This window comes from Callospermophilus lateralis, chromosome 12 (genome assembly GCF_048772815.1).
Source record: "Callospermophilus lateralis isolate mCalLat2 chromosome 12, mCalLat2.hap1, whole genome shotgun sequence".
Taxonomy (NCBI): domain Eukaryota; kingdom Metazoa; phylum Chordata; class Mammalia; order Rodentia; family Sciuridae; genus Callospermophilus; species Callospermophilus lateralis.
Genome location: NC_135316.1, coordinates 45,623,431 through 45,767,609, shown reverse-complemented (window position 1 = coordinate 45,767,609; position 144,179 = coordinate 45,623,431). Strand labels below are relative to the sequence as shown.

The following is a 144,179-nucleotide window of genomic DNA, read 5'->3' as shown; positions in this document are numbered from 1 at the left end:
ATCTCAGAGTATCTCAGCGTTCTTATTAAATGCATTTGTTTTCATTGTATAGTAGATATTTAAAATGCCTGTTTCTAATGATCATAATTAAAAACAATGGATAGTTTTCCCCCTGTAGATGCTAAATTGTGACTTACTCATCATGATTCCTCTGCCCCAATGTCCCAAGCTAGACACACTTGAAAATCCACTGAAGGCCTTCATGTCTCTTCTAAGAACCTGAAAAATGTTAGAATTCTGATCTTTCTGGATGGTAGCAATTGTAATGGGTGCCTAGCACATATGCATTCTTGGACTCCAGAACAAGTGTAAAGAATGCTAGAAGCCCCTCTCAGGAATCCCCCTGGAGAATGAGTGTGCAGTCCCCCCTTTGTGCAAACCCCATCTATCCCATGTTATCTTGAGCATTTACTTCATATAATGGAAAGTTTTGGTTAGAAGCACAAGGCTGGGGGTAGAGATGCACAGAACCATAACTCTTCAGAAAAACAACATAAATTTCTCCACTATTATTTCCGCATTCCTTGTTGACTCACATGCCTCTCTGCAATAAATAATTTACTGTAATAAAAAATTTACTACCCTAAAACTATCATTAAGGTCACTGAAAGAATAAATCATCGTGTTTTACAGAGTATGCCTAGCTAACAAACTTTACTGCTTGGATTTTTATTTGCTGGGTGATGGGATGTGCAAGGCAGTTAGAGGAAGTAGGGATTACTAAATAAAAATTAAAACATTCCTACAGCAAGCTACCAGGATTGAACTTGACCTTTGGGAAACAAATCAAAGAGTCTCATAAAAGCTGTGCTTCAAGCCACATCACAGTTATTTTTATGGACAAAATCTCCCGTGAGTTCTCTGACAATGTGTGCGCTCACGACTCTCAAAGGAGAGAACATGACATAATGCCAGCTTGTTAGCATCCTTCAAAAACAGCACGGACACTCTCAAGTCATTCTGCATCCTCAAGTGCTCACGAAAACTCCAGTGTAACTCCCTTTAGCGGTGTGTCTGTGCGTTCAGGTGGGTATATATAAACATATTGCAGGTATAATGCATCAGGTCTCTTGAAACAGCTTTGCATAACTCTTTAATAACTATAATTGAGCTAACAATGTAAATAAAATATTCTCTAATTCCAGTATCTACTTGTCAAAATGAAATTTTAGATATGATCTGAATTGCTTTGTGAAACTTATCATCTTTTCAAGGGATGAGGGAATGAGGTAGTGCTCAGATGTTAAATGATACTGTGCAGCTTTAAAATATCTCAGGACCAACAAGTACATCCTGTCAGTACAGAGAAAAATTACAAATTCCAACCTTTATTTACATCATTTATATTTAGAACCGATCAAAAGGGAGAATACTATTTGAACTTGAATGATAATTTGATAAAATGTCTTCCTGATCATAACTTCCAATTACTATTCCCTGGACATAATCTCATTCTGGCTCTATTTATCATTCTTGATTTTATAGCTACACTGTTCAAAAATTTATTGATTCATTTAATCAACAAACATTTATTGTGCTCCTAATATGTATTTAAAGCATTACAGTATTCACGGTTCAAGGTATGAGATGACTACACCATCCTTTAATCCTGCTGTCAAGGATCAAGTAGGCATCATATCTGTACATGGGACAAGTAGGAAGTAAATCTCTGAAGTTGAGGTTATAAACTAAGGAAGCCAACCAGGCATGGTGGTACATAGCTGTAATCTCAGCAACCCCAGAGGCTGAGACAAGAGGAGCACAAGTTCAAGGCCAGCCTTGGCATGTTAGTGAGGCCCTAAGCAACTTAGTAAGACCCAGTCTCAAATATATATATTTATTTATTTATTTATTTATTTATTTATATATGGCTGGAGATATAACTCAGTGATAAATTGTCCCTGGGTTAAATCCTAAGTACCCCTCTCCCCTGCAAAAAATAAGGAAGCCAGAGTACAGGCAGGGTTACCAATAGCTCTAGGAAGTTACTAAGAAATTTGTTAGGAATTAGATGAAAATAATATGGATTCAGAAGCTAGAGCCTTATAGGAAGCCAGAAAGATGAAAGGAGGAGAGACATATCCGAAGCAGAGAGGAAGCAGAGAAATGCTGCAGTGCCTTGAATGAGGGCATGTGACCAAGGCAGAGCCCACAGTCCCAAATCAGGCCAAGAACCTGCTAGATGGACAAGGGAAGAGGATATACAGGTAGGTACTGAGCTACAGGCCTGGACTCATCCAGCTCAGAGGTCCTCTGAGCAAAGGAATATGCCATTATGAGCATTAAAAGTCAGGACCTCTCCCAGCAACTTGTAAGGTGTCCATACAATTAGAGTCCTGCAGTTTAAAACCCATTAGCTCTATAGTAAATTCCCCTCTGAGAACTGGTGATGGGGAGAAGAAAGGCACTTGAAAGGGGTAACATAAAACTCTCCTGTTGCCCTGGAAGCATCCACCCCACCAGTGTCTAGACTTAAGCACTGATGCTAAAATACTCAAGTATTTTCTGTCCCATCTGAATAGACTGGATTCAGACTGAGTCTTACTTTTAATCAATGATCACAGAGACTGATTGTGGAAACAGAAAGAAGATAAAATTGAGGAAGGCAAAGCAAAACATTTGCAAAAGTGAGATGACAATATTTATTCCCCTGGCCAAATTTACAAAGATGACTTTATATATCAGAAAATGTACATGTGTATCTGAGCATTGCTTTTTTAAGTAAAATCAAATATGCAGAAATACAGGGGATAGATGTTTTATATCATAGTAGTAGTATGCACAGGTTGACAATGTTTTTAAACAATTTTTCAATTACAAAACACATGTGATAACATTGCAATAGAACCAATCATTTTCAACCCAGATACATCCATTGTAGCTTTTCTTCATTCGTCTCAGATTTTAAGAAAAATATGTGCCTTATATAATCTCCTGCATCCTTTGAAAAGAGAATTCTTCCCAAGGTTAAGGTGCATCTGTGTTACTTTCACTGACTTCTTCCAACATGGTCAAGCTGCATTTCATGCTTCAACCATCATTTTCATTCCTGTTACTAACTGCTTAAAAACAGCTAATGCAGCCCTCAATTTCATTAATGGAAGCATAATGTCCAGAACACGGGTGTTAATAGCCCCTCTCTACCCTGGGCTGGGCAGACCACATGTAGATCACCGTGTTCCCTCTCAGAAACACATTTTGTAAGGGTCATTGACAAATGGTATTACATTCACTCAAAGGAGGATTATCAGGACGGTGAATGCCAAATGAGAGACATTAAAGAAATTGAGGGTGTTTAACCTTGAGAAGAAAAGCTCTGGAATGAAATGAAGAGACGTGATAGATCCCATCAATTATCTGAAGTTTTGTTGTGTGGAAGAGGGATTAGGCTTTTTCCACGTGACTCAACCACTAGGTGGAAGATACTGGGAATCAAGTTGCTGCTCCATCTCAGCAAACTTTCTAACAGGGAAGCCTGCCTGAAATTTTAATAAGCTCTCTGTTCCCCATCCCTGAGAGTGTTCGAGCAGAGATTGGGTCACCACCTGGCAGATGTGCTTAATTGGAAGGTAAGTTGTACTGGATGGAATTACAAACTCAAATATCTTCAAAGGCACAGACAAGTACGCAAGATGCAGCTGATGAACAAGGAGGAGGTGTCTTGTGGCAAGCTATGGAATGATGTTCCTCAACACCACCACTGAATTGTTGGCATCTACACTCAACTTTGAAGTATTCAGAATACACATGTGTGTGCGTGCACATGTGCATACACACACACACACACACACACACACACACACACACATATTCAGCCTATACATAACATTTAGGCTATGTCATTTCTGAGGTCTCTTGGAGGGTTAAGATTTGGGCATTTAAGGACTATATAGTTTGTACCATGACCTAGAGATTCTATATTTTTATTTTAATTATCACTTAATTTTCCATTTATTTTAACTTGAACTAAAGCTACAGGATTACATTGGTATTTACATTTTTAAAGAAAACATGGAGTTTTACAAGTTGGAATATATTTCCATTTTTTTTCTCACCACCATCCCAAAGCCCAAGGTAAATAAAAAATAAATGGCAGGGGCTGGGGTTGGGGCTGGGGTTCAGTGGTAGAGAGCTTGCCCAGCATGTGTGAGACACTGGGTTCCATTCTCAGCACCAAATATAAGTAAATGAATAAAATAAATGTCCATACATCTAAAAATATTTTTAAAATAATAATAAATGGCAGTAGTCCTCATTAGTAGTGCCATCTATCATCATAAATGAAGTAAACAGGATCCTTAAAGAATCAATCGACAAATATTTGAAAAATGTTCATCATTGCTAGCAATTAGAGAAATGCAAATCAAAACTACTCTAAGATTTCATCTCACTCCAGTCAGAATAGCAGCTTTTATGAAGTCAAACAACAATAAGTGTTGGTGAGGATGTGGGGAAAAAGGTATACTCATACACCACTGCAAATTGGTGCAGCCAATATGGAAAGAAGCATGAAGATTCTTTGGAAAATTGGGAATGGAACCACCATTTGACCCAACTGTCCCTTTCTTTGGTCTATAACCAAAGAACTTAAAAACAACATGCCATAGGGACACAGCCACAGCCACATCAACGTTTATAGCAGCACAATTCACAATAGCTAAACTGTGGAACCAACCTAGATGCCCTTCAGTAACTGAATGGATAAAAAAATGTGGCATATATACACAATGAAATATTACTCAGCAATAAAAGAGAATAAAATTATGGCATTTGCAGGTAAATAGATGGACTTAGAGAAGATAATGCTAAGTGAAGTTAGCCAATCCCCCCAAAATAAATGCTGACTGTTTTTTCTGATATAAGGAGGCTGATTCATAGTGGAGTATGGAGGGGGACCATGGGAGGAATAGAAGAACTCTAGATAGGGTCGAAGGTTTGGAGGGGAAAAGAGGGGGCATGGGGTTAGAAATGATGGTGGAATGTGATGGAATCATTATCCAAAGCACATATATGAAGACATAAATTAGTGTGAATATAGATTATATACAACTACAGATATGAAAAGTTGTGCTCTATGTCTAATATGAATTGTAATGCATTCCACTATCATATATAAATTTTAAAATTTTAATTTAAAAAAATAACTTAGGTTTAGATTTTATCTTCCCAACAAATTATCTGTATGTGCTCATTTTTTTATCCCAGCATCTAACAAATATCATTTCTGTCATTAGTAGGGAAAAGGACTACTAGCCAATATTTTAATAATTGCCCTTTGTCCAGACAGAGGAATAAAATTCTTAGCTTTGTTTCAAATACCATCATGCTTCACTTAACAAGAGGGATACGTTTTTAGAAATGCATCATTAGGCATTACATGGTTGTGTGACCCACACAGAGGATGCATACAAAAACCTAGGTGGCATAACCTATCCCATACCTTGGCTATATGGTATATGAGTAATACTGCCATATAATGCAATACCTATTACTAACACATTTAATAGATTAGCCTATTGCATGTCAGGCCATCATGAACAAAACCCAAGATTAAATGAAGCCCAAGAGAAAAATGATTCAGTCAAGAGACACCTGGCTGCTGCCAGCCTGGAACACTATTTTATAGGGAACTTTATAGATGGAAAGAGTATACTCTAAAATACTGACAAGAAGTACAGTGTATGCATAAAACAGTAACATAGCCATATATGATCATTATCAAATATTTTGTATTGTACATAATTGTCTATGCTGTACTTTTGTATAACTGACAGTAGAGTAGGTATGTGACCACCAGCACCACCACAAGCATATGAGTAATGGGAGTCCCACAAAATTATGGAGGCTATGACATCAATAGGCAATAGGAATTTCAACCTTTTGGCCACCACTGTGTATGTGATCTGTATTTGACTGTGATGTCAGTATGTGGCATATGACTGTAATTAAACACAAAGTCTTTTTTGACATAAATTTTGTGAAATATAAAATACAGCTTTGCTGTATTACCTAGATTATTGGCAATAAACTATATATCTTAGAGTTACAGAATAATTTTCTACTGGAAACACAACCTTAAATATATAATAAACCTTATCTTGTTTAAAACCCCATTGTTTGGGGTCTCTAATAGGTGAGGTGCCTGACTGATTGCTCATATGTAGGATTTGGGGAAGGTGTATTCTCAATTGAAAACTGACTAATACCAATCATTGAAGAGGAGGGAAATATTTGCGAATGGGAGGAAGGTTTCTGGATTCAATTTTGGACCTTAAGTTCTGTGAACAGATGGACACAGATGGTTCTAGAGCTCAGGGAGTTGTACTAACATAGTGTATTTTTTTAAGTCCTTGACCTTTAGGTGCTACTTAATGCTAAGGGTACAGATCAAAGCACACAGGAATAGCAAGTCAGGTGAGAAGAGGGCAAGGACAAGACAATAAGAATCTGTTAACAAGTAACAGGTATAATGTGTGGGGTGGGGGTGTTAAAATGGAAACTGAAAAGGGCCGGCCCCTTGGTGAACATGATCAGACCAATTTTTAGGGTAAGGAAGAGCCCAAATCCTCATTAGAATGGATGGAAAGGGGCAGGAGGATGTGGCTACTCATTATGATTTTTAAATAATGCCTTATCTTGCTCCTTCTCTGCTCAGCCAGGCTCCTCAGAGTCATGGAATAGATCATCTCTGCTTCCTTCGTTCCTGTTTACCTTTCTACCTATTTTCTTTATTGTTATCACTAAAGATATTGGACCAATTTTATAACTTGTGTGGAAGTTATACTCTGCCCCATCCATTGACCACCCCCCCCCCCCCGCCGGCCACTTAAGCAGCTGGGAGCTGTGACCCATACTTCAGTCACTCCCTTGAATATACCTTCAAATCTCCTGCTCTTTATAGCAGTTTTATGGGTCTGCTATAACAGCCTATCACAAACTAGGTGGCTTAAAAACAACAGAAATTTATCCTCTCAAAATTCTGGAGGCCAGAAGCCTGAAATCACGGAGTTGGTGGGGCCTGCTGTTTCCGAAGGCTCTCAGGAATCCTGCCTTGCCTCTTCCCGCCTACTGGGAAGGCTGCATTCTTTGTATTGTGGATGTGTTACTCTAATTTTTTTCTGTCTCCACACAGCTATTTTCCTGAACATCTGTGTCCAAACTTCCCTCTTCTTGTAAAGACATTAGTTATTGAATGTGTGTCTCTCCTAACCCAATATGTCCTCAACCTAACTTAATTACATCTGCAAAGACCCTATTTTCAAATGAGGCCATCTTCAACTTAGCAAAGCCCTAAGCAATTTAGCAAGACCCGGTCTCAAATGAAAAATAAAAAAGGGGCTATGAATTATGGGCTATGAATATGAACAAACAATTCACAGAGAACATATTAACTTTCTATTATTGAATAACAAATTATCTCAAACACAGTGACTTAAAAAATATCTATTGTCCCATGTTTCTCTAGGTCAGGAGTGCAAGCATAGCATGGCTTGGCTGAGATCTCTGCTTGAAGTCTTACAAGGCTGCAGTCAAGGTATCAGTGCCGACTGGGGAGGATGTGTTTTTATCTGGAGGCTTGACTGGTGAAGAACTTGCTTCCAGTCTCATTCAGGCTATTGGCAAAATTCAGTTCCTAAAGGCTGTAGGTATAACCGTCCCTGTTTTTTGCTGTCAGCTCAAATCCAAGAAGCTACCCACAGTTCACAGGGGAGTGTCTGTAGTTTTTCCTACATGAGTTTCTCTAGCATGGATATTCATTTTACCAATATCAAAAGGAGAATCTCTCACTGGAGGGAAGGCCTCTTCTGTCTTGTAAGAGCTTGCAGTGATTGAGTGACAGGACGGTCTCACTTTCGATGAGCTTAACATTAACTGATTAGGGACTGCAATTAGATCCTCAGAGTTCCCTCATCTTTGTTGTACTTGTTGGATGGAAATAAGCCATGGACCTACCACACTGAGGGGAGGGATTATACAGGCATGAATACCAGGAGTGAGCACCATGAAAAACACCCCAAGCCTGCCCTCCACAGAGAGGGAAACACAAATTCCTGGTAAGGCTCTCAACCTGACACCATTTTTCACCTTTTAGATTGTCGATAGGTAAAAATTACTGCCAAGAATTTGAAGTAGCAAGCACTGCCATAAACTATTGATATAGTATACATGGACACTTTCATTATGAAGGGTATTTGAAAGCATCTATCAAAATCCAATATGCACATATTGTTTAGGCTACTAATTTCATTTTTTGATATTCACTGCACAGAAATATGAAGGTGAGGATAGATATACCAAAATGTTCAAAATAACATTATTGTAACAATAAAATTTGGAGAAAACCCAGAACATTCCAAATAGAATGAGAATTAAATAACATATGGTACATTTTCACTATGAAGTATGCAGCTATTAAAAATGAATGAGCTAGAGCCACTAATATAGAAGGAACTTAATAATATGTTGTTGATAAAAATTTAAAGAGCAAGTTGCAGAACAATAGCATCCTGTAATACTATTTTTTAAAATTGTATACATATACATCTACTTGCCTATGCATCATCCATCTATATTTTCATGCTTTTAATGAGTAATCAGATACAGAAAGACATACTGCATATTGCTAACCATTTCTTATTAGTTGAATATTTACAATGCACAAGTGTTATTTGCATATTTCTTTTTAGCTTTTACAACAGAGTGTTTTTTTGCATAGTTGATACAAGTATGATTCTTATTTATTCATTAATAAACTTTATCAATATAGGACACTTTTCTTCCATTCCTAGCTTACCATTTTCTTCACATAGGTATATTTTTTATTCATGTATCTTTTTGTATGCTAATTGAACTTCTCAATTCCATTCCTACAGAAACATGTGTACTAGACTGTATGCACAAAAATGTTTAATATTAAATTATTGTAATAGTCAAAGTTGAAAGAATACAAAAAGAGTCACCAACAGAGATACCTAAATAAATTGTATGTGGACACCATGAAGTGTGCGGCTATTAAAAAGAAGGACCCCTTTCAGCATTTTTGGGTGATGGTATGTTTCTTTTAATAAACTGCTGCCTCCATTTGGTAATGTTTTATTTCATATTTTATATATACATGAAATTAGTCTACACAGATTTTTTTTGCTGTTGTTATTATTACTAAGTTTTGAATTATGGTTACTTAATCTCATTGAAAGACCAGACACTCAGTGGAGAAGGCAGGTTTTTCCTTTTCCATCCTCTGTTCTTTGAAAGCTAGTTACTAAATCCATCAGACAGTCCAAGGGTGAGGAATGAAGCTCCACCTCCTGAAAGAGAATGATTTACATATTTTATTTGGAATTCTTCCATAAGAAAAATTTGCCCTGATTTATTTTTTCAATCATTTACTTATACAAGTATAGTCTCATGGATACTTCTTGTGTTTTCCGGATTGTAATAGAATTCTGTCGTTATTTGGATTCTCAAAGTTTGTATTCTTTTCACAAGTCAGATGTGTTACTAATCCCCAACTCTACCCTCAGATAGGTGCCTACCACTACCCCGCTACCAGATCATGAATTCCTAAATCTAGATACAGGCTGTATAAAATTCCTTTATTTTGTTCCACCTTATCTGGTATAGATAATTGAGTAAATATTTGTTAAATATCTGTTGATGATAGAAAAAAACGTAGACCATTGATGAATGTTTCTGTTTACAAGGTAAAACTATGTGAAAACCATTTCAGTTAGATAATTTCCTACCTGAGTCTTCCAGATACCAGGGGAAAAAACAGTAGCTGAGAAATGAAGGGCAGTATAAGTACACTTAAGGGAAAAAAAAAGACATTTCAAGATAATTCTTAGAGGTAAAGAGCAGTTTATATCAAAGCTTATTTCCCACTTAACATAAGCCTTGACTTTTCTCATTCTACAACATCACATCTGCCACACTTGGACCTTTCCCATAAAAGCAGTCTTTTACAAAAAGACTCACAGATTTTAGACCCTAAGATTAATTTTAAAACCAACTTAAATATATATTTTTTAAATAACATTTACCCAACATTAAAAGAAAACACTGCAAATTTTAATTACCTTGATTTTTTAAAAAATGTTATTATTGCAATAATTGATTCCAAAGCTGCATATACTAATGAGATAAACACACTATTCTGATACTTGAAAGCTCTTGACCCTAATGCACTAGAGATGTGAGATTGTCTAATTAGAATTCACACCGTCATGTGCTATTACATTTATCAGCTGAGGGATGTGTTTGTAAATTCCTTCCTGTGAACAAATGCCAAGTCCTCAAAGGCCAAGTCTGAACAGTCACAATGAAGCAGAATATCAAGTAATTACATAACAAATTCAGACAGTGTAGACAATAATTACTGAAACCAAAGCATTCATCTTCAGCTCTTGGACATCTAAGCTATCTATTTAAGTATTGGGCCAGCTCCATATAGAAATGACATCAGGTTAAGTGTATTTATTAAGATAAATTTTAACAGGCTTGATTGCTATTTATTCCAATTAAGAAAACAAAAGCTAACTAGTTAGAGAAAACCATTTTATTGTGATTAAAATCAGAAAATAAATTAACTCTAAGAGGCACATTCCAAAACCTTAAGCTAGGTTTGCAATACAGTCGGAAGAATTATGTGTGTGTTAGGGGAGAGAACTAATCAGAAAAGAAAGGCTACTTTTCTTCTTTTATATTTAAAGTCATCAGATTTGACAAGTTACTGGCCCAAGAAGAGTTTAATTTTCTAATATATCTTGAAATAGGCTCTCTGCTATTTTCACACAGGGTCAGAGCTGAAGTGCTCATGCTGTATATTGACAGCTTCTATAAATACTATTTTCTCTTTGCTTACTTCAGGAAACACACCACCTGATCCCCAATTAACACAATGATTTACGTAAAATGAAAGTCCCCTCGTCTTTGTTTCGCTGTCATCTATCTGTAGTGTTCCCAGGCAAGGCAACATTTAAAGCAGCATCTGACAGGTACGTCTATTGGAAAGGAGACACCCCCACCCCCACCCCACATACAGAATGAGAAAGACGCCATTGTTCTCTCGCTGCCACAAGTGTGCAGGTATTCCACATGGAGAGGGGGAGAAAGACACTCCAACTTCTTACATTTCCAGCACTCACACTTCATGCTCTTCTCTTTGCAGTTATTTCAAAGCAGAGTTTCATCCAGCAACTGGGGGACATCAGAGGAGAGACCTCAGTCATAGCAGGAGCACTGGCTCTTTGCCTCAGAAAAGCCTCAGGGATGAAAGAGGCCCTGTTCACTGCTGTTTGAAATTCTAGTTTGTTCCAGTGAGCAGTAGAAAGAAAATTATTTGTTTGGGGAAAGCCAGGAGTGATGGCGGCAACGTCAGATGCCAGAAGCATGTGGCTCTGGGCCAATTACCCTGCTCCCCTGCACTCATGTAACAGTAAGCCAGGAGGGCGCCATGTCTTTTGGGATCACACCTCTCTGCCCCATTTCCATCACTTCTGAAGTCCTCTATTTCAAAGGGTTCTTTGGAAAAGTAAAGAGAAAATCTTATTATGGTTGCTTAAGCATACCGAGGTGGCATATTTTCCTCTGAAAATGGCATGATCAAAATATTTTAGGCAAGAATTATTTCATATAGGTTAGTTAAAGTGGGCTAGGATTTGTTTTATCCATGTTTTATTAGCACTAAATCAAATTGAACAGGAGCAATCAGAGGTTCAGAAGTGAGATTCTTTTTCATATTTCTAATTACTATCTACCAAAGACCAATCTTTTCTCTACCCTGGCTTCACTGCTATTTATCGTTACAATATATTTATTATAGGTAAAGTGTTTATCTTGCAGTATTTGAAAATATAATTTCAATGGAAATAAAATTTTCTTTTGGCATAAAGGCACATAATATGGGCTAAAGTTATAATTATAAACCTTCAAATGCCTAGTTCTTTATAGCTCTGAATCTGAAATGGAAGGATTTTCTTGAAATAGTCTTTAGATTTCCATATTTGCCTATGAAAATGTAGAAAGAAATTTAATATTTTCACTAAAAGACATGGAACTTTTTTTATTTAAGATATTGTTAATCATATTACTCTGGAAATTTCACAATTAGAGGAGCATTTTTAAAGGCTTAATGATAGGCAGTCAGAAAGAGAAGATTGAAGATTTAGGATCAACTTAATATTAAGATATGATTTAATTAAAGTGATCATAAAAACATACAAAGTATACTTAATATCTTTGAACATGAAAAAAAAATCCATTTATACCTAAATCCAGGGGGTAGGTTTCCCACAAAGTCACTAGGTATTCCCCCTGCTGGGGAGGACCACGCTATATCAGCAGCAACCATCAGAGAAACATAACTGGAAAAAAAAAATGGACCTATAAAAAGCTCCAAAGAGCAAGTCCTTAAAGGCTCAGCTATTGCTGACTTCCAGCCAACTGAGGCACAAAGCGTAACAGCCCAGTGTTGCCATTGCTATTAATTTTTCCAAAAAACTTAATGCTTAAATTTTTATGAAATATTTCATTTTTTAAACACTGCAAGTTCTTTTTTCTCCCCCCACCCACCCAAATTTGCCAGCCAAACAAAATGAGATTGGATTAAACCCCCAGGAAGCCAGTTTATCTCTCAGATTTAGAAGAATTCCAGAGGAGCAAAGGGTAGATAGTGCTGGTAGGCAATCAATCAAATGTCACTCCCTGAATACTCTGGCATGACCAAATCACTGAGGGTGCCAAGGCAACCTGCAGGATGCTTAACTTAAAATTACTGAGTAGTGTTTGATGAAGTGCACTATCTTTATTATAATAAATAAAATTTCAATTTCACATTAATGTACATGATGATGATGGATCCTGTTTTTATGAGCACTTTTGTTTCCTAGGAAAAAGAGTGGGAAAGTCATTTATGGTGTTTAGCTAGGACTGTTTGAACGTTGTGCCATGAGGGGACTGTCAGGATCTTGGATCATGAGGACAGCACACAATATCATGGGCTCCAGCCTCAACCTAATAGAGTCCTTTCTTGTTTTATGACTCCTAGGAGACTCCATGCTGGAGAGAAGGAGCACGATCAGGCTTCCGAGAGTGGAATCAAGGGTAGGGAATCAGACACACAGCTGATCAGTGTTTCAAGCAAGAGAAAGGCTGACCACACTGATGAAGAATGAACAACCAAAGAGATAACTAAGGTGGAACAAGGAACGTGAACCAGAAAGCTTTGGAGATCTTAATGCATGTGTCTTAATACACGGTAGCATGCTTTGCACAGGTAACCCTTGTCAATCACATAGAGAGGATAGTGAGACTTCTGAGGCATACCAAGGGATCAAACAAGATTAGATTTGGGAAAGACACCAAAACTCCACGAAAGGATAATTGTCCATCAGAAGATTATTAAATGCAAGTATGAAACATGAAGGAATTTACTTGCTGCTCTATATTCAGCAGAGTACAAGGGTTTTTATTGACTTCAGAACTATCTGGGCCCTGTTGCAGGTAGAGGTAAGTTATAGCTTTATGATGCTCCAAGGTTGTGCTTCTATCATTCTAAGTCTTTGTAATTGAATGTCACTTTAAAGATATAAAGAAAAGCTTTTCATTTATTTATTTTACTTTTTGTCCAAAGAGTAAGGGTGGAATCCAGAATAGAAAATTCATCCTTGAATGAGATTTAGATAGGCCAATAGGGGCACCCCTCAAAAAGAACAAGACTCCCCCAAGTGCCATAACATTCAGTATATTTTCTTAAAAAGGCCAATAACAGAGGTCTAAATCAAAGTGAGTGTATGTATGAAATTCCCCCAGTGTCATTATGATCTTACCACAATCTAATAAATCAAGGAAACAACACACTCATATAAACAGTGTAAAACCACAGCATAAAAGTTTGTACCATATGTGCTAAGGCCACAACTTCTTTAAAATCTAAGTTGATGTTTTGAGGGATCTCTAAGGGAGTCATGATATCCATATGTTGCCTCATGAAAGCACAGTTCTGTCTCTTTCCAACCACCACCCCGCCCCCTTTTTGGTTTCTGTGCTTCACATTAAGCAGTTATACCCTGTCTTGGCAGGATGTTTGTCTGGCTTAACTCCAGTCTCTTCCATGATAGGAGACTCCAGATAACCTTTCATATCAGTGACTTCTACTCAGGTATAAAAGCTCTTTAAAGTGTCCTAAAAATCATAGCATGCAGTCTCATGTGAAATGTTTTATAGATTACATTTCATTTCAAAACGGCAGAGTGAATTAGAAACAGAATTGTGGTCATACCTTTAAGCACTACTCAAAACATGAGCACATCTATAATCTCCTTTCAAGGTAATTGTAGCTTTTTCGAACCTGAAACTTTCAGCATCGTTATATTCCTGCTAATCAACTTAACTGCCATCTGATACACTTGCTTTACATTATTTATATTAGCTTTTACTTTTTTTTCATGTTTACTACATTTTAAGGAATTGTTTGCTTATTAGTTCCGTGCAAATGTACCAGGAGTTTAGTGTGATACCCATTTATTCTAGTCACATAGTATCTGTTTGGTAAATCAGCAAGCAAAAGATTATATAACCTTTTTAAGTAGATACACTTTATTGGGACCATTATAGGGTCAAATTGTGCCTCCCCACCAAAAAAAAAAAAAAAAAAAAAAAATTCAACTGCTAAAGTCCTAACTGCTTCAAGGCAGGATGTTATTTGGAGATAGGATTTTTACAAAAGTAATGGAGTTTAAATGAGGACATTAGGGTGGTCCTAATCCAGTGTGACTAATGTCTTCATAATGAAGGAGTAATTTGGACATGGGGATAAACAGAGGGAAGAATATGTGAGACATAGCAAGAGTAGGGAACTGTCTACAACCTAAGGAGAAAGGCCTGGAACTAACCCTTCTCTCATGCCTCAGAAGGAATCAACTCTACCAATACCTTAATGTTGAACTTCTAAACTCCAGGCCTGTGGACTCTGAGCAAAGCACACCCCACTTCATAAAGTGGACAGGCCTCATTCAATCAGCTGAAGGCCTTAGGAGAGACCCATCCCTGAGGAACAGGGCACTCTGCTGGCTGACTGCCGTTTGCACTTGAACTACTAGTGTTCCCTGAAGTTCCAGCTGCAGTTCTACCCTGAAGATTTGGGACTCACCAAGTTTCTGCAATTACATGAACCAGTACTTTAAAATAAATGTCTCTCTCTTCATCTACATGCACACGTTCATTCTGTTGGTTCTATTTCTTTAGAGAACCCTAATATATTAAGCACCTACTATCAATAATAATTTTAACATTTTTGATGCTAGCTATAAGCCAAAAAATACCTCTGGCCCTCAGCAGAAAATACCTCTGACCTCAGCAGAAAATACCTCTGACCCTCAGCAGAAAATTTTTACCTCTGACCCTCAGCATGGGTTAAATCATTTGAGACTCTATGATCTTGAGGTAGCTACCATTATTTTCCAAATTTTACAAATGAGGAAACCAAGGCACAGAAAGGTTAAGTAACTGGCCCAAGTCACAGAGGTAGACATTCTGCCATTTGAACCATAGAACATATGCCCTTAGCTATTGTGTCATGGTAATCAACACCAGGCACAGTGCTAAGTCCAGAGGATGAAGTGGTAAAGCAGACACGGAGCCTGGCTTCATGGGTATTAGTTGTATACAAAATAAACCCAGTACTTGGATGAGTGCCCCATAAATGTCTGTTCGATTGCAGTAAATTAGCATAAAACATTAAGCCATGATGTTAAACAGCCAAATGTTGATGATATAAATGCCACAAACTACTATATTAGATATACTTTTCAAGGGTCAGAACAACAGTGACCATATTCCCACCTTACACTCCTAAATTGTATGGACTGAGCATAAATTTTTAAAGGGGCATTACATTGTGTATAAAAGCAGCTCTACCTTGCACCTGGAAATTACTGAACCCTAGGAAAGAATGATGCTCAGACAGAATAATGTCTGCCTCTAGGGAGAAAAAAATGCACTAGATTTGTTTTTTAAAAATTTTCCCTTTGTATATTTCAACGTTTATAACTCCCAGAGAGGTGTGTGCACATCTCTGCCTGAACGCAGGCTCATTATGTTCAGAACAAACACCAGAGCAATGTGTCCTGCAGGTGCGATGTTTTCTCCAGCAAAACCATTAGTCCACCAGGAGTTGCCCATTAAACGTGTGTCTTTTTACAACCAGCTGGATCACTTCCTATTACTCATAACAGGGTTATTTACAAATGAGATGCTGAAAGGGCAACGTTGTCTGCCTCCACCAAGGCGCCTTCTGTTCTATTAAGAATATATAAAGTAAGAAACAGAAAGGAAGCACTTCTTGCCCCTTAATGAGATGCTGGTTAAGGGCCTGAGGCAGAGCCCAAGGCCCTAAACTAGCCAGTCATTAACTGCTAGGAAAATGCCCACAGAGAGGTCACCTCTGGCACTGTAGGAGAGAGCAGAGGAATCTAGGGGAAATATTTACCTCGGCATGAGCTGGAAAGCTGAAGACAGACAAACATGGAACAGTCCAGGAAGCATCTCCTCTTTGTTTCCACCTGAAATCTGTCCACAACATTATGGCTCATTTATGGTAGGACAATCACAGAGTCTTTTACCTCTTGGGTTTTTTGTTTGTTTTTAAAACCCTTTCCTTCCTCATCTTCATTGCAATGGCACACTCCATCATAAAAGATCTGACAACAGACCTGAACTAAACAGGAGGAATTTTAACAAAAGAACACACCATGAACAACGACTCTCTTTTATGCATCATTTTGGTTATAAATTGCACATGGCGCTGTTCTGTTTTTGACCAGGAATCAAAATGAAACCAAGACCCCACAAAAGACCTAGGTTAGGCTAATCCTAAAGCACTAATAAATTTACTCCCTAGAAATATTCACAGCATGCCATTCCTACTTGATTAAAGATTAAAAAATCAATTTTGGTTTGAAACAGCCTTCTGCCTGGAGCTGCTCATGTGATATATGACTGTTGGCTTTGGTTTCCAAAAATGTCAGCAGATGGAGAAACTGAAAAGAAGTGGAAGGATGGACAAGTGTTCAGGAAGAAGAAACCAGAAGTTTCTCCCACTGCTGTATGTCCCAGCTTCACCTACCTTACCTCTGCGACACTCCCTGTGCCTCTTAACAGTGCAGCCATGTACCAAGTAAATTGTCACTGTGGGAACATCATAGAATGTGCATAAACGACCCAGATGGCTGAGGTCAGCCGCTGGACAGGGCCTCCTGGTGTAATCAAGAGACTCCAAAACACAAAATATAAAACTGCTACCAGCATAACATAGAATACCATTTTACTTCTTTGTTTGTTTGTTTGTTTGTTTTTACCAGTAGAAGGAATACAGTCAAAAATAATAATAAAAAGCATAGTAAATGCATAAACAAGTAACCAGTAGCATTCGTTTATTATCAGCATGTTGTGATTTATTATTGATGGGAACTTCATGAGGAGGCCTGTGACTACCCTTCTCCTATGCTCTTCCCAGTTGTTTTCTCCACATGTTGCTTCTTCCTTGTTTCTCCTGGCTGACCATACACAGGGCTGCAAAGTTCTGCACAACTTTCAGAAATAATCAACTGACACCAAAAGGAGTCGGGAGTGATGTCACCAGCTCCCTAAGGTTACATTGTGAACAAGGAGGTCTTATATCACTTGCCCAATGGAACTCAATGTCTTAATTCCAACATCTCTCTTTGCCCAGCTAGCCCTGCTTTTGCTATGAACAGGGGACATAATTTTATAATCTTTCCGGATCCATCACTCAGTCTTCCATGGATTCACAAGTAATTAAGCATTGCCTCATTGCATGAAAATCTAGTGCTAGTCATGACTACCCTGCAGAAACAGTTACTGACTTGCTGTTTAATCATCCATTTGGCTTAAGCTGCTCATTCCAGTCACATTCACACTCTTGATACCAGGGGTGTTTGGTAAATGAAATTTTCTCCATCTTTGTCATATATATATTTCAAGCAAGTAGACACCACCAATGTGGGCTCGTGAGTCATGTAAAGTATTTTAAAATATTTAAATAAGAAAAAAAGCAAAAGGAGGTAGAGGTGACTCTTGGAACATCCCCTAACTCAGTAGTAAATACATCTATCTTATTGCTATGACAGGTTTGCTGCTATTATAAACAGAAACTCAAAGGAAACACAGTGGAGATATCGCTCTCAGTGGAAGCTCTTCCAGGTTGGGAAATTTCATTAAGGACCCTCCCTCTGGTCCTGATGTTTTAGTCGGGTAGAAAAGGAGAATGCCAGTCTACATTGAAAGTTCAAAAAACAGATGAAAGGAAAATGCAGAAAAACTATGTTTTATTTGAGGAAGAGCTTAAAAAAATAAAAGGCATTTGTCTTCTTCTCCATTGTGTCATCAAACTGCACTTCCTGCTATGGTTTGGGTTGTGGTTTGTCTCTTAAAGGTGCTGGAAGCTCGGTCCCCAGTGTGGCAACGCTGTGGTGGAGGGACCTTTAAGAGGTGGAACTAGTGGAAGGTAGTCATGTCATTGGAGGCATCGCTCTTGCATAGAATTAATGCTATTTTTCAGGAGTAGATTGGTTCCTGTGACAGTGGGTTTTTATAAAAGGAGCAATCCAGGACCCTCCCTGGCTTCTTCCATGGTCTTTGTCTTGCCGTGTGATCACTTTCATAAGTTCTCACCACTTTGATGCCATCTGCCACCAGGACCTCCCCAGAGCCCAGCAGATGCCAGCACTATGCTTCTGAACCTCTCAAACTATTAGCTAAGTCTATTTGCTTTACACCTAACTTCAGGTGTGTATTATTATAGAAACACAAAATAGGCAAAGATCCTTCCTTATCAGGATCAGATGTCTTCATTTTGCTAGTTTTTGTTTAGATTTTTTTTTTCCTAGAAAATGTTAAGAAAGCAAAGGCAGCTATTGCTTTAAGTGATCAGTGACTGTGTACATGTGTTCTATGAGAGCAGGGAAGTGGTCTTAGATACAGATATTAAAATGAGCAGTTTTATGACACTTTACTATCCCTGCCTCAATGTTAGACAGCCAAGCTTTCAAGGGTGGGGATTTTTAAGTGCCTAGTTTATGATAGCAGAAAAAAACAAATCAACCATAATTGGGAAGAATTTGCTTTCCCCAAATTGTTTTGGGTCCCATGGCATGTCAAATCATACTATAAGGAAATATAAACCGAGTGTAGTTCAAATTTTCTAAGTGAACCATGCTCTTTTTTACTTCTGCTCCCAAATGATCACATTGGAGGAGAATATAGTTCCTTCATGCCCTCCCACCTAAAGTTACATACTCAAAACATAAAGTATAACATTAACAATTAAATGGTGATCCTTATTTATATTTAAACTTCATTAAATTTTAATAGTGTTTTCAATTGGGAAATATTAGGACTTTCATTTGCTGGAAGGAAAAGTTTTATATGAAACTATTATGAGAAAAAAAATGTCAAGTTAGTCATAGAGAGGATTACCCTTCAACTTTTTCCTAAGTTTACCTTCATTCTTTTCCTCCTCCAACCATATGTCTCTGATCTTTTTATAAACAAGCTGGGTTTGGAAACAGAAATGAATTTTGCAATGCATAATGGAGGGAAGTTTTCAATCTAAAAGTCAAATATTTTGGATAGCTTGACATCAATTTATCAATCACTATAACTGCTGCAGCAGTGTGACAATTAGCTCATCTTTTGTCATTACACATGTCAGTAAATGCTTTTCCTTCAGATTGCCACTTATTCTTGTCACATACTAAGGGATGTACAGCTTTGTCTCATGTCCCTCCAAGATGTCATTGTGCAATGACTACAGAAAATACCTCTAATCCTTTTCTGAGGGAACTGAATGAGGAAGGATCCAAGGCCTATATTATCCATAAAATTTCAACCACAATTTGAATGTTTTTAATTATTCCCACAAAATAACCAAAATTATCTTAAATTTTTAAAAATTGAGTTTAAGATCTTTCTTAATCATGGATTGGTAGCTTGATCTGGTAAGAATGTAAAAAGATAATTAAAATGTTTTCCTTGTGTATTTCAGATAAAATAAATCATAGTAATTTGTCATGACATATTCTCTGTGTGGCTTTCTTTGAATTTTGGACTAGGCACAAAATTAAGCTAGATTATCTGGAGTCTGGTGACTTGATTTGAACTCCTATAGGATACAAAGATTCTAAACATTCACTTAACAATTATAGAAGCAATGGCAACTCAGGGCAAGAATAAGCCGTGGAGGATCTTGTTATCAGGTGTGCCCAATACTTCAAGAAAGAAAAAAATTACAAAACAATTTAAATATGTATATTACAGATATACATGGACATATACTGGCACATGTGTGTGTGTATGTTCTGCATGTAGTCCAAAGCTTCAGTTCTAAAAGTCTATTCACAAAAACCATTGAGGAATTTTCTCCAAGTGGTCAGACAATGGGCCTTTTAAATTTCTTCCTTTATTCATTTCCTTAGTCTTCAAATCTCTCTAGAATGAATACTATTAAGTATATAATGAGGAAAAGTGTCTCAAAAATAGAGAAATAGATGTACATTCAGCCATAACAATTCAAAGTTTAGAAGAGAAATGTCTTTAAATTATTTAAAAAGAACTATTAAGTTTAAAATCTATTGAGAAAGTAGCATTACAGCCTGAAGATTCTGAAAATTATTTGCAGATCAGGTGAGGAAGTGATTCTCATTTTTTACTGATAGTGAGACGTACTTGAGATATATATTTGTTAAGGACAAAAAAAAAACAATTAAAAAGTGGAGATTTTTAAACCTAAAGGAAGAACAGTAATATTTTATCATCTCTCCTCCTTGATTGTATTGCGACTAATAGCAGTTTGCTTGGACTCAGTAAAGTGGATTCATAATTCAATCATTTAATTTTAATAAAATTAAAAGAAGCTGACCCTCATAAAATGAACAGGTGCCTTAAGAAGACTCTTGCAAAGGTACTACGTAGAGCAGCTCATACTGATGATCCAGGCACCAGCAAATAACTAAATGACAGAGCTGCCATGTCCCACTCCTTATACAAGATGTCCACTCACCACATCACCACTTAGAAGCAATAACCATCTGATAATCCAGAGTCATCAAGAAGACTATTTGGAATGTGTGTGAGTATATATGCATATCTGATCATAAATTAATCTCACTCTAAGTACCTTCTGTACCTTGAGATAGTGATGCTGGGACAAAGCCATCACATTAACAAGACGTAACAAATGAACAAGCAGGATACATAGGCAGAACATGACAATCGCGAGGTGTGTTTAAGCCAGCGGACTCACTGCAGTATTTCATCACATCTCTCTATTAAACTTTATAGCAAGTGTTTAGAAGTCTCTTCTAAGGTTCTTTCACTTCATTGTGAAAATTGAGTGCCATACACCAATGAGGAAAATCTCTTGCCTGAATAGTAAAATGGAGTGAAATATTGTACTGAAAACCACAGAGAAACTATCTAAAACCATTTCTTTTCTGACAAACAGTGCTGGAAGATAGAAAATATTGCCAGAGACTGAAGAAAACAAGCCACACATCACAACATTGTAGGAGATTTATTCTTTTGGATGAAACTATGGATTACACTATGTCTCAGCTTATGGCATTTGCTATTTGCTATTTCAGGAAAAGAATCTACAAAGAACTACTATTTCTTTTTTGCGTAGCCCCTAAAGATAGTTGCTCTGTTTAAATGTAACCATTGATAGAATAGACGCCTGTGACTAGAAAAGAGAAGGAAATGGGCTTTCAGATCTCCGAGAGCCCCATTTGTGAAATTCTGTCACTGCATCATGCACAGATAAGCTAGTGTAGCAGAGTTGGAGCCAGAAGCAAATAAAGTGAATGAAGTGCTCTCAGTTGTCAGTGCGGGCCTCTCCCGCACAAGTCCAAGCCCCCATAGGACACAACAGGAATGACACATTGTGGGCAGGAGCAGGCCCTTGCTTTGGGTGGAGGCTGCAGCTTCATAAGACAAATGAGGACCTTTCTGGGTTTTTTTAATTGATTTTTTAAAACAATAAATGCTAGAAGAATGCATTACAATTCATATTACACATATACAGCATAGTTTTTCATGTCTCTGGTTGTATACAAAGTATATTCACACCAACTCATGTCTTCATACATGTACTTTGGATGATGATATCCATCACATGAAGAAATACTTAAAATATGTCACATGGAGAGAATGTAGAAATCTTCTGATGGACAGAGATGTTCCTTAGCTATCTTGCAGTAAAGTACTTGAATGAGTTCTCAAAAGATGAGCTGTATGTTTTTCTATTACAAAGATGTCTCAGTTGTACAAATGTTTAATATGATGAAAAACTGTTAACTGTAATATGTTCCCAGGTAATGTGTTTTTAAATTAACACACCTAATCTGTGCTCATAAGACTTTACTATACTTATTGAACAGTAAGTCACAATGTAGCTCCTTTTTTAAAAAGACATTCATGCTATAAAAGAAGTATTTTTAGAAATGATGTTTTAAAATATTCCCATCTAAACCTCATGCAGTGGTGCACACCTATACTCCCAGTGACTTGGGAGGCTGAGGCTAATTTGAGGCCAGCCTGAGCTACATTAGTGAGACCCTATATCAAAACAGATTTTTTTAAAAATATTTAAAAATAAAAGGACAGGGGGTGTAGCTCAGTGGTACAGCACCCCTGGATAAATTCCCGGTACCATGCACACACACACACACACACACACACACACACACACACACAAATTCCATATTTATAGGATTGTTGTCCTTGAAAATGATAAAAATAATTCATCTGGAAAAATGTTCATATTTGCATACTTCAATGGCCTGGAAATGGGCTTCTTTAACCTGTTTTAAGAGCTTCAAAGAGTTTTAGTAGAGAATTAAATATAGGTTTAAAACATTAAAATATCATAGATACTGCATTTAATGTGAAAAAAAATGAATATTTGCACCCTATTTTCAGTAAATGCTTTGTAAATGTAGGGAGGCGTTTGAAACACATGCTTTATTAATTGACTGCCAAAACCATTTATGTGAAATATACTTTTCAACCTTAAAATTTAGTAGAGAATAAATAGCACCTAGAAGCAGGCCTTAAGTTGCTACATCATGAAGTGCTGGACAGATTGCTTTTTGTTTAAAGAAAAGCATATTCAAATGTATTATTCTAGTTTTAACAAATCTTTATTAGTACAAAAGCATTTTATAGTAATAATAATAATTTTAGACTAATGTTAATTTCAGTGATTTGTTTTGAAATTATTATTCCTTGTATGTCTTACACTATTTAGCTAGTTCAATATTCTATACAAAAAAGTAAATAATGTATGAATGAATGTATGCATATATGCATATATGTATATTTATATATTTATTTACTCAATGAGAACTTGTTATAAAAATTTAATTGATAGAATATGAGATTTTTAAAAATGTAATATAATGATGTGCAGAGTAAATGCTTTAAAATCTCTGAAAGTAAAAAGAGAACATTTCACATTATAAGGAAGCGCACCAAAACCAATCTTTTATGGATTGTACCATAAGGTAAGGAGATATTTTCCTACAAAATATGGTTCCCCCTAATTGTACTGTGCCTGTTTGAATTCAATTGCTGTAAGGGATCCCAGGACCTTACTGTGGCCTGAAGTTCTTTAAAGTGCTGGGAAGCATTGCACATTTCAGAAATAGATACTTTTCCAGGAGGAGACGGTGATCTCCAGAGAGAACAAGACCTTTATTTTCTCAAGACTTGAGGTAGTTCATGCTTCTAAATACCAACACTCCATAAAATCCACAGCCATTTATCTCACAATTCAAGATTTCTCCACAGTTGCCATATAGTTGTACTAGAGAGAAAAAGGGAGGTAAATTCCTTTATTATTCCTAAGTCAGGTCATGAAATTAGCATGTTTCTCTTTGTGTTGGTTATTCATCTGGGACTCCCTGGTATCTACTCTTTCCTTTGTGTGAGCATAATAGCAGGTGCACAAAGTGATCATTTGACTTGGGAATGGGGGAATAATTGGTTTTGGGTTTAGTTTACTGGCAGCCATAAGTATAACTTAAAGTCATAGTTAATTATTAATAAGCTCAATCACATCATTTTCCAAGGATTAAAACTTATTCTACATACATACTTAAATGACAAGATAATATGTATTCTTTCTGTAAGGGTAGTTTCTGAAAATTAATATAATAGTTTTTCTGAGAGTAAATACAGTACATTCTCATTGCACAAAGTTTAAATATAGAAGAGTAATGGAAAGATTAGAAAAGGACAAATTCTCACATAATATTGGGAAAAGTTTAAATCAATAGCTACTTTGGAGCAGTTTGGCATTTTCTAGTAAAATTAGAAATATGTACCTCTAAATATATGACAAAAGTTATACACTGAAGTCAATAAAGGAGTAAGAAATGTAAGATATTTGTATCATTCTCCTTTGAGGAGGTGTGTGAAAATGGGTAGAAAAGGTGACCTATATGTGAAAATAAAGCATCCTGTTTTTCATGAGTGCTAGTACAGATAATATATGGGATTACTTGGATGTCAGAAAATTTGGGCCAATAATTATTTTCCAGATGACATAAATCAGTGTTTTATATCTTTAAGAATATATGACGTACATAGGCAGGAAAATTAACCTAATTCACTGACAAATGCCAATTCCTGAAACAAAGCTTAAAAAAATCCTAGATGACATGGGGATACATGGCGTTTAGAGATATAAGGGACTAGATAAGCTTTACTTCAACTTCCAATTCCACGTCTTGTCATAATAAGTGGTTTGAAGACACTGTGCTTTAAAACACACAGACCCAGTCTTCTGTTCTTACCTTCATTTCCAGCTGTTTCTTTATGTAGGAAGTGAACCTCTGCACCCCTTGCAACTAATGAAAAGCTGCAAGCAGCTGAAAGTGTCAGTAAATCAGGGATCCTTTTGGTGTGCTGTGTGTGCACTGTCTTCCTCCCTTCCTATAAGCATCCCTATGCATTCTCTTTCTATGGGTGATTGGATTCAGGAAAAAAAAAAAATCAGAAAAATGAGCTATGGTAGAAAAGATTGTCAAAGAAGAAATCTGGAAATCCATGGTCCCTGGATGTAACATCACCTAAATTCAAATCTTGTTCCCGGCAAACCAGATCCTACATGATTTATGAATATTAATCATATTAAATATGAACCCAACTGGCTAATCCATAGGATGGTCTTCTACACTTCTCCTCGACCTTACTTTAGAAATCAGTGATCTCTTTGATAGAACAGGGGTTTTACTTCCCACACTTCCCATATCTTCTCTTTCAGATGCAGAATACTTATACTGGAAATGTATGGAGCCCTTAGAATATCTGCAGTGAAGACTTCATAATTTTCTGGACTCTTCCTCATTTCATGGTTAAAAGACATTATGGCATGACAAGGCAAATAGGGTTGTGGAGACAGACCTATTTTTAAGATCTTATGCTGTTATTTATCAATTATACAAATTTTTGAAGCTTTTTATTCCTCATTTCCTAAATCCAATAAAATCTATTTCATGGGGTGATTTTATATATATATTACATATGTGTGTATATATATATATATATATATATATATATATATATATATATATACACATATATATATAATCCATATAATTAACAAATATATAATAAATATATATTAAATATATTTATGTAATTCATTGTTTATCCAAATATATTACACATTATACATACATATTTAATATATAATATAAAATATATGTAATGTTACATATAATATACTATGTATAACTACAAATATAAAATATTAATATAACAAATATATATCTTTAAATACACACACTTTTCATACTTCTGAAAACTCCTAAGAATATTTTGCTGTGAGCCAGGGATAATCATGATGCAACTTCCTGAACATAAATTTTAATCTAAAATTGGGGAGTGAGGGAAGTTAAAGTAGTTTTGCTCATAAATAATGTAAAACATTGATTAGGTATTAAAACAAGTACATATCATAGATTTCAAATTTGCATAAATATCTAAGCTAAAACACAAAACTTCAAAGAAATTTGATTCTATGAGTTGTCACAGATCTTGTGCTGCTCTTGCATTAGATGTACCTAGGAGAAAAAAATGTAGCAGCAATGTCCACATGTCTTGTGCATTGTCCAACACTTAACAGGTGTTCAATGGCAGTAAAGACGACATTCCTGCATCTTCGTAAAATTCCTTTTCAGTGGCTATTTCCCATGAACACACAGCATTGCACATCACACCAACTATGATACATCCACAAGGATGAGTGAAATAGTGGCACTGTAAGAGAGAACAATGTATAACATATATGACAGAATCGATGAGCCCTTGAACTTAGCAGACTAGGAAAGAAAGGTCATTTTTGAGGATTAGGAGTGTTGGGGAGAATTGATAGCCTGCAGCAAAGCCAAAGGCTATTTTTCCCCTGCAGTCATTAGGTTTCTGATTTAGCTACTCAGGACCTCTTTGCCAAAATGATGTACAAACATGTTGGTGTATCAGAAAGACAGAAAGCTTGCTAATAAACTTGTAACTGACCCACTCAGTGTTTAAGGAGAAAGAGAAATATACACCTTTCTCTTTTCATCAGTCTTCACAGATATAGGAAATAACCCTCGATTACTCTTATAGTTTTGGAAGTAGCTACAGAAATCATAATGCTTTCAAACCAAGGATCAGAATCCATCAGAAGGCAATAAAAGAATTTAGTTGGGTTTACTTATTTTTATTAAAAATAATATTTTCATGAATAGAACATTGAGGGAAATATCAGAGAGCTTTGTGTTTTATAAGTGTATTTTTTTGAAAGTTTTGTTTCAGTTACCCATCAACATCAACTGGTTGCAAACGGGTGTGCAGCAGGCTGTAGAGTGAATTTTGTATTAGGCGTTGAAGGTTAAAACTAAAGTTTGACAGCTCATGATAGAAAGTACCCTTTGATTATACAGAAAGTGAAACTAAATCACAATGACTCTAAGGGCTTTGTACAAGCAGATGAATTTCTGTTAATGTTAGGCCTCAAGGTCACACTCAGGTCTCCTTATTGACTCCAAATTTTGTGTGTGTGTGTCAAACTTTTCTACATTTGCCAGTGACCCAAAACCTTGAAAACATATTTATTTTCTGTAAGAAATATCCTAATTTAAGGAAACACTAAAAATTTTTATTTAAAAACATTTAAATTTATAAAAATGTGCTTAGTTTATCCTCAAAGCCCTTTTCATAAACATATTGTGATACACAGCCTCACAAATGTCCCCCAATAATTCCTACATCTTGGTATTTATACCCTTGTAAAATTCTTTCCCTCGTGGGCAGGGCTAGACCAAGTGACTCTTTTCTAACGAATAGAATATGACAGATATGAGGAGATGTTTCTTCTGAGATTAATCACAGAGAGATTGCCATTGCTATCTTGCTTGCTCTTTCTTTCTCCTGCTCACTCTGATGAGATAGTTGTCATACTGTGAATTGTCCTAAGGAGAAGCCTGTATGATAAGGACTTTACATAATAAGCAATAAAAATAACTGAGGCCCTCAGTCTAATAATCTTGAGAAATGGAGCCTACTAACACCCATGTGAGTGAGGGTGGCAGTATCTTGCTCCATTGAGGCCTCAGTGGAGACCAAATCTCCTACTTACACCTTTATTAGTCTTGAGAGAGACCTGTGATGGAGAACAAATTCAAGCTAGCTATGAATTCTTGACCCAAACAAATGTTAGATGAATGGTGCACTTTCAATTTGCTAAGTTTGGCAGTGATCTGTCATGCAGCAATAGATAATACCCCAATTGTTTCCTATTGGAATATGACAAATACTAGGAAAATATTTCGATGACTTCGATAATAGAAAGAATGGTTAAAGTAGCTTTTAATGAAATAACTTCAAGAGGTTTGCAAAAGAAAACATGCAGAAAAGTGGGATCAAGATGCCCTTCAGTGAATGAATGGATAAAGATAATGTGGTACATATACACAATGGAATATTACTCAGCAATAAAAGAGAATAAAATCATGGCATTTGCAGGTAAATGGATGGAATTGGAGAATATAACACTAAGTGAAGTTAGCCAGTCCCAAAAAAACAAATGCCAAATGTTTTCTCTGATATAAGGAGGCTGATTCATAGATTCATGGGGTTGGGAGGGGCAGCATGGGAGGATTAGATGAACTCTAGATAGGGTAAAGGGGTGGGAGGGGAAAGGAGGGACATGGGAGTAGAAAAGATGGTGGAATGAGATGGACATCATTATCTTAAGTACATGTATGAAGACATGAATGGTGTGAATGTACTTTGTATGCAACCAGAGATATGCTCTATATGTGTAATATGAATTGTAATGCATTCTACTGTCATATATAACAAATTTGAATAAAAAATAAATAAATTTTAAAAAGATGTATGGAAACTGTAATGTGAATACAATGGTTTAATTCTCATCAAATTTATTAATAATAATTATAAAAGGCAATAAAGATGTCTATAGTTTTTCAAAGATCAAGTGTGGATCAAGATTTGAAGAAATTGGAATACTTTATACATTGTTGATGAGAATGTAAAATGATATAACCATATGAAAAATAGTTTGGGAGTTTCCTCAAAAGTTAAACAAAGTTTTCATTTGATTTCAGCAATTCCACACCTAGGTATATACCCAAGGGAGTTACAACACATGGCCACACAAATACTCATACAGGAATGTTAATGGCACCATTATTCATAGTAGTCAAAAAGTAAAAACAGCTCAAGTATCCAATAACAGAAGAACAGATACAATGTGGTAGATCCATACAATGAAAAGAGCCTAAAAAGGAGTGATATACCCATATATGCTGTGACATGGAGGAATCTTGAAAACTCTATTCTACATGAAAGAAACCAACACAAGAGCCACAGACTGTATGATTCACTGTATAAGAAATGTGCAAAATAGCAAATCTATAGAGACACAAAGTAGATTAGTGATTGGCAGCCAGGGTTGGAGGAAGTGGGGAATGTGATATGACTGCTTAATGGGTTTATTTTGGGGTGATGAAAATATTCTGGAATTAGTGATGATGGCTGCAGAGTTTAAGATGCTTAGAATTGTGAATTTTACATTATGGAAATTTTAAGTTTTTAAAAAATGCAATTGAGAGAAGATTTAATGAAATAAAAGATAAGAAAATGAAACAAAACTGAAGGAAAGGATTTCTTCTCTATATTTGTTACTTGCTCCTAAGGAATCGCCCTGTTGGCTTGGAGTAGTCACTGGGCTAGCAAGGACCTGCAGTCCACAGAGCTGTCCTTGTGGGGACAGACCCATCAGGCTCACCAGCTGACTGCAAGGAACCCAACAATAGCAATCTCCACGCCCTGCTTCCTAACCAAGGGCAAAATCATTTCTGCCCTAACCCATTGGAACTTTTTATTCAACTTTAGGTTATATTAAAGCCAAATCCTTTTTTAAAAAATTATTTCTTTACATGTAAAACTCTGTAGGGGTCAAAGATCATATTCTTTTAAAATAATTCCCTAATGAGATTTTGTACATAGCCTGCTAGATAGAAATTCTTTTTTAAGTCCTTAAAGAAAAATTAAAAGCCTGTCATTAGGGTCATGAAAGAAGAAAAGAACATTCCTTTGAACAGGATCATTTAATCAGGAATCTAGAAAGAAGAAATTTTGACATGTAAAGGATGGGTCATTTTAATACTTTTAAGGAAGGAATAGTCTGAAGCTCAAAAGGAATTTATAACATTTGCACAAATTTTAATATTTAAGCATGTAGATTATAAAATGGTTCATGTTTAGTTCTAGATACCTTCTTCTTTCAAAGCCCTTACACAACTAAATGCTGAGTCGCACGCAGGCTATTTCTATTGTGATAATCACAGTGGCAATTCTCCTCTTGGGTCCATTCCTCAATCAAACCCTCAACATTTCCTCCCTGGTCATTTTGGGTAATTCTTGAGTGAACCTGTACCTCAGTATACCAGGATCACCTTGCTTTCCTCTTGCTCTGAAGTCCAGTGGTTTTTCTAAAATGCAAATATGGTAGGTCCTTTCAAACAGTCTCCTTCAAGACAGGAAATGAACCTTGATGGATCATGAAAACAACTTAATGGATCTCAGCTCATATGGTGATCAGATAGCAGAGAAAGACTCCACTGGCCAGATACAAATTCACACCCCAAAGTCACACCCCCAATGCCCCACCTTCTCTAGCCACAGCCCTCCTGTCACCAGCTACCACTCAGTTAATCCCATCAGCATTCAATTCACTGATTAGGTTAAGGCTATGGCCCAATCATTTCTCCTTCATACCTTCTTGCATTGTCTCACACGTGAGCTTTTGAGGGACACCTCACATCCAAATCATAACACGTGGGTTTGATCTTCTAAGAACTTCTTTCTTTATCTATTTTGGCACATGTCTGCTTGCTCATCCTTCAAGAGGCAATTCAAATGTCTTCTCCAACATCAGTTGCCCATCTTCCAAGCAGGAAACAACTCTTTCTCCTTCAAGTTGCCACCCAACTCATTAGAAGATCCTTCATTGCACAGTAATCATGTGTTGCTATTCTTGCTTTTCTAAGGCTTCTGAAAGGCAGAATTCTGAGCAAGCCCATTATCTGATTTGTCCCAAGTGTTCAATACATTAAAATACATAAAAAATAAAGATTAAATATGCTTCATATGTTTACATACCATTATACTGACTCCTGATTAAATTTTCCTTCAGAACCTTTACCATTTATGCCGTGGGCATTAGCAAGTTCTTGGTAACATTATTATTCATCACTAATTATATAAATTGCTATGGCTTGCCACCCTGTGGCTCACTGCACAGAGTTTAACATTAATATAGGAAACATGGCCAAGAGTCCAAGTTCAAAGCCCAGCTCCCTGACATTCTAGCTATGACTTCAGGCAAATTACACAGCAGCCCTTTGCTTGAGGTGCTTCATCTGAAGATAATAATAGTAAGGTTTAAATTATTTATACCTATAAAAAACACAGAACTGTCCCAGCACACAGTAAGTGGCCGATAAATATTAGCTATAGTTATTACCCAAGTAAGAAGCAGAAAATCGATACCTGCAAGCCAGAGCTTTGCCGTAATGATAGTCAATTTATTTAAAAAGCACTATTTAATCTATCTGAGAACCCTATTTGTTCTCTCTACCCTCAGCTCCTTAACAGGCATGGTATCCCTTCCTGCCAGTAGTCACAGGACCTCATGTCTCAGATTCAGCTACTCTGGATGTTACCTCTTTTTCCATCCAGGATGTGTATCAGAGTACATTTTAAGGCAAACCAAGTTCAATATAGTTCTCACATGCTGAGGGAAGAAAAATCTAGCTAGTACATTGATAAGGTAAGAAACAGAGGCAAAGATTTTTTTGTTTTGTTTTGTTATTTGGGTTAAGGTTTTATCCTTTTGTTCCAGGACCAACAAGTATGCAGATTGTCGTGTTCATAAGAGATTTATTAATTTGCAAATGCTCATCATGTTCTATTCCTTATTAACCTGGGTGATGGTTTACAGAAGTGTGTCACTTTACATGAGTTTACTGCACTGAGCCCTTGTAATGCTATACTTAAATAAAAGTTTATCTTGCTAAAAATTTTACCCCAGTAATTAATACACTACTAATGTGTGTCTTGTATGTCTGAATATTCTGCAGGTGTCACAGTATTTCCACTAAGAGTTTACCTCAGTCTTCATCCCCAACATACTTTACCTTGATTAGCCAAACACAATGCTAGCCACTCAATTTCCCAAACTAGAAACCAGAAAATGAAAATTGATTTCCCACCTCCTTTATCACCATGAATACCCAATCAAGTCTCTTTAATAATTCTGTTTCTAAAATATCTCTCAATGCCATAAAATGCATTCTCCTCCCAATGTCAGTGCCCTAATCCTAAATTTCACCATCTTTAATTTGAATTACTGCACATACCTGTTAATTTGAATCCAGGTTCATGACTATCTCCAACCTGTCCTCCATATTGCTTCCAGTGTGTCCTTCCTGGGAATCACATCTAATCATACAGTTTATACTCTTGAATGTGGTTGATGTTTTCCCATTACCTGCAAGATAAAAAGAAACTCCTCAGAAGAACATATTCAGGTTTATCTTCCCCAAGTGAGTCCAACCTACATTTCCAGGGTCATCTCTACCCATTCATTATCTACCACAAGTTTCTGTTACATGCACATTTCTCACCATTTCCAAAAAAATGAATAAATTACATCTTTGCTCATTCTGTTTCTCTACTTGGCAAAATCCTGCTCATCCTTCAGGATTCAGTTCAAATATTTTTCCTCTGATACTTTTCCTTATCTGACCTGCATTTCCCCAGATAACATGAGCAACCCTAAAACTTCTTTTATATTATTAGTATAATATTACACTGAAATATTATAGTTAGTTGTTTATGTATTCATTTATGCAGAAAGGTTTTGTACATCAATTATGCAACAGGTTCTCTGCTGATTCTTTGGAATTCAGGTATAAGTAAGATGGATGCACAGAATGTCCTGTTTTCTAGACTAAGCAACATGAGAATGTTGCTTAGAGAATGTATCTTAGAGAATGTATCTTATCTTATCTTATCTTAGAGAATGTATCAACAAGAGAATGTTGCTTAGAGAATGTATCTTACTTATCTTTACATCCTCAGGTAAGAATATATCTCAGGTGAGCCTAATATCTGATAAGAAAAATTCTAATCCAATGCATGCTAGGAATAAAGGCTTGTACCATTGGTACATAGAATACAACTTGGCCTATAGTATTTTTGATTTTACAAGCATTAATACATATTTAATAACTCAATCAGTTAATCAAATTTATTTTCCATCTCAACGTTAGTACCCTAATCCAGATTTGAATTATTTTCCAACTAATATCAAATACCATTTTGCTAAATGACTCTTATTCTCAATAATTCTCTGCTAATGAATTATATCAGGATCCTAAGAAAATTAAAGAGATGAAATATTTCTGAATGACATATATCTTCAAGGATTGAAAAATTTATTGCTGAGTGAGTTACTTAAGTTGAGTATAGCAAGTTGTCCTTAAGGACTAGGTTTTTTTTAGTGGGAGCCCCCATTTTTTTTCTTCCCAGGACCATCAGGGTTACCCTCTGTCTAGAGACCTAGACCTACCTGGCTTTTCAACCAATCCATACCAGACTAAAGCAATCTGTCAGCAGCCTCTCCTAAGTATCTGTGGCCCCACTCACTTAGCTGAAACCTGATTTCCTGTTTGAGCACCAGGACACTGTTTCTGCTTTACTGGGCTATCATACTCTCCTAGAAATCCACTATCAATTGTGATCAAAACCTTGATTTGTCCATCAGGCCAAAAATTCCATTCTTTTGTTATAGAATTTTGCAGCTTAGAGACCAACTTTTTCACTGAAGCAATTTTTTTTCACCATTCTATCCTGCTTGTTCTTAATTTCCATCCTACCTGACTCATTTTATATTTCACAGATCTGATCATATCTGTAATTATAGTAAGACAAGTACCACAGTTCATTAGCATGGTTTAACCAGAGCCACTACCATGCATTTTCTTCCAAATGAAACTCTGACATTGTTTAACAATTAGATACCTGTATGTCACAAAGTTAAGCGAATGTTAATTATTCTGAAACAATAATTTTCATTCCTACTTGCGGCAAGCTTGCATGTGACACATCCCTAGGTAATGAGATATAAGGGACAATCTATTATAGGGCTTCAAGGAAAATATTACTTCAAGGATGCAAAAACAGGAAGCTGTGTCTCTCTAGTTGTTGATGTTATTATGCTGGGGATTATAATAGTCTTCTTGTCTCTGTGAACAAAAACCAGAATTTTTGAGGTACTGAGATGGAACTACTGAATTAGACGTATGCTGACTTCTATACACCTATAGCCTTCTTTATTTTCCTTATTTTCTAAGTCAACTTTTGTTGGTTGTTCATTCACCATTTGTAGCCAAAAACTTCCTATCTGCATATTTAAGGCCTGAGAATGAACCAGGATGGATTCAAATGTTCACAAATACATATCAGGTAAGTGCAAGAACACATAATGAACAAGAAGGAGAATGTGCGTTCTTTGGGTAGAGAGATGAGGATGGATAAATAGCAAAATTCAAATCACCATGTGGACTTCTCTGGAGAAGATGATGTAGATTGGTTCCTGGCCCTTCCCTACTCAGTGCAACTATAAACCCTACAAATAATGCAAAATGTATCCTTTGGAAACATTTGCAAGATGATGAGGAGAAATAAAACAGTTTGGAGACTGTGGCAAGGACTCTCAACAATACAGTAGTCAGGCATGTAAATTCTCCCCTCACAAAAGAAGATATTCACCCAGAGTCATCATTTCGGATCCTCATCATAGACAGAAGGAAGTTCAGGTGGGCACATTCTTCTCCCACACTCAAGGTGGCAGGGAGGCCTCTGGGAAAACACCAGGGAAGTTAATACTACCCATAAGGATCCATTTGGAGCCCTTCTAACAAAACAACCTGGGCAATGACTTGAACCAATCTCCTGTGAATGGTAATGAGTGAACAAAGCCAATCCCCAAATGATATGTTCTGCCTGATTCCATTTATAACACTTTGAAACAACACAGTTTTATAAAGGATTAAATAGATTAGTGATTGACAGGTGTTGGGAGGATGGAGTGTGGAAGGAGGTGGGTATAGTTGTATGAGGAGGTCCTTGTGATATAACTAACCTGTGTTTTGAGGGTGGTGATGATACGTTTGATAAAGTTGTACAGGATTATTCGTACACATATGCACATGCACAAATGAGGACAAGCTAAACTGGATGAATCTGAATGAGATCAAGGATTGTCATCAAGTATCCTGGTTGTCATACTATCCTATAGTTTCATAAAATGTTTTCATTGGCAGGAACCTGATAAAAGATACTTGGGATGTGTCTTTATTATTCCTTACAACTTTATGTAAATCTACAATGACCGAAATAAAAAAAACTTCCACTTAATAAAAACATACCAGTGGACCGAACTCCTATTTGTCAGTATATGAATCTCTGATGGTCGTATTATTTCTAGAAATATTCAGGGAATACAACACCTAAGTTCAGGCCTTGTTGATGACTCTAAACCTGTGAACTCAACTCTCTACAAAAATATGTAGAAAGTTCCAGTTAACTCTGAGAAACAAACCGGTTTGTTGGCCTATCTGTATTTAGCCTTCTGCTTTCATTGCAGACCAACTTTGCTTCCTCAGGTGGCAGGGTTCAATTTGACTGAGCATCATCTGCTACCACATCCTTATTTAACTACATACCATTTTACACCAAATCCTAGGCATTTCTGTAAAGTAATTTACTCTTCGGAGGGGAAAAAAGCCAGGGGGATAAAGTGATAATGAAGGAAGTTTACAGTGAGCATTATAGCTGCAAATAAAACTGTGAAGTACTGTGCTAATTAGGAAAAAGAGCTGCCAAAAAGTCCTTACAAAGATGATACTGCCGATCCTGAGCCAGCTACATGCAACTTGATCAATGTCTACTAATGTTGTAAAACATCCGTCATCTTTCATTTGCAAGCATATAAGCCATACCTCATGTAAATCAAAATTAATACTGTAAATGATCAATGCATGGCATTCAGAGTAAGACTTAAGTGTGTTATTTTTCCAAATAGCTTCCAACTAGGGATGCTTCTCTGCTTTGCTTGTGCTCATCAGCTAGATGAACATAGCAGAACACTCCCTGAAGAGCTCAGTAAGCGCTACCTCTAGTATAAACTAATCTCCCCCTCATTCCAGCAGATTTTGGGGAAGACATCTCCCTGACTTGAGGACATCAATTAAATAAACAGGATGTGGTCCATCCTGAAGTTCGTATATTGAAGATGAAGAAAGTAATCCAAGCCCTGACATTTCAGGTCAGAGACAATGACTTTATAAATAATAATCTTCTTTATGAAAATAACATAGTCAAACCTAACTTGTAATTCTTTAGCCAAAATACTTTCTTTTTTCTTTCTTTCTCTGTTTTTTTCTCCTTATCTGATCTATTTATTTCTTAAGGAATCTCTTGGTTTATGCCATTTGAAATAAAAAAATAAATAAGCCAACTACCTGGATAAACAATAAATTTTGGTCACCATTGTCTATGTAATCAGATTGCTATTCTGCTTTTAGTCTCCACACAGTCCATGAGCTTAATGATGGTTTTCAAATGAGGGAAGAATCACACTGCAACTAATGACAATCATTTCATTCTGAACTGCAGTTTGAACTACAGAGTCATGTTTTTTGACTGGCAGGAAAATACAAAGGAAGGTACTGTTTAATTCTGCTTAAGGTTATAATTCAATAAGTCACAATGCCTCCTGAGGCCCCTAAACCTATGTCCCCATGGTTATTTAATTTATGACTTTTTGTCAATCTTTCTCTCAATTTATTTCTAAACCACCATTGACATCAGATCTAAAAATTGGATTTATGAAAAAAAACACAAAGGGCATGTTGATATCTGTTTTAAGCCTGTCAATAAAAGCCACTTTTATCAATATACTATACCCATGGCAGAAATTCATTTAGAAAGGTTAATACAGAGCCAGAAAACATCCCAAAATGATGTAATCTATTTATGAATTTCACTAAAAGATCCATAAAACTAAACCACTCTAACCAGTAATTTTCTGTCATTGTATTGTTTATTATCGCTTTCTGGTTCACTAGTGCTGCAATATGCCACAATTACTTAAGCTATATCTTTAATTAAACATTAATAAAATATGAGTGGGATAATTATCCCAGCAATTTTATTGTATAATTAGTGAATAAGTTAACATGAGATTGCATTATGGGATTTCGTATAAAATTTAGTATGCGCGTATAAGTAATGGCTCAAATCATCCTCAAAACAAAAACAAGAAGAATTTTTGTATGTCAGTGTTCCCATGTTTTTTGAAATAATTACCCAAAAGAAAATTTTTCAAATATTTCAATAAACAGCTTTGAAATTTTACAAGTGAAAATTTCATTTTCAGACTGTGCCAGGGTCTCTCCTACCCAAATACCTTTGCTCTGAGATCCATCATATGTGGCAAGTAGCTTCACATGCACTTTTCTTACGGAGAAGGAATCATATTCATAGCAATGGGCCATTTCAGCTACTTTCCCAGATGCCCTACCTTTCAGGAGTGAGGCTCACTCCCTCGCTCACAATTAGTTCCCATCTCTCCTGGCTCTCTCCTACTTCCCTCGGCCTCTGTGCAGTAGAAAACATTAATGCTTTAATGATGTGATGAAATAAAATATGCATTGAGTTTTTAGCCTAAGGAATTTAAATTAGCATTAGAGCATTTCTTTTAAAAGCAATCATCATGAAATATGACAATGTAGGCAAGAGGAAAAAATACATAAGGTGACACATTGGACAGATGGGAAACGGGGGAATTCCTCTTTTCTCACTGATTGGAGACACTGACTTTTTGTAAATTAAATTGATATGTTTATGTTTGGTTCTACTTCTAGACTTCCAAATTTTGGTCTATTTGCATACCTATTTTTTTCTGAAGTATAAAAATCAGAGTTTTAATTAATTAATTTAACATTTGAATTATTTCTGTTACTCCTTCCTGGTTATTTTCTTTTTTTAATTTATTTTTTACATATATGACAATAGTGGAATTTATTACACTCATTATTACCCATTTACAGCACAAGTTTTCGTAACTCTGTATATAAAATATGCTCTTGCCAAATTATGCCATTATACATCATTATTTCTTTGTGGGACTTTGGTAGGCACTTTTATTTTTTTTCCAAATAAAATTTAAATTGATTTTCTCAGCTTCTTATCTTGAATTTATTTTAGCTGAGAGCCCATTACATTGATAAACAAAATTAAGAATTACCTTTTTTAGAACTTAAATACTATTTAATCATCTCTTCTAATAACAAGATCCATTTTCCCAATTATTTAATAAGTAAATGGACATTAAAAGTTTTCTTTATTTAGAACTTACACATTTACTGTTAAGTTTATTGGTGGGTGTTGGTTGAAATTTTCTTTATAATTATTTTGTGTGGGAGTGTGTGTGTGTGTGTGTGTGTGTGTGTAACTAGCACTGTTATTGGATTCCTTATTTCTAGTACATTTTCAGTTGGTAATCTTCAATTATTCACATTGCTTGCACATGACATGCTTAACCCTTCTTTATAACAGACTTATTTCTCTCCAGGTGCATCAGATAATAATTTCATAGAATTATGAAATTGCAGAAGTGATGAAATCATATCTGTCATTGGAATATCACCTAACTATTCATCATTAAACCTAATGGCTTTTCATCTGGATACACACACACTTATTGGTGCATATGTGTGCACATAATGTACATACACATATCTGACAGTCACACATATGTTACAAATAACTATCACTAAATCCATCATGCACATATCAAGGAAGAATATCTATTCCTACAGATTTTTATTTTTTCAGTGTTGAAGATTGAACCCATGGCTTCATACATGCTAGGTAAGCCCTCTGCCACTAAGCCACATCCCCAATCCCTCATTCCTACAAATTTTAGACAAAATGGAAGTTGTTCCATCAAATATGAAGGATCTATTGGAGTAATTATATAATTTTTATCCAAGAAATATAACTAATTATTTTAGCATAACTTTTAATATGAAAGCATCATTTTATTCCTGAGTAAAGCCCTTTCTATTCATGTTGATGAAGAGTATTCCTAAGTCCATTCTCTGGTTTTGAAGACTTAGTGTTGGTAGTAGTGATAATATATGTGACCAGGGCTGTAACTGATATGTTTTGTATATGTGTGGGAGCAAAAGTGTGTTACTGTAAGGTTTAGATAGCAAAGTGGTACCGGTTGTATTAAAAACATGAGGACTTTACTTCCTTTCCTATGCTATTAAAAAGATATGTTTCCTGAAAATTTAAAAATATTTACCTATGAAATCAGTTGAGGCTTGATTTTATCAACTGCTTTCCTCATTTGTTTGGGATTCCCTTCTCTTCCTGTCCTTAGTTACATATGATATATTTGCACAGTTAATTCTCTGTAGATACTTTTACATGTTTTTGTATAGAATTTTGCAAAGTATACATGTAACAGTTTCTTTTATAGCTCTGTCTACTCCCAAGTATTTCATTTTAACATTCATTCCCATTTTTTCCTTGATTAGGCTACTTAGTGATTTATCAAATCTATTGCACATGAGTATGTATGTTTCCAGATTTCTTTGAATTAAAAAAACAAAACCTTTTAGAAAGGAGTTGCCTCTTTGGAATCATAAGCATTATAATAGAAAGCAATTATAAGGTGCCTACCATGTATAATGCACTACTCTAAAAGCTTTAAATAAATTAACTTATTTGATCTTCACTACCCTCCTATGAAGCAAAATGACTATGATCCCCATACTAAGATAAAGAATTAGAGACACAGAAAAATTATAAGTTCACATGGCTGATAATGCAAAGTAGGTATGTAAGAGTTCGCACGGAGGCTGTGACAGAGGAAATGCAGCAATAGCTTCAGAGAAAAAAATAAAACTTCAGTTATGATCCTAGAAAAATTAGAGAATTGAGAACAGACCAAGATGGAAAATAAACCCTATGAAAAATATGAAGTAAAGGGTAAGGAAAGGCAAATAAAATAATAGTAAACCAATAGCTAACAATTAAAATTGAAAAAAAAAATAAGACACAAAAGGCATTTAAGGTCATCCAAAATATGCATATCAAGTATTCCAAAGAATTAAAATAAAAGATCATAAAAATATTTACCGATATAATTTAAGAAAACTTGCTAGAAAAAAAAAAAAAGAAGCTCAAATCTATTGCCATAGAAGACCATTTTCCCAGGGACACTAATACAGAAGGCACCACATCCAGAGATATCCTAGCAAAGTTATTAGAAAGTAGACACTCAGAGATGAAGATAAAGCTACATCAAAGGTAAATCTAAATAAATCAAGTGAACCTCAGACCTTGCGGCCAACAGTGGCAGAAAAGAGTGGAAAAATATCCAAAGTCCTCAGGGAAACAAAAATTACCCCATAAATATTTTCATTTTCTATCAGTTGAAAAAAAAACACAATTGAAAATATAATTCCTACCATTTCTTCTTCAAGAAAAAAACAATAGAAGACAAATTTCACTTAAGAAAGGAATAGAAACCTATTGCCAAAGTTTGGCAGTAGGTGTTCATTTATTGTGTTAGACTAAAATCAAAATAAATATCAGAATGTTATTTGCAGGACAGATTATAAGTGAGAGGAGCCCAGCAAAAGTTGGAAAAAAGAAGAATTTTTAAAAGGGAGTTAACAAAGTATGCAGACATCTTCATCTTTTAAAGCTGGGTGTAATACATGTCATCAGGAGTTTAGAAACTGAGAAGAGTCAAGATGGCAAAATAGAGGAGGTCACTTTCGTGGCTGCTCTATGGTATGAAACCAAGAAAGCAGATAGACAGTTTCTCAGTAAAGTGGGGAGAGAGAGAGAGAGAGAGAGAGAGAGAGAGAGAGAGAGAGAGACTGACTTTACTGAGAATTAATACTGGACATTCAAAGCAGAATCCATGTTTGGGCTGGGGTTGTAACTCACTTACCTAGCATGTGTGAAGCACTGGGTTCAATCCTTAGCACCACATAAAAATAAATAAAATTAAGTTAAAAAATGTTCAGAGAAATAATCTATATCTTGAAAAAAAGAAGAAAAAAAAAGAGAAACATGTTTTTAGGAGGCCTGTTGGCATATCTAGGTATAGGGAGATCATAGATCAAAGACACTGCCAGTCTAACCTGAAAGCTGTGATGCACAATATTCTTGTGTGGGAAAGAATCCATATCTTTCCTGGCTTCATGCAGAGGACAGTGGAAGGAGCCATTTTACAGCTACATCATGGTGGCCAGCAGCTAGTGAGTACAATTCCTGCCGACCCTGAGCTTGGCCAGAAATACAGGCCTGGCAAACCCACACCCCACAGCGTAGAGTAGCCTAAGTGACCAGGAGAAAAATCAGACACAAGGGAATATGGGTCATGGAAAACCACTCTCCTGCCCCCCCCCCCACCCCATTCTCCTTGAATCCAGTGGCTCTGGCTGGGAGAGATGCGCCTGACCAGGAACTCAAAAGGCCGGGAGTGACTAAGTTTGGAGAGCCCTGGAGGTGTGCTGATTTAAAATCTTCAGACTAGTCACCATTCAGTGAAGAACCTACAACCTACCTAGACCCAAACTCTACTTCCAAGAGCTCTGCCAGTAGGATTTCCTCACACTCCAGCAACCCCACCCTGATGGTTGAGCAGGCAGCATGCTCTAGCAACCCTTCCTAACACGGCTGAGAAGAGAAGCTGAAAATATTTTGAACTCCAACAGAAACAATTCTTTAACTTTTCATCAAAAATTTTTTAATCTTTTTTGCCCTTTTCTCTCTGTAGTTGTGAACTAAATGGTTCATGACACTTATACATATACATTTGTCTCTTTATTCCCATTTCCAGCATTTTTTTTTTTGGAGACAGTTCTTTTTCTTGGTTCAGTATTCTGAGGGCTATGATTTTTCATTAGTATGTTTCAGTTTTATTGTCTATTTTTTTATTTTACATTTAAATTCTTTAATTTTGATTTTATTCATTTTTTTCTCTTACTTATCTGTTTCCTTTGACTCTCTTTTTCTTTAATTCTGCTAATAGCTAAACTCTATTGTTCTTGAACTGTTCCTTTAATTTTTTACTTTTATTTTCTCTCTTCCTCCCTCATATTCATCCCATCCTACATCTTTTGTTTTATCCCTATTCACCATTTGAAATTGTAAACTCTTTTGTAAACTTACTGTTTTTACTGTAAACAATAACTGATTATATCATTTCTGTTTATGATGACAATTAATACTATAGATATCATAACAGGAATTATATGATTTAATTCTGTATATTGTTTACATTGATTATTGTTATTATTTGTCTAAACTGTAAGGTACTAGAAACCTTCAGGGTCACTTTAATTCCATAGGGTAGAAACTCTACTGCCTCAGATCCAAACTGTGAGATGGGTAGTTACACAAACAGCATGAAAAAGCAAGGTAACAAATTGCCTCAAAGAATACTACAATACACCACAGTGGAAGAAATGTTAGAAAAGGAGTTTAGAAAAGTCATAGTTAAACTTTTCTGTGAGGTAAAGGAGTAGAATCAGAGAGAAAATACAGGAAGTGAAAAATCATTTCAATAAAGGGGAATTCTTAAAAAATCAAGTAGAAATACTCAAAATGAATGAATCATTAAACCAAATTTAAAATTATATAGAAATATTTACCAGAAGACTAGATCAATTGGAAGATAGAATTTCAGGGATAAAAAATATAATCTTGAAAATAAAATTGACCATGGAGAAAATATGTTGAGACCATGAGCAGAAAGTTCAAGAAATATAGGATAACATGAAAAGACCAAGTGTAAGATTTATCAGGATAGAGGAAGGTGCATAGACATAAACCAAAGGAATAAACACTAGTTTTAATGAAATAATATCAGAAATTTTCTCAAACCTTAAGAATGAAATGGAAATCAAATACAAGAGAATTATAGAATCAGAAATATACAATGCCACAGACCCACACCAATGCACATGATTATGAAAATGTCTAACATACAGAATAAGGCAGAATTTTAAAGAATGCAAGAGAAAAAAAACAGGTCATATTTAGATCTCACCTGATTTCTCAACCCAAACCCTCAAAGTTAGGAGGTCTTGAAGTAATATATACCAAGCTTTTAAAGAAAATGGATGCCACCCAAGAATACTATATCCAGAAAAATTAGGCTTCAGAATTAATGATGAAATTAAAACCTTCTATGAAAATCATTTCTCAATAATAACATTAAATATAAGTGAACTAAATTCATCAATTAAATGTCATAGACTGGCAGACTGGATTAAAAACAAGACCCAATGATAATGTTGTCTCTAAGAGACTCATAGGCAAAGACATCCACAGACTGAAGGTAAAAAAGATGGAAAAAAATATATCATTCACATTGATCTAACAAGCAAGCAAGGGTTTCTATCCTCAGACAAAATGGACTTCAAGTCAACACTAATCAGAAGGGACAAAGAAGGACATTCCATACTCTTAAGGGAATTATACACCAACAAGATATAACAATTGTAAATTGTAAAATAGGTGCCCAGTGAGGCACCTATGTACATCAAAAATCAATTTTAAAAATCAAATAGACCACAACACAATAATTAATGACTTTAACACAACTCTTTTATCACTGGATGGATCATCCAAACAAAACTAAACAAAGAAGCTAAAGAACTAAAAAATACAGTTAATAATTTAGACTTAAGACACATAATAAAAATTTCATTCATCGATGACTGAATACACTTTCTTCTCAGCAGTGCATGGATCATTTTCTAAAATAGATCATGTCTTAGGCCAAAAAGCAACTCTTAGTAAATTTTTATAAAATAATGATAATACCTTGCCTTCTATCAGTTCATAATGGAATGAAATTAGAAATGAAAAAATAAAAAATAGAAGCTACTTTAACACCTGGAGGCTAAAAAATACACTACTGAATAACCAATGGATAGCAGAAGAAATCAGGGGTTGAATTAAAAAAAATACTCAGAGTTAAATGAGAATAGTGATACAAATATCAAAATATCTGGGACACAATGAAGGTGGTCCAAGAGGAAAGTTCATAATATTGAGCTAATTCATTAAAAGTATAGAAATTCACCAACTAAATAACCTAACATTACATCTTAAGGAAATAATTAAAGTAGAAGTAGAAAGAGGAAATAATTAAAATCAGAACTGAAATAAATGAAATTGAATAAAATACTTGGGAATCCATTTAACAAAAGAGAAGAAAGGCCTCTACAATAAAACTAAAGAAAGAAATTAAACACTAAAGGAGGAAATTAAAGAAGACCTTAGATGATAGGAAGATCTCCCACATTTCTGGATAGGCAGAATTAATGTTGTCAAAAGGGTCATATTATCAAAAGCACTATACATATTTAATCCAATTTCTTTTAAAATTCCAATAATGTTCTTCATAAAAATAGAAAAAGCAGTCATGAAATTCATTTGGAAAAATAAGAGACCCAGAATAGCGAAAGCAATCCTTAGTGAAAAAAGTGAAGCAGGAAGCATCACAATACCAGACCTTAAATTATACTACAGAGTTATAATAACAAAAACAGCATGATGAAAAAAGAAATATCACAACAGCACCAAAACAGAAATGATGACCAATGTAATGGAATAAAAGACACAGAGACAAATTCATATAAATAGAGCTATCTCATTCTAGACAAAGGCACCATAAACATACATTGGAGAAAAGATAGCCTCTTCAACAGATGGTGCTAGAAAAACTGAAAATCCATATGTAAGAGAATGAAATTTAACCCCTATCTTTCACCCTGCACAAAACTCAACTCAAAGTGGATCAAGGATCTAGGAATTAGATAAGAGACCGTGTTCTTACTAGAAGAAAATATAAGCCCAACACTCCATCATTTTGGCTTAGGAACCAACTTTCTCAACAAGACTCCTAAAGCATAAGAAGTAAAATCAAGAATCAATAAATGGGATGCTATCAAATAAAAAGCTTTGTTACAGCAAAGAAAACAATCAAGAGCTTGAAGAGAGATCCTACAGAATGGGAGAAAAATCTTTGCCACTTACACCTCAGATAGAGCATAATCTCCAGGATATATAAAGAAATTAAAAAACTCAACACCAAAAAATAATAATAATAACCCAATCAATAAAGGGGCAATGGAACCAAACAGGCACTTCTCAAAAGAAGATATATCAACAAATGAAGATAGATCAACTAATATATTTTTTAAATGTTCAACATATCTTAGCAATTAGAGAAATGCAAATTGAAACTGCACTGTGATTTCATCTCACTCCAGTTAGAATTTCAACTATCAAAAATATAAATAATAAATATTGGTGAGGATGTGGGGGAAAGGGTACACTCATGTGTTGCTGGTAAGAATGCAAATTGCTGCAACCACTATGGAAAGCAATATGGAGATTCCTCAGAAAACTTGGAATGGAACCAACATTGGACCCAATTATCCCACTTTTTGTTTTATACCCAAAGGACTTAGAATCAACATACTACAGTGATACAGCCACATCAATGTTTATAGCAGCTCAACTCACAATAATTAAGCAATGGAACCAAACTAGATGCCCTTCAACAGATGAATGGATAAATAAAATGTGGTACATATACACAAGGGAATATTATTCAGTCATAAAACAGAATGACTTTATGAATTTTGCCCATAAATGGATGGGTCTAGAGACTATCATGCTAAGTGAAATAAGACAAACCAAAAAAAGAAAATCAAGTTCAAATGGTCTCTCTGATATGCAGATGCTAACACACAATAAGCAGGGTTGTGAGTAAGAAGAGAAGTTCACTGCATTAGACAAAGAGGAATGAAGAGAAGGTAGGGGGTATAGGAATAAGGTACACAGTATTTTCATCAGCTTTTTCTCTGCTGTGACTAAAGGACCCAACCAGGCAAAATTGTAGAGGGGAAAAGGTTTATTTGAGGGCTCTTAGTTTCAGAGGTCTTAGTCCATGGAAGGCTGTCTCCATTTCTTCAGGCTCAAAGTGAGGCTGAACATTATGGTGGGAGAGTATGGCAGAGGGAAGCAGCTCACATTGTGATCAGAAAACAGAAAAAGAGTCCACTCTCCAGATACAAATATATATATACCCCAAACCACACCCCAATTTCCACCTCATCCAACCACATCTTACCATTCAGTTACCACTCAGTTAATCCCTATCAGGAATAAATCACTGATTGGGTTAAGATTCTTACAACCCAATCATTTCTCCTCTGAACCTTCTTGTGTTGTCTCACATGTGAGGGGACACCTCACACCCAAATCATAACACACAGTAAAAAAAATGAATTTAGAAACCACACACACACACACACACACACACACACACATAAATGTATACACAGACACAGACACACACACACACACATATATATATAATAGCAGAAGTATTATTTAAGGTCCAAAATTATTAAAAACTTCTAAAATGAAATCAATGAAAATCCAGTGATAGAAGAATGGTTGAAAACTGTAATATAATAATTTTGTCATTTCTATGAACACAAAGTCAATTGAAAAATTCTAAACTGGGTGTGGTGGATCACGCCTGTAATCCCAGCAACTCAGGAAGCTGAGGCAGGAGGATCACAAGTTCAAGACCAGCCTCAGCAATTTTGTGAGACCCTCAGCAATTTAGCAAGACCTTGTACCAAAACAAAAATAAAATAGACTGTGTATGTGGTTCAGTGTTTAAGCACCCCTGGACTCAATCTCCTGATACCAAAAGAAAAAAAAAGAAAAGAAAAAGAAAAGTAATGGGGATTCAAGGATATTATATAAAGTTTAATTCCAACTCTTCATAAAAAAACTCTGTGGAAGGCTTTTAAGCAATAGCTCTCAAAATAAACACAATTACCCCCTTGTCACAGAGCCTTTGTTATTAGGAATTTATCTCACAGCCATACCTAAACAAGTAAATATTTATTATTGCTAGTAATGAAAAGATTTGAAACAATCTAAATGTCCATCTATATAAGATTCATTAAATTCTGGTACTTTCAGATAATGGAATGCTCTATAGTTGAGAAAAAAATAAATTAAAATCAATAAAAACATTGGATCGCTTCTAAAACAAACTCCTAGATACACAAGTGAAAAAATCTAAGTATAGAACATTGTATAGAGTCTGCTATCACATACAGTAATATTTCAAATGGAAAATATGTACATGTCTGCTTTCCTTTTCACATAACTTTGATAGAGTCTATATAGAAAAATAACTAGTAATTTAGTTGCTTCTGTGGAAGGAAACTGAGGGGGGTGGGAAGATGGAAAAAGGTCATTTTTTTGTTTGTTTTTAATTTGTTTTACTTTTTGAATTTTGCACTAAATTCCTAACTATTTGGAAATAAGTTTTATTTTGTAGTGAATTTCTAAAATCAGGCCTTTTTTAATATGGAGGTGGACAGAAGTTGGTTATCATAGTACATATTGATATTTTTTAGGAAAGTGGCTCTGAGAGATACAAAGGATCAGGAGGTTCTAGAACCAGACTTGACATAAAGTAGGATTTGTGGGAAGAAAGGAGACAGGAGGCAAAAGTGAGGGGAACACAAATATACTCCTGAAAGATGACCGTGGCATTCAGATGTTGCATTCAGCAGCCAGGTGTGGTGGCACATGCCTCTCATCCCAGCTATCTGGGAACCTGAGGTAGGAGGATCGCCAATTTTTTTTTAACATATATATTTATTTATTTATTTATTTATTTTTAGTTTTCGGCGGACACAACATCTTTGTTTGTATGTGGTGCTGAGGATCGAACCCAGGCCGCACGCATGCCAGGCGAGCGCGCTACCGCTTGAGCCACATCCCCAGCCCGAGGATGGCCAAATTTGAGGCCAGCCTCTGTGACTTAGTAAGACGCTATCTCAAAACAAAATACAGTATAAAGAAATGTAGCCAGAGGCAGAAAGTTCCCGTATTCAAACCTCAATATCACAAAACGTAACAGGAGAGAAAGGGAGGGAAGGTTCCGTTCAGCTGCTTGTATCAGAGACATAGATATCCTTATATATTCTTGTGACCCCAGAACTGGCACTGCAAGAGAAGTATGGGGAAAACACAAATAATTCCTGAAAAGCTGAGTAAGCCTGTGTTAAAGAGTTTTCCCAAGACCTCCGCCCAATGCCCCTGTACACCCCACTCCCTCTGCTCCCATCTGCAATGAGCACTGGAGAGTAAACCCGTTGTTGGACAACAATAGTTAGGGAAGAGGGCTTTTCCCAAGGAGTAGAGGCATCTTCCTCTACTATAATTTCAGGGATTGGAAAATACCCCTAACTTAGCCCCCCAATAGTAAACTCTCTGGTTTGCTCTGTGGACCTAAAATTCTCACACTTGGAGTTTTTACTGGAGGGTTAAGCCTTGACCCTAAAATTCCATAAGTATGATGAATGCTACTGAGTTGCTGGAGAAGAGGGTTAGTGTTTCTGCACGTATTATACCCAAATTCCACAAGCTATAGACAACCTGATTTATAATTTCCTGCAATTAGAGATAGACTGGGGTACAGTTGTCTTGGCTTTGAAATTTCCTGTGAACTCTCTGACCCTGGGCAAGCTACATCCATTTCAGGGACTTCCATCCCTTTGCCCCCAAATGGAGCACTTTGTCTCAATGAATTCTAAGGATCTCCTTATCTCTAAAGTGTTTCGTAAACACTTTATTGGGTTAGCTACCTTCCTCCTTCAAGCAAAGAAAATTGGTAGCTTGAGGGATCCCACAGGCAAATGGAAACCTGGCAAGGACTGAGAGGATGAGATGGTGCCCATCTGAAGGGGCACCCAGGGAACAGCAAACATGGAAAGAAGCAATGGATGTGGTCCAGAGACACCACAGAGTTCACTCAGTCATAAAGAATGAAATTAGAGCATTTGCTGGTAAATGAAAGGAACTGGAAAACATCATGTTAAGTGAAATAAGTCAGAACCTAGAAAGTCAAGGGTTGAATGTATGCTCTCGTATGTGAAATCTAGACTAAAATAAGGAAATGGAATCCCATGGAAATAGAAGAGAGATCACTAGAATAGAGAAGAGGGGTGTGGGAGAGAGAAGGATGAAGAGAAAGGGAGGAACAATGGAGAGAAATTCCTGTGTACATATATAAAAAAAACTATAAAAAATAGAAGGAAGACCAATACAGTAGAGGAAAGGCAACAGGGAGAGTGAAAAGGGAGGTAATGGGGACTGTGCAAGAGCAAATTATATTCCATGCTTATGTAATCACATCAAAATAAACCTTATATTATGCATAACTATAATTCACTAATAAAAAAATATTTTAAAAAGAAGCAATCAGGGCTGGCGCAATGCATACACCTGTAATCCCAGCTGTTTGGGAGGCTGAGGCAGGAGGATCTTGAGTTCAAAGCCAGATTCAGCAACTTAGAGAGGCCCTAAGCAACTCAGTGAGAACTTGTCTCTAAATAAAATATAAAAAGGGTTGAGGATGTGGCTCAATAGTTAAGCACCCCTGGGTTCATTCCCTGGTACCAAAAAAAGAAATAATTAGATACAGACTTGGTCAGTCAGGAAGCCCCTGGGGTGACTGAAGGAAACCCAGAGTAGCACTCAGCAAACAGATGAGGAAAAGAGAGAGAGAGAGAGAGAGAGAGAGAGAGAGAGAGAGAGAGAGAGAGAGCTAAGCCCACACAGAAGTGAAGAATTAAACTGGCAATGAAGAGTTAATATTCTCTCTCTCACGCACACAAGTGCACACACTCATATACATACATACATGGACACATACACCAGATAATTAATACATGTGTTTGTCAGGCAGTCATCCTATGTTTTCTCAAAGATAAAAACAGTTTTAGGTGCTAACTGACTCCATAAGAACACCATGGCAATCTCTAAGATTTTGCTTTGGTTAGAGCAAAGCTGAATTTATGAGGCATCCAGGTATTTAAATGAAATCATGGCTCTAATTGATTAAATGCATAAAAGCAAAATGACGCTATGTAAATACACTTAAAGTATAATGACATGTGAATTAACATAAAATAGGGCAGACTCCACATGATACACTGCCAAGCTCCCCTGTATACCCAGAGGAAAGCTCTCCATTCCACATCAAACACAGGCACAAGCCGGCTTAATGTTTCCATTTTACTCAAAGCTGGTTATCAGGAACAGTCCAACCTCCAAATGAAGCCCTCAGCAAGCACCAGCTATAAAAAGCATTCACTTGTCACTAAGAGAATATGAACAAGTTTAGCACATCTACTTTTCCACACTTGAAGTTTTCAAATGAGACTGTAAGGCAATTATCAAGGGATTTTTCAGGAAGATAACTTTCTTTCTAAATCTTTTTATCCAGGCGTGATACACAAATGTGCAATACATCTTTCCTATAATTAAGTAAAGTATTCCCTTGCTTCATAGTTACTCAGCAACAAATGACACCTACATGATCTTTCTGGAGCGCATGCACACACACACACACACACACACACAAAAAAAAAAAAAAAACCCTCAGGATTTATTTATTGCCAAGTACACTTGCCAAGTAAACATTTAAAAAATGAGTATTTTATTTGATTATTCTGCTGGTACAATAATTGAGAAAATACATTTCATCATACTTGTTTTTTACAAATCCATTTTTATCATTGTTTAGACTTTTATTTAAACTGCCCAAAAGCTACATTCCATTTTGTTACTTTGTCATCTCCACTCAAGAAAAAACTGACTGCCTACAGATAACTGTTGAGTCAAAAGGGAATGTGACGTGTCTGAGGAAAAAAATACTTTAAAAATATTTTAAAAAGAAGCAATCAGGGCTGGCGCAATGCGCACACCAGCAATCCCATATGAAAACAATAAGTATAGCTATTTATTTCATAACGGTACCACGAAGAGGTACTAGCTCAGATAATGTTTTCAAATTCAAAATAGAAGTTGGGGACCAAAGAGCAGGGAGAGAGGTAACAGGGAAAAACAGGGGGACGAAGCTGAACAAATTATAGTGGGCACATGTGTGAATATACCACATGGCCTTCCAGTTTTATATATAATGCATCCATTAAAATATAAATACATAGAAGGAAGACCAATAGAGAAGAGGAAGGGGATCAGGGAGAGGGAGAAAGGCAGAAAAGGGAGAAGTACTGGTGTTTGGACTGGAGAAAACCATTTTATGCATTTATGTATATGTCAAAATGAACCCCATGCTTTTGTATAAATATGATGCACTAAAATTTGAAAACAAAAATATGGTGGATTTAAAGTAAACTTTGGAATCAAGAAAAAAAAAGTATTTAGAATAAGATGGAAGACAGTACTAGATTGAAAATATAACAATTGTTCCCATCTGTCTTCACTCAGCTTCTGAGAACTTCTATGCCTGGAACTGAACTGGGACGTGAAGATAATTTCTGCCTTCAGTAAGATCCTAATCAAAAAGTGAAGATAAGTAAATAAATTTAAAAATTGTTTAAAAGATTGAGAAATATTTTTTTAAAAATGGTCTGTATAGATGGCACTCAAATGGAGTAAATGATTCATTCTGATTACTAGATGGTCACGTAAATATCACTTTGAAAGGATAAAGGGGAGTTTACCCAGAGATGGGGGGAACAGCACATCCTAGACAGTGAGAATAGCATCCTCAGCTGCCTGAAGCTGTGACCCATCATCCTGTTTCCAAGGAACTAGAAACTGAGTGTCACTAGAAGACACACTGTTGGGAGAGGGTAGTGATAGGAGGTCCCCCGTGGTTGGGGAAATTCATTAGAAAGCAAATTAAGGCAAATCTCCATACTTGAGTGAGAAACTTGGAGTTTTTCTGAAGATAAATGCAGAGGTTTTGAAGAATTTTAAGCAGAAGAACTAAGGTCAAGTTTCCTACTCAGGAAGAGGTAGTATACACTGGAGACGGAGTAAGGACTCAGCTAGAGAAAGAAGGCCTACGAGGCAGCATGTAATAGCTTCCATGTTACAGCAGATCCAAATTGTCTTCAATACTGCCCAGGAATTAACTTAATCTTTACCATAAATTTTCATGGCTCAAAATACAAAGATAATAAACTATAAAAGGATACATGGCAAAATTACCCAATCACTTCTGTCCATGGTCACCCATGCCCTCTCCATGCAGGCCACCAGTATGATTAGCTTTTATCTATCCTTCCTAAGATATCTCTGTACATCTAAACACTTGTCTATACCCCTTTTCCATTTTTTACACAGATAAATTCATGTTCAACACACTTTTCTGAACTTTGCTTTTATTACTAAACAAAATATGCTGGAGATATTTATCAGTGCACAATAAGTTCCTCAATCTTTTTATTTTTAAATGCTACATGTATTTTCCAGTGTGGACATATGCCATGATTTATTTAGCCAGTCTCCTATTAAAGGATATTTACATTGTTTCTCTACTACAATAAGTGTTCTTGCATACGTTTTACTTTACATCTGAACGGTTATATCTATAGAATTCTATTTCCATCATCTATTGCTGCAGAATGAACTATCCCTAAATTTAGTAGCTTAAACTAACAATTCCTGCTATGTCTCAAAAATACTGTGGATCAGGAATTGGCGACAATTCTTGTCTGGGAGATTCTTCTGTTGTGTGAGGTGTTGAGGTCATGTTTTCCCTGCAGAGTTGGTGGATACGATGGTTGGAAGGTCTAACAAGTTTCAATCACATATCTAGCATCTTGGCAGGGATGGGTGGAAGACTGCAATCAAATGGAACAACTGCTCAGAAAGGTTTCACAGTCCACTTTAGCACAGTCATCCCAGGGATGTCCAACTTCTTACATGGAGTCTTAGAATAGTTCATTCCCCCTAGCCTGATTCTGACAAATAGCCTTGTCATGAAGCCCCAGATATGGTCGTACATATCATTGAGTATGGTCTTCCCACTACAAAGACCTACCAACTAAACCAGCTGAAAAATAAAATAAAATAATCTACCTCCTCTCCAACCTAGCCTGTACTTCTAGAGTCCAGATGTTTGCAATGGACAGTCTCTTCAAAAAAATGGGAATAAAGGGGAAGTTCACTCACCAGTACCTGGATTAAAGGACAGTACCACTCTGTGGGAACAGTTCTCTGTGACTCTTTGATTCATCTCTTGGACCTGTACAACTCACCTCTTATTCACTATTATTTTCCCATTCTGGCTATTTAATAAGCTTTTCTAATTTCTTCCTGCTTCACTGAGAAAGTTGAATACCAAAGCGTTTTCCTTTTTGTTTGTTTGTTTGTTTTTGTTTTTTTGAAATGCATCTGTCCCTTTTATTTCAAGCTCATTGTACTAATACAATTCTCTTATAAACTTTGTGATTCCTAAGCATTTCAGTAAGATTCACTCTATTAGATAATAAACACACCACAAATCTCTCAAGACAGGCTCTCAGGAACTTGAGATAGAGTCAGGATGCTATGCAAAAATTCCCTAAACCCTACAAGCCTTTCTGTCTAGTAGAGAATTTCCATGATATGCCCTCAACTCTTTCAGACATCTTAATAAAGGCTCATAGGTGAATATCCTTGGGATAATCTATATCCTATGATCACTTTCTACTTTTGCTTGAAAAAATAAAATTTTCCTTTTGTAGCTCATTTTCCTCTTATTTGTATCTCATTAAATAGGGCTTAAACATCAGATGGCACTTTTAACACTGTTCTTAAAATTTTTCTCAAATTCACCAATTTTTATATAAATTCTATTTTCCATGTTAGCAGAGGTGACAATATTGCCCAACTTCCAGCCTCTACTTAATAGTTTATATGGCCTCCAAGTCAAAACAAAATGTTTTAAACTTTTGTTATGCCAACACTCGTCTTCCATATATCAAAATCTGCACTGGTTATCTATGATTGGAACAAAGTACCTCAAAACTTGGTGGCTTAAAGCAAAGCAATTTGGTCATATCCTATACTTTTAGAGGGATAAGAATTTGGGTGGTGTGAGCTGGGGTGGTTCTGCCACACATGTCAATAGAAATCTTTTGGTGACATTCACTGGCAAATAGGTTAGTGTGCAGGGTCCAAGATGGTTATATACACGTCTAATTAATTGCTTTGTTCAAAGTAATTCCCATGGAAGTCCTAATAGGGTTTGTAAGAAATAAGACAAGCTAAATCTGTGTAGAATAAAAAAAGCCCAAGAATAGCCAAAACCAAATCTCAAAATTTATATTTATAGTAACTAAGATAGTGTGTTATTGGTATAAAAACTGACCAACAGAGAAGAATAGAAAGCCCAGAATCAAGCATATGTACACATGGAAATAAGTACATGTTAAGAAGGGACAGCACAGAAAATCACTATCAATAAATAGCCCTGGACAAACTGGTTAATCTAAAAAAAGTTTTAATGGGATTCCACTTCATATTATACATAAAAAGTCAACTCCAAATGCACAGGGGAAAAAAAGTAAAACTGATAAATCAAGATAAAGGAAAATTTATTATTATCCCCCAAACCAAAAGCACTAATAATAAATAAAAGGAAAGTAGGTAACTTTGACTACATTAAATAGCTTTTGTTCTTCCAAAAAACCCACAATACAGAAACAAAAATACAGCCACAAAAGTGAAGAAGATGTCTGCAATACATAGGTAAGAAAGCTTCATTTACCATGATGGATAAATAGATAGGTAATCAAGCACATGATTGGGAATATAGATGATAGCTACCCTACAAATCAAAAATAAGAAAATATAATTATAGAAAATTACAAAAGATTTAATAGTATACCTCAGGAAAGGAAATATGAATGACTAATGTAAAATAAGAAACTCAATCTCTCAAGGAATTTATATTTAACTCATAGTAAGTTATAATTTTCCAGTCAGTAGAAATTCAAAAGCTAAGAATGCCAGTACTAAATGTTGAGATTCACTCACAGAAACATGAACTTCAATACAAACGTTGATTGGTGAAATTGCTGTGGAAATTTGGTTTTTATCTTAGATGGTTAAATATTCACCTGCCACAGAATCTAGTACTCCCAATATCAAGTGGAGAGCAGTGTTACTAACTATATGTTCCAAGGACAAGCATTGATCTTTAAACTATCCATTAATGGATGGAAATGAGATGTTTATACGAGAAGATTAAATAAACACAGTATTTCTATCATTGAAGAAATCATAAAACAAAATCAACAAAAACTTGAATGAATCAAAGTGTAGCTTCTTAATTTCATAATTGATTTATATTTGTTTGCAAGCTCCATATCTCATTGTAGGCTGGCATTTTGAATGGTACTGATCTAAAATACCTGAGTTTGATATTTATTAGTGGGTCACAAATAATTTTTTGAAGATTTTATGGTATGTGAGTTATATTTCAATTACTAACTAAAATAAATTTTAAAATGAGCTAGGGAGAGACCCACAATGTTGATATAGAAAATATTTGTTATAAAAGACTACATATAATGCTTCTGTTTTTGTAAGACTCAACATCAAGAGAAAATCTGAAAAGCAAATAAATAATGAAAATAAAGAAGTTGACTTGTGGGAGTTAGCCCAAAATATATGCGAAGCAAAGCTAATGGTTTGTTATTATATATGGTGGATACAAGTTAATTCTTTAAATATGCTTCATAGTGATCGTGTATATTTTTACATTCTCTAAGTATTATTTAAGTGATTTGCTTTTATATTTTACATGGCTGGGGAAATGGCAACTTCATTATTAAACAGTGGCCTTGGAAGCAGATGAGCTGTTATCTACTGACAGGGGTCAGCCTCACTTTTCATCAATTAGCCCCACAGCTCTTCCTCTGATGACTTCTCCTGAGTCATTCCTCTGTTGATGACCAGCCAACTGAGTCAGGAGTTGGCTTTTTATAAATCTGGTGCATCAAAAATGAGTCATCCACTCATTTTTGTCACAGTTCATTTCAAAATTATCTTCCACCTCCTCTCATCTAAAATTAACCTACCTATTATTTTATCTAAGCCACGTCATTGTTATTATGCTGTGTTAGTATTTAAATTTTTAGTTCCCCTGATATCTCTAGGTCTGTGATTCCCCATTTGTTGCATAAAATCATTCCAGTGTTTTATGAAGAAGTTATATAAAGACTAGAGCAACATCATTGTTCGGTTTTAAGTCCAGTTGAATTCTCTGTTATTTCAGGGCATGACAATCATCTCAAAAAACAAGTTTATAGAAAGAACAAAGGTATAAATATCATTTTTGTTTATTTTGGGGGATGTTTTGTTTTTAAGTCCAAAAGCTTCTCTTTTAGTCTTTGTCATAGAAGAAGTCCACATCAACAATGGGCTGGAGTAACCCTTCTAATAATGGAAGAGCTAAGGAAGACATGCCAGTTTAAAAAAGGAGGTAGGGAGGGGGTATTGGCGCAGGAAAGATGGTGGAACGAAATGAACATCATTACCTTAGGTACGTGTATGACTGCACATATGATGTGATGCTATATCAGGTACAACCAAACAAAAAGTTGTGCAGCAATTGTGTACAATGAATCAAAATGCATTCTGTTGTCATATATACCTAATTAAAATTAATTAATTAATTAATTGATTTAAAAAAGGAAAGGGGGTCAGATCTGGTCTGATTTCTCGCCTTGGAGTCAAACATCAAGTGCAGAACCACACATGCAAATGATGGGACTTTGGCTGAGTAAGTTTGTAGACTTTTTCTCCAGTGAAAGAATCAATGAACTAGTAAAAATTACTAAAAACACAACTGCTTAAAATCTTTAGGAATTGACCAAATGTTATAAGTTGAGAAGGGAATAACCTGAGAAGCAAGAAAATTATGGGATTCCAATAAGAACAGTGGTAGTCTGCGGCATTTGGGCTAGAAACTGCTCCATCACTACCTCCAGCTCTTACTCCATGTACCATAAGGTTTATTCTAGGTGGACATGACCAAGAAGAGGATGGCTAATTTCCCCCCATTCCCTTTACTACCTCTTAGTTGTACAATAATGGTTTCATTCTGGGAGACGTAAGCTGCCAGCTTTCTCATTGCCTCCCCTATAATCTGTAAGAGACAATCTATCCCAGGAAACCAAGAAGATAGTTTTATGCCTAGCTCCCAAATAGCCAAATTTCTCTCCCAGTCAAGAATTGTGAGCTATGAGCTTCAATTAAAGAAATGTGGGATTCTATTGCCTGCTATAGTTTGTAGGGCAGAATTTCTATGCCAGCTGTAATTGTGTACAAATAATCAAAATGCATTCAGTTGTCAAGCAGAACAGGTAATACGACCGTTCTCAGCTCCCTCTTAAGGCAAAGGAGTTACTCAAGGAGTAGATCCCAACTCTCTGCAACTCTACCCCATCTCAGCTCCAGCACAGTGAACAGAACTAAGCTCAAGGAGGGGAGTAAGGCTTGAGGGTTATCGGCTGTGCAGCTCTGCAGAACCGCCTGAGAGAACTGATTTAAATTAAAAACTGAAAGCCTATGAATGCCTAAAAGCATCTTCCCTTGAAAACATAGAGATAATCGTGATAAACAATTAGAGAAGCAACTGGAAACCAGGAGCATCAAAAAAACAACAGACCTGCCAGAAATTTAACAAGGAGGTGACAACAGAAAGAGACAGTCTCAAAGGGCCCTGGCAAGCTCACACTCATCCCTAGTGATCTGAAAGGCTGTGCACACTCACTCTGAAACAGTTGGGGAACATTAATCCCTGGTTTAAAAAACAGTGTGGATTTGAAATTTCCCTGAAATGAGCAGAAGTTTTTTTATTGGCTCAGAATACTTAATCACAATCCCTGACCAATCACTGGCTGAAAACTAATCTATGCTGACCTAGGACAACTTCTGGAATTCTGAGCTTAATTAAAAAAAAAAAAAAAAAGAGAAAAAAATTCTGAGCACTGACATCAGAAATTGCCCACTAGGGGAAACAGACTTTATAGAATCAAACCAAGTGAATGAATAGTCAAAATTGTTTGTATTAAATAACTAACCAAGGGTAAAAGTCAGGAATCACAGGCACTGTGAGACATTATATAAAATGTCCAAGTTTTATTTAAAAAATTTTAGAGTCATGCAAATAAATAGAAAAATATAACCCATGCCCAGAAAAGAGAATCAGGCAATAGATAATACTTTGAGGATATCCTATGCATTGGACTTTGCAAAGATTTAGAAAACTATTACAAAACACATGTAAGGAACTAAGGAAACGAACCATGCCTAAACTATTTAAAGGAAAGTAAGATTCATCAAATACAGAAACTTAATAAGCATTTAGAAATTATAAAAGATCCAAATGGAATTTGTAGAGTTGAAATATGTAAAAATTATAATGAAAAAAATCACCAGTGAGGACTTAATACATTGGACCTGAAAGAAAAAAAAAATCAGAGAACTTGAATTAAAAAAATAGAGATTATCCAGTGTGAAGAAGTGGATATAAAAAAATTAATAGACCCTCAGAGACCTTTGAGACATCATTAAGAGCAGGAGCATATAAAAACATATGGGAGTAATAAGAGAAGAAAATGAGACAGAAAAAAACTTAATGACTGAAAACTTTTCATATATGATGATCATCTACACATCTCCAAGATTAATGCACTCCACGTAGTATATACACCAAGAAATCCTCATTTGGACAACAATAGTCAAAATGTTGAAAGTCAACAAGTAAATCTTGAAAGCAACAAGAGAAAAATGATTCACTCAATACAATGGAAGTAAAAAAACATCAACAGTTGACTTCTCCTGTGGAATAATGGAAGCTAGACCCTAGGATCCCATATTCACAGGTACTGGAGGGGAAAAGATAAAGCAACCAGGAAGCTCGTAGCCAGCAAAACTATTTTTTTTTTAAGTGAAGGCAAAATAAGAACTTTCTCAGATTAACAAAGACAGAATTTGTCACTAGCAGAGCTCAATTTTAAGAAATTTAAGACAATAATATAAGAGAATTATCTATAAAATTCAATTGTTGGGTTTATAACATATAGAGGATATATTTTATGATAATGGTACAAAAAAGGGGAAAGCAAGGAAGCTAGAAGTAGTAGAGGCAGTGATAGAAGACAGTACCACAAAATTATAGGAAGTAAGAAAGAATCCTGGGAATTCAATGATTCTACTTGTTGGTATTCACCAAGATGGAAACAAAAGTCCACACAAAGATGTGAATGTGAATAGATGTTGTAACTGTTCTATTTATAATAGCCAAAGATGAGACTATCTAATATCCATCAGTTGATGGGTAGGTAAACAAAATGTGATATTTCTAAGCCACAGAATGCCACTGAGCAATAAAAGTGATTTAGCTGTTGATATACATAGCAATATGGACAAATGCCATGAGATTCTCTTTTCTTACAATTCTAATAAAAACATAATCTAAAGTGATGGAAGCAGATCAGACTAAAGTTAGGAGTATTGGGAGATTTCACTGCAATGGGGAAAAGGCACACACTGGAGGAATGGGAATACTTTGGATCTTGATTCTGGTGACAGATTATCCTGGCAAGAATGAGAAGTTTAATTCTTATTGATGTAAATTCAAACAGCAAAGTTACTAATAGTTCATAATTTTAGAGAATAAGATTTCTCAGTGTGTAGTGAAAGTACATACCATTAGTACAGTTCATAAGTTCTTGAGACACATTGAATCAGCAGTGGGGTGTTTTTCAAAGTACACATCAAGATGTGGGGGTTTAGGCTGGGCATTTGTGAGGGGGATGTATCTCTGTGGTAGGGCACTAGCCTCCATTGTAGGAGGACTTGGGTTAGATCCCCGTACCACAAATAAAGAAAAAGAAAAGACTCAAAGATTTTACAGAATAATTCCAATCAAACTCAATAAATCATATACAACAACTTATGTTGGAAGACAAAAAAAAGAACCTCTGCCTACTTGTTTCATGAAAAATGGTGTGACCTTAACAACAATTCCATTAAATATGTTCCTTATGTTTTATAAATTTGAATATAAATTTAAGACTTTATTTAAATTCACCCAGGATGAGAAGACCCTCAGCATTGGTCAGTACTATTTTACTAACAGAAACTGAGACCTAAGGAAATAACTTTCCAATGTCACATAGTACAAAACTTAGGATTTAAAAGTCAGATAATCTGGTTCTAGAAATTCACACTTATTTTTAGTGTTTAACACTTAGCATTTAGCATAATACCTGTTTGGTATAATTATATTCTCAGGAAGTAAGGACATTCATCTTTGAGTAAGACAATCTATCTTAATAATCAATAATGAAATATTTTGAATATACAGATCTACAAAAACAAAAGGGAAGGCTTATTTGTTTTTCTTAGATACTACATTTACATTGCATATAAATTACTGATTTTGTATATTTATATATTAAAATAGACTGTTTATTTTATTAAACAGCACTGTAGAATAATGAGTATGCTTTAAGTACCACAAAATATCTTTATTCTTTATAATATGAAAGTATTTACAGTATTTATTTTTCTCTATGCCAATTGTATTGAAAAAAAAGTGAACAAAATTTGAAGTACTTCCATGTTGCCTTCAAAACTATCTTCAAGCCAAAATTCATCGCTCAAACTTAGAATTATAAACAAAGCCATAAAAATAATTTTAGAATGTTGTTGCTTACCTACTAACCAAATGATTCTTCACATTAAATGTTCTCCTAATTTAAAACAGAGTGGTGTTCATTACCCCAAGTACTATTTTAAGTTGTTTTTTAAGCCACTAATTCTAAGGGCATTTGTAAACCTTTCATTTTCTTCCCTTGTGCTTGCTCCTCCACAAACTTAGTGATACCTCCAAAAGAAATGTTCTAATAGGTCTTCATCACCATAGCTGTGGCCATATGACCCACTCCACCAGTTCACTTCCCATCTGCCTATCAATCCTCCAGTCTGGGATCTAGAGCCATTTTTATAGAATTGGCACAGTGAATTTCTAGAAGCTCATGGTCCCATAATACATTATTCATATTTTCTATTTTAGGGCAATTAGGTTAAAGAGATAAAATGGGCAAAGACAGAAATAGATGGACTACTAAGAAGAAACAAAGTGCTAAGAAATACTCACAACATCTCTGTTTTACCAATTAATCAAATTAAAAGCATGAGATAGCATTTTGTGGGTATTTAATCTGCAATAATTTTTAAATGATAATAAGTTCATGAGTAGGTAGCATGGGTAGTGGTTAGAGTGGAGGCTGTGGAACCTCATTGCCTATGTTCAAATCCTAGACTCATCATTTAGAGCTATTACTTAAAATCTTGCTTATACGTCTTTAAATCTTATACCTTGATTTCTTCATCTTTCAACTGCGACTATTCATAGTGTCTGCCTCCTAAATATGTTGTGAATATTGAACAAATCAGTATTTGTAAACATACTTGCAATAGTGCCTGGGACTTACTATGAGCCCAGTAAATGTTAGCCTTGGAATAAGTAGGAATTTTTGTAAATTGGTATCTGCTTTCTGAAAAACAATTTGCTCAAGAAATTGTATCAAGAGCATAACAAATGCACGAAAGATTTTAATCTAGTACTTTTCTTTCTAGGGAAACTATCTAAACAAAAATAATTCAAAGATGAATCTACAATGATTTCTTTTTGCAGGATCAGGGATTGAATCCATGGGCACTCTACAACTTGACAACATTCCCAATCCTTCATATATATATATATAAAATTTTGAGACAAAGTCTTGCTAAGTTGGCTGGGCCAGTCTCCAACCTATGGTCCTCTTATCTCAACTTCCAAAATGGTTGGGATTACAGGTGTGCACAACCTCATCAAGCCTGCAATAATTTTCTTAATCCAAGCAAGAGTTTAGGAAAAAATGGAAGCAACTTAATTCTCTAACATTTGTAACAAAATTGATAAAATTATGTCATTATATATGTGGGTATTTTTTAATGCAACAATTATTAGGATGGAATATCTACTAACCCAAGACAGAAAAGTAAGGGCCAAATTTGCCTTTCTTCATTAAATAATTATAAAATTGGACATAAGGTATGAAAAAAATACTTGTCAGATATTGGACAATAGGAAGACCAGGATTATTATTCCTGAGAAGATGAAAACAAATTAGGTGGACCTTATAGTTGTTAGGCTTTCTGCCTAAAGCAGTAGTTCATAAAAAACTCAAAGATCATCATGGTTTTGCTGAGTTGAGAGACATTAGAGGTTGAGAAAGGAAAAATGGCTAAGATTCATGGACACAAGAGGGAAACAAAGCTGCAAGTCTAGAGCTCTTAAGATATACAGAGGGTCTTGTGAAGACCCTATATATATTATATATATATATATATATATATATATATATATATAAATCACTGGGAAGGACTAGGCAGTCCTTTAGGAAGCTCATACAGAACTAATGCCTGGAATGGAAACACATCAAAATGCACATGGCATTGAGAAGAGTCATCAAAAAGTATTGCTGCCTTAGTAGTGGGCATAACTAACATCATTAGACTGAAGACATCTTTGTAACTCCCCTATCAAAGCTTGAAGTCTTCAAATACTAGTAAGAAAACTGCATACTATAAATATAAGTAAGCAAACTGCATAGCACAACAAAATTTGACAATGTACAAAATAATGGAGCATCTAAAACAAAAGAATCTCAAAGTCTAATGTAACACATTACTGGGCATTCAAGAAGCAGGAAAATAGAATCTATAATGAGGTGAGACATCAGTCAATAGAAACAGACTTAAGAGGAAAGACCAGTAGACAAGGAAATTAAAACATTATAAATACATTTTAAAAATAAAGACTAAACTAAAAGCATAATGAGAAGATAAATGTAAAAAACACTCAAATAAAACTATGTGACTTCTAAAGATGAGAAACACAATGTCTGGAGGAAAAAAAAAAACAGAATGGGATTAACAACACCTAGGACAATGCAGAAGCAATGATGGATGACATGAAGATATGATAAGGAAACTACCCAAAATAAAATAGAGAATGAAAAAAATGAACAGAACATCAGTGAGCTTTCAGGACCATATGAAATATCTACCACATATGAAACTGAAATCCCAGAAATAGATAAAATGGTGATGAGGAGGGAATTTCAAAAAATATTTTAAGAAATAATGTTCAAATATTTCCAAATTCAGTGAAAAATATAAATGCACAAATGTAATAAGCTCCGTGAACATCAAGTGAAATAGCCTAATGTCAATCATATAAATATACATCATAATCCAATTGCTAAAACATAGTGATAAAAAGAAAAAAATTTAAAGAATTTAAAAAGTAATAAAGGCAAAAATGACAGTAAACTAAATGTTAGAAACCACAAATCAGAAAAGAGTAAAAACTTGACTTTAAAATACATAACAAAAAAGAAAAAGGTAAGCATTGATGAGGATATGAGATATTGAAATCTTTGCATGTGTTTAGTAGGAATGAAAAATGGTATAGCCACCATGGAAAACAGAATGGAGGTATCTCAAAAAATTAAAACTAGAACTGCCATATCAAGTGGATCAAGCAATCCACTTCTGGGTGTGTATCCAAAGAATTGAAATAATGATCTCAAAGTAGTATTCACACTCCTATTCCATTGCAGCGTTATTCTCAATAGCAAAAACATAAAAACAACTTAAGTGTCCATTAATGGATGAATGGATAAAGAAAATGTGATGAACATGTACAAAGTAATACTATTCAGCCTTAATAAGGAAGAAAATTCTGCAATACCTGATAACATGACTGTACCGTGAAGATATTATGCTAAGTGAAATAAGCTGGACACAGAAAAGCAAATACTGCAAGATTTAATTTATATGAGGTATCTAAAATAGTAAATTTATAGAATCAAAGGGTAGAAAGAGAAAAATTGGAATTTACAATTTAATGGGCATAAAGTTTCAGCCAAGTAAGATAAGTAAGTTCTAGATATCTACCATACAACATTGTTCTTATAAACATTTAAAGGGTAAATGTCATGTTAGCTTTTCTCAACAAAATAACATTTTTATCTATTTATTTATTTTACTTATTTTATTTATTGTGTGTATTTTGTTCTGGGGATAAAACCTGGGCCTTACTCATAGGTAAATACTCTACCATGAAGCTACATTCTTTGTTCTATAATAAAATTTTTTCAAAAGAAAAAGTCATTAATCTAGAATTATTTACCCAGAAAAAAAATGCTTTAAAATTGAAGATGAAATGAAGATTTTTATAGAAAAATAGTAGATGAAAAATAAGCAGCTAAGAGCCCTACTATACTGCTTGAAATACTTAAGAAAATTCAGCAAAAGAAAAATGATACTACATGAAAAGTTACATCAGCACAAAGAAGTAAACAGTATAAGAAATAGTACATGTAGGTACATATTTAAAAAGAAACATTTTCTTTATTTTATATTCCCTTTAAAACATGTATCACATAGGTTGACATGTATCCCAAGCCATGTATCACATGAATACATCACATGTCATAAATCACACAAATAAAATTGAAAAGTTTTCCTCCAATATCAGGAACAAAACTAGGATATCCACTTGCCATTTCTGTTCAACACAGTACAGAAAGTCTTAGCCCAGAGCAATTAGGCATAGAAAAATAAAAGGGTGTACAAATTGCAAGGAAATAAAATTGGCCCTGTTTACAAAAGACATGATCTTTTATATAGAAAATGCTACAGATTCCATCAAAAAAACTTAGTATAAACAAATTCAGTGAAATTGCAGGATGCAAAAATTCAATATATATAGATCAATAGCATTTCCATATTCTAGCAACTATCTATCCCCCAATGAAGAAAACAAATCTATTAATCCATTTTGAGTAGAATTTTTAACTGGTGAGAAATAGGGCTCTAGTTCTATTCTTCTGCATGTAGATATCTAATTTTCCCAGCACCATTTATTGAAAACACTGTCCTGTCTCCAATGAGTGTTCTTAGCACTATTTAAAATGCTGTCGAAAATAGTAGGATATGCCCAGCATGATGGCACATACCTATAATCCCAGTGGCTTAAGAAGATGAGGCAGGAAGATCACAAGTTCAAAGTCATCCTGAGAAATTTAGCAAGGCCCTAACTAATTTAGCAAGATCCTGTATCAAAATTTAAAAAAAAAAAAAATGGAAAGGACTAGGGATGTAACTCATGGTTAAAGACCCTTGAGTTCAATCCCAGTGGAGGAGTAAGAGAGGAGGAGGAGGAGGAGCCGGAGCAGGAGCAGGGGAAGAGGAGGAGGAGGAGGAGGAGAAGCAAGAGGAGGAGGAGGAATAAGAAAGAAAAAGATTAAGATACTTAGGAATAAATTTCACCAAGAAGGTAAAATATCTGCACACTCAAAACTAAAACATTAATTTTTAAAGTAAATGGAAAGAGATATTGTGTTCATGGATTAGAAGAATCATTATTGTCAAAATGTCCAAGCTATCCAGAGTGACATACAGATTCAATGCAAAATCCCGGAAAAGTTTTCACAGAAATAGAACAATTCTAAAACTTATATGGAAACAGTGTCTCCCCTGACATATCCAAATTCATATGCCACAGTTTTAATCCCTAGCACCTCAAAATATATCTCAAATTTTTGGAAATAATATTTTACATACATAATTAAGTTGAAATATGATTATTGAGGTGTTTCCTCATCCAGTATGATTAAGTGTCCAAGAGAAGACTATGTGAACACACAAAGAAAAATTAGCCATCTACAAGCCTAAGAGGAAGATCTTAGGGGAAAAGAAAGAAAGAAAGAAAAAACCCTACTGACACCTTGATCTTAGACTTCAAGCCTCCACAACAAGAGAAATAAGTTAACATTGTTTAACCCACCCGGGCTGTGGGGCTTTGTTATGGTCACCCCAGTAAACTTATACAAGAATATATTTGATATCATTAGTTATAAGAAAAATGCAAATTTAAACATGCTGGATTGTTCGAAATTCAAAAGATTGTCATGTTGGCATGGAGGTAGAGCAACTGGAATTTTCATGCATTGCTGATACACCCACTTTTGAAAACAGTTTGGCACTAAATGTACACTCACCAAACAAGCAGCAATTCTACTCTCAGATATTTACATGAGAGAAATGAGAACATGTGTTCACTAGAAGACTTGTACTTAACTATTCATAGCAGATTAATTGATAACAGTTCCTAAACAGAAATAACCAAAACATCAATTGGGGAGTGGACAAACAAATTGAAGAACACCTAAAGAATAAATCACTAATCAATTGTACAATGGAAACATTACTGAGATGTAGGGATAAACCTCTAAAACTTGAGTTAAAGAAGCCAAACCAGAGACTACATACTCTGTTTCTGTTTACATATGATTCTAGAAAAAGCACAACTTTAGTGATAGAAAGGAGATCAAGGGTGGCAAGGAGTCAGTGGTGGGGACAGAAGATGGACTAAAAAAGTGACACAAGAGCCTTAAGGTTGATACAAATATTCTAGACAATGATTTTTAATGGTGATTACACAATTGCAAACATTTGTCAAAGCTAAATTTTGTGCAATTAATTGATGAACTGTCATATGCAAATCATACTCAGTAAAAAAGGATGTAAAAATGAGAATTAACAAAATATTTTGATGGCACAGAAAAAAATCTTATATAATGGTAAGCAAAGCAATCAATTTAATAACTATGTAAAAGATACTGAAAATGATAAATTATAAAATAGTAACTATACTTTTCACTTAATATTGTGCTTTTCATTGTGGTATTCTTCAGTATTTCCAAATTTTCATGGTAAAATCTTTTTCATTTTCTTTTATTAAAAGAAAAAAATAACCTTAAAAACTGTCTTGATTCCTTTTTAAATATCATTGACCAACTAAAATAATAGAGTAACGATAGTATAAAAATATACATTATGGAAATAAGAACACATTCTCTCACCAGCTTCAGAATAACTATGAGGTTGAATTTGACATATTCATCCAGAATCCAAGACCAACAGCAAAAGGCCATTGATCTCCTGCCACTAAGACGGTCTTTTTTCTATAGTCTTTACTGCTTCCATTGCCAGCACGCCACCCACCATCTATGTGATGTTTTTCTCTAACCCAAGGCCTCTGTTAAGTCTTGCTCTTGTTTCCTTGGTATTTTCATGCTGCTTTCTCTGTGTGTTCTTCATAATCACAAAATCCATCTCCTGAGAGCTAGAATCAGATCAGCCCAGCTCACTATCATTTGTTGTGATTCTAAAATACATCATAAAACTTATTGTTTCTTTTTCTTGACTATCCTTGAATGTGGGCTGTCGTGAGTAACATGTTTCTAACAAATCCAATACAGCACTGTGACGTGTGCTCCTGAGACTGGGTCCTAAAAGGCACTGCCACTTTTCTCCTGTTGTCTTCTCTAGGATCATTGGTTGTGAGGAAAGCCAGTCACCATGTCAGGATGGTACTCAAGCAGCCCTATGGAACAGCCCCTGTGGAGAGGAACTAAAGCTCCCTGCCAATGGCCAGCAAGGAGCAGAAGTTTCCCTTTGTGGGTTACAGGAGCCATCTTTGAAATGGATGCTCCAGTGTCAAGAAAGCCTCAGATGCCTGCAACTGCAAGCCAGAGAAGCTGCCCCTTTCCTAACATCCAAAAGTATAAGATAATAAAAAGGAACTGTTTTCAGATAGTAAGTTCGGGGGGAATTTGTTATACAGTAATACTGCCTGCTTTGAAGGGAAGTTGTATATCCTAACTTCCTCAGACTGTCTTAGGATACCAGGTATAAAAAGGTAACATGCAAGTGTCCTCTTGACAAGCATTCAGGATTTGGAAATTTATCTAGAAGTAGACTTTTAGAAAACTGTGATATCTTTATCAAGCAATGCAATTTTAAAAAATCTGAATAGAAGAATGGTATTATTATCTTAGGAAAATAGTCGACCTATTATGACTAGCTTAAAAAATAATCAGAAGTAACAGGACTCCAGACAAATTAGTTTTATAAGGAGGTTCACAAGATGCCTAGGTTTCCTGAAAGTTGGTTGATTTGGATTTCTAGGTTTGCTAGTACAGTTCACCCCAGCTACATTAGACATGGATAACCCTCTACACCTGTGCCAGAGTTTGGATTTCCCTGTTTCCTTGGGAAAGTGATCCAAGAAGAAAGACAAGAGAACAAGTCTCTAACTCCTTGTTGGCCATTCCTTTACATCTGTGCTGCTGCATAAGATGGCTTGAATACCATCATGACATGGTGACTGTCCTTCCTCAAAGCAAATGATCCAAAAGAAAGTCATTTAGCCTTTCCAATTCTCTTATGTACAGTAATTATTAATCTTGTCCTGACCAAATAAAGCTTTGAGGATCTAGAGTTTTCTCCTGATAAATATAGACTCCAACAGTAAGTTAAAAAAAAATCCTGCTTACCTTGGAAAATATTTCCTATCTGGAAATTGTGCATCGTTAAACTTGAATGATTCTAACAAAGTCCAAATAACCCATGGATTTCTGACATTTTTTAACTAGAAGATTTTGAATTGTATGGTTTACTCTTCTATTGCAAACATTAACTACTACTTTATAAATGAAGTATTTTCTTTTTCACTTTGTGTTTTCCTTTCTGTTCCCAAGGAAACAGAGAATCCAAACTCCATCACAGGTGTGGAAACTTTCCCATATCTAATGCAGCTCGTTTATATAACTTGCCATCACACATTTATTTGGTATAATTTCTGAATACTTGGTGTTAAACATTAACTCCTGCTGTTGCTCGCCTGGGGAGACAATTTTAAAGGAATCCTCATGATCAGTTCACCACCTCATTCTGTACATTCAGCTTTGTTTTTAATGAACCTTGCTGTATTGGCATATCAGAAAAGTAATTCGGGATAAAAGTGTTAATTGATCACAAGTCAGCAGTATCATTTTCACAAACAGACCACTCTATTTTGTCATTTATAGAGTAATATCTAGAGACTACAGGAGCATATGTATAATCTGATTTTATTGAATTTAGCTGTTGGCCTTGACCTTCCTGCCCAATACCCCTAGTGGAGTATATCTACAAATAGCCACAAAGACATTTTTTCCTGTAGGTTAATATCTTTACAAATAAAGGCAGGGGGGGGTGCATATGAAATGAATTTATTAGATGCTTAAATTAGATCAATACCTCTTCCATGAAGAATGAAGATATTAAAACATTTCATTTGAATACTATTTGGAACAAGGCAACAAGAGTCAGTTTAGTGGGCTGGGCTCACTCCTCCCTATGGATCCCAGACTGCATACTCCTAAAAAGTCATAATTTGCTTTAAAAAGAAAGTGAAAAAAGGTGCTTCCAGATTGACTACTTCTCCTAGCTTAAGAGATGAAATCCAATGAAGTTGTACTGGTTACAGTACTCCTCTCTGATTGGATGTAAAGTAGATTTCAGAAGAATTTCACCTTTGAAACGTAATATGGAGAATACTGTGATATTAAATCACAGCCATCTGCAGCAAGTAGGGCAAAATAAACTCTTTCAAAAAATTCTTATTTTTTAAAGATACATATATAGTTAAAGTTTCAACTTCAAAGCAAGCAACCTTATTCCTTTAGCATTAGAAGAACACCAAAAAAGAGAAATTATTACATAGATAATTGACAGGGCTAGTAAGGTGGGCATTAAAAACTGACCACACCCTCCAACTTTCTCTGCAACCTCAATAGCAGGTGGTTAAAAAGAAAAAAAAAAGAGTCAGGTGCAGTGGTCCACACCTGTAATCCCAGCAACGCGGAAGGCTGAGGCAGGAGGATCACAAATTCAAGGGCAGCCTCAACAACTTGGCAAGACCTTGTCTCAAAAGAAAAGGAAAGAAAAATAACTGGGGATGTATCTCAGTGGTAAAGTGCCTCCCAATCCCTAGGACCGGAAAAAAAAAAAGAATCTAGTGCCATAATTCTAGAGAATAACAGCCAAAGATAATTAAAAGAATTCTTCAGCAATTTATGATCATGTATAATCACATTCTTTTCTCATAAATGATTTTTGCATGATGGTACTTATTTCTTATTAAGGTGAAATACCACTCCTTTGCAACAGATGTGAGATTATCCTTATTCAACACATTTCTTTGACATTGGTATTTTAACACTGATTAAACCAGATGGAAGACAACATTTTTAAAAATTTCTTTAAAAAAATAAATAAGGAGAGGGGAGAGGAAAAAAAAAAAAGCATACGCACAACCAGGTACTCCCAGATTCTAGTTGCCATAACAACTTGAGTCTGTTTCCATCATTAAATCATGTTTTGATCATGCTTATGGGTTTGTGTGTGTGTGTGTGTGTGTGTGTGTGTGTGTGTAACAGTATGGGACTCATTTATTTCATTTAGTTATTTTCTACTGGATAAATTCTTCTCCCTTTTGAAAATAGCTCCTTGTCTATTTTATTAAACAGAAGCAGAAAAGTACTATAAACTCCCCCTCAAACTATAAAGCACAAGGGCTCCCCAAAGAAAGCTTGGAAGTATTATATCGCACTTTCATAGACTCCTAATGATATCTTTAAAGGGCATTTTGTTTCCATGAAAATTAAATACTTCGGGTAGTCCTACAATGGGAGAATTATCCATGTATTTTTCCCTGATTCAACAGGCCAATTCGAAAAATTGTTTGTGATAACACCACCAAAACCTGCTGCCGTCAAATGTCTCCCCTCTGCCTCCTTCGTCTATTGCTTCCTCCCTGGATCTGAACACATCTGGAGAACAGTGAAGTCAGTGGGAAGTGGGAGAAGCTGGTTTCTAAGTCACTTGCTTCCTAGCAACCGCAGTCAGGAAAAATAGACTCATTTGTCAAGTGTCCCGAAAGCAGGAAGTCAGGAGGCCTGTGGGAATGACAATGGCGCATTCAAGGTGCAAAAGTTAACATTTACCTTCCAACCGTGGAATATTCCATGTCCTCTCTCCACAGCTTCCCCTGACCTGAAAAAGGGTCCCAAGAACCACAGTGGCCCAGGACAGAGGGCTGCTCCTCACACTTCTGTAATAAAGCACCAACGTGTGTGCATACGTGTGCATGTGTGTGTTTGTGTGTGTCCAATCCATCACAGGTTATTCCCATAAAATATAGTAGGAATGAATTATTTAGAAAAGTGAAAACCATAAAGACATACAAATTACAAACCCGTATTTTAATTATTAAAGTCAAACAAAATCTTTCTGATTCGTTTCTCAACATCTCTAAACACTTACCCTCAATTTCATACACAGTTGCCTCATCAGGAGCCAGAAAGAGCAGAGAGTACCAGGGTGAAGACCTGGTGAAGACCATAAAGAAGGGAAGAGATTCTCCAACATGTTGGGTCTCAGGATCAGCTGAAAACTGTGTCAGAAGCAAATCCCTGAGCCACGCCCTCAGGAAGACTGATTGAGCGCATCTGGGCGAGGGATGGCGCTCTGCTTGTTCGGCAAGTTCACAGGTGTCGCTGATGTGCAAGTGGCAGCTCTATAGAAGGCCTGAGTTATTACCTGGTACCAGTGTCTAATGCTATCATTGAAAAACCCCCAGCATACTAAACCATAAAAGTCCTGAGGTCTGGGTCAGGATCAAATTTTATCCAGTAGAAGAGTCAGGGAGCTAAGACTTTAATTTCTCTCATGGTCTCTCATCATTTTTGACACTAAAGGTAAATAGCTCTTCAAGATGTGCCTGGCTCTCCCATTTGGCCAGTGTTTCTTTATTCTACGCTGCTTCTCAATATGGAGTGCGTGGTCAGGCGTCAGGGGTTGTGGGTATCCTGCAAGTGCTGGGGCCTCATGTTCTCATGCTTTCCTGGTTTCCTTCCTTTGGCTTGGGATGGCTTCTCTTCTTCCCCTCATCCCAATTCCTCTTCCTTGCTCTTATTCATTTGTACAACAAATGTTTTTTAACTACCTAAGTGAGCAGATTTGTATCTGAGATATAAATGAGATAATGCATTTAAGGGGCTTAGGAGGAATTGCAGCACGTGGCAAGCCCTTGAGGGTGATGTTGACATTGATCATGTTGACAAGGATAATGAGGTTACAGAGTGATGAGAATGTCGAACACTGTGTTTTTATAACTACTGATTCAGAAGTCTCCTCAGTTATACAGTGAGGTATCACTGTAAGAACTGGGCTTTTCACATCAATATTTTCATTTCCTAATGAGGTTTCTAGGTTATAGTAAGGTCTTCAATGTTTTTGAAAGAGCAGTAAAAATCTGAAGTAATCATAACACCCAACTATATCTAATCTATCCTTTTTCCATTATGCCATGTTGTATTTTTTTAAAATGTCCCTTTTTCTAGTCTCCCTATTAGTCTTTAAAAAAACATGAAGAAACTCCCTTTCTGTCATTATAAATAACCCCCTGGTCAAAGCAACTAATTTATTTGCTGCTTAACTTGCTGGATTATTTCAGACCTGATAGAAATGGCTAAGGAGTCATCCTTCATGTAAATGGAAGTGGGGTGGCAGAGTGGAGGTCCCTCACTCAGATCTTCCCTTAGGAAGAACAAGCCCTTCATGTGGAGAAAGTTGAGCTTCAGGACCTGTTTCAGCTTTCAGCTCAAGTCTGCATCTTCTCATGCAGCCCCCAAGTCAGTGATCGGACATAACAGTGAACAAGGGAACTGTTTCCACTACTGAGGATTCCTCTGGTTGGAGTTCCTACTCCAGAGCTTCCATTCCGTTGGCTGAGTCTTCTTCTTCTGATCTAATCAAGGCATGAGACTCTTTCTCCAAATCCTGTTTTCTTCCATTCCTATCTTTTCACTTCATCTCAGTGTCTGCTTTCTAGAGGACCCAAATGTCACAGCAACGTGAACATGCGAGATGATGTTTTTCGCTTTCTCAGTGGGAAGTTAAGCACTGAGTCAACCTGAGGTCTTAGGTAAGAAATAAACAAACGAAACTTGACAAGGAAATAAACAAGACCTGCAGAGCACCTCTCTCCTTTATCTGACACGAGGCACAAAGGGGCATGACTGTGTCTTCCACCTGCGGAGGCACTTCACCCCCTACCTCAGATGTGCGGCTGTCACTGCTGACTTTGAACTTCATTGTTTCGACCTTGATTTTTCTCGATTGTGTATGTTCCTGATGCTTTCAGACTTTGGGACTGACATTCCTAAGTGAGTCTTCACCCCCCTTTGTATTCAGAAAGCCACCTAGTCTCTGCAAGTGAGTGAAGGCAATAGTAGGTGCCCTCTCCACAATTTAACAGCTGAGAGCAAGAAGACTTAGCCAAGTCGTTGTCGTGGTCCTCTTCGTTGTCCTCCTCTTCCTCCTCCTCCTTGTCCTCCTCCTCCTCCTCCTCCTCTGTCTTCTTTTAATGTAGACAAAATCTGTAGCTATGTCAACATAGGACAAAATAAAATTATTCCAACAACCAATAATAAATTATGAGGGACGTTGGTGTCAAATTTTAGTCTCTTTTGGCTCCTCAAATACCTTTGACTATGACACAAAACTAAGAACTCAATCCCTTGATAAAAGAGGTATTACCATGGTTAGAATGAAGAGTGGCCTTAGTCATTTGTTCTAATAACTATCATCCTTGCATTATAATCGATGTTTTACTATTAATCATGGGTGTATACTAGGATCATAGTTTCCTGTATTTAAACAATGGGGGTTTAGTAGTTAGTTTTATTTTTTGCTCTTCCCCTACAAATAAAATGCTTTAGCAGTTCTGCCTCAGAGAGGGGAAGCTTCAGTAAAATAAATAAATTAATATATATGCAATAAATAAAATTAAATTTGGTTTTTCAAAGCTGATTTTTTTTTTTTTTTTGCCATGTGTGGTGGCTTGTGCCTGTAACCCCAGCAGCTTAGGAGGTTGAGGCAGGAGGATCCCAAGTTCAAAACCAGCCTCAGCAACTTAGCAAGACCATAAGTAACTTAGTAAGAACTTGTCTCAAAATACAATTAAAAAAAAAAAAAAAAAGCAATACTGGGGATGTGCTCAGTGGCTGAGTGCCCCTGGTTCAATCCCCTATACAAAAAAAAAAAAAAAAAAAATCAAAGCTGATTTCTTGATTTCACACAGTTTGGAAGAGTACCTAACCACCTGTCTAAAACTTTCCCATATTATAGCAGATAAAAAGTCCTGGTGTGAGGAGGGGAAACAAAATTAGAGAAGTTAATGTACTTTGCTAACAGTGGCACTTTGCTTTTGAAGGTAAGAGAAGAATGATAACAAAAAGAAAATTTATGCACTTTAATATAAAGTATAGAAATAGCCATAAATATGTGTAGAACATCAGAGATTCAAGGGCTCTAAAATCCCCTTATATTACAAGTATGTGATTCTCTTTTGAAAAGAAGTGATCCCTAATGTGTGAGTTAGCTATTGCTGGGTAACAATCTCCCCTGCACTTTCAAAATACCCTTGCCTCATAAATATATATGGTACTATTTTACATCAATTTTAAAAATAACCATTTAGGTAGCTCATAATGTTGTGGGTCATAAATTCAGACTGAGGTCAGCTGGATGATTCTATAGGTCATAGTTCAGCTCACCTATGCATGCTCACTCAGCTAGGATGGGCAAAGTATTTGACCGTGTTGAATGATTGCTTCTCATGTGTGGGACTTCAGCTAGGACAACAGAGTTGACACAGCCCAGAAGCATGTAGTCTGTCACTATCCAACAAGCTAACATTGATATGAACCCAGAATGAACAGCATGGAGAAAGGGGCCCTGAGAACGAAGGTATAGTGTGCAGGCTTCTTGGGGACTAGAATTGAAGATGAAAACCTATTATTTTCACAATATCTATAGGCCAATATAAGTTACAAAGAGTTCAGATTCAAGAAGACAGTAGAGGTGGGTGCAAGAGCACATATCTGTGATTCCAGTGACTCCGGAGGCTAAGACAGGAGAATTTCGAGTTCGAGGCCAGCCTGGGAAACTTAGTGAGGCCCTAAGCAATGTAGCCAGACATAAAATAAATATGTCCCAAAATAAAAATTAAAAAGGGCTTGGGATGTATCTTAGTTGTAAAGCACCCCTGTGTTCAATCAATCCCCAATATAAAAAAAAAAAAAAGACAATAGAGTCTCTTTCTTTCTTTGATAAGAGAGACTGAAGAGTCATGTTTCATGTTTAAAAAATTACAGGCCAAAGAAATGAAGAGATGTGGCTCTTCTTGTAATCTATACCATTTAATAAGACCTATGGATGGAAATCATCTTGAATATCTCAGAATAACTTTAACTCCATCCACCTCCATTTACAGTGAAATGTCTATATTGTAATGTGGATATAGATAAATAGAAAACTGCATTTAGGGAGCACCTTGTTGTAGGAAGCAGTAACAAATTTACCATGGACTGTTTCTATGAGTTTGATTGTCAACTTGGTAGTTTGTTTAATACTCCAAGTGCTGTCTGTAATATCTTCCCTCCCTGATATCTACAAAGCATCTTCTAGATAATCTAGAAACCAACATTCTATCCCTTCTGTTCTATTTGCAGGACCTGTGTGTCTTACTCCTCTCCTTGGATGAGATTCACATTCATGGAAACATTCTTGGTGCACTGTGACCCACTGCAATAGCAGATGCATGTCTCCATGTACAGGGGGAAAGATTAGCGTGGCAATTTTAATACTTTGGGGGAGTCACGGGCCCCTTCAATAAGCTGACAAAATTTAGGGGCCCTCTAGAAATAGACAACACTCATTCACACAAAATTTTGTACAGAATTTCAAGAGGTCCACAGGCCTTATAAAGCCCATCTGTCAACCATCCAGGAGTGTATGGACCGCATTTAGAGGACTCTACTGTAGATCATCAACATAAATGCTCAGGCAGCAAGCTAATCAGAAGCACCAGGAGGGCACATAGAAGCAGCCAAAGGTACCCTGAAAGCACAGTTATGAGTTCCAACCTCTTAAAAGAATAATATTCAGACATTATTTATTCTGGGAGAGACAAGACTCTGGATTTTCTCCCCAAATGCAAAAGAACAGAAGCAATCTCAGATTTCATGATCACTTGCAGAATCAGCACCTGTGATCCTGACAACAGAACAATCCCTGAGTTGAGAAAGTAGAACCTGATGTTCTCTGAGCGGTGGCCATCTCGATGTAAGGCACTGCTTCTCTTAAAAAGCTTCACTGGTATACGCATCAAAGAAAAAAATAATGTCAGAGGGTTGGTTCAAAATAATCCAAGTTGGGAAGTTCATATGGATGACACAGAATTCGTCATAAGCCTGTAATTATTGGAGTTGAATGATGAATGCATAAGAGGTTTTACATGTTCTCTCTTTTTATAATAGAAAATGACAAAGAAGGAGACTTCAGTGTTTATTTCAAAGGGGAAGTCAGTCCAGGTGAAATAGAGGAGCAGAAAATATGATCTTCTTTGCAACCACTCTGAAATGAAGGGTTTTTCCAAGTCCTACTTTACTCCCTTCTACACAGCCACAGGATCTCCTTGTTTCCCTTATATCAGGTTAAAGATCCTCTCCCAGGTTTTTCACTGATTCAAGGAAGTTATGAAAAATGGTTTCAGGATGGTAAAACAAATACTAACTCTTGGATAAACCGTAGCATATGTCCCATGGTCCCTGGGGGGTCTCCTACCCCTGCTGTAGAGCTGCCTCACAGATGAGATAGAACTCCCTAGATACATTACTGGGAAGAATTTGTTCTTTAACATTAGCTTCTCATACTTCCCACTGTATTCCTGTAGTGTAGACCCAGCCAATTAGGACAGCAGAGAAAACAATCACTAGTTGATTAGCCCTGGTCAGTACATCACCAAAGAGCCTCAGTTTCCTCAATTTCACTAGGAAGGAAAAGTCCAGATAGGTCTGCCTGACAGGGTAATTTCAAACCACAAATTAAACAATTAAATCACTTGGTGAACACATCACCTGTGTGTAAACTCAAAAGGAATTTGTTTCAAATTGGGTTTGACAGAGTTGTCCCGGGGGCCTCTGAGGACACAGTTCTCCCTCAAGCCGACTTAGGCCTCTTCCAGAGCAGCTCTGCTTTACAAGGTTCTCTATTCAGGGTTTTGTGGAAAAATTCAGTTGAAAAGAGGGTCCCATTGCTAACAAAATTGTTGATGACTGCTGTTTTAATTTGTATGTTAAAGATAAGGAGAAAGGTTGGGAGCTACTGCCAAAGAAATAGCATCTCTGGAATTATGAACCATGTCAATAGAAAAATTAGATTTGAGATATATGTCACAAATTGTCTCTCTGTGTGTGTGTGTGTGTGTTTTATACAAAATATGCCCTATATTGGCAATATACGTTTAATGAAGAATCTTTCAAGAATGCATTCTATTAAGGAATGAGGTTGAGCAGTGAAAACAGAAGCAGCATTCTAGAACCAGAGTAAGGATCCAAAGACCTGAGTTTGAATCCCATCAGCCCCATTTAGCACCAGTGTGACTGCTGACAAACTGTGTTATGGGTTGTGCCCAGTTCCCTCAACTGTGAGCTACGTAAAAGCATACTTGCCTTGCTGTGACAATTAAATGAAAAATTAAAATGTCAGGTATTCCCATAAGAGACTTTTAAAACATCACTGCTAGGATAACTTTGCTTGCTCTGAGATTGTGCTATGCTTCTTTTTTCAAATAACAAAATCATGGAGCCATTCGTGTCTTCCATTTTGCTTCACCTGCCAGAAAATTCAGACTACAAGTTTAAGTTCAACCGTAACAACTTGATGGATACTTACAGCCTGTGACTTTTTCCTCTTCCTTTGCCTGAATTTCTAGCTTTATTTAAATTCCCCCTGATCTCAATTTTCAAATTCATTATCCATTTAACATGCATACTCTTCTCTAAACTGTTCCCAAACTTTTGTGGAGCAAGGCAGGAAGGTAGAAAGGATGGAGCCCTGGAGCGAAGAAGCCAAAGGAGGATGGCTGGGGAGACTGGAGAATAGCATATGTTTTTTTTTTGTTTGTTTGTTTGTTTTGCAAGTGCCCAAGAAACAGTGGTAAAAATAAAACCGTGTAATATGTTGAATCCAGTTGTCCATGGCTTCTGGAAACCACACATTGGCATGTTTGATTAATAGCACTTTATATCTGCAGAGCACCTTTGCTTTCCCAGGCATGCTGTCCATGATGTGAGGCTGTGACAGGCAACACTGCCCCATCGTGAAGTGTCTTTCTGGCATTTTCTGGAAGGTGCTGGTGAGGACTGAAAAGAGCCCAGTCTTTCTCCCTTTGTGTGTCTGTCTCTCTCTCTCTCTCTCTCTCTCTCTCTCTCTCTCTCTTTATCACAGTTTGGGTTATTAAATATAATACACTGGAGCCTTGCTATAACAACCAATCTTTGCCACCAGCCACATAATTTATTTATGTACCTAGAAATATTCCTGTAAAACATCTATGTCTATAGATGGATAGATAAATGGTAAGTGATAGCCGAAAGAAAAATAGTCTAGACCTCAGAGGAATCTAATAATTCAAACTTACTGCAGACAGCCTGAAGATAGTTAACATATATAGTATTGATTATGTCAAGATTTAGTACTCTGGAAAAACCTCATAAAAAACAACATTTTGCTATCACAGGGGTTTGAGAGAGAGAGGGGCAATTAAAATGCAAGAAATACTAGTCTTGCTCATATTGGATTTTATAAATATTTCCCGGAATAATACCATTGTCTCCTGCAAATAGATATTTGATTACAAATCTAGCTTCTGAAAAAGCAGAGAACACTTTGTATTTGCTTTTAAAGGCTATCTGCCCCCACAGTAATATGCTCTGGGTTCACCCCCCTCATTTTTATGTTTCAGCCCCACTTGCTTCCCACTGAAGGTGTCACCTGTCATTTCATGTGACAATTTGGACCAAAAGGGGCTTTGACATTTCTGTAAATAAACTGTTCCTACACAGAAAGGCTGGATTTGCTTTGGGAGCATGAGGATTTAAATGGACAATACACATTTCTATTTCCCTCCACTTTTTCTCTTCTCACTCTGTTCTTTACATGGGTGATCTCCCTTTCCCCAGAAGCTTCAAATATTGCTTCAAATATTGCAGCCTTGTCCCTGGCTATTTCTCTCTTGAACCCCAAACCCAGAATTTTAAGCTATCCAGAGAATACTCCAGTTGGGTATTTTTACTACATGCCAAACTGAAAATGTTGGAACCCAAATTCCTCCTTCTCTTTTTGTACCTTATCCCCAAATAATCTATTAGGTAAATCATGGGCAGAAGTCTATCCCGTGCCTTATCTGTTTGCTTTCAAAGATCAGCCTAACTCTCTTGTAAACTTGAATAAAGTGAAGAAATTGATGGGATGGGCAGGAGAGACTCGAGCTACCTATCCACAGCCTACTTCTTACAGATGGCTCTTCTTACTCCCTTTGTTAAGTCTGCAAAGATTTTTGTCCATGCCTCTACTGCAGAACCTAGCTTACAGCGTATGACCAGTTGATTAATATCTCTTTCTTTTTGGGGTTTGAGTCCCTCAAGGGGTGAGGAAATATCCCATCTTCTTAATGTACCCCAGTTCCCTAAAGTTCTGAACGAATATCCCTTAATTGCTCCTGGAAAATAACCACTGAGCACCTACTGTGTGATAAATGTTAGAAATATAATTGTGAAGGTAACAGTTTTGCCACATCCTCCAGAAGGTAGGGAACACAAAACAGAATAGAAAAATGCTAGTATGGAGTAAGTTCAGATGTTGTAAGAGCATAAGCAAAGGGTTAGGCCTATGATGCTCTGCCATTTGAATGTGATTTTGAAGAATCATTTATTCTTTCTTTACCTTAGCAGTGTCCTTATCTGGGTAAAGGCAATCATAAAAATAATATCAATTATCTCATATGAATACAGTGAACTTTAAGTGAGTTAATATATGTGAGAAGTTAAAAAACATTGCAAACATTTAAGCAATATCAGCTCTTGTCATTATTCTTTAATTCTTCTAATTCTTCTAAATGTGTACTCTTAGAATGAAGCCAGCTACATACAGACTGAAACTCTGAACCCCCAAATAAATTTTTCCACCTATTAAAAAAAAAAGAATGATAGCTAGAATTCCAAAGTGTCCAAAGTGTCTTGATATGAGATCTGGGAGGATCTTACAACTTTTTTATTACTAAGTTAGCTGAGAAACTTATACCACTGCTCTTAGGACATCTCCTGAAGACCTATAAAGCTAGCATGTTTCTAAGTCATTCTTCTTCTATCCTTGATCTTCAATTCTGGAGTTTCCTATCACAATTAGATGTAATAATATTTATTTGTTTTTATTCACATTATTCAGTTTTAACTAGTGCTTTGCAACTGATATATATATATATATATATATATATATATATATATATATATATATATATATGATTTTGAAGGATCATTTATTCTTTCTTTACCTTAGCAGTTGTATATATAACTGATATATATATGTATTTAGCAATTTTCTCCTCAACTAAAATGTAAGTTCCCATGAGAGTACAGCTGTGCTCAGTGCTATAATTCCAGCACCTAGCAGGACAAGAGGCATGGAAATGTTTTTGAACAAATGAATGAATGATGGGTGAATTCTCAACTCCTCTCATTTCTTGCCTCTTACTCAGTATCAATTGACACAAATTCTGTCAACTCAGTCTCCTGAATATCTTTCACACAGCATGTCCTGTTCACACCACCACTAGAAGCCATCATCATTTCTCACCTGTATTACTAATATGACATTTGACTTGGCCTCCTTCCTTAAGTCTCCCATTTCCCCCAAACAGTCTTCTTAGTGCAGTCGGTGTGCTGTTACTAATATGGAAATCCATCACATTGCTCCATTGATTAAAAATATTTCAAAGCAATACCAAAAATTTTACATGCTATATGGTTCCATTTTTATAACATTTTTAAATTACTAAAATGAAGAGAATGAGAACAGATTTAGTAGCTAGTCAGAGGTTGAGGAAGCTCAGCTAAAAGGTGGTGACTCCAGAGATAGCCTTCATGGTGATTTCTGCTTCTTGATTGGTTACGTGGATTTATATGCAGGATAGGGTTTTATAGAACTATATGAGTGCATGCACACACAAACACACATGACTGTAAAAACTGGCCTATGGAGTTGGGGTGTAGCTCAGTGGTAGAACTCTGGCCTTGCATGGCAGACGTCCTGGGTTCAGTCTTTGGCACTGAAAAAAAAAAATGATCTAAACTGAGTAAGGTCTAAGTTAGTTAACAATATTATGTAAATGTCAGTCTTCTGATTTTGATATTATGATATGCTGACATGGTATTTCACATTAGAGAAAGCTGGATAAAGTATTAATGGGCCTCTCTATACCATTTTTGCAATTTTTTGTTTAAAAATATTTTTAAAAAATATTTCAAGGAATTGTCATTCCCCCGAGGAAAAACATCCCAGGACATCATCACAATTCACAGATCTTTAAAAGATCTGGCCTCAAATTGTACCTCTAGCCCCATCTCTTCCACTTGAGTCATCCAGGTATGAGTGCACCCGTAAAACAGTTCATTTTATCCTATCGTTTTATGGGCCTAAAGCTTTAAAATATTATCTTTTTAAGTGAGTATGGGAAAACAAAAATAACATATTCTCAGTTGCTCCCTCAGTTAGCTCACACTGCATAACAAGCCACCTCAACCTCAGAATCTTAAAACATCCCCTTTTAATATCATGCATGACTCACTGAGCTTGTCTGTAGTGAGCTAGGGGTCAGTGTTTGGTGCTCAGCTGGCTGTAGGCTTGTCTAACAGTCTAACATGACCTTAGCATAAACAACAAAGCTCTCTCACATGGGATCTCACCCTTCAGCAAACTATTCACACAGCAGTGGCAGAGTTTCAAAAGAGGGAGGAAGTATTCAAGGCTTAAGCTCAATCTGATACACAGACTTTCACCAAATTGTATTGACTAAAGCATGTCACAAGGCCAATCCATATTCAAGGGTGAAGAAGTTGCTCCCTCTGTTGATGGTAGAAGCCAAACACCACACACACACACACACACACACACACACACACACAGTAAGAGATGTGGACATAGTGTGAAAAATTGGTGCAATGAAATAATCTGCTAAAATCCCTTAATATAAATCATCACATTATGAATAATGCATTTCCCATTATAATATAAAATGCTAAGGTTCTGAGTAAGATTGCAAACATATTTCTAACCTAAATTCAATATTTTGAAAGCCTTCATTAAATTCACCAATGGAAAAATCACCAACTTTTACAGACAAATAATTTTTTTTCTTTAATCCCTCTAAATTTATGCATTTGGTGAGTTTCAAAAAAAAAAAAAATCTGCTACTTGCTTCTCCAGCCCCTCTTGTAGGTTTAATTTCCTTTTTTATTTCTTGTTCACTCTCAGTCTTAACCAAGCAGCTTAGTATTCAAGCAGCAGCAGCCCACTCCCAGGGAGATGCATCGTTTAATATTAATGTTCACCCCAAATGAAGCAACGCCCTGATGCCTGCACATTCATTCAATGAGAAATTCTAACCTTCCGAGAGAGGCAGGTAGGGGTGACACTGCTGCCCTCATTTTGTCCTTAGGGTGCAGAAGACCGAAGCAGGGAGCTGCCAGATGGAAGTAGGGAATTTGATCCTTCTGCCCGAGTCAATATGAGCTGCAAAACTCTAATCATCCGAGTGGGCAGGAAGTCACCTAGGTAATTCAGCTGGTGGGCGCCCATGTGAAAGGGAGAGATAATCATTAATGTCACTCCCGAGATAGGAAGGTCTTTAAGGACAGAAATAGATCCCACTAGCACATTGCATGGAGCCTATGGAAGTGCAGATAATGATTTTATGAGGGCAGTAGAGCAGGCTTAAATCAAATCCAGCAGCATGTGATTAGTTGATAAAATAACTATTTTGTTGTGCTTTGGTCTCTATGAAGTAACATGACTTTAAATTCTGGATGACAAGCCATTCATGCATATTAAAGTAAAAAGCTTTCCCCAAGTAGCATTTACTCTGTGAAATTCTTTATATAAATGTTACAGGTAAAGAGAGAGAAAGAATAAAGTCTGCCTATCGGCTTACCTACCAGACACAATGCCCTGGAAAATGAAGCAATGTTCTCTCCCCAAAAGTCTCTTTCAAGGATCAACTTCAGCTCAAAGAAAATAAAAGCATATGGATCACACGAAACAAAGTCTGCAAGGACTATAGTTTGTGTTCATCCACATTCTTCAATAGTAGTCCAGCCTTGTCCAGTAGGGATACATTTCAAGGCACCCAGTGGATACCTGAAATTAGCCATAGTACCAAAACTATGATCTTACTAAATGTTTGTCATGCACTAGAACAGGAACTCCTGCAGTTTCAGGTGTGACAGTAAAACTAGCCCTAATTTCTTTCTCTTTCTTCTCAATTTAATGAATAGGAGAAGTATTATTATTGTAGATCTTGCTTTTTCCCATTTCCTTCTTAAATTTCAAAATTTCATCTTTCACTTAAAACTTCTCTTTGGTATATCCAAATTGACAATATCACCATACTTGTACTTTGGGGACATTATTAAGTAAAATAAGACTCCCTTGAACACAAGCACTGAGATACCATCACAATCTATCTTCTAATGCATAAGACATGGGCAAGTAACATATACAATGTGGATACACTGGACAACAGGATGAATCACTTTGCAGACTGAATGCAGCAGGATGGAAGAAAGTCACATCAGGCTACTCAGAGTGGCACATAATTTAAAACATATAAATAGTTCATTTCTGGAACTTTCCATCTAATAATTTTGGAACATGATTGACCGTAGATAACTGAAACCATAAGTAAGGAAAGTATTCCTTTTTTTTTTTTTTTTTCATTAACTGAAGATAGAATTGTGACTACCCAGGGCAATTTTTAGTATCTATAAAAATATTCAGAGCTTTAAATATTGCTATCTATTTAAACATATGGAAAACTTATGTACTTGAGAATCAAAAACCATATTTTACTTCAGTACCTTGATCTCTTTTGGCAGAAAAAGAATGTATTTTTCCTTATCTTAATAAGATTTTAATATTCAAATTTTGACAGAACTTTTACTGCTTCTCTTACATGTTAGTACATATGTATTATAAAAACACCAAGAACTGCAGTAAATGGAAATATTGAACATAGATAAATAAATGAGGATCATGTACTGCTCCTCAGTGTTTCATTAGGCTAAACACATGTCAGACACACTGGATTTTTCAAACGAGGGCAAAATATGATTTATGGGTCAGTCTGTGAAATGGTCTGTGGATGTCTCATTCCTGATACTGAGTCTGATTAGTGGCAAAAGTCTCTTCCAAATATGCACAGATTTTACCAGCTTCTAGTCATACAAAAATTGCTCTACACTAAATAGAACCCTTTATAATTTACAAAGCACTTTCTTTTCATTATAAAAATATCATATCCTTATGGAACAGCCCTGTGAGGCAGATGATGGGTTGACTGGAGATACATAATATTCACAAGATCCCAGGGTCACTCCCGACCCATTGATTTATAAATGGCTAAGCCAGGATTCCAAACTTGAATGTTTGGGCTCCAAATTTAGTTTTCTTTCTACTGTTATCGTCCTGGTAAAAAGGATAAAACAAAATCAGCACTTCCTTGCCCACCCCAATACTCTGAGAAGTGATTGGAAATTTTAAATTGTATTAAAATTAAATGGAATTGTCCAGGATAAAAGGCAAAGCTTCATTGTAACAGAAATGGTTGTCAAATTATTTTCAATAGTCACCAACACCCTTTAAAGCAAGCAGAATTAGCAGTGTGTCCCTCCTTACAAATGAAGGCGGGAGCTCCGTCAAGGAAGAACTAGGATGGTTTGCTGATCCTGAGGCCACACTGCTCTTCCTGCCAATTCAGGACCAGGAGACCATCCCATCCTATCTTTTACCAGAGAGCAAATCTCAGTGAGTGCTGGCACAAATTGCTCTGGAAATTAGATAGCAAGACTGTGTTGTGCAGGTTGTAATTCTGCAAGTGATTACGTACTACCTAATAAAGTTGGCTTTCAACTCTCCACTCCTAAAAATCCTTCCCCTAAGGCAGAAATTCTTTTAACTGCAGCTCAAACATTCCATTTCACAATTAGAGTTGAAAACCTGGAGTTAATACCTCTTTGGAGTTAATTTAGTCAGAGGATTTGCATCCTGGCCCTTTCTAGGGTCCTTTGGGTATAGGCAGGTCTCCTCTGCCTAAGATTTAGGTGAAGATTTAACTCTTTTGAGTTAGTAAAATGCCTGACTTTACGTAGCAAGATCAGAAGCACTGTAAGTGTGTAACTCCCTATTCTTTCAATTCCACTCCCTTGCTGTTCCTCTCTTGACAATCACAGGGATCACTCGCTATTACCTAAACTCTGTACTAACATGCCACATAACCTTTGCTCACGTTGACAAGCATCTCCCTGAAACACCCTTTTCCCTGCTCCTGCTTGCAAACTCCAAGTCCTACCTCTGATGTTCTCATTGAAATTTTAGATAGCTTCTCCCATGCTAAGCCCCACCCCCTACCTCCCACACCCCAACCACACCCCCCCACTCCCCACCCTCACCACTCCCCCACCCCCCACCCCCCTCCCTAAAGTCCTTCCACCAATCACATCATGAGAGATGCACATTCAGTTAGCTGCCTATCAGGAAATTATATAGCTGCCTATCAGGAAATTCAGAGCTCAATAAATATTTGCTGGATTAAATTAATTAAACTTAGAATTTATCAAGCAGGCTGAGAGTCACTGTGGAGAAAAGGGGACCAAAAACAAAAAAGGGTGGAAGGGAATATTGGAAACAAAATATTTGACCTACTTACACTAGTGCCTTAAGCCATGTCCAAAGTCATATTTGGACCTATTAAATTTCTATGAAGTCCTTGTTTTCAAGACAGTAAAATATTAATAAAGAATATACATATGTGTATTTATTAGGATGCTGAAAACTTTCTGAAATTTTCAGGAAATAAAGTTTCATTGTATTTTGGGAAAATATTTGTGGGAGAGTCAGTCTGTCTTGCTTTGTTTCACCTGCTGATATGAGTACCTATCAGGAGCCCATTGCTTTGTTTTTGTTTCCTTTAAAAAAATTTTTTAGACAAAATGGCAAAGAAATACTTTTCAGATTAACTGTGTTGCATTATGTTACCTCTGCTGTTCCTGTATGTTGTCATAACTACCAGATATCATGGAAACAGAATTGAGGCAAAATGACCTGAAAAACAGTCCAACAGGATCTGAGGCCATTTAGGGTAGTGTTGAAGTACATGGGGTAATTCAGAGTCCATACCGTCTGGTTCAAAACTGGCACAATGGTTATAAATTGTGTGATGTTGAGCCTCTTTGTGTTTCAGTTTTTCTTACATGTAAAATGGGGTAATAACAATACCTAGTTCAGGAACCCATTGTTGTAATTTTAAAAGATATATATGTGAAGCACTTAGAACAATACCTGGCATGTTACAAACTAGATAATTATTTGCTATTATTATCTGACTAATAGAATTAATAATTTAAATCAGACTGCCCTACATAATGCAACACCTACTGTTACTAAATCAGTTATTCATTACTATGATCAAACCACCCAAAGATTAGCAACTTAAAACAAAAATAATTGTATAGTTTATTTTTCATGGTTCAGGGGTTGACTGAACTTAGCTAGAAGATTCTTGCTCAGGGTCTCTTGTGGCTGCAGTCAGATAGATGCTGGCTGGGTCTGGAGTCCTCTTCACTAGAGAACCTGCAAGTTCTTACTCATGGAACACGCAGAAAATGTTAAGGGGACTTCTCCTGGGGCTGAACAGCTGCATGTGGCCTTTCCATGTGGTCTGAACTTCCCTAGAACATGATGACCAGATACCAAGAGCAGAGCTTCCTGAGAAAGTCAGTGGAAAATTACTATCACCTTTATTAATCTAGCCCTAGAAGTGCTTCCACCATGCTCTTTTAGTCTAAGAAATCCCATTGAAGGGAGAGTGACACCGAGACCAGCTGTTAACAGGGGATGGCAAGGTCAGGTTGTCAGACCAGGTTGGATGGCCATTATTGCTCAGCCATCTTTGGAAGTAAAATCTGCCAGAGACAACTATACACATAGCAAGCTTTCATTAAGTACAGGTTGAATTACAAAGACTACCAGGTTGGAAATTAAGAATATGTTTTGTGGTAAGACACAAAAAGCAAACTAGTCAAACAAAACTTAAAGAAACTTTTAGAAACATATTGTACTTTCTCATGGGAACCTGGGGAACTTATGCCTCTTGAAGGACTGGTGCCGGAAACTATTGAGTTTGTCTTCAAAATGGATCTGGAGTCAACTGCATCTTAATACCTCCACAACTCCCATTCCCATTCTGGTCACTGCTGACTCTTGCTTGGGTTATTGACATGTCCTCTCAACAATTCTCCCTATTTCTTCCCTTTGGTCCCCTCTGCCTGTTCTCTATACAGCTGCTTAGGATCCTTTCCATTTCTAAGTTAGATTTTATCACCTCTTTGCTCACAACCTTGCAGGATCTTTCCATAGAATTTGGGAAAACATCCAAAGGCCTCACTATGGCCCACAACACCCCTCCACAGCCTTACCCCTGAGTATCTCTTTGCCACCATCACCCACCACACCGCCTTAGTTTCCTCTACCCTCACCCCTCTGGCCTCTTGGCCAATCCTGACATATTCCCAGCATACTTCTAACTCAGGGCCTTTGCTATTGCTATTTGCTCTACTTATTGCTGATGCCCTTCCTCTGGACATCAGCATGATTTTTTCCCTTTCTTTTTTCAGAACTCTATTCAAGTATCTTCTATCAGAGAGACCATCTCTGACCTGCCATTTCCAAATTGACACATATCTCACTACCTCTTAGAAGACATACTTGTTTGTAGTCTCTATACTACATTTCCATGTCACAGAATCTGAATAACTCATGGGAGTTTGAGTGTCCACCATAGTTATATCAGTTTCATCCTGGATGGGAGTGGCAGAATTGTTACCTGGTAAAATAATAGAGTTGTTAAAGCTAGGTTCTACATGGGGACCAAGTACTAGGAACTGTGACATTATGCCACCAACTCTAGCAGAGCTAAGAAGGAGATGTTCATAGCTCTGCTATCATCCTTGGATTGCCATAAACAAGTAGAAGGTCTGGGCCCCAGCTTCCTCCCCTGTCCAGTGGTGACAGAATCATCTGCTACAACTACTTGCAGTGAGATCAATATGATGATAAGTGAAATTAAAAACATATTGGAAATTTTAAAATCTTTGATAATGAGGCCTAAGATGTGCTTTAAAATATTTTAGCTTAAAACAAGAGATAGATAAATCAGTGGGAAAAATTCTAATTACATAGGTGACAGGTATATTACAGTTCATTATACTATTCTCTATACTTCTGTGTTTGTTAGAAAATTTGCATAACAAAAATGTGGATCACTCTATAAAGGTAGGAAATACATGCCACTGTTATTAGTGGATCTTGACATCAGTGCCAGGATTTGGCCTTTTATTTGTTATTGATTATAGAGATGATATCACAGTTGTCTTCTTATAGCCTATTTATACAAAAACCTATATCTGAACATTACTTCCAACACTGGTGCCACTGTTATCATGACAAGAGTGCTGCTGTTAAAATGTAAGTGCTATGAACATTTTTATGCGTTCTGGATTATAGGAACTCCAGTGTGACATTTTTAAAATATCTTCAAGTGAAATTTAAATCACTTGGAATAGGGGGAAAGTTCATGGACATTCAGTGGGGAAGATCCAGGCCACTTCAGAGACCTCATTTCTCCTTTGTGTCGCAGCCCTTTGGTGGCTGGTACATTATTTTATTGCTAGAAGTTGTTCTGAATAAAAAGTAAATAACTTCTTTCATCACTGCTTCCGAAGACTAACACATTCAGACTTTTACATTTCAATGATTTTACTGCCAGTCCTCCCAGGAAATACATAAGATGACTAACATAGCCAGGGAAATTACAACCTTAGGGAATCATACCTGGTCCATGGATTGACTGCAGACATGATAAGCAAGATCCCCATTGGATTTCCACCCACAGCTTCTATGTCTGAGAATAAAACTCATAAAACCAGTCCTCCCTTCTTCCTCCCAATTCTCAAATCAGAGATTTAGTAGATCCTGTACTCCTGGGAGATCCAGGAAAGCCCAGTGCCCTCCATCTCAATATTTCTTTGTATCTCTTAAGAACTTCCAAATTTAGTTAGAGCAACTTCCCTAGACTTTTTCCCTTCAAAGCAATCCATTCAAGAGATTTTTTCAAACCAGATATTATAGTTAACAAAATCCACTAACATAGCCGGACATTTAACACCCTTTGATTCTGTCCAACTTCATTTGTTAAATTGATTTAGTGTCTAGATTTTAGTTTTTAACTTTATAATGTCTAAGAAAGTTAAGTTATTTTTCCATTTGAAATCAATAGGTGGTATCCAAATTTAAAAATTCAAGAGATCACCAAACATAAATGTTAAAAACTTGCAAATATCTGGAGCAGATCTGTCGAGGATGGGGAAAGGATTTTGCAGTGGGATTTCCAGAACTAATTAACAAATTGTCTCAAATAATTGACTATAAACAGCATGCCTGGCTGTTGGTCAATATAAGGTCCTTTTTGCACTTCAGAAAACTAACAATAAAGGAGTAATTCTTCCATAATTCCTCAAAGGACAATATCATTGAAAAACAGGATGTTGTCCCAAATAGGGTTTTATGGGATCCCTCTTAAGTTTTCACAAACCACACTAACCCATGAAACCTTGGAAGTCAACAGGCCACTTGGAACCATTTTAATTATATAGTAACAGGTTGTAAAAGCAAGTGTTGTACTCCTGGCATTTTCCCAATTCTTCTGCATGAATTCCTCAGAGGAGAAAACAAAGATCTGTAAGTGGAATGGAAGTAGGAGATTTTTGAAACTATTTTATCGCTTGAAAGAACACCAACTTTTATAATTCCTCAGAGTGTTCAGTTATGGTAGACACTTATTAGAAAGCAAAAGGAACAATTCTGTATCTTTTCATCTGAACAAATTTACCTTTTTAAAGTAGAGAGTAATTAATATAGTACTTCTGATAAGAAAAAAATATTTTTTGTCAATTCTTTTTGTATTTTACATCTAATTGCATGGAGGTCCTCTGCCTATAATTTCAAGCTATTGAGCTCAGGTAGGAATGAATAACATCTACAGCTACCATAGAAATGCTGAGTGATGAATTTTAAAGAAATATAAATTAATAATGAATTTCCACTTTATCATCTGATTAGAAAATTCTCACATCCAGGAATGGTATTTGCCCAGTTGTTCTTTGGATATGCACTCAGGTGTTTGGCTGAGATCATGATGAGGCGAGTGGCACTGCCATCTGGCCCATCCAGGATAGGCACATCACCTCAGACAGGCCTGAATTCCAATTTTTCTTGTAACTAGAAATAAATGTCACTAACATGTAAGCAGAACACATGCATTTAAAATAAAAGTTCAGATGTGTTTAGCCTGTAAAGTATCCATGAAAACCCAAGGAAAATTTCCAATGTAAAAAAGATTTGGAAGATACTTAACTAGTTCCCATTGAACACACACACAATTTATTTCTCTTAAAAATATGTGTTCTTTGTCATTTAGGGAAACATTCTTACTTAAATATGTATTTTATTCTTTTATAAAATCTAACACATTTTACCTCCCCACACAAAAATACAATAGTAGTTAAGAAAGAATGGCAGATAAGGCAGGCCTCAGGGAGGTTCTACAGTTACACTGAACTTGTCACTGAGAAATTTTAAGCCTGTAGCTACTATCAAATACCCAAGATGAAATTAAGTCAAAAAATATTTTATTGCCCTCCATTCTATAAAATTTGTTAAGCATCTAGCGTGTCCTAGACACCCTGGTAGGCCCTGTTATATGCAATGTCTCATTTAACCCTCACAACACTTTGTAAGTAGTATTGTTAATCGTATAAAATGAGAAAAGAGATTCTTCAAGCTTAGCAGACTTGCAACCAAATTATACAATAATGGTTCAGGAATTCAACTCACGCTATTGTCATGAAAGTCAGTGTTCTTTCCTTCCTTTCAGAATTGATTGACCACTGATCAATCCAATAGCACCAGGGTTGATTACAAAAAAGGACTGCCTACCCAAAGAATGAAAGAAAATATTTACAATAAATATATCTAATAAGGGACTCAGACAGAAAATACATGAAGAGTTTCCACAAATTAATAAGACAAAAATAAACAAAGAAATAGAAGAATGAGTAAAAATTTGAATAGACACTTCTTAAAATAGCATTTTTAAATGGGTAAAATATGATATAAAAGCATTCATTCATTAACCATAACGGAAATGCAAATTAAAACTATGATGATATATAATTATGCATGTACCAGTATACCTCATAAGAAAGAGACTAAGTGGGTGAGGGTATACAGCAATGGACAATTTGCTATTATAGCTTAAATTGATATAATGTCTATGGGAAATCAGTTGGGAGTAACTACTAAAACTAAATGTGTATTACCTGTGACCCAGCAAGTCTAGCTCCTAGGTTTTATACCAAGAGAAATATGAGTATTGAAAGAGATGTTCAAATGAATTCACACCAGCACCTTGAGTAATAGTTCAAAATTTAAAACTACCTAAATGCTGAAACTTTGGCACAAAGAAATAGCAGGGTGAGTTATCATTAATTACCTATGCATTTACTATCTAGAACATTAATTTATTTTAAATAATTGACTTGCCCTCAGTTCAGTGTCAAATGATATAAAATTTACTTCCTCCCAAATGGAGGTTTATGGTGTCTAAACATTAGTATTCTTGTGTGTGTATATATACATAAATACATGCATATATGTAATATATGTAATTGAATAATGAATACACACACACACACACACACACACATAACTCATGGAATAGAAGAAAGATACAGTCTAATTTTATGCAACAAACTGTGTGGAACATTTTTGCAAACAACTCAAAAACTCAAAAAGCTATACTGTATGTAGTAAATATCTAAAAAGAAATCACAATTTTTTAAGTTAAGCAGAGTACAGACTTAATACTTTTATAATACAGGGAATAATTACTCCAGATTGGAAATTTTACAATATGTAGACTAAAAAAAATTATTGGAAATTTCTCTTTCCTGTCTTTTCCAATGAGAAGAAGGAAGAAAAGTGTTTTCTCTAATTTATTTTCAAAAAATAAAAACAAAAGAGAAAGAACAGCTTGATTATTTTTCCTCAATAATTTCTCAGGAAGTTTTGCATAGAACAGGCATTCATCGGGCTGGGGATTTGGCTCAAGAGGTAGTGCGCTCGCCTGGCGTGCGTGCGCCCCGGGTTCAATCCTCAGCACCACATACAAGATGTTGTGTCCACTGAAAACTAAATGAATAAATAAATAAATAAATATTAAAAGTTCTCTCTCTCTCTCTCTCTCTCTCTCTCTCTCTCTCTCTCTCAAAAAAAAAAAAAAAAAAAAAAAAACCCACAGCATTCATTATACTATGATAATGGGACCCAAACCAAAATGCCTGCTATTTGATGGTAAGATCTGTTTTCATAACTACATATGTGGACTAGTTTACCTATATCCTCATTACCTCAGAGTTAGTTAATTTTCGTTTGATTGGAGCATCAGAAACGTGGTTCACAGTTCTGAATGCTAAAGACGTACCAGTACACACAATCTTCCATACATTCCAATAAGCAACAGACATTCTTTTTTTAATGGTACTTTCAAATAACCTGAAGTCTAAGATTTGCAAATAAATTATAATTCCTAATTGATCTATCTAGTCTGTGTCTATAGTGTAGAAGAAATAGTTTTGATTAAGAGTAAGAAACCTAATTTCTAATATTGGTTGTACTCAAGACCAATTCTCTCTCTACATCTGAGTTCCCTTTTCTGTAATAATGGACCTGGATGATATTGGGTCTCCTGAAGAGGTGTAGTCCTGTTTTGCATTTCTGACCAATTGGGCACTGGTTAGACAAGGACCAAGCCCTGAATTCTCATGATTCTTCTATCTGCATAGGTCTAAACACTCTGAAATCTCTACTTACCCAATACTATGGATTAACTTTTTGCTCATTAGGTGGGTTTACTCTTAAGTGTGTTTATTCTCAGCCTATTTATGCAAGTTTTATATATAATTATCATTTCTAATTGAATTAAACAGTATTTAAACAAATAATATGATTCTCTAAAAGAAAATCCTTTCTCTAACAGAGTTGAATCCTCCGAAGATAAATAGTGAAAGTGAGTCTGGAACTAAAATTGCTCTTAAAGTAGGTGTGGCGACAAAATTGTAAAACAGTTGAAGAATCTAAACACTCTCTGCACTCAGCTTTGAATTCTGTATTTAGGTTTTCACTCCATTTAAATAAACCGAAACACAAACTTATAAATATGGGTAATGCATAAAGGATGGGGGAACTCTGCTAAGGAGAACTGGAATCAAGAAAAGGCATTCTCACAACATCAAAAGATAGAGGAAGCAACACTAGTATTTGTGTTAAGTTAAAATGCTGAAGGTGTGAATTGTAGGTTGTGCTCTCTAAAAATAGACTTAGAGACAGATTTTCATGCAGGGAGCTTATTGGAATTTCTCCAGGGAGCAACATCTATCAAGAAGTCAGGGATGAGGAGACGTGTGGAGGGGAAAGTTGAAGTGCTCAGAGTGGTCCCAGTTGTGGTGGGGTATGGGCCTTATCCCACCCTTCCTCCCACACCCGTAGTCCATTGGATGAGGGCTGTCCCCTGAAGCAGAGGTGTGCCCTAAGAAAAGCAGCCCAGCCCCTCTGGGTAGAAGGCAGGTACCAGGGCGGAACTCTACTATGAGCCACCAGCAGCCTCTTTTCCTGAAGGTAGAAAATGAATACTTTGATCCAAAGTGGGGCTCACTAATATGCAATCAAAAGGCTATTTGAAAAGAGTTTAGATACAATGAGAAGTACAGTGAGAAATTTAAATTGCATATATAACTGGGAATTCTCCAGTAGGGAAGCAACTCACAACTTCTTTCCATCCTTCTGATCATATTTGCCCCTGTAAATTTTGCTTCCTCTCATCCCCCAGGGAATATTTGGCAATGTTCAGAGATGACTGGGTTGTTACAACTGCAGAGGCATGCTGCTGGCATCTGGTCGGTAAATGCTGGAATACAGCCAGACACCCTACAAGGCACAGGATGGCACTCACAGCAAAGGAATATCTGGACCAACACAACAGTAGTGGCAAGGTTGAGAAACCCCGGTCCAAACCAACACTTTCATCAACACTTGAAGATAGAAAATATTTGTCTTAGATGTTTTTAGAATTTTAAACTGTTGATTGCAAATTGCTTCTTCTATCTCATTTTGGTCATTGGACACAATCGTGTTGGAAAAGATTCAATGCCAAGAATTAAGATCAGAGTAGTGGAGACCATTCTTGGTTCAAAATCTTTCATCTTTTGGCAGGCATGGAGCTGGGCCACGTTTCTCAGTCTCTGCAGTTTGGATTGCTGAGTGGCGGAGGTCACTTCCATGGAAGAGATGATCACAGTATGAGTTGACAAATCACATGACTCAGTGCCACAGCGTTCATTTCCCCCTTTTTGATTCACAAATGCATAAAGAGGAGGAGAATAATGAGAACAAACCTCACAGGGAATACATTCCACTGATGAGGTACGTTAACCACGTCATGAGTGAGTTCTAAATTATTAAATCTAGTTGCTCAATTAGGTTAAAAGCAGGCCTCTGAGGAGAGTAAAGTCTAATTAAAGTTTGAGATATATATTTATAAGTGTGGTTCTCAGGGGAGACTGGTGTGATCAACGCAGCATAGATACTAGAGGACACACAAGGTCCCTTGACACTGGAGGTTGGCACTGGTGTGGAGGACAAGGCTTTGAAGGGCAGCTGAAAGGCTAACAAGGTGTGGCCCCGTTGCAGCCAGAGTTTTGGCCTTCTGAGAAGTCGTTGACAGGCGTGCAGCCTGGCTATTCAAACACAGTCTTCAGAGGAGTGGTCCACAGTTCATTCCTGCTATGTCTATGGCATAGACTTTCAGGGTCTCTGTTAACCTCTTGGGTTTTAGGTGAACAGTCATCCATAGAGCCCCATAAGGTGTGATGTCACATTTTCGGTGGAAAGCGGGAGCACACTCCAAGTTCCTACCACATCAAAACATGTCTCCGAGGAAGCAAACCAGGCACAGCAAAGGAACAAGAAGCCAAAGTGAAGTGTGCCACTTCCACACGTAGACATCTCCCATAGATGACTCTCATTTCTCATTTTCCACATCTCTCAGCTGGAGAGCAACAACTCCAAGCTTAAGAACTAAAGTTCCTAAAGAGTATGTTGGGCACCCCAAGGGACTGCAGCAAATTCACAGTGTTATCCTGAGATATTGTGTATTTTCCAGGGAAACACTACTTCTATCAAATACAGATGCTGTTAGACTTTCAGTGCGATTACGTCCCTATAAAGCCATCACAAGTTGAAAATGTTGTACGTCAAGAATGCATTGAGTACATCTAACCTTCCAAATAAGGTGGCTTAGCGACACAGCACAGTGTGGAGGATGGTGGCTCACCCTCTGGATCACTGGAATGACTGGGAGTTTCAGGTTCCCTCCACTACCCAGTACCACAAGAGCTAACACTAACCAGGGAAAAGATCGAAACTCAAAATAGGAAGTATGACTGAAGGTGTATCACCTTTCCATAATCATAAAGTCAAAAATTCCTAAATCCAACCATTGGAAGTCAGTGACAAACTATATTACATACAGTACTAGCTCAAGGTAATCCTCAGTTCCAACATTACATTACATTTCTTTCCAGAATTTCTTAACACTGTGGTTGCTGAAAAAGAGAAAGTGAAATGTAAAAATCAATACAGAACAGGAAATGAAGTTGGGTGGTATCCAATCTGATCTCAAGGTTTGAGAAGCTGTGTAGTACTCAATGGACACACTCTTTCCAATTGGTACATTATTCTTGTAGTAATAATAAAAATATTTCACTTCTGATTTGCGTATATTTTTTTCTAAACAGCTACTTTGTTGTCAGAACATAAGACACTTATTACATTTTAGAGCTGATCTATTCCATCAACAGAACTAATAGGTATTTTTGTGGCTTAGGACTACTGTGAAAAAATTACAGGGATAAGAGTGCCATGAACTTAGAAAAATGAGGGAACCCTTCCCCTGCAGGATGGCAAAAACATAAAACAGAAAGGACTTAACATTCATATTAGGCTGTTTCAGAAGTTATCTATTATAGAAGCTAATGTTGCTTGTGTTAGTCAGTTTCTCATTACTATAACAAAACACCTAAGATAAATAATGTATCAGGAGAAAAAGATTATTTGGGCTAAGAAAACAGGTGTGTGCCCGCCCCACGGCTACAGACGGCGGGGTGCTGCCAAGAAGCGGCCAGCAAGCAGAGAGAAATGTTGCTGCAGATTCTGTGGAATCCTACCGGCTGAGCCCGCACTGAGCCCCGGGCTGAGCTTGGGATTTCAAACGGGGAAGGAAGCGGTACAGTTCTATCCCCCACAATGGAAACTCCACCAAGGAAACCAGCGGCCACCATCTTGGAGAGCTGAAGTAACCACCGCCACTCTCTGACAGATTGCAACAATAAAACAGGTGCGTGTTACTCAGCTCATCTCCCATACAGCGGGGGAATTCGCATAAAATCTCTCCTAGGCTTTCTGGGGGAGGGATTATCAGAGCAAGCCTGCATAAAGACTCGGGGAAAACTAGAGACACCTGACCTTCAACTCCCCCTCCCATCAGCGGCAAAAACAAAACCTGTCTTGCCAGCGCTGGGGGAGGGGCAAGCGAAAAAAATCAAAACAATAGAGTGCTGGGGTTCCCAATAGCCACCATCCACACCCAACAAACGGCAGGCCCAGAGTACAGTTTGAACTGCCGAGAGGCATCACTCAGGGGAAATCTGGTCTAGCAGGAGAAACCAGGGCTAGCAGGAGAAACCAGGGGGTTAGAGGCCAGGCCCTCGCGACCGGGTGGCTGGAGACCGCACGCCCGCGAAGACAGCCCACCTGCTGCCCGCATGACTGGGCGGCTGGAGAACAACTGCCTGCCGGCAACCGATCGCCCGCCGGCTGCCAGCACGACTGGGCGGCTGGAGACAGCCCGCCCTCCGGTGACCGGGAGCTGAAACCAACCAGAGACAGTCCAGTCCCACCCCACCATTCGTACACCCCGGCAAGGAGCCTGGGGCCCGCCATAGCAGAGAGGTGACGTCACTGGAGCTCAGCCAATGGAATTCCTTCCCAGCAGAATCCACTTTACCAGGCATAGTCTACCAACACAAAGGAGAGACAACAGGGATATACAAAACCAAAACAAATCTATAGAAGAGAGCAGAAACACAGCAATCAAATAGAGCTAGAAAGTAACGTGAACGTCATGAAAAAACAAGGGAAAAAAGGAGTACAAACAATGCAGGACAACTTAAATCTACAGGAGGACCTAGAAGCATCAGAAACATGGATAGGGAAAGAACTCAAGGCATACCTAACTCAGATGGAAAGGAATATTAGAGAAGACATGAGACAGCAAGTCCAAGCAATAAAAGTATATTTTGAAAATGAATTAAACAAACAAATTCAAATGGCAAAGAACGAGCTTTACCAGGAGATAGAGATCTTAAAAAAAATCAAACAGTAATCATACATATGCAGGACACTATAAACCAAATTAAAAACTCAAACGAGAATCTTACAAATAGACTAGATCAAGTAGAAGACAGAACATCAGACAATGAAGACAAAGTTTATCAACTTGAAAAAAATATAGTCAACACAGAAAAGATGCTTAAATCCCACGAGCAATCTATTCAAGAGATATGGGATGTCATAAAAAAACAAATTTGAGAGTCATCAGGATAGAAGAAGGCATAGAGAATCAAACCAAAGGAATGGACAACCTATTAAATGAAATAATTCTAGAAAACTTCCCAGAGATGAAAGATGGAATGGATTGCCAAGTCCTGTAAGCCTACAGGACCCCAAACATTCAAAACCGTAATAGACCAACTCCAAGACATATAATTATGAAGATAGCCAACATACAGAACAAGGAGAGAATATTAAAAGCTACGAGAGAAAGGAGGCAGATTACATTCACGGGTAAACCAATTAGGTTAACGACTGATTTTTCATCACAGACTTTGAAAGCGAGAAGATCCTGGAATAATGTATTTCAAACGCTGAAAAATAATGGATTCCAACCAAGAATACTGTATCCAGCAAAATTAAGCTTCAGATTTGACAATGAAATTAAAATCTTCCATGATAAACAAAAGCTAAAAGAATTCGCAGCCAGAAAACCAGCACTGCAAAGCATTTTGAGCAAAATACTACAAGAAGAGGAATTGAAAAATAGTGCCCAAAACCAACAGCGGGAGGTATCTCAGTAAAGGGGGAGGAAAATAACCAAAAAGTAAAACTAGCCAAACTAAAATAAATAAATAAATAAACATGACTGGAAGTACAAATCATATTTCAATCGTAACCTTAAATGTTAATGGCCTAAACTCACCAATCAAGAGACATAGGCTAGTACACTGGATCAAAAAAACAAATCCAACAATATGCAGCCTTCAGGAGACTCATATGATAGGAAAAGACATACACAGGCTGAAGATAAAAGGTTGGGAAAAATCATACCACTCACATGGCCCTCGGAAGCAAGCAGGAGTGGCCATACTCATATCAAATAAAATCAACTTCAAACCTAAGTTAATCAAAAGGGATAAAGAAGTACATTATATACTGTTAAAAGGAACCATCCACCAACAAGACATAACAATTATCAATTTGTATGCACCAAACAATGGTACTGCTACGTTCATAAAACAAACTCTCCTCAAGTTCAAGAGTCAAATAGACTAAAACACAATAATTATGGGTGACTTCAACACACCGCTCTCGCCATTAGACAGATCCTCTAGACAAAAGCTGAATAAAGAAACTATAGAATTCAATAGCACAATTAATAACCTAGACTTAACCAACATATATAGAATATATCAACCATCATCAAGTGGATACACGTTCTTCTCAGCAGCACATGGATCCTACTCAAAGATAGACCATATATTATGCCATAGGGCAACTCTTAGTAAATATAAAGGCATGGAGATAATACCATGCACCATATCTGATCATAATGGAATGAAACTGGAAATCAATGATAAAAGAAGGAAGGAAAAATCCTACATCACATGGAAAATGAACAATATGTTACTGAATGATCAATGGGTTACAGAAGACATAAAGGAGGAGATAAAAAAATCGTAGAGACAAATGACAATAAAGACACAACATACCTGAATCTATGGGACACAATGAAAGCAGTTTTAAGAGGGAAATTCATTTCTTGGAGTTCTTTCCTCAAAAAAAGAAAAAACCAACAAATAAATGAACTCACACTACTCCTCAAAAACCTAGAAAAGGAAGAGCAAAACAACAGCAAATGATGTAGTAGAAGACAAGAAATAATTAAAATTAGAGCAGAAATCAACAAAATTGAAACAAAAAAATCCATTGAAAAAATTGAAAAAACTAAAAGTTGGTTCTTTGAAAAAATAAAGAAGATAGACAGGCCCTTAGCCATGCTAACGAAGAGAAGAAAAGAGAGAACTCAAATTACTAACATACGGGATGAAAAAGGCAATATCACAACAGACACTACAGAAATACAAAAGATAATTAGAAAGTATTTTGAAACCCTATATTCCAATAAAATAGAAGATAGTGAAGATATTGATAAATTTCTTAAGTCATACGATCTGCCCAGATTGAGTCAGGAAGAAACACACAATTTAAACAGACCAATAACAAAGGAAGAAATAGAAGAAGCCATCAAAAAACTACCAACCAAAAAAAGCCCTGGACTGGATGGGTATACAGTGGAGTTCTACAAAACCTTCAAAGAAGAATTAATACCAATACTTTTCAAGCTATTTCAAGAAATAGAAAAAGAAGTAGCTCTTCCAAATTCATTCTATGAGGCCAACATAACCCTGATCCCAAAACCAAACAAAGACACTTCAAAGAAAGAAAACTATAGACCAATATCTCTAATGAACTTAGATGCAAAAATTCTAAATAAAATCCTGGCGAATCGAATACAAAAGCATATCAAAAAAATTGTGCATCATGATCAAGTAGGATTCATCCCTAGGATGCAAGGCTGGTTCAATATATGGAAATCAATAAATGTAATCCACCACATCAATAGACTTAAAGACAAGAACCAAATGATCATCTCGATAGATGCAGAAAAAGCATTCGACAAAGTACAGCATCCCTTTATGTTCAAAACATAGAAAAACTAGGGATAACAGGAACTTACCTCAACATGGTAAAAGCTATATATGCTAAACCTCAGTCTAACATCATCCTAAATGGAGAAAAACTGAAGGAATTCTCTCTAAAATCTGGAACAAGACAGGCATGCCCTCTATCACCACTTCTATTCAATTTAGTTCTTGAAATACTAGCCAGAGCAATTAGACAGACAAAAGAAATTAAAGGCATACAAATAGGAAAAGAAGAACTTAAATTATCGCTATTTGCAGATGACATGATAATATATTTAACAGACCCAAAAGGGTATACAAAGAAACTGCTAGAGTTAATAAATGAATTCAGCAAAGTGGCAGGATATAAAATCAACACACATAAATCAAAGACATTCCTGTATATCAGCAACAAAACTTCTGAAATGGAAATGAGGAAAATCACTCCATTCACAATATCCTCAAAGAAAATAAGATACTTGGGAATCAACCTAACAAAAGAGGTAAAAGATTTCATTGTATACAATGAAAACTACAGAACCCTAAAGAGAGAGATAGAAGAAGATCTTAGAAGATGAAAAAAATGTACCCTGTTCATGGATTGGCAGAACTAACATCATCAAAATGGCAATATTACCCAAAGTTCTCTACAGGTTTAATGCGATGTCAATCAAAATCCCAACGACATTTCTTGTAGAAATAGATAAAGCAATCATGAAATTCATATGGAAAAACAAAAGACCCAGAATAGCAAAAGCAATTCTAAGCAGGAAGTGTGAATCTGGAGGTATAGCGATACCAGAGTTCAAACTGTACTACAAAGCAATAGTAACAAAAACAGCGTGGTACTGGTACCAAAACAGGCAGGTGGACCAATGGTACAGAATAGAGGACACAGAAACCAATCCACAAAAGTACAACTTTCTTATATTTGATAAAGGGGCTAAAAGCATGCAATGGAGGAAGGATAGCATCTTCAACAAATGGTGCTGGGAAAATTGGAAATCCATTTGCAACAAAATGAAACTGAATCCCTTTCTCTCGCCATGCACAAAAGTTAACTTGAAATGGATCAAGGAGCTAGATATCAAATCAGAGACACTGTGTCTGATAGAAGAAAAAGTTGGCTATGATCTACATACTGTGGGGTCGGGCTCAAAATTCCTTAATAGGACGCCCATAGCCCAAGAGTTAATAACAAGAATCAACAAATGGGACTTACTTAAACTAAAAAGTTTTTTCTCAGCAAGAGAAACAATAAGAGAGTTAAATAGAGAGCCTACATCCTGGGAACAAATTTTTACCCCTCACACTTCAGATAAAGCCATAATATCCAGAATATACAAAGAACTCAAAAAATTAAACAATAAGATAACAAATAACCCAATCAACAAATGGGCCAAGGACCTGAACAGACACTTCACAGAGGAGGACATACAATCAATCAATAAGTACATGAAAAAATGCTCACCATCTCTAGCAGTCAGAGAAATGCAAATCAAAACCACCCTAAGATACCATCTCACTCCAGTAAGATTGGCAGCCATTATGAAGTCAAACAACAATAAGTGCTGGCGAGGATGTGGGGAAAAGGGTACACTTGTACACTGCTGGTTGGACTGCAAATTGGTGAGGCCAATATGGAAAGCAGTATGGAGATTCCTGGGAAAGCTGGGAATGGATCCACCATTTGACCCAGCTATCGCCCTTCTTGAACTAATCCCTGAGGATCTTAAAAGAGCGTACTATAGGGATACTGCCACATCAATGATCATAGCGGCACAATTCACAATAGCTAGACTGTGGAACCAACCTAGATGCCCTTCAATAGATGAATGGATAAAAAAATGTGGCATCTATACACAATGGAGTATTACACAGCACTAAAAAATGACAAAATCATAGAATTTGCAGGGAAATGGATGGCATTAGGACAGATTATGCTAAGCGAAGCTAGCCAATCCTTAAAAACAAATGCCAAATGTCTTCTTTATATAAAGAGAGCAACTAAGAACAGAACAGGGTGGAAGAGCATGAGGAAAAGATTAACATTAAACAAAGACGAGTGGGGGGAGAGAAAGGGAGAGAGAAGGGAAAGCATATGGAAATGGTAGGAGACCCTCAATGTTACACAAAATTACATATAAGAGGTTGTGAGGGGAAAGGGGGGGGGGAACAAGGGAGAGAATTGAACAACAGCAGTTGAGGTAGAGAGGGAAGATGGGAGGGGAGGGGTGGGGGGATAGTAGGGTATAGGAAAGGTAGCAGAACAACAGTCACTAATATGCCATTATGTAAAAACGTGAGTGTGTAACCGATGTGATTCTGCAATTTATATTTGGGGTAAAAATGGGAGTTCATAACCCAATTGGGGCAAATGTATAAAAGATGATATATCATGAGCTTTGTAATGTTTTGAACAACCAATTAAAAAAACATATATATATATATAAAATAAATGCTTTTTCTTCAAAAAAAAAAAAAGATCATTTGGGCCCACAGTTCTGGAGATTCCAGTCCAAGATCAGGCAGCCCCATTGCTTTGGGCCTCTGATGAGGATGGCACAGGATGATGGGAGATTCTATAGAATGAACTGCTTAACTCATTATCCAGAAACCAAAGAGAAAAAGACTGGGCTCCTATAATCGCTTTCCTCCCTAAGGAAATCCAAGTAGGCCCTCACCTTCTAAAAGTCCCACCACTTCCCAATGGCACCAGCTGGAAACAAAGCTTTTTTAACATATACCTTTTGGGAGACACTTACCTAAGTCAGAGTATAACTAATAATGACAATTTAAAATAAAGCAATAAATTAAAGTTCTATCTAAATGCAATTCTTGGGATGAAATTGCCTTTAAAGATGGTGCACTGTGAATCTGCCCTGGATTAAAAAGTAGACCCTCTGTGGGTGTGACTAAGTCCCAAGCCTTTCTCTCATGAGCAAAGTAATTCATACAGAACATGTAGCACATCAGGGCATTGACTTAAACATCTGTAAAATTAGGACATTGGTCTGTCACTTGAATCTGTTCCAGCCCTAACCCACTGTGTATCTAAGCTACACCTTTTCGGAGCTCCCCAAGTCTCTTATGTGACTTCTTCCCAGGAATGAGCCATTCTCTCCCAATCAGATGCTCCTCTGGGAAGAAGCACAAGAAGAAAGAGAAAAATCCTCAAAAATTAGATGTTATTTAAAAAGAGAGAGAGAGAGGGAGACACTTAAGATTATTTAAATTAACAAAGTATATTGGGTGTACTGGGTTTTACTGGGTTAGGTTTAGGGTTACTGATTACTCCTTTATCACCTCCAGAAGGAAGATAAAGAAGATGCTTTCTTTGCACATCTGATGGTAGCATTCAAATGTGATTCTTCTTCACTGACATTAATATTATATTGTGCCAGATATTATGCTAGGTACTTTGAATAAGGTCCTTGGTTTAATCAGTAATGTCTAATGGCCTTTTAATCTCCTCTTCCTTACAACCAAGCCTCTTTCCCAATCCTTCAGTGCTGCACTATATCACACAGGAATCTTCTTCCATGAAGGGTCTCCAATGTCCTTGATATTAAAAAAATAAAAATCATGGTGATTGATAAAACTAAGGCTTCTGAAGCCACTCCCTAGAGACCCTGCTTCACTGTACCTGCAATATAACTTCTTTCAAGGTACTTTTTAGCAAGTACCCAGGTGACCTTATAATTGGACATCTCTCTCAGGACTTTGTTCTTACTGTTTCTGAACACATATCAGGATTGGCTTTCTCAGCTCCACAGGATCCTTCCTTTTTTGACATTATCTTAATTCACTATCACAGATTTTTTTTTATTAAACTTCAGTGGTTTTTTCCTTTTTCATGCTTTTAAAAATGAAACTGTTTAGTGCCATTTTATACGCAACTTGAAAGCTTAAATGAGTTGCTTTCATGGACTTCAGGAAATGCTTGAATTATACGACATTCACTTGAATATGACCATTTAAAGGGTCATATTCAAGAGGGTGAGTTACATCATCTTTTAGAATCAAAAGATGATTGGAAAATTCCTTTATTTTTATTTCTTGATCATGAATTTTCTTTCTCCACTAATGAATTCAGAAATGTTACTATCACCACAATTGCTGGTTGGTGGCTATCTTATTTCCAAATTCCTTCTTTGACACAAATGAATGTGCAGTGGTTCTTCAGAATTATCTTGTTTATTTATAGTTTATTGTGGGGTGTTAAATCTTTTCTCGCCTGACACCTCTAGGACATGCATTATTGCTCCAGCTGTATTTACTTTCTTAAATGAGATTTGGGATGAGTTACTGATCACCATTCAACAAAATGTTTTCGCCTCCTGAAATTTCATTTATCCTGACAAAGGAGTTTGGCTTTCAGTGGCTAGAGAGTATCTATTCAATCCATCTATATATATATTTTTTTAACTAAGAACAGAGACCTCCAACATGTCAACTAGAAACCATCTCACCCACCACTCTGTTTGGCCACTGCTCTCTTGTCTCTTTCTTCAGCAATGGTAAAATGAATTCTTTTTCCTTAAAAAGAGAAATCCATATTTTGTTGACTTTGCCAACAATTAAAATGTTGGAGAGCTGGGCAGCAAAGCTGTTCCACTGGCATCTTTCACATGAACCCTATCAAAAGAGCCAGGATGTCTCTCTCTTCCCAAGTTACGTGCACCTCTGGTATCATACACAGATTGCCCGTGTCAAATTTGAAATCAGAAGTCTTGCTCCAAATCCATTTGAATGGTGTCATTCACTTTGAGGAGGGTATCAGGGAAGTGAATGTTGTGAGCATCCTGGATCACAAGAGATTCTTTCTGTGCCTACAAGAGCTTTCTCACTTTGCACAACTTGTGCTTAGCTTCCTTGGGTATAAGATGATGAACAATGATGAACAACAAAGTGACCCTTTGCTGTACTAGATCAGAAGGCAATTCTCTTAGGTCTTGTCCATGCAGACATCCATGAAACCAGGTTGGGGGGGTGCATATATCAGTTTGGACTTTGCTATCAATCTTAATGAACTCCTGCATGCAGATCTTTATCTCCTGACAGGTCATTCTTAGGTTTGATCCGTAGAAAAATGATGAGAGGAAGACATTCTAAGACATTCTAAGAAGCTAAGGCTTGTGGGGACTGGCGGGTACTCAAGGAACAAAATATGTCAGTCATTTATGCAACTTCCATGACTTTGAAGCTGTTACCTATTTCAAATGCTTCTTGGGACCACAAGCCAAGGTTACGCTAGGTAAGGAAAGAAGAAAAAGAGTATCTTTGGCACTTGTTACTATTGACTCTTGACAATCAAAAGAGGATAATGCCAATAGTCTTTACAGTTTGAAAATTTGGAGATATATAGCTTTTTTCATAAAATGTATACTTGAGAAAAAAAAGTCTCATAAAGGAATAGATTTTTCTCTCATACTTGTTGTCCTTAAAGACCTACAAGTCACAAAGTGTGGAAATAAATACCCACACATACGCACAAGCACACACACATATACACATATACATACACACACACACACACACACACACACACACATATATATACACACATATACACACACGCATATATATGCCAATGTGAAATATTTAAATATGTTTACTGGTTTTTTTGACAATTATAGTGTTTCTTCTTTACTTATTTATTGTACCAACAATTCCAAGAGCCAAGGGGAATTTCTAAGAAAATATTTTGCTGCATGAATATTTCCTTTCATTTACAATAGTAAAAAAATCAATGATAGCCTAGGTAAGCAAAAAAAAAAAAAAAAGCTAAATGAATCCCAATACGTTCATAGTATGGAATGCTACACGTCATCAAAAAGATGCTATAAGATATGTAATGATATGGAAGGTCCCTAACATATTTATTTATGCAAAAAACAAAAGTGTTCATTGAGCATGTAGTACAGACACTGTACTAGATTCTGGGTTCTCCATGATGACAATGGCAGATATAGTTCCTGACCTGGAAAATTTAAAATGTACAATACAAAAGAAGAAAAAGAAGGATAAAAAAAAGGAAGAAAAAGCAAAAAAATGGGCATATATTTGGAAAATTTTGCTTTTATTATTTTAGAGATACATTGCAAAAGAAAAAACTACGGAAGGCCATTGTTTTTTAGCTAAGCTCTTCTATCAGGCTCCAAAAGAAAAGAATAAACCAAAATGAAATCATTCATGTTAAAACTCCACATAACCAAATTTAAAGGAAGCAGAGGGATCCTCAAACAGACCAGTTTTTCCTGAAAATAGGAGATTCCACTCTACCACAGTCAGTATAATTAGGAATTAATTATGCTTTAACCTTTGTATTTAACCTTTATAGTAAAACCTCTGCTTTAACCTTTATATTAAAAGATTAACATGAACTAACTGGGCATTAACCAACAAGCTTCTTTGTATTATTCTGTTTCCGTGTCGCCACCTTAGAAAACCCACTGTTCTGCCATTGACCAGTGGAAACTCCCTTTCCATTTTATAGAAATGAGATTGTTCCAATTCATAAATCCAGAATAAAAGCCAATGAAATCTATGGCTAAATCTGTTCTAATCTTGTCTTTTGACAACCTAGATGAACACATTGCTTATTTGATTACAGAACTGCAAACATTGTCATTTTTCTCCCCTTTGGTACATTTGCTAAATAGTAATGCTTTATTTTTATTAAAAGGAAAGCAATTTCAAATATAATTTTCAGCAAAATGTTCTAAGTGTGTACATGGTGTACATCGAGGCCATTAGTATCGCTTGAGAGTGCTGAAACTGAAAATGTAGATAGATACCAAGACATCCATGACATCTAAGGTGTAATGGGGAGAGAACAAGAGGAGTCGATTTCCCTTCAGCCGGTCACCTCCCACCCACTTCCACCGACTACTTGAAGGCATATCATCCTGGTAAATACTGTAGCCTGCTTTGAAGTTACTCTCTTCTTTTTTTCTAAAATGCTTTGAATGTGATGCAAAAACGGTGAGATATTGTGTGGGCATAACATAAGGTGAAGGGCCTATTCCATCTTTAATTTTAATTAGTTATCTTTTAATGATGAATTCACTTCCTCTCACCCCATAAAACCCTTGGCCACCAAACAGTGTAACTTGAGGGTAGGGTGATGGTCGCTTTACTACCACGTGGATTTTATGAAGAACCACTAAAGTACCTTGTTAACTACACCTTCTCATTTATTGTGAGGCCTTTTTTTTTTCTCTTTATCTCTCTCTTTAGTAAATCCAAGGTGAATTCAAATGAATAAAATAGTGAAAAGCAAAGAGCTTGGATGTTTAGCAAAACCTGAGGGAGATTATATTCGTTGTGTGTCACAACACTGAGAAAAATGAAGACGAGCTTTTCTCCCCAGTGCTCATTCTGTGTGTTAAATGCTTTAATCATTCTGAGCATAAGGGCTTTCCTTCATTATTACTGCTCTGCTAGGAAGGTCTAAGGTTTTGTTTTCTTGTACAATCAATGAGAAGAGCATCCTACATTTAGAAAGCGATTTGTATTCAGATGTTTCCAAAGCTCTTTGTGTGCAATTTTTGGTTGCTCTTGTCTGTTTGTTTATTATAAGCTTCATCTACCTGACAATTTAATGAGGTCAAAGTTTTATGAACTGCTCTGGCTTACTAGATTAGTTTTTTTCTTTCCTTTCTTTTTTTCTTTTTCTTTTTTTTTAATTTTTTTTTTTTTTTTTTTTTTGAGGTGGGTACTAGAGATTGAACTCAGGGGTTCTTAACCACTGAGCCACATTCCCCAGCCCTTTTTATTTTTTATTTTGAGACATGGTTTCACATGCTGCTTAGGGCCTAAGTTGTTAGGCTGGCTTTAACTTGCAATCCTCCTGCCTCAGCCTCCCCACCTGCTGGGATTACAGTCATGAGTCACTGTGCCCAGCTGGATTAGATTTTAAAATATCTGTATGGGTTGGAATAAGGCTTAGAGGTTGAGAAAAGTATGCTTTAGCTAGAAAAGTTCCTAGAATATTTATTTCCCTTCAGTAAAGATTATTGTTGAAAAATTTTTTATTCTTTTTTTTGGGGGGAGGCCGTGTACCAGGGATTGAACTCAGAGGCACTTGGCCACTGAGCCGCATCCCCACCCCTATTTTGTATTTTACTTAGAGACAGGGTCTCCCTGAGTTGCTTAGTGCCTCACAGTTGCTGAGGCTGGCTTTGAACTAGTGATCCTCCTGTCAGTCTCCTGAGCTTCGGGGACGACTGGCATGTGCCACTGCACCTGGCATTGTTCGTTATTTATTTGCTTAAATCTGTTCTAACTACCGCATTGTAGTTTAAACAACTTTTAAGGCATATTGAGATTAGTTTGAATTTTGTGAACGTGGGCAAGCTGTTTAATCTGGATCTAGTTTTCTCGTGGCTAAGAGAGGAAACCAATACAGACTTCTCAGAGTTGCTCTCTGGAACAAATGAGCTGGTGCACGGGAAGTGCCTGATGCTTAATAAATGGTAGCTGCTGGCAGCATCACCATTGCTTAGTGTGCAATCATGCTAGAAATAAACCAGGACAATGGCAGACCATATAGATCCGTTCTCCCTGATCACATTCGTCTCTCTCTGAATCTGACTTAAAAAGCTTTTTTAAAAACTTAAAAAAAAAAAAAAAAAAAAAAACTTAAACTTAAAAACTACAGTCCCAAAGTAGAAAATGTATACTTAGTTATCCAAGTGTATGCTTGCTCTGAAGACAATCAGTTATGGGGTAATATATGATTCTTGGTGATATTTCTTATGAGGCTGCATACAAAATGTTAGCTTTCTATCACTGACAAAATGCTGGAGATAAATCAACTTAAAAGAAGAACGATATATTTGGACTCATTGCTTCAGAGACTTTAGTCCATGGTCACTCAGCCCTGTTGCTTTGGATCTTTGAGAGGCAGAACATCATGGTGGGTAGCACATGGCTGGGAAAAGCTGTTCACCTCATGATGGTCAAGAAGCAGAGAGAGAGGAAGGGGCCAGGGACATGACATGGCCTTCAATGACATCACCCAAATGGACGCCTTGCTCCAGCTAGACATGGTCCCATCTTCTAAAATTTTTGTCACTTCCCAATAGTTCAGTCAGCTGGTGACCAACCCTTTAACACATGAGTCTTTGTGGGATAGGGGGAATTCTAGATCCAAGCCATAACACCACTAATGCTAGGCGAGCGTGTACAGCTGTCATGAAACAACTTACCTCCTGTGACTCCCAGTATGTCCAGGGATGCGGTTAGCTAAGAGGAAACAGAATATTCCGAGATTTTGTGCAGTGATGAAATAGGTTCCTACTGAATTAAGAAAAAAAAAATAGTTACTAAAAATTAAAATAAATTATAAAATAACTTAATTTTTAAATTTAATAAAATAAAAGTAAAGTGAGTGTGGAAAGCCTCAGAAATCCAGGTGTACAAGTTCTTTCCCAAACACAGACTCAAATACTAATAAAAAACAACTTAATTGTTGCCAACTTAATATTAACTATGCATTAGGCATGTTTTTTTGTACTCAGTTCTTTACCTACATTATCTTAGTTGACTTTAATCATCAATGTGAATTAGGGACTACTATTATATTCATGTTACAGATGGGAAAACAAATATGAAAGGTGAGATAAATACTAGAAACAGGACAAGATGTCCATTCTATCCATGAGGATGAGGGTCCTAATGTAAGATTTTGTCAGGAAAGACAGTAGAATGAATCCAACATAACTTTCCCATGTTCATATATGAATACACAACCAGTATAACTCCACATCATGTACAACCACAAGAATGGGAAGTTATACCTCATGTATGTATAATACGTCAAAATATACTCTACTATTATGTATATCTAAAAAGACTTTTAAAATATATCCATTAACTGAAAGAAGAAGAAAAAAAACAGTTGTCAAAGACCATCTTAGGACCAATACTCAGGAGTACCCTGGGAAAAAGGAACTCAGTATTTATTACTTATTTGGGTATTCTGTGAAGTATTTCATTTGCTTTTATGAACTTTATTTCTCATAACAAACCTACAAAATAGACATTATTATTTTGCCATTGATATTATTATCCCCATTGGAGGAGACCAAGATTTATAGTGATTAAGCAACTTGCCCAAGTTCATATCACCAATGAGTGACAGGATGGAGATGACTTTCAAATCTAGTCCATCTCATGTCAGAGTTTATGCTTCAGAATAACACATCCTGTGAGAACCCAAATATCAGAGATAACTTAAGTTCTAGACTTTTCATGTCTGTGTTGCTGCCTTCCAGAACAGGGCCTGGCATAGGGTCAGTTCCAACAAGAAAAAGCACTTTACTTTGGGCCAGGCACTAAAAGCACTTGAGATGTGCATGCAAAACACACACACGCACGCGCACACACACACACACAAACACACACACACATAAATACACACACACACACACCTTAAAATCTCAGTTTATTTAATCCCTGCAACTATCTTTATAAGGAGGACACTGTTATTATCTCTGTCTTCAGATAAAAAGACTGATTAATGAATGAGAAATGGAGGAAGGGAAGGAAGGGAGATGGGAAGGAAAGGGAAGGAGTAAGAGGAGAACGGAAGACGAAGAAAGAAGGTTTTGCAACATGGAAGTTATCCTGTGGATATATACCTTCCGTGACCCTGCTCCTCTGTGAGACTTGAAAATGCACCTACAAAACAGTCCCCACTGTTTCAGTTTTTCCTGGTACAGAGATAATTAATGATTTTGTATGATTCATCGTTTACATTCCATTTGTATCATTAGTCACTGTTCTGATTTAAAATGTCACCAAAGCTCAATGCCTTCTCTGGGCATGTAGGCACAGCTGTGCGAGTCTCTGCGATTGTTGAGGTTGTTCCTATGACATGCTGCACAATCACTCTGTAGGTAAAATTTCAACAAAGCTGTCTGAATGTCATCTCTAAAAAAGATCAAAGTTGACAGTTATGATGACACGAGGGGCATGATGCTAGAGACAAGCAGACAATTATTAGAGGCAAAAGAGCAGGGACGCCAGGGAGCAGATTCCAGCCAGTTAGAAGCTGGGGAGCGAGTCAATGGGACCTGAGAAAGGGACTAGGCAGGCAGCCTGGGCTTGGAGAGTCCGGGGAGCAGGCTGTGGTTCCCTCCTCATAGATGCTCTTTAGTCAGATCTGCCAACCCTAAGAGCCTGGGAGAAACGGGAAGACAAAGTAGGGAGCTGGCCCCACATGCAGACAGGAGCTGTGCTTCTGGTTTTGGAGTACAAGACCAGGCAAAGCTGTCCTTAAACTCCATTTGATCTCAGTCATTTACACTAATGAGCTAAGCAAGGCTCCTGAAGTTCTTCTAATTGCAAGATTAATCCAGAAGCTAATGCTGGGCTGAATTGCTTACATGACGCTTGCTTTGGATTCAGTGATCTTACTTCCATCTACTTGCCTTTCAGTTGATTCTCACAGGCTTTGCACTTAGTATAGGGTGTCCCTTGCCCATGATGATCATACTGTCTCCATCTTCCCATTCATCACAACCTCCTATTCTCATCTGCATTTTGAGACAGAACAGGCCCACATTTTCTTATCCAAAGACTTTGGGACACGATTTATTTTGGAATTTGGAATGTTTCCAATTTTCAAAAGATATTCTTTCTCCTACTAAGGTATAAGGCAGCACTCTTAACAAACACACTAACATTTCTTCCATACAAACAAAAATCAATATTCTAGGAATTAATAAATATCACAAAATACCTCACGTCAATTTAGATTTTGATGCCAAATGAGTTGCATATTTTAAAAAAAATTGCAAACTTCTGGTTTCACAGCTTAGGGATTCCATATCTGCCCATAAGTGACTGTGGACACAAAGTAAGAAACAGTGGGTATAATGGGCAACTTTATTGAGAAAAGAGGAAAATGGATGAAACTTGAGGTTTTTATATAGAGAAGAGGGAAATGCTAAAAGAGAATACAAAAAGAAGAAAAAGAAGGAAAAACTATGACAGTGTTCCCCAAAAGAAGTAAAAACACACAGACCCAAAATATTTTGGACAAATGAGGAGTTCTATCTTTAGCAGTACCCAAGACCAGGGCACCCTGCAGTCTATGGTACTAAAACATTGATCACATCTATCTTATTTCCATATACACATAAACTCCACCAGGGGTATTTCATGGTGTTCCCATCTTTCCATCCCAGAATACATCTAGCCTATGACCTATGTATACAGCTATTTAATACAATGACTTTTGTGGAATTAATTCCTTGGAGTATACACAAGCTATTGACTAGAAAAAGATGATGATATTTCCTAGAAGCCAGTAACCCTTGACCATATTTATGCACCATGGCTCCACAATTTCCAAGACAGCATTAGCTGAAGGACAGTCTGAAGATTCACGACTCAGAAGAGTCTGTCAAAGATGGAGCACACCTCAGCCTGACTGCTGAGGGCCAGCAAAGGCCTCATCTCATTGATGTCAGGGCCACTGCAGGGAGGAAGTGTCCCCTGAGTGGGTGGACCTTGTCAAAACAGCTCCCAGTGCTTTCAATTTTAAATACCATTGAAAATACTTCCTGAGGAACCTGTTCAGCAGCAACCCCTTAACTACCTCTAGCCCATTACTATAGGCTTTTCTGTCCAGTTCAGTGGATACTTATGATCACCCCTTTCTCCTGCCTTCTCATCTGCTCCCCAGAAGCATTGCATCTTCACGGGCAACTTCTGGACATGCACATCTAGCTGATGTCTTCTTCATCCTCCAGGTCTACACATGAAAACCAAACTCATCACAGAATCCCAAGCACACTCATCTTCTTTTATTTTTTCCATATTTTTCCAGGTGCATCATAGTTGTGCATAATGGTGGAATTCATTGTCACATATTTGTACATGCACACAATGCATTTTGGCCAATATCATTCCCCAGAAATTCTCCTTTCCCTGACTCCCCCCTCCCCAGCCCCATCTCTTTCCTCTTTCCTCTTCGATTTTCATGAGATATCTCCCCACCTTTCTTTTCCTTTTACCTCTCTAGCTTCCACTCCTTGCCTTGACTTTTAAATGTTTATAAGCCTCATAACCTTCCGCAACATCAGAGATAAGCAAAAATATTATCATACCTCCAAAGAATAGCAGATTCTCAATGCCTCTCTTCACTTCCATCCATGTTCTTCCCGTTTCTCACCCATACTCTTACAATAGTTTCTGCATGGGTCTCCTTTCCTCCAGTGCACCCATCACATCAGCAATCTCAGTCAGTTAGGAGTTGCATTTATCTGAGTAAGAGATCTCTGAAAAACAGTAGCTTTAGAACAGGATCTAATTGGAATGAGTTGTACTTCATGTATGTGTAATGTGTCAAATATATTCTATTCTCATGTATATCTAAAAACAAGAAATGTAAAAAGAAAATAAAACAGTGGCTTACAAGATTGGGATCAATTTTATCTCCTTTTTTCTCTCTGGCCAGGTTCCTTCTGACTTAGTGCTCTACCATATTTAGACCATGGCTCTTCTCAAACTTTAAAGACAGCTGTTGGAATCGAAACCATCACTGTCTTTTCCAGGAAGGAAAGAATAAAGATCTGGGGAAAATGAACAGAGTCTGCTCCTTCTTAAAGTGTTTCCCTACAGGCCCCCAAAGTAACTTCTGTTTAGAATATATTCTTTCAGACACAAGAGAGACTATACTGATTTTTTAACTGGCATGTGCCATTCTCCTAAATATTAAATTTGAAGTTATAAGAAAGGCAAGAAGGTTAAAGAGGCAATATTGAACTTCCAGTCTAGTATTCCTGAAATAAATCTGTAATGAAAGGAAAAATGAATTTAGCTGCATACCTACAAAATTTGTAGCAAAATGTCCAAATCTTTTCATGATCTGACTCCAACCAGGATTAACAGCCCCTTTCTTGTACTAGTCCTCAAAGTAGTAGCTCTCAGATATTAACGTGAACTTAAGTCACCTGGGAATCTTGTTAAAATGCAGAGTGCTTTAGTAGGTCAGGGTGAGACCTGAGGTCCTGCATTTCTAACAAGCTCCCAGCTGATGCTGGTGCTACAGGACAGTAGCAGTGTCCTGGAGCAGTGGTTCTCTACTAGAGGCTGTTAGCTGCCAGGAGGCATCTGGCAGTATCCGGAGAAATTTTTTTTTTTTTGTCACAACATGGGAGGTGAGGTCAGGGAAGGCAAGGTGGTACTGGCATCTAGTGTGTAGAGACCACTGATGCTGTTATATATCCTACCATACACAGAAAGCCCTACATCAGTGATTGATGATTGATCTGATCCAAGATATCAACACTCCTCAGGTTCAGGAATCCTGTTCAAGATAGCATATGTTCCAGAAAGATGGGTTATGTTATTCTAATAGGCCCTGCATTTTCCCCTCTTTACTCACCATGTTACAACTAGTTTTTGTCTTCCCTAGAGTCAGCTCTATCAATTTCTTAGTCATGGATCAAGGCTATAATGATGAACCTCCTACTCTTCAAATGCACCACAGCTGCCCTTCTCACAGTTGTGTGCCTCCATGAAATTGTCTTATATGTGCTTGTATGTCACATATACCTGCCTCAATTTATATTCCACAATAGATTATTAATTGATCAAGCTAGATACTACTCCTTTGTTACCTTGGTCATCTCCACAATAGCTAGTGGAGTGCTTTACAAATCATTGAATAGGCTGTCGCTTGCATTTTTCCAGTATATATAGATGCCTAAAATAATTATTTTAAACATTTACATATGTCAGTTTATATGTAAAATAATATATACTAAATATATATTTAAGCTTTTAAAAAGTTGTCCTCTTAGCGTTAGCTCAACCTTGGCTCTGTCTTCCCTAATCTCTTTCTTACACCAAACACCAAGGCAGATTTGAATACATTCCAGTCCTCATAAAACCTAACTGTTATTTCCACAGGCAGGTTTTAAATGCTGGGGGGCGGCGGGGGAAGAAAGCTTAAACCCTCATTTAGAGCCACTGTCTGTCATTAAGTTTTCCCTGATTTGCTCAGAGCCAGGGTTCATGGACCAGCGCCTATTTACCTGGTTGGCTGAGATTAAAATGAGCAATCGATCCTCTGGGTCATCAGGACAGCTCCTAATGCATTTTTCATTAAGTTGAACTCCCACTTGGGTCCTCTTTCTGAGGTTCAGGCAGAGGTAAGAGAGGTATGTGCTTCCTTGTTTACTAGCATTTAAACAGGGTTGCTCTTTTCTCACAAACCATAACAATTTTGTGCTTAAGATGATTTCTGGGAAGGTAGAAACATTGTGTTTATTCAGCCATCTGTTAAGAGAATACTGATTCATTAGAACAGACTTCCAACTGTTTCACATTTCAGAACTCTAATAAAATATCTTAGGCAAAGGTCAGATGAGTAACCTACTTTTCATAAAAAATACCCACATGTATTACAAACATGCATGCATGCTCATTACCCATTCACACACATATACACATTCATGCATGTACTCATATATGCACACCCATATGCCCACGAGTGTACACATGCTTGTACACATATACATACACGTTCATAGCCCCCACACATGCACACACAACAAACACCTACATATAAATACATTCACTCATACACATAACAATCATACCAATGTATGTATATACATCTATACACACCCAAGGACCCCACACATATGCTCATACACATATATACACCTATAATGGGTTGAAAAGTATCCTTCCAGAGATCCATGAAATCTCTTACCTTATTTGAAAAAAGGTTCTTTGCTAACATTAATAATGACCTTGTGATGGGGAGATCATCCTGGATTATACAGATGGGCCCTAAATAGCATCACAAGTGTTTTTATGGTATAAAGGAGTAGTGAAGAGAGATTCTCACAGAGAAAAGGGAAATGCCTTGTAAATACAGAGGCAGAGAGTGGAGTGATGCGGCTATAATTCAAGGATTGGCAGCTGGAAGGTGGAAGAAGCAAGGTTCAGAGGCTCCCCTCCAGCCTCTGCAGGAAGCTCAGCACCGCCCCACCTAGATTTCGGCATAGTGATACTGACATCAGCCTTCTAGCCTCTACAACAGTGAGAGAGCAATTGCTGCCGCTTTAGGCCACCAAATTTATGGTTGTTTTTTCACAGCAGCCCCAGAAAAGTCACACAACAACCATCAATAGGCATATATATGTACATACACTCAAGTATTAGCACACATTCACACATCCACACAATCATGAACACACATATACATCCATATACTCATGTGGTTTTATACACATGCCTTAACAACTCAAGTTAGTTATCAACAAAACACCTTCAGGGAAACCAAAAACTTGAATCATTTCCTTTTCAAATAAATATACAAGAAAATAGGTTTTCAAAATTAAAAACAATTGAAAGGAGATCAATCGAATTTTCATTTGGTCTAATACACAAAAAATAATAACCAACATTGAATGAAAGTCTATGATGTGCTAAGCTACTCTGCTCATTGTTTTATAAGTACAATTATGATAATTATATGCACACAAGAAATGGAGCTGCAGTGGTCACCAAGTGACAGAGCTGCAGTACAAATTCAAGCAGTAGAACTCAAAGTCCACATTTTAACCAAAAAAAAAAAAAAATAGTATCTTTTAAGGTCTTTTCTTTAGCTTCTGAGCAGCAAAGGAAACCATCCACAGAGCAAAGAGACTGCCTAGAGAATGGAAGAAAATCTTTTTTCAGCTATTCATCTGACAGAGGATTAATATTCAGAAAAATAAAGAACTCAAAAAATTTAATGACAACAACCAAAAATAATTCAATTAATAAATAGATAAAAGAACTGAACAGGCACTTCTCTAACAAAGTACAAATGGCCAATAAATGTGTTTTTAAAAATGTTCAACATCTGGAAAATGCAAATTGAAATGATACTGAGATACCACCTCACTCCAGTCAGAATGATTAGCAAAAAAATAAATAAATAAATACGAAATGCTGGTTGAGGGTGTAGGGAAAGGGAACCTTATACACTGTTGGTAGGAATGTAAATTAATACAGACATTGTGGAAAACAGTTATGGAGGTTCCTCAAAAAGCTGCAATAGAACTACCATATGATCCAGCCATATAACTCCTGATACATATCAAAAGGAATCAAAGTCAGCCTACAATAGACACCTGAATACCTAGGTTTATTAGTCTATTGTGAATAGCTAAGTTATGAAATCTTCCTAGATGCTCACAGATGAATGGATACATAAAATGTGTCAAATACACACAATGGTGTATAATTCAGACATAAAGAAGGATGAAGCCATGTCATTTGCAGGAAAATGAATGGAACCGGAGATCATTATGTTAAGTGAAATAAGTCAGACTCAGAAAGACAAGTTTCACATCCTTCTCTCATATGTGGAATCTAGGAAGAAATGTATGATATGCAAGTAGAAGGAGGATAGTTTGGGTAATGGAGGGGGAGTGGGGAGAGAGAAGTGGGGAGTGTGGATGTACATGTCCATTATATGCATGCATGAAATTGTCACGATGAAGCCCATTATTTTGTACAATTAATATGCACTAATAATTATGATTTTAAAAACCTATATATTTAGTTATACATTTCATCAGCGCTACTTTCCATTTTATTTCTAGTCACAGCATATGTTTTAGTCAGCTGTTTTTTGTTGTTGTGACCAAAAGACCTGACAAGAAAAATTAGAGGAGGAAAAGTTCATTTGGATCATGATTTCAGAGGTCTCAGTCCATAGACTGCTGACTCCATTTCTCTGGGTCTAAGGTGAGTTAGAAGATCATGGAAAAATAAAATAATATGGTGGAGAAAAGCAGCTCAGGACATGGCCACAAGGAAGCAGACAGAGTTCTCCACTCACCAGGGAAATAACATTCAACTCAAAGTCACTCCCTAGTGACCTATTGCTTCCATCTACACCCTACCTGCCTACAGTTGCTGTACAGTTAATTTATTTCAGTGGATTAATCCAGTGATCAGGTTAAGGTTCTCTATAACTCAATCATTTTACTTCTGAAAATTCCTGCATTATCTCTCAGATGAGCTTCTGAGGGATACCTCATATCTAAACCATAACAGCATCTGTGCACATGATATAATCTGGGTTAATTTGGTCATCTTTATCTGAAACCAGAATTCCATCTGGTAACAACCTTTTCTTTACTTTGCTGACCCCCATCTACCTTACACAGCATGAGATCAACCACCAGTGGGAGCACAACATGGCCACATGCACTGTGCACACAAGGCACTAACCCACACCAACATCATCTTTACTGAGCTTTCCAGGTACCACATAGTCTTAGAGCTCTTTCTATGACTATGACTTTGGAAAAACCATTATTATCAATTATGGTCCCTATATATGGGTCACATATTCTGATGCACAAATTAAAAAGCATGCATGATAAAAGTATGTTTAATTTGATACAAAATACTTCTATTTGGATCTTCCCCAAAATAAGATTATTATACCTGCATCTCACCACACAGTGTAGGCATGAATCGCAAACTGTTCTTATGTCAGATATTCCAATTATAGCAAAACCCACTTCACCAGAGGCATGGGGGAAATGCAGCATATTTTCATACAAGACTGGCTATTCTAAGATAATAATTAAAATGCATCTTTGTTTATGTAAGACCTTACATAGGAAATTCCTTCTTTTGGGTTACTCTGAACAATCACTTTATTTTTTCTATTTCTAGTCTAGATCTGAAAGTCAACAAACAATCACTTTTCAACCATCAATCCTGGCTAATATTCCACCCCAATATTTTTGCAATTATTTCTCCAGATCCCCTCAGTCACCTTATCTCAGGTGGAACTGTTTACCTCATTTCCTAGGTAACTCTGTGTATTAGTCAGGATTCTCTAGAGGAACAGAACAACAGGATACATATATACATACATATATATACATGTACATACACACACACATATATATATGTATATTTATCATATAGACTATATATATAACATAGGATATATATAATACAGATATATATATATAACATACAGGATATATGTGTCATATATACAGATATATACTATATGTCGTGTTTGTGTGTGTGTGTGTGTGTGTGTGTATGGAATTTATGTGATTGGCTCCACACAACCAAAAGCGCTGGATAGTCCCACAACAGCTGTCAGCAGGCTGGAGAACTGGAGGAACCAGTAGCTGCACAGTCCAAGATGCTGAATCCTCAGAACAAGAGGGATCAATGATGCTACTCCAATCCAGGACTGAAGGTCTGGAAACTCCCTAGAGAATCACTGGGCAAAGTCCACTTTTGAAGAGTGAAGGAGCTGGAGTCTGATGATTGTAGAAGCTATCAAGAACCCATTCAGGAAGAGCTTGCATTTGCTGCTGCTTCCTTGTTCTTCCAACTTTTATTCCATCCAAGCCTCCAATCCATTGAACAATGCTGACTTAGGGAAGGTCTCCACTTCAGTTTGCTATCCCACGTGCCAATCAATTGTTGACATACTCAGACATCCGTTAATCTTAGGCATCTCTGAATCCAAAGCATATCTTAATCCAATCAAATTGACAATTCAGATTAGACCTTATACCTGGTGAACAGTTAGGTTGCCCTGGCCCCCCAGTGTCTGTCCTCCATTCTGGATAGGCACATAGGAAGTTGATTATTTAAAGAGACAACCTTTGACATTCAACAAAACACTTGGGCCCTGCTTTTACCAACTGTTGTTCTAAAACCTATTCCTTCCTGAGAGTGAAGCAGGTGGTATCGCTATACCAGACCTAAAACTATACTACAGAGCAATAGTAACAAAAACAGCATTGTATTGGCACCAAAACACGCCAGTAGACCAATGGTACAGAATAGAGAGACTAACCCACAAATTATCTTATATTAGACAAAGGTGTCAAAAACATGCACTGGAGAAAAGATAATATCTTCAATAAATGGTGCTGGGAAAACTGGAAATCCATATGCAACAAAATGAAATTAAACCCTATCTCTCATCATGCACAAAACTTAACTCAAAATGGATCAAGGACCTAGGAATTAAACCAGAGACTCTGCGTCTGTTAGAAGAAAAAGTAGGCCCTAATCTTCATCATGTGGGATTAGGCCCCACCTTCCTTAATAAGACTCTTGTAGTGCAAGAATTAAAACCAAGAATCAATAAATGGGATGGATTCAAACTAAAAAGTTTCTTCTCAGCAAAAGAAACAATCTGTGAGGTAAACAGAGAGCCTACATCCTGGGAGCAAATTTTTACCCCTCACACATCAGATAGAGCACTAATCTCTAGGGTATATGAAGAACTCAAAAAGCTAAACATCAAAAAAACAAATAACCCACTCAACAAATGGGCTAAGGACCTGAATAGACACTTCTCAGAAGAGGATATACAATCAATCAACAAATATATGAAAAAATGTTCCTCATTTCTAGCAATCAGAGAAATGCAAATCAAAACTACTCTAAGATATCAGCTGACTCCAGTCAGAATGGCAGCTATTATGAAGAAAACAAGTGTTGGCGAGAATGTGGGGAAAAGGTACACTCATACATTGCTGGTGGAACTGCAAATTGGTGGAGCCAAAATGGAAAGCGGTATGGAGATTCCTTGAAAATCTGGGAATGGAACCACCATTTGACCCAGCTATCCCTCTTCTCAGTCTATACCCAAAGGACTTAAAAACAGCATACTAAAGGGACACAGCCATGTCAATGTTTATAGCAGCACAATTCACAATAGCTTAACTGTGGAGCCAACCTAGATGTCTTTCAGTGGATGAATGAATGAAAAAAAAAATGTGGCATATATACACAATGGAATTTTACTCAGCAATAAAAGAGAACAAAATCATGGCATTTGCAGGTAAATAGATGGCGCTAGAGAAATTAATGCTAAGTGAAGTTAGCCAATACCAAAAAAACTAATGCCGAATGTTTTCTCTGATATAAGAAGGTTGACTCATAGTGGGGTAGGGAGGGTGAGCATTGGAGGAACAGATGAATTCTAGATAGGGAAAAGGGGTGGGAGGGAAAAGAAGGGGGCAGGGGATTAGCAAGGATGGTGAAATGTGATGGACATCATTATCCAAAGTACATGTATGAAGACTTGAATTGGGTGTCAACATACAAACAGAGACACAAAAATTGTGGTATATATGAGTATTAAGAATTGTAATACAAAAAAACAAAGCACATGTATAAAGGCATAAATTGGCATGAACATACTTTATATACAGAGATATGAAAAATTGTGCCCTATATGTGTAATAAGAATTGTGATGCTTTCCACTGCTGTCGTGTAGTTAAAAAATATTAAAAAATAAACAAACAACAACAACAACAAAAAAAAAACCTGTTCCTTTCTGAGCGTGTGATATTACCCTCACCATGAAGACAACCACTTCAAGAGTGCCTCTTTATAACACACACAGGGGAAAAGAGGGCACAAATCTCTTCTTTTTCCAACTTCCTTGACAACAGAAGATGGGGCCAGTGTGAGCCAGGAGGTTTGGGACAGTCCACAAGGCTTCAGAGCAGTGACAGTAGCAGAGACAATAGAAGGGTTTTTTTAATTCTTAAAAGTCAGGAGTCTGAGTCAGGAGGATGGCAAGTTCAAAGCCAGCCTCAGAAAAAGCAAGACTCTAAGCACCTCAATGAGACCCTGTTTCTAAATAAAATACAAAATAGGGCTGAGGATGTGGCTCAGTAGTCATGTGCCCCTGAGTTCAATCCCTGGTACCCCCCCCAAAAAAAAACAGGAAAAAAAATACACAGATAAGCAAGGGATCTGCCCTCAAGCATCCTCCTTGGTGATCCTGCCTTAGCTTTTCTTATTTGTTCTGAAAAGGACAGTCAAGTACAGGGGACAAACTTTATCAGGACAAGAAGACAATACACCAGCAAGTGAAAATATCATAGACAGTGAACTTTATAGACAGTGGACTTTAGAGAAAATTATATATATATATATATATACACATACATATATAATTGCTGCTTCTCACAGAAGGAAATTGGACTGAAGGTGCCAGTTCTCTAAGAGAGAAGCAATGGAGCCTCCCTATCTCAGAATCTTTGAAAGCTCCCAATGTGCCCCAAGGGCAGGGGAATATCTATAAGATTAAATGAGGAATAAATGATAGAGGAGGGGGTTACTAAATCCTGGGAAGAAAGGAGGTGTGGTGCCCATCTTCATGGGGTACAATATTATCCAAGTGTCAATCACTTCCAGACATGAAGAGCAGGGAAATTTTTATATTCTACTGTACATCCCCACATATGCTTTCATACAGTTTTTCCCTTTTTCTAAAATGATTTACATCACCTGGACGAAATCTTCAGGTACTGCTGTCACACTGTCTGCTAGGTATCTAAGGGCTTAAAACAGAGCCCTTCGCTCCCCATGTTTTTTCCTCCTCCTGGTTTAAAATAGTTACACTGCTGAGCTGCAGGTGTTTGCTCTTGTGACATTTTAAAATCTATGAATATTTCTTGAATTTGAAGGAAGAAAGTTCCCACACAATGTTTACCTAGTCTTTTAAATGAGAATTGGAAAAATGTTATAATAATTTGAAGTTAGAACCTGAGAAAAGGGGCCTTCCTTTGTTTTATTTCTCTCCTCCTTTCCTCCCTGTCTCATTCCTCCCTTCCCTCTCCTTTCTTCTCTCTTCCTACCTTCTAATCATCCTTCCTTATTAATAGACTAGCTGCAGGACAATTTGTAGCTTGGAATTGCTTCGTTCATTCAGGGGAACTCACCAGCACAGGCCCTCTGGGAACACAAATGAAAAGTCAAATCCTCACCTTTTGTGCTTGAGAAAATGAACATGGAGGCTACAGTGGGAGATATTAAAGGTGAACCATTTTGTCTTTTGCCAAGCTGCACTAGGAAAAAAAAATTTTTTTAAGGTTTTCCTTAAATGTGGATGTAGACTGTCAAACTATTGGGCGTTGTAACATGCTGAATAACTGAAATTATGGGAAATGGACCATTGGCCGTTAGGATTATCTCCACAGGGTCACCATGGTGAACCTTAGCTATGGCGACTGGTAGAAGGAGGCTGTGCTCAGCTTGGAGATGAGAGAAGTTCTGAGCTTGAAGAAACAAGCTATCTCAAATGGTCCAGGGTGAACTGGAGGGCTGCATATTATCTGACTCATTTGAGTCAAAAAACAGGCAGGCACATGGACCAAGTAGAAGGCAGGTAGTTTGCAGAGTATCTCTCAGCAATGCTTAATTCTAGTATCCTCTTTAGTGAACAAATTTTTTTTTCTCATTTTTTTTGTTATTCATTTATAAAATATGACAGATATAGATGCATAGATGACAGATGGATGATGTTTAACAACATTTTTATCTCATATTATGTATTGCTAGGAGTCTTCCTGGTACATGAATTCCTTGTCATCCTCATTGTGGTTTTGATGAACCAGTGTTTAACTTTAATGAAGTCCAATTAGACCATTTTTTTGTGATTAGAATCTTTTGATACACTGTTTAGGAAATAATTTTCACCCTAAATTCAAGAAGATATTCTTCTATGTCTTATCCAAATCTTTGTTGTTTTATCTTTCACATGTAGGCGCCTAACTCAACTCACATTACTTTTTGCATATGGTGTGAGATAGGGATCAACATTAATTTTTTTTTATAATATGGTTATCCAATTCACCAAGTGGCATTTGTTGAAAAGACATTCCTCCCACAACTTGCAGTAATTCCTTTGTCATAAATCCAGTAACAATATATGTATGTATAAGTTCCTGGAATCATTATTTTGTTCTATTATAACACCGAACACTGTCTTCATTTTTGTGTCTTTGTAATAAATTAACCTTGATATTTACTTGAGTAAGTTATTTAGTTTATACCTGAAGATGCCCCATTCTATTCCAAGTTCTTGAATGTTCACATGTATTTTTTAATTAATCTGTCTATAACACACACACACACACACACACACACAATCCTGCTGAGATTCATATTAGGATTGCATTGAACCTGTTTATCAATTTATGGAGATCTGATATCTTAATGACTAAGTCTTCCAGAAATAAGATGTGTAGTTCATTTTTGTCAAATCATCTTTAATTTGCCATTACAATGTAGTTTGTAGTACAGAGGTCTTATACTTACTTCATTAGCTTTATTTCCTAAGTGTTATAGATTCTTTGTATTATTCATTTCAAACTAGTTGTTTGGTTGTTACTACTTTATGGAAATATAGTGATTTTTATATGTTGATGTTTACCCAGCAATCTTGCCAAGTTAGCTTAATAGCTCTAGGGATTTATCTGTTTTACTTACATCTTATTGCAGTGATGTCATTTTCCAACCGGAACGATGTTGCTCTTTCTTCCCAGTTTTCATATCATTTATTATTCTTTGTTCCCCTCTTGCACTATCGAGGGTCTCCTGTACATTGTTGAATTATTGGCAGTGGGCCTCCTTGTCTGGCTCCTGCCACAGAGGTATAACAATCAACATTTTATTAAGTATTGACTTACTGTGGGTTTGTAATAAATTAACTATATCAATTTCAGGGTGTTCCTTTATATTTCTAGATTGATAAGCATTTTTTTAAATCATAATTTTTAATTTTATCAAATGCTCTTTCTGAATAAATTGAGAAAGTCAGTTTGTTTTCATTTTGTGCTATTGATAATAAAAATAAACGTATCAAAATTTGTATATCTCAAAGTAGGTGTATAGCCTTATGGTTAAAATCCAACATAAGAAAAGTTAAAAACCTTAGGTCCCAATATTCTGCCTGAAGAAGCTTAGATAAAGAAGAGCAAAGTTAAGCCAAGGTAACAACAGAGGGAGAAAGAACAGGAAACAATAAAATAGAAATGGTAGGGAATATAAACAAATTAGGAAGCTGATTCTGTGAAAAATTCAACTAAAATATTGTTTTTAAAAAGCTCTAGTTACTCTGTCCCCAACAAGACAGAATACAAGTCACCAGTATGAGGAATCAAACAGGAGTTATCATTAGAGATTCTTACAATCATTAAAAAGATAATAAGAGGATACCAAGAAAAACGTGTAATTATACAAACAAACCGGACAATTTCAAAGATCAAATAAACAAAGTCCTTGAAAAAATATAACAAATTAGCACAAGATAAAACAAAATTTCATTTTGTTACGAACTTATAAATTTCTCAGAATTATGAACTGTTGTATTTTTTTATATGAATTAATTTTTGTATGTTGTGTTTTCATGACCACCCAGATCAAATTACATTCTAATTCACAATATGATTTCTTCTTTTACCCATCATCAATCTCTAAATATTTAGGAATTTTTTAGTCATGTTTACATAATTGGTTTCTAGTTTAAGTTCCCTATATTTAGAGAATAGTCCCCATATTATTTCATCCCTTGAAAACTGTTGTCTTAATTTGTTGTTCAGTATAGATTTTATTTTTGTACATGGTCCACTGGCATTTGAAAACATGTGCATTCTGAATTTTTTGAGTCTAGAGTTCTGAGTATTTTAATTTAGTAAAATATCTTAGCTGTAACTGCAAAATCTTCCATATCCTTAGTGATTTTTTGTCTGCTTCTTTTGTTCACAACAAAGACAAATCTTCATTTCTCGTTGTAAATGTGCTTATTTATACTGATTGCTTTGTCAATTTTTGCTTTATAGATATGTACCTACTTAGGTCCATACAAATTTATGTATTTGTGTATTACTAGGTTACATATGATTTTTACATCTTCTATTGGAATTGACATTAAGGATTTTGAAATCTTACCTCAAAGTATAATCAGTCTTATATTAACACAGATATATTTTTGAGGTATTTGTGTCATTGTATTTTTTTCCATCCTTTACTTTCAACCTACCCTTCTGATAATCATTTTCCACATACTTCTCCTAAGTACATACATATGGTCCTTATTTATGTGATTTTTGTTGTTGTTGTACAGGTTGAAAATCTTCTACAGGGATGCTTAGTCTGTTCACGTTTAGCACAAGTAGGGTAATTGTTGGTTGATGCTTACAACTTGGCTGTTTTCTTTATCCTTTTGCTCTTTGCCCCTCTATTTTTCATTTCTTCCATTCTTTCCGATGACTTGAGTACTGTTTCTTATTCTCCTTCACTTACCTTAATTATGTATTCTTGTGTTATTATTTAGTGGTTATCCTGGAGCTTATGATGCTGTCTTTCACTTACTGAATTTTACCTTACTCAAGCAGTTTTAGGACTTCCCAAACAATACAAGGAACTTATAAGTATTTAATTCCATTTACACCTTCTTACCTATTTTTTTAATTTGCTAAGATATTTTTGTTTAATTAAAATACATTTAAGGTAGTCAATATGTTTATAAGTTTTTTGTTTAGTTTTATTGATTTAAGTTTTTAAAAAATACATATGACAGCAGAATGCATTATAGTTCTTATTTCACATATAGAGTACAATTTTTCATATCTTTGTATATACAGTATGTTCACACCAATTCATGCCTTTATACGTGTACTTTGGGGGTTTTTTGCATTACAATTCTTATTACACATATTTACCATATATCTTTATATATATCTGTTTATATATAAAGTATGTTGACACCCAATTCGAATCTTCATTCATGTACTTTGGATAATGATGTCCATCACATTCCACCATCCTTGCTAATCCCTGCCCTCTCCCTTTCCCTCCCACCCCTCTTCCCTATCTAGAATTTATCTATTCTTCCCATGCTCCCCCTCCCTACCCCACTATGAGTCCTCTTCATATATTTTACTGCTAACATAAGATATAAACAGCATAAGACATTATTATTGTTGTTATTGTTTTAAAGAGTCAATACAATATTATCTTTACCCATACATGATCTTTCCATTGCACTATAGTTTTATTGCTTTATATCTTTATTTCTTCCTGCAATTTCTGTCAAAGATCACTTTTCATCAGCCTGAAAAACTTCTGCTAATGTTTTTTTGCACTCAGTGTGTTGGTATCAAACTATCTAGTATTTTCTTCAACCTTAAAGTTTTATATAGCCTTCAGTTTGAAAGCTATTTTCTTAATATGTCTAATTACAGATTTTTAGTTCTTTCAGCTCTTTAAAAATGATAGTTCTTTGTCTTCTGATTTTTTAATTTTGTGTTAAAAAGCTGGCCATTGGTTTATTATTGCTACTTTTTAGGATGATGTATTTTTTGTCCCTGTCTACTTTTTGAGATTTATCTCTGGTCTTTACCAGTCTTTGACTAATTTTGCTTTTATAACAGTTCTTTATATAAATATGTTTAAGCCTTTTTATAAAGATTTGTATAATTGCAGTGTCTATAATTCTCTGTTTTTAAGAGGTAAAAAATTGTAGACTTCAAACCCAGTTAATACCATTAGCACATCTCAGCAAGAGAATTCTGAACCGATAGAATAATAATGAGTTTCATCTTTAAAAGACAACCTAAAAATATTGTGACTTTAGGAGAAATAATCTCCTCAAGAAAAATACTAAAGATTATAAATTTTTTTAGTTATCAAGGTTACCATATAATCCATCTGAATTGGTAACTTCCTAAAATTAGCATTTCTTGGGTTTTTATCAAATATGAGGGTCTCATGATTCACCTATTCTGTATTTGGGAATTTTCTTACTTGATAAAATTTATTTACAGCCCCATTTACATCATTTACTCATGGTCCTTTCAAGGTCACCTGTGAACACGCATCAATGAGGAGAAATTTGAGTTACCTGATTAGCGCATTTCAGACTGAAGTCAAATAAGGCAAACTTTTGCCTTTCTTGTTTCAGCTCTTATATTAAAATCAAGTATCCTTTTTATAGTCTTCTTACTGCTTGGTTGTCTACATTTTTGTACAATTTGTTAGTTATTTTGATGTTTTAAAAGGCCCTTGAGTATCATGTTTAAGTGCAGACTATATCCCTAGGCACAGAAAGGCCATCATGAGTCTCACGGAGAAAATACATTTATTAGAGAAGCTTCATTCATACATAAATTATAGTGCTGCTGGCTGTGAGTTCAGTGTTGGTGCAACAACAAATATGGATTAAATAAGTCATATTTAAACAGAAACATACATAAAACAATCCTCTATATTAGTTTACAAAAATGTTGTACCCAAAGCTCACAGGAACCTAGCCCTGTAGTTCCCCTAAGAGCAAAAGGGCACCTGTATAGAACATGACTTTCATGAATAATGAGAGTCAGCTATAAATGGACAAGTAATAAAACTGAACATCAAAATACATGGGTATTTTCAAATTTTCTAGCTATGAACTGGTGATTGCATTAAGTCCAATGTAAATTTGATTTTCAAAATAAAGCTTGACCAATTTTAAAAAATATTTTTTAATTGTTGATAGGCCTTTATTTTATTTACTTATTTATATGTGATGCTGAGAATCAAACCCAGTACCTCACGCATGCTAGGCATGCACTCTACTGCTGAGCTAAAACTCCAGTCCCCCCAAATAGTTTAACTTTTAATGATATACTCTGCAAAAACAAACAACTGGATAAATTTTTTAATAAAACAAGTTAATTCAATCTTTAACTCATTTTGATAGAAGAGGAACATTACCCTTTTAAACAATTCTCAGCTGAAACATATTTACTCTTGAAATGACAGCAGTCACCCATACTTGCTCCTCCTATCTCCCAAATGTTTAAGTGCAGACTATATCCATTTGTGATGACAGGCCATGGATTTGGGGTTACTTTCTGTGCAGTCACATTAAGTGGCATTTATTCTTCATTGTCCTCACTCTACCTAGGAAGCTGAGTGAAGATGGTCGTACTAGACTCAGGAAGCCAGAGTGCAGTGCTGGAACACAACTCCACCACTTACCAGCTATGGGGACATGTAGTCTGTCCCTGAGGTTCTTCAACTCTGCCACTTATCTGCTGTGAGGACATGGTCTCTGTCCCTGAGGTTCTCATTGACAAATAATGATGGAAATAATACTACCTCAAAGAGTTGAGAAGAGGGTTAAATTAGTTGACATTGATAGAGCACTCAGAAGACTGTAAGTACCATTTTTAAGATGTGTAATCTGTCATTATTATTATATCATAACAACCCTATATAAAAGACAAAAACATATTCAGTGATATGTTAGTGGCTGAATGATCATACAGAAGAAGTCTAAGTGTCTAAGTGTCATGCAGGACTCTGTCTTCCTCTTGTCCTTGCTCAGCATATACATTATAGGTCATCGAAAGAGAAGTTGATCGTCTACTGATCAAATCTATGCATGATGTAAAAACAGAATGAATTAAGCCCAAAATTGTTCTTTTTCTCTTGCAAATCATATACTTTACTACTACCAAACTCTTCTAAAAGCTGAATCTGATTTAGAGTTCCTCCCTAGAACCTCTCATGATTCTCATTGCTGATACAGATTTGAAACTCTTTATTGACATTGTCTCCATCAAAGATTTCCTGATTTGACCCCTCCATATCAAGAGAAACCACTTCCAAAACCATGAGACTCAAGAGTTCTGCCATACTCTCTACAAGGAGCACACCTAGAGGACTGGTTGGTTTTACTTCTAGATAAAATGTTGCCAAAACATCATCACCAATTTAAGCTTAACTGAAAGATAAGAGGAAATGGGACCCAACACAATGTCTTTATGAACAATTTATGGTTCAGCCTTAAGAAAGATAAGTGAATAGGGAAGGAGAAATTGGGAGTCATGTTTCTATGCCTGTTATCCAGGATGGATACTGTGCTCTGGATGCTGCTGTGTTAAAACAGAAGAAAATGAGCAAGGAACACAAGAAGGTGAATTTCTGTTCAACAGAAAACAACTTTACAGTGCTAATAACCTGTTTGAAAACTACCTCAAAAGAAAGTCTGATTTTTTTATAACAAGCTAAAGAAGCTGCCTAGCATTTTTAGAATGATAGTTTTGATGAATAAAGTAGGAGCTGGGAGAATATGTAAAGTAAGGGCAATCATTTAAGACCAAATTCTGAATCATATCCTTTATGGATAATCATGAATATGCAGTGCTCATGGGCTTAGTCTCCAAATGCTTTCCAGGTAGTAAAAAGGAAATTGAAGTACATAAAGAAATTTATACATCTTAATACACCTTTCTTTTTCAAATGAAAAAGATTTCTTATAAGCTCTCTAAATAACACAAGTGAGTCATAGCTCCAAGTTTAAAACTTGTGCAAACACAGTGATAGTGTGTCATCAAAAATTGAGGGTCAGTTTCAATCTCATTCTTTACAAAAGACCATGTTTTAAAAATTCAATTTGATGCTATATTATTACCTTCACAATTCCATTTTTTGTGTGTGAACTTCCTGATTGATTTTTAATCCAGTGCTTTTTAAGCGGTCAATTACAAATGGCTAATTATCAGAGTAAACCAGGAATTTGTAATAGAGTACCACTGCTGTGATTAAATAGTCTACTCCTTGGAGCTCACGGTTAATGCTCAGTCATGAAGTAGAGACAAACACCCAATTTGGATCCTGAGGAAATTTATATGTGCTTACTAGAAATAATGTGTTTCCCAACATAAAAAGATGATTAACCAAACATTTACTGTTTACTCACTGTGAGTTTGGATACAGCAACCTGCCAACCACTAATTCATCACTGTGTTTTACTTAGAGTTGCTTCAAGGCTGAGAATGTTTTTGTAGCCAATATGGCCAGGGCCTCATATAAAAACTCTCAGCACTCAGATTTCCTGGTTGCAGGGTTCACTGGCCATAAAAGTATCTGCAACTCTCAAGAGAGTGTTTTCAACTGTGGCACCATGTTCTGCCTCCATGCTAGGTGGGCTAGAGTGGCAGGGGAGTTTAGACCATGGTGGGTATCCCCAACTAATGTGGAGATTGGTAGATAAATATTCCAGATTATTTGTCCTTTGAGTGGAACAATTCAGGGTGACTTCTATACTGTCTCTGAGATGTCTCCGGTGGACTTGAGCCAAAAACAGTAGCCAGATTTTTAGTTATCCAGTATTGGTTTCCTTTCCTCCTTCTCTTTTGTAGAACTTCCTATTGGTGTTTCCTGGGACCATTTCCTAATAAACTACCTGTTCTCACTTCCTAGAGTCAGATGTCAGCTTTGGGGAAATCAACCTGAGGTATTGCTATCTGCATACTTGAATATTAATGGGACTTTTATTTTAGATCTATTTTCCAAATTTTTATTAATGTGGCAATTTTACTTTTAAGGTTTAAAAAAAATAATGTTACACAGACAAGAACATGCACAAACTAGTATATTCAACAGTAGATGAATTTCACTAACAAACGATGAGTAAAAGAAGGCATAACAAAGGGACACTCAATATGATGGACAAATATTCATTTTCTATGAGCTGGTGAGATGAATCTTGAAGGTTGTCAATCAGAGCAGATGATGCTTTTAGGAAATCACACCAAGGAGAGATCCTGGGTGCTGTTTCCTGTTGTTATCATTGATTGGAGTCATGGATATATGAGTGTATCTATTTTGCAGTAATTCACCAAGTTCTACCCTTATTTTTATGTGCTTTTGTTTGTTTGTTTCTATATTTTTTTTCAACAAATTTTATTTTTAAAATGAGGTTACAATTAAGTAGTCCTGAGTGTTCATCATCCCCAAAATATTCTTTTCTAATTTGATTTTATCTTGGATGGCACAGGGAAAAAAAATTATATGAATGCCATTTAACCCATTACAACGTACTCTAATTTATTATCTCCCCTCAGATTCTCAAAATGAATATGCCAGCCATAATTATTTCTGAATATATTGATTGACTTTATTGCTCACAAACTGGTGATCATTTAACATTTTAGAAAAGGCAAATCCTGACTGATGTTCGATTAAAGCTTCAGACTCATGTGCTTTCGATGTTCACATATGGCCTTTGAAAAGGATTAACACACCAACTATTGTTATCTTCTAATCTTAGAAAAGCCATAAGATTTCAACAGCTGCTTTAGGTACAGAAAGCACTATTCTCTTACAATGTACAAGAAGAATCTCTAAAAACCAAACAATCAAAAATTTTAAAAAGAAAATATTACTCCGTACTGCTGAGAAAATATTTGATAAAGAAAAGGAAGGGAGAGAAGTGTTTGTATATCCTGAACGCCATTCACAAATTGGTTTTGTAGAAAATTACATCAAAACACAATTAATTTAAACCCCATGGTTGATAAAATTTAATGTTTTCCTCACTCTTGAAAGAAGGCATTTTCCTAACCAAAAAAAACCATTCTCTACTGTTTCTTCTCACAAGTTTCCTATCAACTGTCATGGATGGATTCTTTTTTGCAAGGTCGCTTACATTAACATCCTGCAATCTTTCTGTCTCTGGGACTCTTCCAGTCTGTGATGTGTTGATACAGGGATGAGCACATGCTATATCCTTTTATCAAACTCCGCCTGCCTCTCCATCATCTGGAGACCTCATCACAGCACAAACTGCTGCCTTACTCTGCCACAGACCTTCTGATTCAGTAGGTCTGGGGAGGAAATAGACACCTTGCGTTTCTTAAATTTCCTGGGCAGTGAGGTGGATCTGGTCCTAGGGCTGCACTTTAAGAAATGAAGCCCAATATTCCATTTATTTGTAATTCATCAAGTGCTCTAAAGCCTAGTCTCCCTTGTACACAAACCTCCAAGATAATCATTTACTTTGGGGCTCTTTTGATAGCTTTCCCAGGAAGCAAAGAGCCTAGTCCATGTAGCATTGTTGCCAGATACTCACTTTCATTTTCCATTCTTTTATCTCTGAATAACTCACAAGCTTTCCAAGTTCAATATTACTTTTTAAAGAATAATTTTTTAAAACCTAATCGTTTTCCCTCTCTCCTCCCTCGGTGTTCCTTCCTGCCTCTAAAGAAGGCTTCTAGTTACATATTCTATTCATTCCTTTTGTTTTAGATGCCAAGAATTTGTCAGGACTCAAGCCATGGTCTCCAGGAGCATCATGATTATGTCTCAGAGATATCACCTCCTACCAGTCTCAATTCTTCCCATGCTTACATTAACTACTTTCCTTTTCAATCTCATGCCCATAATTGTATTACATGACTCAAAGTTCTTTTGTTAAATAGCAACAACTTCCTGCCTGCAGTGTTTACTCATTCTCAGCACTTCTTCCTCAGCTAAGAAATGATTCACACTGCTTCTGAAATCTATCAGTTGGTAGCACCAGAATGTTCCACCACCTTATTTGCTTTCATTGTTGACCCTGAAAACATGTCACCCCAAAGCCTTGTCATCCTCTTCAAAAGTACACCTTTCCATGCAGATAAAAACTCTCAATGTGAATTAAAATTGACCTCTCCCACAAAGCAAATCCAGATAAACTGCATCTCATTCAAGATAACTTTAGCAAACTTTGGTAGTGGACACAATCTAAACATGCCTGTGCATGTGTGTCTCTGGGGATGTGCTCGTGTACGTGTTGTCTATTCTGATTTTTAAAAATTTCTCCAGGTAAGGGAGTCAGTCCCTCTTTATTTCCTTTGCTATCTGTACCATGTACACAATAGCGAAACCAAAGATGATACTGGTATTGAAAATAGGGATCCAGGTCCTCATTCCTCTTTTGAAGATTTACACCCTAGAAAAGCCAAGGCAAAAGCCAAAAGTTTTATTTAAAGGATAGAACGGAGAGAGAGACAAAAACTCCTGGTAGAGGAGAGGGTCCAAAGATGGTACCCGAGGGAGTGGAGGTGTCCTGCCCCTTTTCAGGATTTCAGATTTCCTTTATTCTCACGCACTCTCCTCTTATCTTGCCTTCTTGACCAAAAGTTAGAATGATCCAAGGGTGAAAAGAGCAGTCCAGGAGAACAGGCAGGAAGGGAGCCCCCCAGGGGGCATTCATTAACAACTCCTTGCTGGTGGGAACCGTTTCCTGAAGGCAGGTAACCTTGGCAACAGGTTGGAGGAGAGGGAAGTGCGCTGGAGGTATTAGCATGTTATTTCCTTTGAATTAGCCCCCATCCTCCTGATCCCATCACTCATTATATACACTGACTGCCCTGGTACCTGGGCCTCAATAGTATCATGCAATTTACACTTTTTTTTTTTTTTTTTGAGTTAGAAAAATTTGACACAAGCACTTCATGCAGGAATAACCCGTGGCTACTAGATTCCATCTAACCTCCTGAACCACATTGGTCTTTATGCTACTGGTCATAAATTCTATTTATTGCTGCACTAATGGGGGACAATTATCTTAACAAAATGTGGCATTTACCTGCATTACTGGTATAAATTATTTTGGATTGAGAACCATTGGAGTGTAAAATTATTAAGTCAATTTATATAAATTTGATAAAAATTCAGGTTTTAAACAAACATAGATAGAAGATCAAATTGTAGTCTAGAGAAATAGAGTATGAAAAGGCAGGCAGGTGCAGACAAACAAACAAATGGATAGACAATCCTATTAAATTCTAAGAGAAAAGAAGTACAACATAAATATGGGATGTGTAAAATATAGGTATAATAGTATGGTACTAGGAAAGGTTACATTGGATTTCTGTTACTCTCATACTCTAGAAAATATAAGTTCATTTTATATAAGCTAAAGTGAATAATGGATGAGGCTTCCTTATGCAAGGTTTGTTGATTGAATTCATTTTCTTGATTATACATTTTGTGCCAGATGCCACATCTGAAAAGACAGCCCTTCCTGCCTCCAAGGCATGCACAGTGTATTGCAGAGGAAAAAAAATAAAAACTAAAAACTAAACTAAAATAGGATGTATAAGTAAGTACTTTAGGTTACAGGATCAGAAACTGGATTGCAGCACATGGGGACTGAGAGATGAGAAAATAAGTCTGTACTATTCCTTCAAGTTGTTTGGTGAAGACTTAAAAGTGTGAAAGGCATAGAATAAAGAGAAAGATTATTTCTTTATTTTTTATTTTTTTTAAAGAGAGAAAGAGAGAGAGAGAATTTTTTTAATATTTATTTTTTAGTTTTTGGCGGACACAACATCTTTGTTGGTATGTGGTGCTGAGGATCCAACCCAGGCCGCACACATGCCAGGTAAGCGCGCTACCGCTTGAGCCACATCCCCAGCCCATGGTTATTTCTTTAAATAGGATAAAGGAGATGGTTTTAAGGTTGGCATTGGGGTGGATAATAAAAGGAGCAATGGTGAAGTGACAGGAAGGAGGGAAATTGATGGAGAGTGACACATTGTTGGAGAAAGGAAGGAAAAAAGGACCAAATGAACAAAGGAATCATAGAGCCAGATAGGGGAGGAGAGGGGGGAAATGCCCTTCATTTACATCTCTTAAGATCAGCAAGACCAAAACACAAATCAATGCTCCAGTACCTTATTCTGCCTTACATGGAGTCAGAAGCCCTGTTTTCTTCCGGCTCTTTGTATCATAATTTATATCTGTAAAGCACCAAGACTTCTGCTTTGGAAACTACAAAGATAAATTATGCTGCTTCTGGCTTTTCTTACCTTTCCTAATGGCTAACGTTGCCTAAGTTGTCTCCCTTCCACCCTTCATGCCATTTGGTCATGATCAAACAGGTCTCAGGAACCAAGAGACATGAGCGTGGGTATCTAGTCAACTCCTCACTAATAGAAAAGGACAAGACATAAAATCTGGGAAAACAATCAAGCCTCCAGAATATTTTTTCTTATATGGTGCCAGGGATCAAACCCAGTGCCTCACGCATGCTAGGCAAGCACTCTACCACTGAGCCACAACTCTGACCCCCAGACTATATTCTTTTAATTGTTAAGGAACAGAAACTTATCTCAAGAATTTGTCTCAAGTAGATAAATAAATAAATAAGCAATGCTGAATAAATTAAATTAAAAGAGAGGCTTATAATATATTAACCATATTTATACGTTGGGGCACTAATAACATCAGAAATCCCTGGGGGCAACCCTATTAACTTCATTCATTCTACCTCCTCCATAAGTAGAGTGCTGTCTCTTCCACAGTGCGCCCCTTAGTTACCAACTGGCTTCTGCTTACTCTGTTTCTGCACTGGAGTTATTTAGTCTATAAAGTACCAAATAAAAACTGATCTCTCTCTGATTCTTTCAAGAATTTTCAGGTAATTATCACAAGGCTATTTGGATCATTTAGTTAGGTTTTTTGTTTTTAGTTCAAATTTAGGGAAAATATTAATTGGCTGGATTCATTTCTTCATACCATTGCATAGATTGTTCCGTAATCTATAAATTTGTTGGCCATTTGCAGATAACTTTGAGCCAAACATTGTAGCAATGGGGCCAAGGTCCCATGATGAAAATAGGATTACTCAGCAAGAAAAGAGAATGTGGCATGGGCATGACAGATATTACAATGGTTTGGCTTATCCAATGCAAGATGGTATTCAAGGCATATGGGACTACTGATTCCTAAACTGAAATGATAGAAATTATGAATCAAAATTTTAGAAACCAACATTTTTCTATTTAAACTGAGATAGTAGTGAATTGGCACAGCAAATGAATGAAAGATCTCCTGATAGAGATTGTTAGCTTCTCACAATTCAAGAAGATGAAGCATCGGACAAGAAGAGGGCTACTGGATTCTTGCTCTGATAGCTCACTTAAGACCAGTTGAGTATGTATGAAATTGAAATGTATGAAACAGAAATGTCTCCCAGTCTGGTGGGACTCTTCCCTGACATAATGGCCATTGGAACCAGGAGGAATACAGGATGCAGTCACACCATGTCCCTGAATCAAAGGTGTGCTAAAGAAATTTACCTGGGAACTTTAACATCAACAATTATGAGAAAAGAATACACAAAACCAGAATGAAATGTTTCCTTTTGGAGACACCTATGATTTATTCCTTCCCCCTCTATTTCTGGCTCCGAAGATTACATTTTTCAATCCAGTAGCCCCCAATCACATGTGGCTAATTAAATTGAAATTAGTTAAAATGAAGTTAAATTTAAAATTCAGTTCCTCAGTGACACTAGCCATATTTCAATACAGTAGCCACTAGTCACATGTGGCTAGTGATCACTAAGGTAGAGAGTGCAGATGTAGAATATTTCTTTCCCAGAACATTAAAATGCAAACAGTAATAAACATCAAATTATTTTGATGAATTTCAAAAGTCCATCTGGAATATATATTTATGAGAATCATAAAAACACTAAAACAGGAGAAAGGTAGGGGAACTTTTATTGAACGAATTTTAGAATATATGTAAATCTGCTGTAATTAAAACAACATTAAATATTAAAGAAATAGAACCATAGATCAGTGGACATTTAGTACGGAAATATATTTAAATATACATGGGAATTGCAACATCATAAAATATGTCTTTTTAAATCACTAGTATCAAAATATTGGTAATAAGTTTTGAAAGAAAACAAAATAATGATTTGCTACTTTCTGCACATCAATAAAAAAAAATTTCCAGATAAGATTAAAGATCAAACTGCATTTAAAACAGTTTAATAATCTTGAGATGAGAAAGATGGAAAAGAATTCTTAAAGAAGACATGAAATCATGAATAATAGGCATAATTATGGATTAATATTGGGAAAAAATACTGAGTCAAAGACTTGCAGATGCAAATTTTTAAATGGTTTGTTTTGCAATATGCCTAGTAACAAAAAGAGATCATCATTTGGAAATGACTTTAACATGTTCTGAATTTCAAGGATAAAGAGAAAATTCTAAAAGGAATCCAAGCAGAAAAAAAAAATACAGTTTCCCAAAGGAGAGAACACATTCTGGTCAAGATTCCTTTGAATAGCAACAATAATTATATAACTAAGCAATAAAAATAACTTCAATTCTGAAAGTATTCTGAATTAGAAAAAAAAAATAGTATAGGCCACTTTGACCACAGTGCAATAAAAGTAGGAAATACTTTTAAAGTCCAATTTTTAAAATCCAATTGAATAGCAATTTTAGGAAACAAACCCACACTGTTCTAAATAATTCCTAGGACTAGGAAGATTAAAGCTATAATTACAGACTGTTTAGAAAATAAGTATAATGAGGAACCTTTGGTTCCTGAAGATGAAGAACTTGCTTGACCTGCTGGATTCTTTAAAATATAATACTAATAAGATTGTGACGTAAAAAGAAATGAGAATATTCAAAGAATTCATCTATTAGACTCCCCCTTGCAGGAAAACAAAGAAGTAATCTTCTGAAATCTTCCACTGGGACAGGAAAGGAGAGCCCATCTCTGTTTCTTCCTTAAACTCACCAAAAGCTGTACAAGCTGGTGCTTGGTTTCCCATAGCTCCTTCCATACTGCAAAAGCACCTATAGCCTCAGGGAAAGTCAAAGAGGAAAAAATAACTAGCAGTCTTGGACATTACTGAACATGCAATAGTTGAAAATACAAAGACAATAGATGAAATAAATTGCAGAATTGGTGGAATCTATAAAGGGACAAGAAATGCAAACAAATGAATCAAGGAACCCCTTTGTTTTTGTTTTCTTGGGTTAATTCATTTTGTGCTTTTATCCTTTCCAAATTCGTAATCCTTGATTAATGTGTTTGTTTTTGAAATGTGATATATATCTTTAAATGTGATTAGACTTAAGAACCAATTGTATTTGAGGATATTTAAAATTTGTGTGCTATTCTCATCATGGTATAAGTGTCTTGGAAAAGTTTTAGGAAAATATTTTATTTTCCTGCTTTGTGAATTACCTAAGTGCATGTGTGTATATGTATACACATATATATATATAATATTTTTAAAAAAAAATTTTAAATGAAAATTAAGAGACATGATGAATAGAATTAGATACTAAAAGGTAGATAATAGAAGTCCTTGAAAATGACAAAAGGAAAAAATATGAGATATTTGAAGTTAATTATGACCTATTCCCCTTACAGAATGATCAATGACCTTTAAATTCAAAGATTTATAGAATTAAAAATGGAATAGTTAAGAAAATCCGCTCTATGCACAGTACAGTAAAACGTAAGACTATCAACATCATAGATAATAAGTGACCTTTGCTTCTTATGCTCATTTGTTTCCTGAATTGACTGTATGATTAGAAAAATAGCACAAAATAACTGAAAAAGGAGTCACCTTCCCCAGAAATCCTTCCCCACCCAACTCCTTCTGAGGGCAGATGAAATGCTCCCATTTCTGAGTCCACAATATCCTGTTCTTATCTCATAAATTGCTTTTACTCTATTATGTACATCCCCACTTACCAGCATGTTGGGTGGTGAATATTAACCAAGGTGACACAGCAAAAGCTTGGGGCATTTGTATTTGTTAATCTGCTTGCCCTGGTCCTACTGCAGGGTTACTGATCCTGAATCTTTAGGACTATAGTATAGCTTTTCAAAAAAATACTTCAAGATTTGCCTTGGCTAAAACCATCAACAGAGAGGGAAGACACTATGTATGCATCTCTACATTCCCAGGAGTCACACAGTGCCTGGTGTATATAAAAATGATCAGAAAACTATCTGTTGAATGATCACATGGAATGTAGATGTGCATTGTTTTGAATGATGGCTGAATGACATTCATGTCTCTGACACTCATAGCAATTTGTTTTGTAGTCTGAAAACCTAACATCATTTGTCAAACCTACTCTTAAGTCATCAGTGTGATCTAACACTGCTACACAATTTGTGTCAAGGATCAAGCTCTATTTCACTATTGACATCTATCTGGAATCTTGGGTGAAAGTGAAATCTAAATGCTATATTTGGGGTAACTTTAACAGAAATCACTCCTGTATCTTTGCATTCCAGATGCAGCTGTGACTACAAATTGTTTTAGTCCAGGGACGAGATTTCCCACTTGCCCTAGATTAATACAATAGAGATTTCTGGTTTAAAAAATGTATTGCATTGGGGATCTCATAAACCAAAAAGGGACTAAAATTGCTTAATGTATCAAGAAAATAATAACTTGTCCTTCTTTAGAATTTCAAGTGAGAGTAGTGAATGTTGTCATCACAAATGGAAGATGCTCCAAAACAACTACTTATATCCAATTGTTCCTTTTGGGAAGAATACATGTATGGGTCTCCATCCATAGGGAATATTTAAATTAGTTAAATAATCAAATGTTTAGGAAAATCTGGACAGTTCTTTGACAGTTTGCTACCTTATGCATGTCTATTGTTCTCTGGTTTTCGGTTTCTTCCTCTGTATTTTCTCCATAGGACATTTATAGCCAATCCACAGGGTTTGTACAGCAAGGATTATTATTGTTCCTTCATTACAAATGAACACTTGAAATTTCATCTTGACAAATGATTGACTCAGAGAGTTCCAGCAGACCTGGGAAGGCCACTAGGTCATCTGATCCCCTGAGTTGGGCTCTCTCCATCACTCCATAGTTCCCACAGGATTCTGCCCAAATAAGTAAGGGAAAGTGGACAGTTCTACATATTCCATTGTCTTTTACTCTCAAATCTACTCCTCACTTCTTCCAACAGGAATATCTGAGAATAAGCTAGCCATCATTCATCTGAAATCTAAAAGATAATAAGCAAAGGACACAATGCAATATCAAGAAAAAAGAACTTTCACTCATAGTTGGGATATACTTCTTATGTGTTATATCCACATGAACAAGTCTCCTCTTCCCACGTGTTATGGACATAATGTTTGCATTCACCCACTCCACACCCAAATTCATATGTTGAAATCCTAACTTCCAATGTGATGGTATTGGGATATAGAGCTTTAGGGAGGTAATTAAGGGCCTTACAAGAATCTAGCTCTCTGCTCTTTACCACATAAGGATACAACAAGGCAGCCATATGCACAACAGGAAGCCGGCTCTCACCAGACACAAGATCTGCCAGTACCTTGATCTTGGATTTTCCAGCCAACTGAACTGTTAGAAATAAATTTCTGTTGTTTAAGCTACTCAGTCTTTGATATTCTGTCATAGCAGTTCAAACTAAGGCACTATAATTTTTAAAAGTGCTTAAAAATCCTAAAAGTCAACCAATATCTCTAAAATTATTCAGAGTTTCTGGGTAACATTAATATAAAGCCCTTAGTGTGTGCTGGAACCCTGGATCTTTCTAGAAATCTCAGTTAATCCATGCCTCAGTCTTATGACCCTGTATTTACATTGCCCCTGCTTTCATAAGAGGTAAATGCAGAATGCACACTCATAACCACCATGCTCAGTCCCAGCAATAATCATAAAACTATATTAACATGACCCCATGCCAAAACTAGTTTTCATAAACAGTGAACTGTCCATGATTCAGGTGGGAGAGAAAGGCAGAGGCAGAGTACACAGCTGAAGGGTATTTAAACTTTTATGCCCAGGGGGAGCTCTAAAGCAGATGTGGAAATTGGTAGAGGAGTTCATCACAGGACTCTGTTATACCAGTGGGAGAATTGGTGATCCATAGGCTGAAGCAGGAATTAGTAAGTGTCAGTGAAACAGTAGCCCACTTAATGAGAACAGTAGATCCCTCAAGAGAAGAGAAATTATAAGTTAAGGATTCATCTATTTTACAAAATTCTTCGCAAAATGCATGTAACTGACTAGATATGCAAGAGGGACAGATTAATGATGCTTTTAGAGCTTTCCTGTTTCTGGACTTTGATACTAACTTGGGCTTGCTTTTAATTTTTCAGATAAATTCCAATAGAGGTAGAATGAACAGCTGATTTCTTCTGGTTCGGTGGGCTACTTTTCCATTAGATTTTACATTTTTTCAGGCAGCCATTAGCAGCGTTCCAGGACTGGGGTGTCAGATAACATATGCCAGGCAGATCAGGCAGCACATCAGTGGGCCAGCAATTCATTCATCCTGTTCCCCCGATTCATACAGCTGAGGCCAAGATGCAGCTCCTGTCGGCCTTAAAACCTCCCTCTGACTCATTCTTGGATTGTCTCTCTGAGACTACGAAGCAGAACAAGAAATACATGGGGCTCCAAAATCTGCACATTTCATTTCAGACCAGTTCAGACAGCTGGGTCTCCAGAGACTCTGGGCCCATGCACGGAAGAGAAAAACTCCTGTGAGAATCAGCAGAATTCCCACATTGAACTGTTTTCTTTCCTCTTAGATCCAAGATGAATCCAATAGCCATATCTAGGGTTTCTATCTTAGCCAGCTGCTTCAAGTTCACTCAGAGCTCTTTGGCAAATATACTGTGGAGGTCCAGACTGGAAATGCCTCCCTCAACTCCAATCTCCTGAGCAATGGGACTCAGTGGAATTTTTATGCAATCGCAATATTGTAAATGGAATTTCAGAGGCAAGGATACATTCATTCAGAATTTATTTCTTGAGTATATACCATAAGCCACACACTTGGCTCAAATCCAGTATTTTACAGATTTGCATCAATAACTTGAAGGTTAAAGTGCTGCAACCATATATATAAAATCATGCAGGTGTAGTTGAGGTACAATAACAATGAGTCATCCCACAATCTATTGCCATATGAAAATGACCATTGAACTGTAAACTGTATAGATCTTACATCCTGAGTTACAGGGACAAGAACAAGAAGAGGCCTGATCTTTACTATCGTTATGCACACATTCAAATTCTGTCTCATCAAAGGGGAATTATTTACAATTTGATATTCCCAATAAGTTAAAACTTTATAGATAAATAATCTCTAAATGCTAAGCCTTCAAATTCCTCATCCTAAGAATTACTTAAACCCAATTTTTTTTTAATAGCACACTGCTAGATGGTAAATTAACAGTGGCCCTGTCTCTTTAACTATAGAAGAGCTAAGACAATATTTTTCTTTATTATAACCAATCTGAATTAAGATGGGCCTTCTACAGGGATAAACTTGAAAACATAGTTATAAATAAATATATAGATTAATAAGTGAGCAAGTCTAAGATCTTCATCTATCATAACATCCTCCTCCAGTATGAATGATTTCATTTGCTTTTTAAATAGATAAATACAAAAACAGCATTTTTCCCTTGGCAAGAAAAAAAAAATTGTTTTGTATTATTTACCTAGACTGCATCTGTGTTTCTAAAAAGGAACTGTAAATACATTTCTGGAGCAAGACATGTTTCTGTGATAATGTGAGTAATGCTTCTGAAACACGCTAGAGATTATTAGAATGCTTTCCAGAAGCTGCTATTGAACTCAGTCAGTTTAGCAAGAATAAAAGATTAAGATAAAGGTGCTCTCAGCATTTTCTACTAAATTTCCAGGAGAGTGCTGTAATAGAAGTCTTCCAGGAGAGCACACAGCAGAAGGTGAGGGCCAGGAGTATCTCAGACATTCAGAGGGCAATCTGGTTCCAACCCACTTTGAGAAATACATAGGCCAGACCGCCCTCTTCAAGGGGCTCCTGGGTATGAACAGGCCAGTTTGTGTGACATCTGCAACCACACATACTGGGTTAATTTTCAGCTTGTTCTGAAAAATTTATAATATGGTTATCGCAGCATCTTCTAATCAGTGTTCAACCTTTAATTGGACAAGCACTTCAAAGGATGCCAAAGAGAAATAAAATAGCTGATATCAGATAGATAATCTGTATCTTGTGCACATACTCTCCCAAGCAAGGCCAGATCTGGGAGAATCGTGCCTTATAGCGAGTTTTCTCACGTCTCTGAGATCCCCTGGGATTGTGTGGTGGTGGTAACATTCACCCTTCTAGATCATGACCTATTTATGACCAGCATTTACTAGGATCAATGATGTACCTTCATGGAACTGATAGTCTTACATGAGGAGGTGGGGAAATAGCAAATAAATGACAAACTAAAAAATGCCCCAATATGATAATTTGGTTGATTTCATATAAAGTTACAAATCTTACGAAGAGAGTGAGAAAGTGGCACTGATTTGAAGAAGGTGATCAGAGATCCCTTCAGAGAGCTCTGAAGCTAGTATGGCCAATAAGAGGGGCCCACATTGCGCAGACATGGCCAGGCCGTTATACTCCTGACTCCATAGGTCCCTGAATGTGGTCCAGTCTATAACTATAGAATCCCTGAATGGACTGACAGCTCTGACAGCTCTTCCAGGGGCTAGACATTGAAGCTTTTCTCTTTTTTTCCATATATATATACATATATGGAAAATATATATATATATATACACATATATATATAGATTTGTTCTAATTAGTTATACACAAACAGTAGAATACATTTTGACATATCACACATAAATGTAGTATAGCTTCTCATTAGTCTAAACAATTAGACCAAACAATTAAACATGATGTAGAGTTACACTGGTCCACATATGCACATA

At 36.5% G+C, this 144,179-nt stretch overlaps 1 pseudogene; it reads right to left on the bottom strand.

The window, feature by feature from the left end:
• Positions 1-104,469: 104,469 nt before the first annotated feature.
• Positions 104,470-108,258, bottom strand: LOC143411385 (small ribosomal subunit protein eS4, X isoform-like; annotated as a pseudogene).
• Between the last annotated feature and the right edge of the window lie 35,921 nt (positions 108,259-144,179).